General features: G+C 46.1%; 6 protein-coding genes across 9 annotated transcripts; 3 read left to right on the forward strand and 3 right to left on the reverse strand.

Moving 5' to 3' along the window:
- Positions 1-2,498: 2,498 nt before the first annotated feature.
- C1S (complement C1s) lies at positions 2,499-11,672 on the forward strand. The gene is made up of 12 exons (XM_061988778.1): positions 2,499-2,707; positions 3,165-3,232; positions 3,664-3,868; positions 5,091-5,268; positions 5,534-5,659; positions 6,326-6,525; positions 6,803-6,956; positions 7,192-7,307; positions 7,512-7,590; positions 7,849-7,986; positions 8,507-8,581; positions 10,495-11,672. Exons 2-12 carry the CDS (start codon positions 3,228-3,230, stop codon positions 11,286-11,288), a joined length of 2,070 nt encoding a protein of 689 aa, XP_061844762.1. The 5' UTR covers positions 2,499-2,707; positions 3,165-3,227; the 3' UTR covers positions 11,289-11,672.
- A 4,570-nt stretch (positions 11,673-16,242) lies between these two features.
- C1R (complement C1r) lies at positions 16,243-23,617 on the reverse strand. Its single transcript, XM_061988779.1, has 11 exons — positions 23,550-23,617; positions 22,516-22,744; positions 22,113-22,305; positions 21,788-21,931; positions 21,444-21,640; positions 20,797-20,944; positions 20,591-20,712; positions 19,918-19,996; positions 19,366-19,506; positions 17,738-17,812; positions 16,243-17,512 (listed from the first exon to the last, which is right to left on the reverse strand). Exons 1-11 carry the CDS (start codon positions 23,555-23,557, stop codon positions 16,710-16,712), a joined length of 2,139 nt encoding a protein of 712 aa, XP_061844763.1. The 5' UTR covers positions 23,558-23,617; the 3' UTR covers positions 16,243-16,709.
- A 5,613-nt stretch (positions 23,618-29,230) lies between these two features.
- Positions 29,231-30,955, reverse strand: RBP5 (retinol binding protein 5). The gene is made up of 4 exons (XM_010209200.2): positions 30,751-30,955; positions 30,332-30,510; positions 29,769-29,870; positions 29,231-29,372 (listed from the first exon to the last, which is right to left on the reverse strand). The coding sequence occupies exons 1-4, from the start codon at positions 30,821-30,823 to the stop codon at positions 29,319-29,321; spliced, it is 408 nt and encodes a 135-aa protein (XP_010207502.1). The 5' UTR covers positions 30,824-30,955; the 3' UTR covers positions 29,231-29,318.
- A 742-nt stretch (positions 30,956-31,697) lies between these two features.
- CLSTN3 (calsyntenin 3) lies at positions 31,698-46,962 on the forward strand. Its single transcript, XM_062006249.1, has 18 exons — positions 31,698-31,806; positions 34,482-34,604; positions 35,539-35,734; positions 36,200-36,408; positions 36,722-36,871; positions 37,527-37,712; positions 38,179-38,448; positions 38,728-38,840; positions 38,920-39,082; positions 40,132-40,188; positions 40,876-41,033; positions 41,217-41,365; positions 41,835-42,061; positions 43,087-43,257; positions 43,839-43,984; positions 44,368-44,500; positions 45,943-46,160; positions 46,247-46,962. Exons 1-18 carry the CDS (start codon positions 31,722-31,724, stop codon positions 46,415-46,417), a joined length of 2,925 nt encoding a protein of 974 aa, XP_061862233.1. The 5' UTR covers positions 31,698-31,721; the 3' UTR covers positions 46,418-46,962.
- Positions 46,950-57,555, reverse strand: LOC104553949 (solute carrier family 25 member 36). Of its 2 annotated transcripts, none has more exons than XM_062006258.1 (7): positions 57,453-57,555; positions 50,610-50,786; positions 50,120-50,197; positions 49,697-49,797; positions 49,027-49,093; positions 48,541-48,824; positions 46,950-48,441 (listed from the first exon to the last, which is right to left on the reverse strand). In XM_062006258.1, exons 1-7 carry the CDS (start codon positions 57,491-57,493, stop codon positions 48,242-48,244), a joined length of 948 nt encoding a protein of 315 aa, XP_061862242.1. In that variant the 5' UTR covers positions 57,494-57,555; the 3' UTR covers positions 46,950-48,241. The 2 variants fall into 2 exon arrangements, with proteins under 2 accessions (XP_061862242.1, XP_061862251.1); XM_062006267.1 differs by lacking the exon at positions 57,453-57,555 and adding an exon at positions 51,974-52,362.
- Positions 57,556-61,166: 3,611 nt separating this feature from the next.
- PEX5 (peroxisomal biogenesis factor 5) lies at positions 61,167-72,362 on the forward strand. Of its 3 annotated transcripts, XM_062006268.1 has the most exons (16): positions 61,167-61,191; positions 61,762-61,965; positions 62,432-62,467; positions 62,657-62,789; positions 63,459-63,593; positions 64,640-64,745; positions 65,912-66,002; positions 66,338-66,454; positions 66,837-66,929; positions 67,103-67,222; positions 68,021-68,164; positions 69,842-69,912; positions 70,078-70,293; positions 70,432-70,597; positions 70,765-70,922; positions 71,288-72,362. In XM_062006268.1, the coding sequence occupies exons 2-16, from the start codon at positions 61,816-61,818 to the stop codon at positions 71,487-71,489; spliced, it is 1,938 nt and encodes a 645-aa protein (XP_061862252.1). In that variant the 5' UTR covers positions 61,167-61,191; positions 61,762-61,815; the 3' UTR covers positions 71,490-72,362. The 3 variants fall into 3 exon arrangements, with proteins under 3 accessions (XP_061862252.1, XP_061862253.1, XP_010197649.2); XM_010199347.2 differs by lacking the exons at positions 61,167-61,191; positions 66,338-66,454 and having other exon boundaries at positions 61,202-61,965; XM_062006269.1 differs by lacking the exons at positions 61,167-61,191; positions 66,338-66,454; positions 66,837-66,929 and having other exon boundaries at positions 61,200-61,965.
- The last annotated feature ends 33,620 nt before the right edge of the window (positions 72,363-105,982 follow it).

Here is a 105,982-nt window from a genome sequence, read left to right on the forward strand (position 1 = left end):
CTCTGCAACTACATGACAGGGAGCTATAGTGAGGTGGGGATTGATCTCTTCTCCCCAGTAATGAATGATAGGACAGAGAGGAAATGGGTTCAAGTTGCGCCGAGGAAGATTGAGATTGGACATTATGAAGAACTTTTTCAGTGAGAAGGTTATTAAGCATTGGAACGGGCTGCCCAGGGAGGTGGTGGAATCAGCATCCTGGAGATATTTAAAAGCCATGTAGCTGAGTCGCTGGGGAACGTTGTTTAGTGATGGGCTTGGCAGTGTGAGGTTAGTGGTTGTGGTCAATGATCTTAAAGGTTTTTCCACCCAAAATGATTCTATGGTCTATGATAACCTGAAATACAAGAGTGAGGCAAGGAAGTGCGGCAGGCAAAAGACCCATGGAGTCCTCTTTTTGGTGGAAAAGGAGAGAAGCAATCCACTGCCAAGGTCTCCGTAGAGCAAGGAGATTTTATTCACTACTTACATATTCTGCTGTTTCTCTGCTGATGGACTTCACATAGGTAACGTTATGTTTTCTCTTTTGATATTTACTCCCTTTGTTATATGCACTGACTCAGTGTTTCCAGATGGGAAAGTGTGACTTGGGAAGAGGGTTTTTTTTTTTTTCATGCAACTTTCTAGGGAAATACAAGCCAGTTGAGCCTGTTTTAGACGGTAATTTTACAAAAACCAGAACACTACTCCCCTTCATAACACCTGGCAGAAAGGTTACAGCTGCATAGTTCTGAGTCATCTTAAGAAAAGGTTTGTCTTCTGCAGTTTGGGAAAAGCAGTATGTGGTCATGTAATTTAGGAATTTAAGAGAATGCATGTCCCCCTGGGCAGAATCATATTGCATTGGCAAGCTTAATGGTATCATTTATTAACCTTAATGCTGTGATTTTACCTCTTTTATTATTTTAATACCATTTCTGACATAGTTTCACTTAACTGTAAAATATGTTACCTAGCTGTTGCATGTTATGAATTGTAAAAGCAATACAGATCTAGGCAAATGCAATCAAATGCTGTCTGTGTATCCAGTGTAAACATATAGCGGATATTCAGTATCACCGGTCTTCTGCATAAATCATTAACAACACACAGATGTGTGCCCAGATTTTAATTTAAGTGACTTAAGCTTTTTTTTTTCTTAATTAGTAGGCATATGTCTTCTAAAGAATTATTAATATTCACGCATGTATTAATGTACCACTGCTACACACAAGTTGAATCAGGTTTATATGAAGATGTACAATTCCCTTGCAATGAAACTATGTGTGTAATAGATCAGCCCACGCTCATTTTACTTCTGCCATGCCCATTTGAAAATATGATTGTAACTTGAAGAGTCACTCACAGGGTCTTTACTTTGCCCAGTTTGGAGGAGAAAACATTTCCCCGTGATTTGTTGTGTATCTTTCATCACTGTTTTCCTGGTTCTAAAATTTCCAGTTAGAAAGAAATATCAAGCTGTGCTCCCAAGAGACATCAGAAGTGAGGTGACGTGCTGTTTTCTTTCTATATCCATTCTCAGTTTGACAAAGAAAACAGACTAAGCATGTTCTTCAAGTAAAGCCTTTATGCTGACTAAAGTGAAGTCAGTTATGATTCATCTGTAGGTGTTTCTCTCCCATGACAATATAAAGGATTCTTTCAGCTCAGCTTTGCTAATACACTTTGCCTGTGGCCTGTTGAAACTTGAATATTTTTTTTTCCTGAGTAAAACAAAGCTCTAGAGTGTGCTGTGCTGATTGTACAGGGTAGAGGTTGTAATGGAGTTTTACGTTTTTATTTGTAGTCTGGTCCAAATGTGGCTGGTTTGTGAGAAGGAGGGGTTTTCTAGAGTTGCTGACAGGTCTTTTAGCTTGTACAGTGGTATTTTGGTCTTGGTGTATGGGCACTGACTGGATGAAGGTTCCTGCTTGGCATAAATCTTGAAACTCCTTGCCGTAAGGGTCTTAGATCTAACTCGCCCCGGGGCTAAGTCTAATGAACAATTGCTCTTACATGAAGATCACTTGGTAAATAAAGAGGTAGTTATGAGTTCTTCATCAAGTTCTTACTTGAAGAAGTGTTCCTGTAACACTAGCGAGACAATGCAGACTTACTCCTGCCAGCAGCCTCAGAGAGGCACAACATTGGAGAGGCCCCTGAGCCTCTGAAGCATCAGTTGAGGAGCAGTCGCAGGAGCTTGATGGTCACCAGGTTGCAGTAACAGTGGACTCAGGCAAAGTGGTCTCCAGACCAGATGATCAAACAGGTTTTTTCCCATCCAAAAGCATCAGGTCAGTTCACATATGGACTCTTCCACACCCTTTGGATTTTGTTCCTATCTTTTAAAAGGGAGGGGCAAGAGGAGGAGAGGGAAAGCAGCTGAGGACTGTTACCATTCCTTTTCCCCGAAGTCATCTGATTTCCCGAAAATGCCTACCACAGACCAGCTCTGTGTGCTTTCCCCGCGCAGCCTGAGCCAACAGCATTGAGCAACTTTGCTCTGGAAATTCCCCTTGCTGCCGAGAGCCGGAGCATTCCCGTCGGGCGGGAGGGCTGGGAAACCGCATCCACAGGTAGAGGGTGCTGCGATATTGCGAATTAGAGCTCTCTGCCCCGGGCCCCAGCCTTGGCTGCGGGTAGAAGAGGGCGTGCACTGGAAGAGAAAACAGAAAAAAAAGAGAAAAGAGAAGAGAGAAGAAAACCAGGCATGAACTAGGGAGAGAAGGTAAATATTGCAACCGTTAGAAATGAGACAGGAAAACATCCTTGAGTGCTGCTGTCTGTGGGCTAGAAGATAATTGGGACAGCTGCTCCCCAAGCCCAGGGTCTTTGCATAATTTTTGAGATGCTGGGAAGAACAGATTGAGTACCCCAGGGGGTGGGAGGGGGGGCGGGGAGAGGCAGAGAGTGTGCTTTCAGTTTTAATTTGCCATGCTCCAACATAGTGTTTGGAGACAGTGATTGTTTTAAGGGGGGAACTTGACTACCAGTGAGTTCTAAGATAGAGATCATGTCATCAATTCTTGATGCTGTATGCAGGAAGGAACAGAGATACAAACACTTTTGAGGAAAAACATTGACGTATTCCCCACAAGCTGGGGTTTTAGGGTCTTTGACCTGCCTAGCAGGCATGCAGAAGTGCAGGCAACATTAATCAATCACACTGTTTTTTTTTGTCCCAGACGGTAACTCCAAAGTCCAAGTCCTGAAAGTTTTCAGAAAGGAAGATCTGCTTTTTTTTCCAGATGTGGTGAGTTATTGAATCTCCATGGGGAATTCAAGTTTATTAATAATTTCATTTTAGAAATTAGATGGGTTTTTTTTCCTGTAGTACTCTACTGATTCTCAAATCTGAATGTATCTGTAGCCCAAGCAGCTTGCAGAACAAGACAGTGAAGCAGGGAATAGCACTTAAAGTCCCTGTGTTTGACTCCTGCAGCATTACCAGCTCTTATAGAGCTGGAGAAAAGCAGAGACCACAAGTGAAGTTGTGCTGCTTCCATGTGAAAGGCTACAGGGGAAAGACAAGCACCAAACAGCCACAGCATTTGTCATTAAAACTCCAAAGCCAGGAGCTATGGTTGTATGCTGTGTACAGCCAAGGACTAGCTTTTTCACTAGAGGCTGTGTGTGTATGCAGACAGAAAAGAATACAACAATGTCATCTTCCTTTTTTCTCAGGTACCTTATCTTCCTCTGTGTCCCTGTCTGGGCTGACACAACCTCCATGTATGGGGAGATCTTGTCACCCAATTATCCTCAGGTGTATCCCAATGATGTGCAGGAATCTTGGGAAATCCAGGTCCCTTTGGGATATGGCATTCGCCTTTATTTCACACATCTGGATCTTGAACCATCACAGAACTGCGAATATGACTTTGTGAAGGTACTGTCCCCATCCTCAAGTGAGAAAAAGACAAGAAGGTGTGCTAGAGCAGTGAACAACAAACCTGTGTGCAAATTTCAAGGCTGGAAGGAGACAGGAGATAGACACATCCTTCCTGTTCAGAGCTCCAAGAAGCCCAAATGACTGAGTGTATCTGCTTTAGCAGTAGCTAAATTGATTTGAGTTTGCCTCATAATCGCATGAGCCCTCTCTGCCAACTGTGTCCCATCTATGCCTCGCTCCCAATGTTTCTCTTATGGGAAAAAACATCTTAGGCATCACACACCTTCCTGTGCAAGGCATATTCTTAGCCAGTGAACCATAGGTGTAAAAGGACCATTTTCTTAGGGCATTGCTCTTCTGCCCCTGAAACTATTCAGAATTAATCTGTGAGAAATTTATTGGAAATGATGAAGGTTAAAAACAATGAAGAGATCTGTGTATGGATAGTGGGCACTCAGATAAAGTGCATTAGGTTAAAGTCTATTGCACAATAGTTTTCTGTGATCTGTCCACCAAAGACTTTTTAAAACTTGGACACCCACTAGCTCTGCTCCAAATTGTCCCAGAAGGCACAAAAGATCAAGCATTTCTACACAAATAGAAACAAGACTATCCTATCTTGCCAAATCTATATGTGAAAAAGGACAATAAGATCAAGTGCAGCAGGAGGAGAAGAGTGAAGGTGGGACGGTAGGATGGATGTGCTCTGCTGGGAGCTGTAATAATGTGTCATTTTGCAACAAACCAACAAACCTGTTAGACTGCTCTGCAGACACACACTGATTGGTTTTGCCATTTTGAAACATGGTGTTGATTTTTTGTACAAATGGGCCTAAGGAAAGGATGTTAATGGAGAACTTTTTTAATTAATTAGTGTCTGAGAACTTAATACAGGTATTTCAATGCTGGGAAATTAGTGGGAGGGAACAATCCTCAAGCATCTTAGTAATATCTTGAACTGGCTGTCTAGGGGCTCCATTCAGCTGTACCTTGGCTGTCTGTCTTCTACCCTTGGCCAGTTTGGTAGATGACACAGCAGCCTCGGTGCCTCCTGCTACCTACATGACATTGCTACGTCCTGGGAGATCCACCTGAATGTTGTGAGAAATGCATGCAATGTAGGGGTTTTTGGTTAGCCACTTGTAAGCTGAAAGACTCAAGTGTTGGTAATTACACATATTTCAGTGATGAGAGAAGACCTCTCTGCATTCTTCTGCAGATCCTGTCAGGTGGCCATGTTGAAGGCGTGCTTTGTGGGCAGAAGAAACCTCGTACCCCTGGCTCCGCAATTGTGGAGGAATTTAATGTCCCTTATAACACCCTCATTATGAACTTCCAATCAGATTTTTCCAATGAGGATCATTTCACTGGTTTTGCAGCCTACTATGTGGCAGTGGGTAAGGTTAAAACAGCCTCCTCTGAATCTCTGTAGTGTCCAAGCTAGGGGGAGAGGACAGCTGACAGAAGGATTTTCCTTACAAGCATGCATTATTTAAAAGAGATCCCAGCAGTCAGGACTGCTTTCCAATATGGCCAGTATAAATGCTGTTTTAGAGATACCTTTTCCTTGTTGTCCCCCAGTGTTTGCTTCACTTTTGCATCTTCCTCTTGCCCTTAGGGCCCTTTCTTAATCTTGTCTGATTCATCTTTTCACACTTGCAGACTTGGATGAGTGCATGGATTTTGTGGACGAACCTTGCAGTCATTATTGTAATAATTACATTGGAGGCTACTTCTGTACCTGTCCACCAGACTATTTCCTCTATGAGGATAAGAAAACATGTGGAGGTAAGAGATCTACGTGTGCTGTGATCAACAGCAAGAGTTAATTTAAGGCCAAGTGAGATATTGTATATGGAAAATCTTCTCTGTCAATCTTCTCAACCAGTTCTGACAGGTATATTTTGGAGAAAAAAACCCATCCCAGTACAAATCTGAACTGGCAGTAGATGTGGTTTAGGGATTTTCGTTTATTCTTTTTATTTTTTGTGTCAAGAGAATTAAGAAATGACTAAATTATGTTCTTTAAAGGCTGTGGTGGAGACTCTTCTTAGCATACTGCTATCTGTGAATCTTTTAATCTCTGACAAATCAAGGAAATTCAATGAGGCCACAAAAATTGTGAAGGGGCTGCTTGGCTTGAATCAAAAAATCCTGCAAACTCACAATTGATGTGTGTGGAAAGGAGTGTAATGTGAGGACCTGAGCATGAGGAAAAGGGGGCCTAAAATGCAAGTGAAAGGTTAAAAGAAAGGCCACTAGAAGTTAAATTCCTTGGCTAATTGGGTAGGGGGTGTCTCTGGTTTCAGTTTATTGGAAAGATCCAATGTTGTAAAATGATTAATACGGGTATCTGGGGAGACTGAAGACACAGTGGAAGAGGGAGAGCTTGTCAGCTTCATACATGAACCATTTCCTTTCTGAATCCTACCTGTGTTCCTTCCTTGATCCCAGTGAACTGCAGTGGGAATGTCTTCACTGAGCCATCGGGGGAGATTTCCAGCCCCAACTATCCCAACCAGTACCCAGAGAACTCACGGTGTGACTACCGAGTGGCTCTGAGGCCAGGCTACTTTGTGACTTTGACCATACACAGCGGGGACTTTGACCTGGAACCTGCTGACTCAGAAGGGAATTGCCACGACAGCTTAACAGTAGGTGTGGGGCTTAGGGAGGGAGGCAGGCTGCGCTGGATATCCCTTCAGTCTCTTCCTATCCAGAAGACCCTCTGACTGCTTAACTTTATTTTTGGCTGTGTTGCCTTTTGAAGTTCTCAGGAACATATTTTAACATGACAGAATGGTGGGGTCAGAAGGGACCCTTAAGAGATCATCTAGTCCAACCCCAATATGTGTATATACAATATGTATTTAAATGTATCTCTGAATACATTTGGTATTTCTCATTCCTTCTTGTTTGTTATTTTTCCAGCTTATCTCTGGAAAGCAGCGTTTTGGTCCCTATTGTGGCAGCAAATTCCCAGGTCCTCCTGAAATCAAAACTAGGAACAATATTCTTGACATAATCTTCAAGACAGACCAGGCACTACAGCACAAAGGCTGGAAAATACGCTACTACGGGGAGCGTGAGTAAACACTTGGGAGAGCATTCCCTCTGCTGCTGATTTAGGGAAAGAGGTTGTTCCAGGTCAGATTGATGCTACGACAGCATGTTAACATCTTCACAGTTGCTGGTAGCGAGTAAAGCGAGAATGCCCATTTACCAGGGAAAATAGTCACTGAGGAGACACAAGCTGGGAGATGGAAGGAGAGTAAGTCTTGAAATTGTTAATCACTGATTTCCAACCTTTCTTTTCAAAGCTGTAAGCTGTCCCCTCAGTGTCATCCCCAACTCTGTTCTTGACCCAAAGAAGGGCAGATATATCTTCAAGGACAATGTCAAGGTGACCTGTGTGGAAGGCTATGAAATTGTGACGGTAAGTTACATAAAAAGGCATATATCCTCTCTGTCCCTCTCAGCAGTTTCTTGATACCATTTTGCATCAGGAGTCCTGAACAGTGTAGTAAGTGGAAACTTTTCTCAGCCACTGCAGCATTTAAAGGACCATCCACTCGAATGCCTATGTCAGATATATTTTGTAGCTAGTGACTTACATGGATCATGTGTTCTTTTTCCCTAGCAACGGGATAGCATCGTGACTTTTACCTCCAGCTGTCAGGACAACGGTGAATGGAGCAACTCCCATTTCAGCTGTGTTCGTAAGTGACCCAGCTGTTCAGTGTGGGAAGCAGATTGGAATGGAGCCACTAGGCTCTAGATCCACTTTATTTCCAGATTAGGAGAATGTTGAAGGATTGAGGTGTGAGCATGCTGAAGAGACAAAGTAATGATGACTGTACAGGGACCAGAAGAGCTGAGTCATACAGAACGTAACCATACATACCCATCATACAGAACCATATTGCTGGATGACAGTGCCCCTTTGATTATATTTGATCATTTCTGTTTCTTCTCAGCTGTGAACTGTGGTGAGCCCATTCCTGTTGACAATGCCCAAGCTGTATACGTCTCTGAACTTCGTGAACCTCTGTACAAAGCTGCTTTCCGGTATCAATGTGATGCACCTTACTATACTCTAAAAACCACAGGGGATGGTAAGCATTACCTTGGCTACACAAACAAATTTCTTTGATCAAAAGCCTAACAAGTGTGACTGGCACTGTCGTGGAGCTAGGATTGTGTCCCATCAGGTCAGAACAGGGATTTTCTCTCAGTTCTCATTGCTGTAGGGTTCCAAGCAGTAGTTTTATGTTGCCTTTGTGTTTGATACATTCTAGTAACATTTGTACTTGGACTGCTGACCTTAAATGCATTAGCAAGTCCTCTCTCCATTTGCCTGATGTTCAAACCATGGAGATTTTTGTCACATCTAGCACACATTTCTGGTGAAAAAGTAAAAGACTCAAGAAATCTATTGATGAGGTGACTCCAAAACAGGGCCAGAAGCACCCTGGTGTGGCTATGTACTTCTAGGGAAATCTCAGCAATGTTAACAAACTGTGCTTGCTTTGGAAATGAGAAGGCTAATACCTCATCTTATACAGTAATGCTACTTACTATCTCTTCATCTTGATTGTATACTTATGGCACTCTTTTTCTCTTGTGGTTTTCCAGCAGTGTATCAGTGCTCAGCCAGTGGAGAATGGGTCAATGAAGAGATGGGAACAAAGCTACCAAAATGTGTCCCAGGTACTACAAAAAACTGTATATATGCTCAGGCAGTAAATGAAGACTACTGCTTTTTTCGGCTCTCTGGTTTTAAACTGTTAAGCATGAAAGTGAAGTTGATCCTTTCTTTGTTGTTTGAATCACATTGGACAGAGTATTTCTGAAAGCTGTGGGCCCCCAAGAACAGTCAGATGAGGCAGCAGAAAGAAACTGGAAACAAAAGTGGGCAACATATAAGACATCTGGTATAACAGGACTTCAGATATCAGTGTATGTTTCTGCACAGGTTTCCCTATTGAGTGCATACATTCTCAAGTTTTTCAGTGCTTTAGGTCTCTGTCTGCGTGGCAGGTAGCAAAAAGACTGACAAAAGAGATGTCCAAAAATGCGGGACCTTTCTAGTTTTGGTCCCTTCCAGCTACACTGAGAGCTGTAGCTTCTCTTCAGACCTCTCCTGGGGGTAGTATCCAGCTGTCTGCTGGGCATTACACTATCGGGAAATATGAGGAAATATCACTGGAAGTCACAGCCTAAACCCTCAAGATTTAATATATCCTTCAGTATTCAGCTACACATACTGGGTATGAAAGCTTAAGCAAGATGCCTGTCAAGGACCTTCTCATCCTCTCTTCTTGTACTTGGGAGGCACTGAGAAGAGATGTTCATGGGTACAACTCCTGCTCCTGGCTGATGGTAGTTATGGCTAGGTCTTACTTTCCAGCTGATAGAATTTGAAATCCTATGTATTTCACATGCTTCTTGGCTTACCCTCTTAGAGGAAGCAGCAAGCCCAGGACTAGTTGTACATGATGCCTGTTCATTACTCCAAACCCCTAAGTCTTCAATGGCAAAGTACAAAGTCCAGCTGAAGACTATATAACACTCTTAAGTACCAGCCCAGCCTTGGAATATACAAGTGCACAGTGCAAAAGGCAAATTGTAAGATAAAGCTCCAGGAATTTACTACTTAAGAGAAGCTTAGAAAGAACGTGAAGCCAGACTCTTCTGAGAGAGAGCAATAAGTGACAGTGACCTATCAAAGCCCCTGAGTAACCTGGCTTTGCAGTTGGGAGGGCAGCAGAAGGACAGTTAGAGATGCACAGGTTGAACTAGAGACATTGAGAGATACCTTTCAGGCTAAATCGTTCTGTGATTACATGAAATTCTTTAACAAACTCTATTTTGTTTAAATTGGAAGCTACCTACTGGCTATGATTCCTTAATCTCTGACTATATGACTAAGGGTTCAATGTAAATAAGAAATCAGCTTCCTAGCTATGTCAGAAGGACCAGCTTTATTTATGCCTTTAGTGCCCACATTCTGTAAAAACCTTTTAAAATGTTTTAAGAACATAAAGCATCTCTGCATCCATAAGACCAACAGATAAGGTCTCAATTAACCCAGCACTTAAGATTTTGCATACTAAAAGAATGGGGAGGAAAAATGGTAAAACATCAGTGACAAACCTGAACAATTAACCTGAAACTACCTGGAGTTCCTGCCCCCCTGCCCTGCCTTCCCCCACCCTGCAATCATTTTAAAGAGCATTGGCATATTTCTAAGAAAAGAAGCAAGTATTTTTTTCAAAGACAAACCCTTCACCTACAGGACAGAATCCAGCAAAGGAAAAATGCCAACTAGAATGCAGTTAAATTGTGAGCCTCGACATACCCTCAACACTAGTGGGGTGCCAACTACTTTCCAGAACAAGAAATTGAGAATTAGTGTTTTCAGACTAAATTGAATGTTGATAGTAGTTTTGCTTGAATTTTCTTGAATTTCTTTGTAAATACTAGTTGGAAACTCTATGACATAGAATATAAACATTGGTTAGTCAGAATCAAAAATGATTTAGAAGACACAGACAAAGTACTCCCTATTTGTAACTGCTAATTCTCCCATCTGGTTCCTCTTTTTTTCTTTTCTTTTCCAGTCTGTGGGGTGCCCAGTAATCCAATTCAAGAGAAAGCAAAGATTTTTGGAGGCACTCGTGCAGAAAAGGGCAACTTTCCTTGGCAGGTGTATTTTGAATACCCAAGAGGAGGCGGTGTACTCATTTCTGAAAGATGGGTAATGACTGCAGCTCATGTACTGGAGGGATATGACAAGCCCAACATGTATGCTGGAGTAATCAATGTTGGCAGAGAAAATCTTTACTGGGAGGGCAAGCAGCTGATTGCAGAGGCTTCATTCATCCATCCTGGATGGACAAAGCAGCCCATAGAAACCAGGACAGATTTTGATAATGATATTGCACTACTGAAGCTGAGGGATCCCGTCAAGATGGGCCCAAACATCTCACCCCTCTGTCTTCCCGGTAAATCACCTGAGTATGAGTTGGAAGAAGGGACTCTAGGCTACATTGCTGGCTGGGGCCAGAGAGAGAAAGGAAGACTGCCTATTTTTCTTTGGAAGGCCCAGATTCCTGTGGTGGACATGGATAAGTGCAAATCTGTGAAACCAGAGGGCTCTGCTGATTCCAGCGCTTACCGATTCACTGACAATATGATCTGTGCCGGTGGTGACAAGGACAGCTGTAAGGGGGACAGCGGTGGAGCCTATGCTATCCCAGATCCTCTTGATGACAGGCGCTACTATGTGGCCGGCCTGATCTCCTGGGGACCGAAATGTGGTACCTTTGGTCTTTACACCAAGGTGGTGCGTTATTTGGACTGGATTACAGAGACCATGAGCAAGCATGAGGATGAAGAAGTTTATCAGGATTAGCTCTGTCTCCTTTCAGCACAATCACCCTTTCTAAACATGATGGTTACACACCCAGGCTGTCTGTGATCCTGCTCACTCTGTGTATATAACAGTCCTACTCATGTGTCTGTCCTGAGTGAAGAGTCAGGAACGTGTATCCGTTTCTACTACTGACATCACGTCTTGAAGGGGAACTCCTCTTTTGTCTCCTGCTTTCTCTCATTTTTTTCAGTCTCATTTCTTCCCACTTTGGAAAGACCTAGACATGCCTGACCTGGCAGGAAGATTTCAGTGAAGACAAGAGAGAATAATTGTTGGGTCTCAGGGTAGATTCAGAGTCTGGTTTCTGAATTATTTTGTATTGTATTATCCTGTATTGTTCAGAATATCCAACAGCATTAAAAAATGTCCAAATTACCTTTTTTTGCAATGTGCTGTTGTGTATTTCCTTTCTTCTTCTCAGTCTAGACCTAGTTCTCCTTGAAACTCCCTGAATCAAGTGTCTAGTCACATTCTGACCCACTATGCTGCCAATTTTTGTCAAGCTGTATTTTGTGCTACCTCACCTCTCTACCTAAGAATCCTTATGAAGTTTGTCTGAGATGTTGCATCTCATTGACAAACCATTACCAACAACAAGGACTTCAGACTTCTGAATCAAGCTGAGCCTTATCAACCTCTTATGTTCTACCCATTGCCCCTTGTCCTATCATTGGACATCACTGTGAAGAGTCTGTCTGTATCCTGACACCCACCCTTTACATATTTGTGAATGTTAATGAAGTCACCCCTCAGTCTCCTCCAAGTTGAAGAGCCTCAGCTCCGTCAGCCATTCATCATAAGGGAGATGCTCCACTCCCCTAATCATCTTTGTGGCCCTGTGCTGAGCTCTCTCCAGCAGCTCCCTGTTCTTGAACTGAGGGGCCCAGAACTGGGCACAATATTCCAGATGTGGTCTCACAAGGGCAGAATAGAGGGGGAGGAGAATCTCTCTTGACCTACTAACCACACATCTTCTAATACACCCCGGGATGCCATTGGCCTTCTTGGCCATGAGGGCACATTGCTGGCTCATGGAGTCATCCTGCTGTCCACCAGGACTCCCAGGTCCCTTTCCCCTACTAAGAGTTCATTCCCCAACCTGTACTGGTACATGGGGTTTTTCTTTCCCAGATGCAAGACTCTACATTTGCTCTCATTGAATTTCATTAGATTTCTCTCTGCCCAACTCTCCAGCCTGTCCAGGTCTTGCTGAACAGCAGCACAGCCTTCTGGTGTGTCAGCCACTACCCCCAGTTGCCAGCAAACTTGCTGACAGTGCCCTCTGATCCCTCTTCAAGCTCATTAATGAATATATTGAACAGTAACAGTCCCAGCACTGACCCCTGAGGGACTTCACTACATACAGGCCTCCAACTGGACCCTGCAGAGAGTTGATCACCACTCCCTGCTTTCTTATCTTCAACCAGTTAACAATCCACCTCATTACCTGATCATCCAGCCCACACTGTCTCAGTTTTGCTGTGAGGATGCTGTGGGAGATGATGTCAAATGCTTTACTGAAATCAAGACAAACCACATCCACTGCACTACCACCATCTATCCACCTGGTTACATCTTCATAAAAGGCTGTCAGGTTGGTCAAACATGACTTCCCCTTGGTAAAACCATGTTGACTGCTCCCAATGACCCTCTTGTCCTTTAAATGCCTGGAGACAGCACCCAGGATAAGTTGTTCCATCATCTTTCCAGGGATGGCGGTGAGGTTGACCAGTCTGTAGTTACCCGGCTCCTCCTTCTTACCCTTTCTGAAGACTGGAGTGACATTTCTTTCCTCCAGTGCTCAGGTACCTCTCCTGTTCTCCATGACTTCTGAAGATGATGGACAGTGGTCCAGCAATGACTTCCACCAGCTCCCTCAGCACCCGCGGGTGCATCCCATCAGGGACCATGGATTTATGTACATCCAGAGTGCTCAACTGATCCTTAACCCTGTCTTCATCAGCAAAACAAAACTCTTCCTTTAACCTGACTTCCTCAGGAGTCTGGGGCTCCTGAGGAGAGTTTTCAGCAGTACAGACAGAGGCAAAGAAGGCATTCAGTAACTCCATCTTCTCTGTATCCTCTGTCAGCAGGGCACCTGCCTCATTCAACAGTGGGCCTACATTGCCTCTAGTGTTAGTTTTATCTGCAATGTATTTGAAGAAGCCCTTCTTGCTGTCCTTGACCTCCCTTGCAAGGTACAACTCCAAGGCTTTAGCTTTCCTAGTTGCCTCCCTACATCCTCTGACAAGTTGTCATGGTTTAACATGATAGCCTTTTCTAGTAATGGGGAAGGGGCTGTAAAGATGGCTCCTGTAAGTAGTTGCTCAAAACTCCCCCCAGCTCTGAACTAGACCCACTGCTGGGGCTGAGCCAATTAGACACCTCCACGATCACTTTTTAAGAAGCCGGAAGAGGAGGCTGCTTCCTGTTTCTTCTTTCTTCTGTTCCCTTCCTCTTCTCCAGCTGGTAGTGGGGCAATGAGTAGGAAGAGTGAGAGAAACAACCATGCAGACTCCAAGGTCATGAGGGAAGAGAGGAGGAGGTGTGCTGGAGCAGAGACTCCCCTGCATTCTACAGAGTAGAATCTGGTGAATCTGAGATTTGTTTGAAAATCTTTAAAGACCCCACATCAGTGGTAGAGACTCATTTTGATAATGATCCTGTGTCAGGGGCAGAGGCTCATTTTGTTAAGAACCCTGAGCCAGGGGCAGTGACTATGGCCAGAGGAGGCTGCCTCCTGTGGGAGGGACCCAATCACTTTACTACAGACCCTGAGCCAGGGGCAGTGATATTTTTTTGCTGAGAACCCCAAGCCAGGGACAGTGACCATGGTTGTAAGAGGCCTGAGGGAGGGACCCTGTATTGGCAGAAGCCGCAGCTGCTGAAGAACGCACATCAGAGGAGTTTGTTAAGGACTGTGTCCTGGGGGAGGGACCCTGTATTGGAGCAGGGGAAGGATGCCAGGAGTCATCCAGATCTGAGAAGACAGAAGCGGCAGAGCCCATCTGTGAGAGACTGACCACATCCCCCATTCCCTGCCCCCCTGAGCCGTTGAGGGGGGAGGAGGTAGAGATATGGGGAGCAGTGAGCTGGGCCCGGGAAGAAAGGAGGGATGGGGGAGGGAGATCTTAAAGTGCTGGTTGTCATTTTCTCATCATCTTGCTCCCTTTTTGCTTTTATTCTGTTCTGTTTCTTTCAGAATAAACTTTGCTTCTTTCCTCTCTAAGTCGAGTACTGGAGTCTGTTTTGCCCGGAACCGTAATTGTCAGCGAGCCCTCCCTGCCCTTGTCTTAATCCACAACAACCTTGCTTATCTTTTTACTCCCATTTCCTTTAGGACACAATCCTAAATGAATATCTCTGGTGTGGGCTCTTCCCCACAGCTGCAGTTTCTGCAGATAGAGGGTCTCTCCCTCTGGACATGGCCTCTTCTGGGCGTAATTTTAACCAGCTCCATTGGTTTGCGTTCTTCCCCACAGTTCCAGCTTCTGTGAATATGGGGTCCCTCACATAGGACACAGCTTCCTCCAGCCATAGTCAGTGCCCCTGGCATGGAGTCTTTAAATAAGAGAATCACTGCCCCTGATGCGGGGTCTTTAGCAAAGTGAGTCACTGCCCCCGATGAGGAGTCTTTAAAGATCTGAAAACAAATCTCAGCTTCACCAGTCTTCTCCATAGAATGCAGGGGAGTCTCTGCTCCAACACACCTCTTCCTCTCCTCTCTCACTGACCTTGGAGTCCGCACGGTCACTTCTCTCTCTCTCTTCCAATTCCTTGCACCACCCATAGCCAGTAAAGAAGAGGAAAGAGAAGCAAGAAAGAACAGGAAGAAGAAACAGGAAGAAGCCTCCTCTTTCAGCTTCTTCTTAAAAAGTGATCATGGAGGAGTCTAATTTGCTCAGCCCTATAAGTGGGTCTGGCTCAGACCATGACAAAGAGTTAGCTATTTTGTTGTTCTTGTCACCTGTACTCACTGAGCACCTCAGAAATACCCTGTTCTTCACCTATAATACAGTGCATTTGCCTCCTGCTCCCTACCTGCCCCTGTACTAGCATTTTATCATTTGCTCCTGTACAACTGGACACCTTGTTGCCCCATGTCCTTGTTGCTTCTCATGTTCCCCTCTTGCTCATACAAATGGGAAAAATCAACGGAATTCGGAACCCTGGAGATCATAAATGAACTTTTATCAGATGTACAATTTCACAGATCACTCCCCAGAGCGTATCACCTCAAAAACAAGTGAGAGATACTGACACTTGAGAAGATCTGGAGATGGATCTCATAGAAAACACTGCAAAAAGGCAACTATGACTTTTTCTTCAGAGTTGCTCTGTCAAGCTCTTTCAGACTTCAGTTCCCTCATTAAATCAGAAGAAAAAGGTAGGTTGTTCTGAGTAGCAAAACCAGTCAAAAGATAACTCCAGATAGTATCCACAACACAAGTAGGGTCATCTTCTCTCTGAGTCAGCATAATTTTAGAGCTCCTGTCCTTTTATCCATTCTTAAACTCTGACCAGCAAGGGCTCCTGAGCTCTTTTCTGCATGAGATTGGTTATTATCTTTACTGTCTTCTGAACATTACTTCGCACAAACAATTTATTTTTGCCTCCCTGGAGGCGCCTGGAATTTTCGACTGGGTAATCAAAAGGTGAGCAACTGTCATATACTGTTGCAGAACTCTTGCCTGGACATGTTCCTATGAGACCTGATCTAGGTGAACCTGCTTCTGCAGGAGGGTTGGACTAGATGATCTCTAAAGGTCCCTTCCAATCCCTACCATTCTATGATTCTATGGACTGGAAACAGTTTAGTGGTAGGTAAAGCAACCCCTATAGAGAGTCCATAAGTTGCTTTCTGTGACATGGAATATTTAGCAGTCGTTAAAACAAAGACAGAAAAAAACCATAACACACCTGGTTTCTCCAGCAATGATTTTAATATTCATCGTATCTCACTCATGCCAACGGACATGCACACACTGTACTCAAACTACTACTTAAGAAAGGCTGCTGCCTTGCAACCTTCTCCCACAATAGAGTACAGAAGTAGATTGCAGTACTCTGATGATATCATCAGCACTTCAAACAGTAACGTTTGCTGTCTCGACATTCCATGATACTATTAAGCCTTCATCAAGTAATAAGATTTGGAAGAACTAGTACGTCCATGAAGACATTCCACAAGGTGCCAATGGACCAGCAGCTTGGGTGAATTTTGGTGGTACCACCAGGAATTCATCAAACGGTGGCTTTCAGAAACGCACGTGGATAGAGATTACATGTTCTGTGTGTTTGAAAAGTCTTTGGAACATCATCAAAAGCTTTAGATAGGATTTGCTATGCCTGGAAATTTATATGCTACCAGGGATTCTTCAGCTGTCAGGACAGCAGCACTTAGAACTTATCCTCCCTTATTATCCCTTTGATCCAGTCCAAATAGCTGAGGATTTTGGTGTAGAAGCCATAACCTTCGGCACAGCCAATACCCCAAGAAACAATACCAGTCGCCACCCAGTAACCGCTTTCTGTGTCTAATACCGTGAAGACACTCCCACTATCGCCCTGGCAGGTGTCCTGTTTGACAGTGAGGAAGCCAGCACAGAACATGTTCTCAGAGAAAACCATAGGTATATCTGTCTTCTTACTGTCCAGCCAACTCTGGCACTTCTCTCGAGATACTGCTGGTAGGCTGACATACTTCAAATGATTTGAAAGGAAGTTTTTTTCCACACCAAACCCACTCACGTAGCCCAAGTGCCCATCCATGTAGAACGTGGTGTTGGTAACATCCGGGAGACAGATGGGCAATACTGTAGGGCCCAGCGTTACTGGGTGCTTCAGCTCCAGCAGGGCTATGTCGCCGTTAAAGTTGTGCTCATCTTCAGGCTTGTAATCTGGATGGATAAAGATCCTACGTACAGGGTGGTTACCCATCTTGTGGAGCTCTTCTACCTTCGTGTGGCCAAGGAACACGTTAGCCTCCTCTGCTAGCTGGTCCAGGCTTACACTGTCCCTTCCTGCCCCTTTAGGGAAGATGGTGTGGGCAGCAGTCAGGATCCAGCGATCGCCCAGGAGTGCACCACCTCCTCGTCCATTGATGCCAGTCAGAGCCTGCCAAGGGAAGTTGCCTGTCCTTGCTGACTTGCCACCTAAGATCCGCTGGATTTCAGAAATGGGGTGGTCAGGCTTCCCACACACTGTGGAGAAATGCAAGGATTTCATGACACCCTCTGTTGCCCTGGCTTGTCGCTCTCTCTAGCATACCATCACTGTTTCACCTTTTTTTTTTGCCTCCCTGGGTAGATTTCCCTGTCCTCCCTCACAGATACCATTATCCTCACTCCCCTCCCAGCATGCTGTCCTTGTAGTGAGTGTAAGCATGAATTGGTAAATACCAGACAAAGTCAGAGTTTTTTACTGACCTGGCAAGCAGGCAGGAATCCTCGCCTGGCCATTTTCATCCACCCAGGTTCCCTCAGGAGAGCAGGTGAATCTGTCTGTGGGATGACAGGGAAGTGAATGGGACCCAGGCCTGCGGGCATGGGACAAGAAGAAAGGAATAGAGAGTAGAACAGACTAGACTAGACTAGACTAGATTTTCTTGGAGTTCCTTTCTCCAAAGTGTCCCACATGCTGCATTCAGCCCTTCCATCCCAAAGGCACCCTTTCCCAGGAAAAGATGCCCATGGTACAGCCAGGAATGGCATGCACATCTCAAAGCACCTCAGTTCCAGGGGACCAATAAAGCACCCCTTCTGTAGAAGAAAAGTCTGAAGAGTCATCGAAGACAAGTCTTAACTTAGTCTACATGCTTATAGAGCACTTATTTAGAGAACAAGACGTGGATTTTAGATTCAAGTTTCTGGTCTCTGTAGTTTACAGAAAGTAGGACAAAGAGGTTTGTTCCAGAAAAAGGAAAAAGACGGGTCAGCTACTGCACATGCTCAGTAACTATTTCTGAGGCTATATTGCAGGTCAGCTAACTTTCACGTCACCTCTGAACACAAACTCTACTACTCCCAACATTGTTGGTTTTTTAGAAAGTTTGTGCTGGTGACCAAAAATAACTAACACGATTTATCTTACAATGTAGTAACTGCTGCCAAAAAAAAAAAGTGTTTGCTGTTCTCTTTCAAAATTGACTAAAACACAATGACACCCCATCAGATTTTGGATGTTGCTGGTATTTACATGCTTGTGATTTCTCTTTTTTTATGGGATCGATGACCCTTTGTGAAGGGGTTGAACTCAGATGCAAGAACAATCAAATTCAACATTTAGTACCAACTTGAAGAACTCCTTAGCTGCTAGCTCCTGGCCCCAGTGTTACCTCTCTCTTGCATGCTGCACAACTGGTTGACAACCATATCCAGGAACTGATTTCCCTTAAAAATCTACTTATTTTGTGGAGGCTAAATGAGCAGCCAAGGCAAGGAAATAAAGAACTCCTTACACTGTTCTTGTAACCAAAGCTCTTGTGACATCAAATCACATCGCAAGTGCAAAATGAAGGCATGTGAATGGTTTTGAACGTTGCCTTAATTTTTCTGACCTGCTGCATAAAAATTGGATTTTTCTGTATGTATGTTATGTAGCCCTTAGATGTCTCTGCTGCTGAACACTGTTCCAAAGGGGTAACCAGCACTGCAGTGGAGTGGAGTGTGAGTTTAATTATTTTCATCTGTAGAAACGTGCACTGGTGTGGTGAGGTTTCAGAATTTGAGTAATTCACAGACACCGTGCCTCACACTTCAGTGAAATCCACTGGAGAAGAATAAATCACTACTACGGATGAGAGAGTAAGATCTCCTACAAAAATTAAGGAGAGCATGGAGGAGGGATGTGATGGATTCTGGAACTGAAACAGGGTGGGAATAGGCTGAGATAAGCCACAGGAGCTATGCTGCAGAGACAATGAGAGACTGAAGAGCCTTCACAGGAGGAAAGCAAGCATGACCCTTAAGCCTGGGGAGCAGGGACAATTCTAACTGGAAAACTGTGAGGGCTTTTCAAGCACAGATTTCAAATGTCTGTGTGGGATTAGACTCACCGCTGCTTGTTCTGGTGACAATGTGATAATAAGGCTCATTGCATCGGTATGTGATCACTGACTGGTAGTTGTTGTTTGCAGGGCTGTTAACATAGCTGAATGCCCCATTGGTCAGGTTTGTAGGGTTGCCACAATTCACAACTACAAAGAAAGGGAAAAAAAATAAGAGGTGAATCAAAGACAGCCTTACTGCTTAGAGGTTTAGGCTTGACTTGGTTTGCAGCCATGATGTGAGGGACAAATTTAGTGCAGCAGGCACAGAGAGAGTCTGGTTGTTCCAGACTGGGATATTTTGCTTTTAGATGTAACAATATTATAGCATTTTTTTTAGTGATATTTTATGTGGTTTTGTAAGGGAGGAAGCGCATTTAAGTTTTTGCAAGCGAAAAAAATGTAATAAGAGTCAACAGCGGACTTCCACTGATCCTTCCAGGTAGCATATCCATGAGGCTTTGGTCACAGACAAATCAAGTCAAAGAGGCTGGACTCCTCAAGTTCTTGGAGGGGGAAAGCCAGAACAGGGGGTATAATCCCCATTCTTAGATCACTCACTTTCGCAGTGTGGCATGGATTGATGCCACGTCCCATCAGCCTGGCAGACAGCTGTGAAGGACAGCAGTTTTTGGTTGCCCTGCATGGAAGAGAAAAACATCTCTGTTGGTTGTACAGAGCCTTACAATTCTCCTCCACAAGTTTTATTCTGTCTGCCCATCTTTTAACTGCTGTCCCATAGTTGCCCCTCTGCAGTCTGCTCCAGTTGCTGTCCATTCCCTTTGCTGCCTTCACTCTATCCTATGTTTGGCACCAGGCTACAAATTCTTCATAGCAGGCTAAGGTGTCAGCAAGCAGCAATCATAAGACCATAATAGGTGTAGGGTGCTACGTGGTCCTGGCGATAACATGGAAAGGGAGGCAAGTCACATCTCCTGCTTCAAGTCTAACTTCGTATCCTTCCAAAGATATATTGTTGCTTACCAATGTTCCCTGGGACGTTTGCCTCTCATCTTCTACTAGGGCTTTGTGAAACAGTACCTGCATAAGGCAGGGAGTTAAGAAAGGAGAAAGGACTGGAAAAAAAAAGCAGATAGAAGTAAGGAAGAAACAGAAATGGCACGAGGTTGCCACAAGTGAACTCTCCAAAGAAAGTTTTACTGGAAGGTGACAGATTTACACAGACTGAAGGGAAGCCAAAATGCGGCTGAAGGTAGTGGAGAAGAGATCTCACCTCCATCAGGTTATACCCAGTCTTGCAGCTGACAATAAAATAGTCCTGAAACCGATACACAGGCTGCATGTTTCTGATGATGGTAAACTGATCCTTTGGGATAGGCTGTGGGCACTGTATTTCTGTTAGAAAAAGGGGCAAAATAAGCTGGTATTAACACATGATGTAGACAGGCCATAGTAGCCTCTGGGGAAGAAATGTCTTACTCTCTGAGGTGTAGTGGATCTTCCAGCCACGGCTGAAACCTGATTCATCGGTGAGGAAGAGTATATCCACCTCATTGCTGTTGGTTTCAATCCTGCCAGGTGACTTCTTTCCACAGTATTCACCAATCTCTCTCCCTCGTGCTTGGATCTGATGAGGAAAACATGTACCACAAGGACAGAAACACACACGCCTCTCTGACCCAGGGTCCCTATTTCGATCCAGATCAAGTTTGCTACAGTGCCTATGGTGGTGAACTGGGTTGGTTGTCTGACCTATCTTTGCTGATGTCTGCCCTGACCGAAAAGAACAAAGGGCCGACTCACTCAAGCTCTGCCTCTGTCTTATCATGTCAATCAGAGCTGTCAGCTCCTTCAAATCCTGAAATGAAATCAACGGGAGATAAAACTGGAAAAAGGACAAATTTTTTGGCTTTGCTTATGGGGGCCTGTGACCCAGAGCCTCTGACCTAGGGACAATGGTGCAAATTAAATGCACTGAGGGAGGGACAAGGGAAGAGCTCAGTCCTTAATGCTGGGACATTCTCCTTGTACTGATCCCGTATTTTTCATCTGAATCATGGTGCCTCCACAATTCCTGTCCAGGTCTGGCAGCAGGGTTGGAAGCAGAGTTTGCTCATCTCCAGTACCTTGAGCTGGTCATAAGGACATCTGACTTGCTGGTGGTCATCAATCTCAAAGGGTTCCAAAAACTTGAGGATGATAGACAGGCCCTTTTGCAGACGGATGCTGTAGTTACACCGGAGGTCTTCTGGATAGGGCTGGGGATACTCTGGGCTGCTCAGGTACCCAGATGCTTCTGTGAACAACTCACTGCTGCACTCCACTGGTGAAGAGGAATAAAGTAGAGGTCACATTACGGAGCTGTGCCTTCTGCAGCCCTTTCAATTGCTCCCTAAGTCACTTCTCTTGCTCTTCTTGGCTGAAGGACTCCATCCCTGGAACCTTCTGGTCTTTCAAAATCTCAATTTACCTTTGCAGGAGTGGTGGTCACTCTGAAGCTGGTAGCCAGTCCGGCAAGAACAGAAGTAGCCACCCACATAGTTGTGGCAGAAGTGCTGGCACTGACGCCTTTCATCTTTCTCAGCAACATTGTCAGGTTTACATTCATCAAGATCTGCAGACACAGGAGACACAGTGACAAGGGGAGGAAGGTGTTAAACTTCTCTGCTGTACACTGAAAGTACACAGAGATCCATATCCCCGCTTACAGCTTCTCTTTATTTGCCTGAAAAGGAGGAAAATTGGTTGCAGCCACACAGGCTTCTTGCTGCATGCTGAGGGTATTGGCTACTCACCCAAGGCTTGATAATAGGCCAGGAAGCCCCTGTAGGGAATCACTGTGCCATTGTCTTCATTGGAGAAATCCGAGTGAAATGCCAGATGCATCCTGTTCCCCTTGGACACAAACTCCTTTCTTCCTGGGTGATTTCCTTTGGTTGACCCAAGCCGGCCACAGTACCGGCCCAAGGTCTTCTTGTCTGCTTTGATCTGTCAAGGTTAAGGGGAAATCACTGTAGCCTCCCAAGATTCAGCCTACTCCATATATCACTATTACCCAGGGGTGACTTGCCAATGCCTGCTCCACATGTTTCTATCTTTAACTCCTTCCCTTTCCTTTGTGGGAAGCATGACAGGAGCCATTGCATGCGATGGACACGAGATTTTCATCTCCAGCCACCTCTTGGCCCAGACACATACCTTAACATAGTCATAGAAGCAAAACTCAGACGGCTCCAGGTCAAAATATCTGAAGGTCAGCTTCACCACATAACCTTCTGGGACGTTGATATCCCAGCTGCTGATGTTATTGTTGGGATACGGCTGGGGATAACCAGGGGATCTGATCTCCCCAAAAAGCTTTCTTGGGACTGGACTGGAATCGATCACTCCAAAAAACAGGAAGGCCCACAGGAGAAAAGGAATGTGCCTGCGAAGATGGCAAGTAAACTATGATATTGCACAAAATCAGGTAGCCAAAATCAGGGGAGACTTCACAAGTGACTTGTGTAATGTCTAATGGAATCCAAACATGGAGGACCTAGCTGCAGGTCCAGCTTCTGCCTTGGATCACTCAGGGACAAGTATGAAATGAAGACACCAGCACTGGCCAACTTCCAGCAAGGCACTGCCAACCCAGCAAAAGAGATTCGTCAACCCAGGAAGCAGTTTGAAGGAGCACAGGGTGAATTCTTTGAGCAAGGTCTGATGGTTCCCAGCAGGCACGGGGCTGGGTCCCTTAGAAGCAGGGGAGATTTGGTTCACTTTGGCTCTGGGCCAGCAGGTAATTTCTAGTTACTTCTAGTTTTAGGATCTTTGCCCATTGCTTTTGGTGGGGATCTGAAGACCCCAAGCTCAGTTTGGTGCGGAACAGTCCTGCAGAGCCTCCCGGACAGCCCTCTACACGGTCATGACTCAGTCTCTCTCCTCCAAGGCTTGGCACTTAGTTTTTTATCTCATTCTTCAGATCTCCCCTCTTCCCCTCTAGAGAACAGGACTATTGGTGTTCCTTCCAAAACCAGCTCGTGGCTCCAAAACCAAATGTGCAAACGTCAGCTGAGGAAGATCGCTCTTCCTCACCCCTATGTCCCAGGAATGCTTCGACAGAGGGAGGGCGAGTATGAACCGAGCCCTTTTGCCCTTTCCTCCATCCCGGCGGGGTCCAACCCTCCCGTTCTCGCTGAAGGGGTCCCTGCGTCTGCCCCCACCCGGCTTCCCGCAGCTGCCCCACTCACGTCTCCATCCGCTCGCCGGCCGTGCGCGGAGCTCCGTTCAGCGGGAGGCCGGGCGGCCGGGGCGGCCGGCGGAGGGGAGGGGAGGGGAGGGCAGGCATGGGCAGCCCGAAGCCCGGCCCCCGCCGGCGCCTGCTGCTCCCTGCTGCCCTCTGCCGCCCGCCGCTGCCCCGCACCGGGCAAACCCCGGCGACAGCAGCCCGGGGGAGTGCTTTTGGTAGGCTGTCACGTCCTCGGCGAGGCAGAGCCGAGCTGTCGCACCTGGCCGGCAAAGGCAGGGAAACGACTGCTACTGACGCTTCCTAGGGTTTGTGCTGCAATCCAGCAGCTGCTCCGAGTTTGTTGCCCCTTAAAGATATGCTCTGAGGAATTCTTCCTTCCCCCTCCCTCCTGGAAAGAAAACCAGAAATGTTGGTCTTAACAAACATATTGAAACTTCAAAGAAATCAAACTATCAAAAAAAGCCAAGTTTACTCTGCTCTGGCTTGCTGAAGACCAGATGAGAGTGGGTTTTCTTTCTTTGGGGGGGTGGGGAATTGGTAGCATCTTCAGGGAAAGCAAGAAACCTCAGACACTTGAGTTAAACAGATATGAAGAAAAATAAACAGGCCTATAGAATTAAAAGCATTCTGAGACCAAGTCTGTTTACAAGGACCCCTCCTTGCTGTTTCTTCTGCAAGCATTTTTAAGAGAAACAAGAGAGACGGGCAAGGCCTTCAGTATTTAACAGGAAAACGAGAAAAGATGTCAACTTACACGTTGCAGGCTTTTATCAACGTGGCAATCAAGACATATATTGTATGCCACCAAATTTGTGATGTTTAAAGCTTCTCGGCTTTCAGGTGTTGATGCAAGAGGTATGACACCACTTTAGTCTTTTCCCTTAGAATTATGGGTGGCTTCAGAGAAATGAGCAAGTTTCTTGCATTGAAATAATACGAAATAATTCTCAGCTACAAAAACATGTTGAATTAAGATGAAAATAGTGTTGAAAAGAATGAAGAAAATGTCTTTGGGATATTTCTAGAAGTGTACTAGAGAACCTGCTCGTCAAACGTCTTTGAATTATTATCTGAGAAAGACCACACAAACATCATATAGCCCCACACATCAGCCTTAAGACTAAGTAGGGAACATAACCCCAGCGCTTCCTGATGTCCAAACATCTCCTCTGCAGGATGAGCATACCGAGGCAGGCTCACTGCCGTGCTGTGCTCTACCCCAGCAGGTTCTGCTAGCCTACCGGCTCACCAGAAGGGAAGCTTTATTCTCAGAAACCACATCTGGAAAGTAGCTGGCAAGCACTGGAAAGTAATCGCCAGGGGATCTGTTATGAACAGGTCAACGATGGGAAGAGTGTTCCCTGCCGAAGTGTGGCCAGACAAGGGAGACTGAGGATCATTTGTAAGGAGCCTAGCCATGTTAGTGTTCTTTACAAAGAGTCAGGGGGCAGTACTTGGTGTTCCCCATGGTGCTTTCAAGACACACCTCCCATATCTCCTTTTCCTCCCTCTGCCCTGATAACACCACCTGGGCTACTAAGAGAGCACTTCAGCTGGTAAAGCAAGGGCCGTGAGCTGAGGGTATGCTTAACTGGAGCAACTCATCTCTAATACGTGTGCCATACACTCACTTGATTTGAACAATACAGCTATGCCCTCAGTCCCGCTCTAGTGCTCGCACTGGTGGTGTTCCCCTTCAGATGCTGTGTGCAATTCTCTGTTAGGTAGGAGCCAGGAAATAGCTGGTACTTTTTTGTTTGTTTGTTTGTTTTTTCCTCAGGAGGATGGTTGTGCCTTTCTTTGCTTAGGGGTAGAATATACCTCAGACCACAGAATACATGTGGGACCATGGGATGCCAAAACTTACACCGATGTGCTGCTTCTTTGACTGAGCTGGGTTACAAGAGGGCTGGACAATAAATCCAAACAATATCAGAGCAAAGTAAAGAAGCTGTAGGTCTTCAGCATGGTCAAAGATGACAACATCCTCTCATGGACAGAGATCCTTGCTTTGAATGCAGTGTCTTGCAGGGGGTCACTGAAAAGAAACTTGGTCTATAACATCATCTGTATACATCCTCTGATGTGTAGACCCTATCATCCACTGAGGAGAAGTTGTGTTGGATACTTTATCCTCAAACCTGAAGAAAGGACAGGGAAATACCTCTGTTGGGCCTTCTACAGCTATACCACCTACCCTACAGTACACCAGGGCCACACACCCAGGTTTACCTGTAAACACTGCACTGTTTTCCCAGGGCATTCTATCTTCAGCTCCTTGGCTTGGCTCTTTGTCACAGATTTTTGGGGACATTCTGCCACTAGCTATAGATCTTGGGCTTCACACAGCCCAGCCTGAACAACCCAATGGTTTACCGTTTTTTCCAGACAACCCAAGACATTCCTGTAGCTCTGCCTGATGTGGCGAAGACGACCAACACCAAAGGACTCTAAGAGTGTGCCTTTGTCCTGCTATGAGATAGTGAGCAGCAGCATCATCTTAGTAGTCTTCTTCTGTATCTTCCAAGTTAAGGAGCAAAGCCAAGACAAATATCCAAGACGGGCTGTAGTTCAGCAGCACTAGCCGCTAGCAAGGGGCAAGAAAAAAGACAGTGTCCAAACATCACACCTTCTTCCCTGCCTTACACTAGTAGATCCCCACATCCCACAGGCTTGTGGCGCAGTACTGTTGTGCAAAGTCACCATCTGTCTTAAGCATCACACCTATAGCATAGTTACAAAAGAAAAAACAGATTTATTAGTGCTAACTAATAGCACTAGTAGTACTAACCAAAGCCCTAGAACAGTTTGAAGTATGGTTATTAGGAGTGTGGATCACATCAAGTAGATATGGTTCCTATCTATGATTCTGGCACAACGGGATGGTTCCTGAAGACGAGAGGCTGTCACGCATATGTGGTGGCTGACAACTGGTCAGAAGCAATCCACTCAGCATATCACCCCATAAACTTACCATGGTAATTGTGTAGATGGTTGGCATACCAGTGGAGAAGAGTCTGTCTAGCTACCTGAACAGACTGTAACAGCTGTCTACCATATGTGGTGGTTTAGCCAGGTGTCCACCAAGTCATAAAATCACTCCCCCTCCTAAACTGGACAGGAGAGATACAGAAATATAATGAGCAGTTTTTTAATTGATATAAGGATGGAGAGATCACTCAGTAATTAGCCTCATGGGCAAAACAGACTCAACCTGGGGAGAAAAAGGTTTGAACAATAAGAACAGGGAGATGAGAAATAAAACTGAATCTTAAAACACCTCCCTCCACTCCTCCCTCTTCCAGGGACTCTCCTCTCTTCCCCCCAGCAGTGCAGGGGATAGGTGTCACGGTCAGTTTATTACAGATGGACTTTGACGCTGCTTCTTCTCAGGGGGAGGTCTCCTCACACTTCCCACTGCTGCACTGTGGGATCCCTCCCATGGGAGACAGTCCCTCACAAACTTCTCCAATGTGGCTCCTTCCCATGGGCTGCAGCTCCTCACAAACTGCTCCAGCATGGGGCCTCTCACAGGGGCAGCTCTTCACACCCTGCCCCGATATGGGTCATCCATGGGGAGAACAGTTCTTCAGGGACAGCCTGAGTCCCTCACAGGATCACAAGTCCTGACAGCAAACCTGCTTTGAAGTGGGCTCCTCTGTCCCCATCAGCTCCCAGGTCCTGCCAGTAACTTGCTCCCACATGGGTTTCCCATGGAGCCACAGCCTCCTTCAGGCATCCACCCACTCCGGTGTGGGGTTCTCCATGGGCTGCGAGTAGATCTCTGCTCCCTTGGAGGCCTCCATGGACTGCAGGGGCACAGCTGCCTCAGCATGGTCTTCACCACAGGTCAGAGGGGAGTCCTTCTTCCAGGACCTGAGCACCCTCCTCCCCCTCCTTCTCCACTGACCTTGGTGTCTGCAGAGATGTTTTCACATCCTCACTCCCTGTTGCTGCTGCAGTTCAGCAACTGGGCAGCAACTTCTTCTCCTTCTCAAATACATTATTCACAGAGGTGTTAACTAAGTCACTAATTGGCCAGGCCTGGGTCAGGTGCGGGGTCCAGCTTAGAATTGACTGGCATTAGCCCTATCAGCTACAGAAGCTTCTGGCAGCTCTTTGTTTAAAGAAGCCATGCCTGTAGCCCCCCCCCCCCCCCCCCCCCCCCCAAAAAACCTGGCCCAGGCAAAACCACTACACCATCAAAAAAGGAAGGTAGGCTCAGAAAGTCAAAGTTTGTACCAGCTTTTGGTGTACAGTCTGAAATTAGTTGTTGATCACACAATCTGGGAGATATTGGTCTGGACATGGTGAAGTGATCCTGGTGTTAGAGATCAGAAGTAGCTCAGAAAGGCTTATTTCATGAAAGAGTACAGAGAGAGCAAGAGTTAAAGTAGCTTGAGCTCTGCCTTTTGCAGCCTCATGATACAACAAAGATAATGTAGAGGTACCTTACGACTGAAGGAATAATGTGTTGTGGATGCCTGCACAGAGCAGATGAACGACACGGTGGATGGCGTGGCAGTGACTGCTCATTGGGTTTGCTTGTGTCCCACCCAGTGGTACCCTTGCACTGGGTTACTGACTGGGTGATGCAGCATAGGATGTCCTCAGAGGTGACCTTAAAGAGTCAGAGCTTGACACTATTAGGTACAGTGTCAGCTCCCCAGCCCCTTGCTTACCACACGTTCTGAGGTATTGCTTTTCAGTCATCTCTGCAGTTCCTGGAAATGAGCTCTTTGGAAAACACTGCTTTTCAGACGAGCTGCTGGAGACAAATTCGTTTTCAAAGTCTGCTACCTCTTGGCTCTCTGTGATGTCAGTAGGTACATGTTTCTGTGTGCCCTGCCTTTCAACTTTTTGTTGGGGTGCAACCACAAGTGTCCTTCAGCAACAACTACCTGGGGGCTCATGCACATCCCATGAGGTGTCTTCATTAAAGGACACCTCTGTCTTTGGCTCTGGTCTAGCTTTTTGGAGGTCCTCACCTCATTTGGTTCTGTCCCTTGGTTTCTGATTGTAGAGAGGAGCTGTGAACCAGGGGAGCTGTGACAGGCATGTGGAAATTGCTGCCAGGAATTCCAGGTGTGCAGCAACGGAGAGGATGGTTGGGATTTCTTACACCAAGAGGAGAGCAAGATGCCATCCTCACCCTCGGGACCTTCCCGGGAGCACAGTCAACGTGGATGTAGTTCCCTTGCCCCACCCCTTGGATTTCACACCATTATATGACAATCATGACCCTGAAAGGCAAGTTCTGCTTCCTGCCCATCCTGCTTGAGCAGCCAGACATCTTAAAGAGAACTTGGTGGCCCGGGGACACCAGAGCAGACGGCTGGTGTTGGTGTCTGTGGAAGAAAGGGTGGCCTCAGGACATCCTTGCCCACCCGGGCATCAACTCCCGACTCCCGAGGGGAGCGGCGGAGCAGCACGGGGTCCGCCGCGGGGGGAGCGGGGAGCCGCGTGGGGCCGGGCCGGCCGCGGTAACGCGCGCACCGCTCCTCCCCGCACCGCTCTTATTCTGAAAGGAGCCTCTGCGCAACCGAGGGCCCCGCCGCGACCGCCTCCTCTCCCCGCCCCCCGGCTCCCCGCCGGGACCCCCCGCCTGCCCCGGCCCGGCCCGGCCCGGCCGCCGCTGGGAGAGAGGGCGAGGCAAAAGAAAACACGCTGCTACGAGGGAGGGGGTCGGCTGTTGTTTCTTTTCCAATGCGGGGCAGTTTGCACTCTGGAGCGAAGTTCCCGTCCGAGTGTCCATCTGGGGAACCTGCGCTCACTTCACTTTCTGGAAAACCTGCACACAGACCTCGTCTTCAGCAGTCATGCGCTGGGGAAAGAGGGGGCAAAAGGGAAGTTTAGGCTGGATCTGCTACTTCTCTCCCTCCCCAGCTGCCGGCACTGCAGCCCTGCCTGACCTTCCAGTACTGGCTGGAGTCTCGCAGGCCACATGCTGCTTCGTGGCCTTTCCCACCCTCCCACAGCCCCAGCGGGTCAGGCTGCAGGGCAGGGATGGGCCATTGCCCTTGTTGAGCTGTGTTAACTTTTAAACTCCGGAGGCGGATGTTTGTGTCAAGTGGTGGCTGCCCCTGAGGAGCCGGGGCTGAAGTCTGAGAGGAGGTGGAGGGAACTTGCACTCAGAGCCCACAGCACCTGCCCTGTGTGTCCTGTCATCCCTCCCTCCCCACGACTGGGATTTGGCAAGCTGCGCCGGACCCCTCCTCACCAGATGCAGCTGGTCACCCTCCAGCCAGTGCCTCCAGCCTCGGTTCCTCTTCTCTCCTAGCTGCTCACACACCAGCTGATCTCCCTCCCAGGAGACAGTTGTCTGAAAAAAAAGGAGAGGGGGAGACATGATCCCAAGACAAGCAGACCCTGATAACACAGGTTTCCAGCAATGATACTAACTGCTCATCTCAGACACGTTTTCAAATGCAGCCCCTGATCTGGTGTCTCATTGGTTGGCTCCTTGGGACTGATGTTCTTTGTGGGAGGTGAATGACCTGCTGGCTTCCAAGTACTGCCAAGTGGGCTCATGTTCTGTCTTGTCAGGACCTTGCTCCGGATAGTACCCTCTGGGTCCCAAAGCACTGAGCTTCTGGTTGTTTGGTGCTCATCACCTTTGCTGTGAGCAATTTACTCATTGAGCCACTTATTCCTGGACCTGCAGGGGCACACCAGCTCTGGGGTGAGCTCTCATTTGATTTCGGGAAGAAAAAGCTGAGCAACTCCCTGAACTTCCAGTATAACCCTAGTCTACTGTCAAACTGCACTTCTTGGTCATCTCACCTGGCACTTGCGTCCATCCACAGGTCCCAGGTCTTCCTCAAACTGGACTCCCAGGTCAAAATCCATAACATAGTCCCGCAGGGAGGTGATCGTGCGGATGACCATGTGATCTCCCGTGTGGATGATCTCTTTATCAGGTTTCAGGAGACAAACCAGTTTTCGCAGGACCACATTGATATCTGGAGGATGAGAGAGGGGAGATCTGTGGATAACCTTCCTCTAGCAGCATCCCAGCAGATCCCTCCACGCCTTTAGCTAGGGAGCCCCAGCCATGATAGCTCCTCTCTCCTCCACAGCACAAAGGTAATGGCCACAGACAGAAAGATCGGAGGGCTACCAATCTCTTCCTGACTTTTGACAATTTTTGAGACAGAAGAGAGCAGAAGGGGAGGAAGGAGCAGTATGCGGTGGGTAGTTACCTAAAGCGCGTAGGTAATTGTCCATGTTCTCCTGGGAGACAAAGCGGTAATAGCCGGTGAGGTTGGGAGGCATCCCGGGATGGAGGGACGGCGCCGACGGCGAGGAGGAGAGAAGGCGAGGAGCGGGATGGACACGGCGCTGGCACCGCGCTCGCTGGCGGGGGCGGGCCGCTCGCTGTCCCGCGGCGTGGCGAGGGCTGGGGGGCGGCCCGGCTCCCGGCCTCCAGCTGCAGTAAGAGTCCCCGCGCCAGGGGGCGCGGGAAAAGGCCGGGACGGCCCCTGCTCCCGGCATCTCCGCCCCGGCTGGGAAGGGCGCGGGAGAGGCGGCGGACCACCGCCTCACCCTCCGCCCTCCTCGAGGGCTGCTTCTGTTCGACCCTTGGCTGCCAGCCAGACGCAAGCAGCCGGTGGCTGCGAGCTTCCTCAGCGCAGCGTGGCGGCCCACGCTGCCCCCGGCCCGGCCGCCGCGTCGAGGATCCGCGGCTGCGGGCTGGCGGCTCCACCCCGCCGAGCCCGGGGCGGGTGAGCGGCGGGCTCAGGGATGCGGTCCGCAGCCCTTCGCCCCGGTCACCTCCCCCACCTCCCCGGGCCCGCTCCTCCCGCGCCCCGCCGCGGCTGCGAGGATGCTCCCCGGGGCGAAGCGACGGTTTCCCTCCCCCCTCTCCCTCGGCCGTCTCCGCGCCGTGCCCGGGCTGCGGTGAGGAGGGGGTGCAGCGGCCGCCAGCCCCCCCACGCCCCTGCACCCCGCAGCACCTGGCGCGGCGGCGCCCCGCATTGGCTGGCGACCCCCGCCGGCCCTCGCCGCGCCCGTGACGTCATGCTGCAGTGGCGGGGCGGGGCGGGCGTGGGGCGCAGCCAGCGGAGGTGCGGCGCCGGCCCCGCGCGCCGCCACGGAGCGAAGCCAGGGCAGCGCCGCGCCGCGCCGCCGCTCCACGGGCGCCCCGGCCGGGACGGCACCCGCCGCCGCCGCGATGGGCAGCCCCCGGCCCCGCGCCGCCATCCTCCTCCCGCTGCTCTGCCTCTGCGCCGCGCTGCCCGGCAGCGCCTCCAACAAAGGTGAGCGGCGGGGCGGGGCGCCGCGGGCGCGGTCCCGGGTGGCGGGGACCGGCCGTGCCCCTCGCCGTGCCAGGGCTGGAGGGGCGCGGCGGCTGCGGCTCACCCTCCCGCCTGGCTGCCCTCGCGGTGGCGGGGCGGCTCCGCGCAGCCGGGCACCTTCGCCCGACGCGTTTTTGTAGGGGCATCTGAGCGGTCCCCGGCGGACCCGGCTTCCTCTGCCCCCTCGGGCGCCCGCATCCCGTCCCCGCTCTCTTAATTTCTCCATCTGTCTCCTACCGCTGCTCTTTGATCTGTTCTTTTCTCCTAGCGTTCGCCTCGCGTTTGCCCCTTTTCCACCCACTTTGTTCCGGGGATCGCTGTGTGGATTTAGCATCCCTTCTCTTCCTTAGCATGCCGAGAGAGAGAATGTGTTGCTTCTCCACAGACCCCTGTGGTCTCCAAAGCATATCCCCTATCTCCATCTTCCAGTTCTGGTTCATTCATCTGCAATCTGTCGATAGACGTTTTGTACAGCTGTGCCTTAACTGTGCAGGTTGCTTATATAAACCGGTATTTTATATGCTAAATATGTAAAAAATCCCACTAATGCCACAGCTGTAACATTCTGAATGCAGATGCTCCGTGAACACGTAGAACCATGGAGAGGAATGTAGGTTTCTAGATCTGTGGCTGTAGAGGCAGGAGCCAGCATTTCATCCGAGGGGAGTCGGTGCATCAGTAACCCGACAGGGTGGGAGAATCTGAGAACGTGTGAGGGACTCAAGGGTCACCGGGGAATGTGACACCTTAGGGTGCTTTCCCTGCTTTGGCAGAGGTGGGGCTACAGGGCAGGTGCAACACAGAGCTCTGTCTCTGCTGACATTGGCAGGGGCATTTGTTGGTACTGTACTGGTGCCAAGGGGACCAGCAGCAAGGCAAGGCCCCTTATGCTCTGCGTTTTCTCTGTCCTTTGTGAATTTATACTCCGATACATCTAACCACCTTTGGCACATTATCCTGGATTTGCGGGAGCTTTCTTGGAGCTGGCAGGAATCTGTAATCCTTAAAAAATGAAGTCCCAAAATGTTTTTCTGATCTCCAGGAACTCGTTTCCTGAGAAATCACACTGGTGATTCCCAAGTTGCAGGTGGATGCAGCAAAGGTTTTGTCTCTCTACGACCAGCTTTGTTACCCCAGCAACAGGGCATATTTGGCATTCGTAGCTATGGATTCCCACCCCAGTGGTATGGCGCACGGACAAGAGCTGTCACGGAGTGGAATCTGGGGGGGGTTATTGGAGGGGTGGGGTGAAGCACTGGCCCTTGCACGCCGGGAGGATTCCACCCGCATACTGAGCAGGATGGATGTTTCTCTGGATTTCCTACGCAATGCTTTATAATCTTAATCAATACGGGGAGGGAGAAACGCCAGCCCACGCTCTTTGCTGCTATTCCAGGCTGGGTCTGTCCGCCCTGCCTTGCTGGTGCAACCCGACTCTGACCCGTCGCCCTGTCTGCTGCTGGAGTCTACCCAGCTCCAGCAGCATCCCCTGGCCCCAGTTTGCAGAAGTGCTTGGTTATAAGGGGTACTGCCCCTTTTGAGTCAACACATTGCACCATGCTGCTATGGTTTCAGAGGATACTGTGCTGCAGAGGATGAATTCACGTATGGGAAGTAGCACCCTTGAGGGCAAAGGTTCTGTATCCTACTCCTCATCAGCTCTGAGCCATACTGGGCTCAAATTAATGCTTGGTTGTAACAAATCTTGGTCTCCAGGGGGTGGGAGAGTGGGGGATTATCTGGGAATGGAGGTTGTAACTAGGCCGTGTAATATAATCTCGGAGGCCCATTTGGCAGGGAGTGGGCATGGGGGAGGGGTTTTTAATTTGTAACGATTTTTCTTCTCTGTCCCTTCCCCTTCCCTTCCCCCCACCCCTTTATTTCTCCCTTTCAGTGCCCTGGAGCCTATGTGATAAAGATTAATTTGCTATTTCTGGGCCTGTGACATTTTTCAGAGCCTCCTGCTGGCTGCTGCCTCCATGCCAAGCCTGGCTAGGCTCCAGCCAACAGGATTAGCAAGGAGGGGCTAAAGGAATATGGTGCTTACCATGGAGTGGGGAAGGAAGGAGGAAGGAACTCCCAGAGTAGGTTGTTATACGTGTAGGATAACTGACTGAAAGTGTACCTGGGTAGGCAGGTCTAGATCCTGGGCCTTAGTCTAGAGGATGCGAGGCATGAATGGTAATGGCAAGATTTGTCTCCTGGGGACACTCCAAGGGAAGATGTATCCTGGATCCTTTAATTACGGCTTTAGTGAGCTAAAGGATTTGGCATTTGGGATCTCTCTGCAGGATCTGGCTACTTCTGTCTCTTGATTTCATTTTGCTTTTTTAACCACTCCAGCTTTCCTGGGCGCCAAGATGCCTCTCGGTGTGTTTCTAATAAGACAGTAACGAGGAGGCCAGAAGGAACATGTTGTTTCTGACAAGGTCTCCCAAGAGCCATGTAGAGTAGAACTAAAGAAAGATAACTTCTTCCTCCCAGCCTATTTTAGACATCTTTATTTTCAGAGAAGGAGGTGGGGAGCGGTTGGTTGTTACCTGCCAGTGGGTGGTATTCTGCTCTTTTCCTACTGAATCTGTCATTGGCGGCTAATACATTCCTGTGCTCTGTCCCTTACCCCGAATCCACCTCAGCAAACAAGCACAAACCCTGGATTGAAGCAGAGTATCAGGGCATCGTCATGGAGAATGACAACACAGTCCTACTCAACCCACCACTGTTTGCACTAGACAAGGATGCTCCCCTGCGCTATGCAGGTAGGTGGGTAATGACCCTGGAGAGGGCAGGGGGCAGGGAGGGACTTGGAAAGAGGCAGAGATGGGGTGACATTCATCTCTGTGCTGAATTCTAGCTCTCTCCACAAAACGGTCACCTTCAAACCTTGCTCCGGAGGAGGTCTCCAGTGGAGTCTGGAGGCAATTTGGGCACAGCTTGATTTAGGATGCTCTGAGCCATTTCCCTTAAGGAGAGAAATTGAGGGTGGAGCCAGCTACTTTTTGACGCAGTTCTGCTATTTCCAAAGATCACATGCACAGAGCTCTGTGTCCGTGAGCACTGTAAAAAGCTGGTAGGGCACACTTCATTGGCACAAATCACTGAAACTACAGGCGAGGCTTTACGAGGGTTGTATTCCTGGTGCTTGTGTAGGCCGTGCCTGGAGCTTCCTCACGCGTTCTCCCTCAGCTTGGAGAGAGGAAAAATGGTGCCCGTGAGCTGAACTGTAGGATTTAGGTGACTCTATCTGCAGTTCCCTGTGGTAGTGTGCGCATCCTGCATGTGGGGGTGGATGAGACATCATGGATGTTCACGCTTTTTGCTGGTTATCTGCAATATATGGCCTGTTTTGCCTCCCTGAAGGATGCAGCGGAGAAATGTGGAGCTCTCTCAGTACTGAGGCTGTGAGGCACTAGTAAATCTGGCTTGAGCCTTGTAGCCTCTGACCTTTCTTGATGGTGCTCAGGACTGCTTGCCGCCGGAGTAGTCTCCAGTAGAGGGCAATCTGAACCGTCAGTGGCTGTGGGAGATGGCAGGAGGAACTGGGGAACCAAAAATCGCTCAAAATGAGAGGTGGCAATGAGAGAGAAAGGAAAGCCAAAGTTAGAAAGGAAGGAAATACGGGAGAGGGAAGCAAAGGGGCATAACGCACTCTCCTCAGGCCTTTTTTTTCTTTTCTGCCCTTGCGGGTACCAGGTGAGATCTGTGGCTTCAGGATCCATGGGGCAGGGGTACCTTTTGAAGCTGTGATCCTGGACAAAGCTACAGGTGAGGGGCTGATCCGGGCCAAGGAATCAGTGGATTGTGAAGCACATAAGGAGCACACGTTCACCATCCAGGCTTATGACTGTGGAGAGGGACCTGATGGAGCAAATACCAAGAAATCACACAAGTAAGTCCATGCAGTCATCACTGCGTGTTACAAAATGCAATCTGTCACAGAAACGCAGATGAAGATTGCTGTGGGAACGCTTCCCTTAGCCAGAAGTATTTTTCTCTAGCCTTGGTGCCCTAACTCGACGTGTTAATAAAGAGAAACCTTCACTGACAGAGTCATGTGCGTGAACACACTAGAAATGAGGGCTGCTTGACAGCCACGTCTGTGGGTGGGGGTTTATGTTGCTGCATGTAGGGAGGAGATCCAGAGTCCGTTATCACTCCTTTTGTCCTTCTCTCATTGTCCAAGCTCCTGTGGGCTAACAGCGCTGTGTTGAAACCAAGATCTCTTTCCTTCTCCTTGCTTTCGATGGCTGGGAATCAGAGCGGTGCACTTTAGGAGAGTGACTTAGACCAAAATGTATGTGGTGTATGGCTCCTAATCAGCCAATCAGTTCTTATTGGTGTCTCTCTGCATCAGGGCCACAGTGCACGTTCGAGTAAATGACGTGAACGAGTTTGCTCCTGTCTTTGTGGAAAAGTTGTATCGTGTGGCAGTGACTGAGGGAAAGCTGTATGACCGCATCTTGCGTGTGGAGGCCATTGATGGAGACTGCTCGCCACAATACAGCCAGATCTGCTACTACGAGATCCTCACCCCCAATATTCCCTTTCTGATTGACAATGATGGTGAGAATCTGCACCTGTGGGTGAGCGTGTCGCTCCCCCTTTCCTGCTTTGCTCCCTCTCTGCCAGTCCCGTTTGCTGGTGGACCCGTGTTACAGGGATTTTCTAGCACAGCTGATCAATCTCTCCTGGTGAAGAGAAGCAGCAGCCATTTTGTGATATGCTGAAGCTTGTTACAGAGTGGCACTGGAGAGGGAGGACTCAACTCCTTTTTGGTTGCTTTTGTAGTTGGTGAAAAATGAGAGAGATTTCTATAAGGAACATCTTTGAGGAGAGTGTCTTTCCTCTCCCTTGATCTCTTTGTTTTGCTAACCAGGGAACATTGAGAACACTGAGAAGCTGCAGTACAGTGGAGATCACGTCTACAAATTCACAGTGACAGCCTATGACTGTGGAAAGAAGCGGGCTTCGGATGATGCTGAAGTGGAAATCCAGGTGAAACCCACCTGCAAGCCCAGCTGGCAGGGTATGAAACCTCCAGGCACAGTTATGTCTTCCCCTTGCTTTTGTTGAAATACTACTCAGTCCTACTCATTGCAAATGCTTTTATGTACACACATAAATTTGTGTGCCCAATATATATGGTTCAGTTCTGACACCAGCACATCAGTCCCATCTAAGGGGATGCAGCAGACAGTTAGAATTGCAGCAGGCAATTCTGACACTGGAAAATCATTCCTTGGATTACCATGAACTACTATGTATTTGTCAAGGCTCATAGGTTGTATTCAATGTAGATTGGGTTTGGGGCTACTCATTTTGAGGATATTTGGTATCACTTTTCCAGAGGTGTTGTATGCCTACAGTTTTACCTTAGTCAATAGAATTAAGGGGAAACCAACAGCTAAGTATCTGCTCTGCCTGATAAGAGAGGCTGACAATCCGAGGAGTGATGCTACACTGGTACTAGCTGTAGAAGATGAGAATCTAGGCTCTGTGCTTTTAGCAAACCTTCCCTTGCACTGGTGCCAGCTGCATAAAACTCTATTTTCAACATGGAAAGTGCAAAAAATCTCTGTTTCTGGGCTAGTCCATAGACGCTGCTTATGTGTGTGTGCCAAATTTTCTGGCCTTGGGTCCTTGGCAAGAGCTGACCCCTCTCTTTCACGCTTCCTCATCAGGCTGGAATAAGAGGATTGAGTACACGCCGGGTGCAGGCAGCCTCGCGCTCTTCCCCAGCATTCACCTGGAGACCTGCGATGAGCCCCTGTGGAACATCCAAGCCACGGTGGAGCTGCAGACAAATCATGTGGCCAAGGGCTGTGACCGGGATAACTACTCTGAGAAGTCACTACGCAAACTCTGTGGTGAATTGGTGCTTTCCTTGTCTGAGGGCAGCTGTGATGCCGCATCCTGCCCCTTCCCTCAGAGGGGTTTGCAAGGGATAGCTCTGTGCCTCAGCCCGCAGAGGTGCTGGGGGACACATTCCTCACGTGTGCTGTGGTCGTTGGGGCTGGGAGGATGACTGTCTCACGTGCTGTGTTGAGGGGCAGCAGGCACCCTGCCCATATTCACAAGGCGCTTCTCATGCTTTCCCTACTGGGAAGCCAGAGGCTTCTGTGCATTGCCCCAGGACACTGAGTCTGTAGGACTTCCCTCGGCATGGATAGAAAAGTCACCATCCTTCTCCAGATAGGAGAAGGTCTGTAGGCAACTCTCCCTGAGTTCTGGGATGCTATGACAAGCCTTCTAGCACCTTCTTCATCTGTTCCCCAGTTCTCAGGCTCCTTGTTCTGCCATGCTGACATTCCTGACTTCTTCCCTTCTTGGTAGGTGCTGCTTCAGGAGAGATTGACCTGCTGCCGGTACCTAGCCCCACAGCAAACTGGACTGCACGGCTCTCAGTACACTACAGCCAGGACAGCAGCCTCATCTATTGGTTCAATGGCAGCCAGGCTGCCCAGGTGCCTGTGGTGAATGGGCCAAATGCTCATGAGGGGCTGAGTGACCACTTCACCCTGTCAGTATGGATGAAGCACGCTGTGGTGCCTGGCAAAGGCAGGCGGGAAGAGGAGACGGTGATCTGCAGCACAGTGCAGAGCGGTGAGACACTTTTCTTGGGGTGCTGACACTTCTGCCCGCTGCCTCTAAGTTGTTAATCCCTGTGAGGGGAAATCTCACGTGTTCCAGAGCAGGACCTGTTCAAGGGTCCCTCCTTAGGAGCACAGCTTCTTGAGACATCGTGTTTTCTGGGGGCAGTCGTGCCCACTGTCAGCACACAGTACTGAGTGCCAGTCGCGCAGGCTAGCGTGTGCTTCTGGGCTCTGGCTAGTGACACTGCTCTGAGGTGTGGTATGTAACTCCCTGTGCTTGCCCTGGCAGAGGATGGCTACTCGCATTACTCTCTGGCTGTGCATGGCTGCCGGATTGCTTTCCTCTACTGGCCATTGCTGGAAAGTGCGAGGCCTGTGAAATTCCTCTGGAAGCTCGAGCAGGTGAGGAAGCGTTTGTCTTTTCCCCGTGTCCCTTCTCTTTCTGCCTTTTGCTGACCCCTTCCTCTGCTGTCTGCCATAGGTCTGTGATGATGAATGGCACCATTACGCCCTCAACCTGGAGTTCCCCACTGTCACGCTCTACGTGGACGGTGTCTCCTATGACCCTGCCCTCATACACGACAACGGCCTCATCCACCCACCGCGGCAGGAGCCCTCACTCATGATCGGAGCCTGCTGGACTGGTGAGTGCCCACTCCCCAAGCTGTGCTCCTCCCAAACGGGAAACAAGGGAGTGGAGGGAGACACAGGAGAGGTGGAAGAAATACTACCCAGCCCTAAATGATGCAAACCACATGGCAGCCATCTTGGCATGAAAGCCAATGTGGCTCCTTCCTTTCTTACAGATCAAATCAGCAGGCCACAGTAATAACAGCTCAGGGAGAGGTGTCATTGGCAGCTTCGTGGACAACAGCAGTAGATTATGTGATGGATTTCAGGCAGAGGAGAGTTGGAATTATGTACCTCACTGAGGCATTGCTGTTTCTGTCAAAGCTTTTCACTAGAGGGGCAGCAGTACTATTTGTGCTGGTTGTATTGGTGGGGATTTCTGTGTCTTGAGGTGCTATATGAAGAAGTCAGAAGTCATTCTGCAGAGAAATTGGCTTGGAGGATAAAGATAAGGTTAGGTACATAGTTAAGCCACTAACAGATTAAAAGCCATTCTTTGGACCTGTAAGGCTCCATTCTTTCTGTTCTCCTGCAAGACAGAACTAAAGGAATTTGTCTGCTGCTTGCCTTCACTCCAGCATAAATTTCTAGCAAGATCAGATCTTTACTGTAGTACTGCTTCTCCCAGGCCAAGGATCTTCCCACGGCTCTGTGCTCTCGATTCGCCTTTTGTGACATATATTAACCTGCCTGGGACACCTTCCTGGAACCATCTGAGTTTCAAAGGGATGTTGCAAACATGGCTAGGACCATGTTCCACTAGTGAGAATCAGTTAATTCCCAAAATAGATATAATTGGGAAAGGTGGAAAAATACCTTATACTTTCTCCCTTGTATCAGTTACTCATCCTGCAGTCTTACCATCCACCTTGTGAGAGGGACTCTGCCCTCTTTCACCTGTGTTGTGGTGTCTGTAGGGTTGAAGGGTGCACTGCTTGGCACGGGAGTCCAGAGCTGTTCTTCTGGACTGGCCAATGCAACCACTGGTATAGATACTTGCCTGATCCTGTAAATACCTTCTTCCCATGCCTTGTTGCTTGTCTGAATGTTCTCCTTTTTGCAGAGGAGGAAAACAAAGAGAAAAACAAAGGAAATGAGAACTCCACTGATGCTGTACAAGGTAGGGGAAAGAAAAAAGATGGTTCTCTTCCCCTCTTCACCGTGCATGACTATCACTTCCTGCATGGTGCCTTCCTCATGCAGCTCTCCCAATCCTGTCCTGCCGCCTCCCACGATCCTGGGAGGAAAGCCTGTATTTGACAGATTAGCCCTTGATACCTTGATATCTGTGGAGCATGAAAAGGCTGATAGGAAGACAGCAGCCTGCTTTGAGAGATGGAGTATGCTTTAATGTGGAGAGAGAGTCCTCATGCCTCATCATTAAAGTTTGTCTCTGAAGAACACAGTAGCCATTAGAGACATCAGGAGATGTCACCTCATCCCTAACTGTCTATGGAACACATAGTTTCTTTTAAAAGCCCTCACAGGAAGCAGAATGAGAAGGGGACAAGAAATTGTTTCCATCTGGCATTCAGCAGTTTGGCAGAAACTTCTCTATGCTACCCACCGTTCACTGCCCTAGTCTCTCTGTTGGTCTGTTTTTCTCACTTTCCCCTATCTGGAACTCAAAAGACTGTCATCTCCTTAGTCCAGCATCTCTCATCTTCTTGTTGTCTTGGCTTTTCCACGCCCATGTCTCTCTCTACCTCCCTTACCATCCGTATGTCCCTCACACTGTTGCTTTTGTTGGTTTTGCTTCCCTCCTCGCCATGTCTCTCACACCCCCCACCTCCCATGTTTCCCTCAGGAGATTCTCTGTCGATACACCACTACTTCCATGGTTACTTGGCTGGCTTCACTGTGCGCCCTGGTAGCTTGGAGAGCCGGGAGGTTATTGAATGTCTGTATGCCTGCCGTGAGGGGCTTGATTACAGTGACTTCGACAGTCTGGGCAAAGGGATGAAGGTATGCCCATCTGCCCAGCTTGCATGGGTCTCCTCCACTCTCCTCCCCAGCCTTGCTTCCCAGGACTTTGCCTGCTCCCCGACCTCGGACAACTCCCCACCTTTCTCCTTTGTGTCTTCTCTTAGCCTGGACTCTTGGCATGGCCCAAGGAAAACTGAGCATTTTCTTCTCATCTGCCTGTAGGTTCATGTGAATCCCTCTCAGTCCCTGCTCACCTTGGAGGGTGATGATGTGGAGACCTTCAACCATGCAATCCAGCACGTGGCTTACATGAATTCACTGCGCTTTGCTACCCCTGGAGTCCGGCCGCTCAGGCTTACCACTACTGTCAAGTGAGTGGACAACGCAGCACCCGTGGCTGAGTTCAGCAAGAGAGTTACCTCTCTTTTGACTGCAATTGCACTCCATCATCTCGTACTTTAATTCTAATTTATGGTCTTCAAGTGTGTCTTCCTGAAAAAAAGATAAATTAAAGGATTCAATATCCAAGAGGATACTGTAATACTGTGTCCTGAGGTCTCTGCAAGTAGCAGAACTTCTGCCTTCACTTGTGGTGTTCCGGGTGTGTGGGCTGGTTTTCATTTTCTCTGTGGTGTGTGGACGTGACCAAGTCACCTGAAACCCAGCAATGTCGTTCCTGCCACACCTCTCTGTCTTGCACAGCAGGCTACAGGGGAGCTTTAGGAAGACTACCAGAAAGAGGATATTCCCTTCACTGGCAGTAATGGGCAGGAGATGTTCTTTTACAATGTCTCTGGTGGAAGCTTGGGCCAACTGATGCTTTCTGCTGCTGTCCTTCAGGTGTTTCAGTGAAGAGTCCTGTGTCTCCATTCCTGATGTGGAAGGTTACGTTGTGGTGCTGCAGCCTGATGCACCCCAGATCCTCTTGAGTGGCAATGCCCACTTTGCTCATCCTGCATCAGACTTTGAGGCTCCTGATGGCATCCCCCTGTTCCCCAACCTCCAGATCACCTGCTCTATTTCTCACCAGCTGGAGGCCAAGAAGGATGAGAATTGGCATGGTACAGGTGAGTGGAGTGTGAGGTGAGGTATGAGAGACAAACTGGAAAGATCTACAAGGTTTGCTGTCCCGCAGGGGAAGTAGAATCCTTCAGTAGTGTAGACAGTTTACAAATATAGAAGCAAGGCATTTTGTCAATATGCAGGCTAATCGGTTCTTATCCCTTTCTGCTCCTCCCTGTTCTTTTTCTATCCAGCCAATTCCTTTGCCTGACTCTCTCCTCCTTCTTTCCCAGGCTGCTCATTCCTAATCCCTTTTACATTTTACCTACATTTCCCTTTATTGAATCCAGCACTGGATGGATGTCCTGCCTGTTACACTCTCCGCTCCTCCTCCCACTTCCTTCTCTCTTGTTTTCCTTATTTCTTGCTCCCATCTCTTCCTGCATCACTTATTCCTGTGAAATTTCCTCACATCCTGTAATATCTTGTCCCTTAATTTCTCTCCATCATCCTCAGATTATTTCTCTGCATTCTGGGCTCCACATGTCCTTTCACTTCTTTTGTAGCTCTTCTGGTAATGGGATTTTTTTTTCCTCTTGGTATTCTGTTTAGCAGCTTTGCCTTTCCTCATACAATGATGAGTTTCTTGACTTAGAGCAGGATGGTCTTAGCCCTGCTGAAAGCGGTTAGTCATTGAGTGTGGTAGCCATTTCAAAGAATATCTGAACCATGGTAACCAGGAGTCCTAAGGTAGGGGAAAGCTTTCAAAAGCACTCAAGGTCTGGGAATGTGTCATAGAGTTGTTCTTAATTTGCACATTGTCATTGTCAACACTGTCCTTACAGCCAAGATGTGTTATGGTGAACCTGTCTAGTAATACCGAGTTGTTCCAAGATGACTTTATTATAAACAATATCACTAGAAGCAAGGGTTCTCCTCCAACAAGTAATTAGACAAACAGTGATTTTACTCAAGGTCAGCGATAGCCAAAAAGAAGTCATTATGTAGGATGTCAGTGTCTTTAAGTAAGTGAGTACCACCGGTGGCTGGCTGGCCTCCTGGACCTGTCTTCTTTCTGTTTGCATCTCAGTGACAGACACACGGATGTCAGATGAGATTGTGCACAACCTGGATGGCTGTGAGATCTCATTGGTAGGAGATGACTTGGACCCAGAGAGGGAGTATCTCCTCCTGGATGGGGCACTGCTGCAGCAGCGGGGCCTAGAGCTTGTTAACACCTCTGCCTACCTGACCATCATAGGTATGTACTCTTCTTGTCCACAGCTGTCTAATAATGTGTGGCCTGTCAGGGATCGCTGGGACAAGCACCTAACCTGATGTCAGAGATGTGTTGGTGTACTTGGTGAGCCTCTGAGATGTAACCACTTGTGTACTCCTGGCTTTTGGAAGTCTCGGGCCATTTCCTTGGGGAGGTGGCTTCTCTTCTGGCACACAGTCCTAGGCCATGGTGTCTGAGCTCTCACACAGCCATGTAACACTCCTTACTTCTTGGAGTCTGGTGTTCTCAGGTGCCAGCAGCATCTTGTGTGACATGACTGGGGGCCTGCACGTCACAGGTTGTGGATTGGTACTACACTATGGTACTCTCCAGAACTTCAAAGGGCCAATGCTCTTGATCTGTCCTTTCTTTCCACTTGTTTTCGCACACAGAGATTTCATTGGGTCCTTTGCACACAGCTCCATCTCTGTTCCCTTCGTAGAATTAATGAACCCACCATTGCCTTGGGTTCCTCTATAACTCCTAGTTGCTACGCAGTTATGACACCTGCTGACTTTAAAGCAGCTTTCTCACTCCACACCACTCCTCTCTCCTTATCTCAGGTGTGGAGAGCATTGCAGTTTACGAGGAAATACTACAGCAGGTCTCATACCACATCAATCATGGTGCTGCTCTTTATGAAAGGAAGTTTCACCTGTCCTGCACTGAGATGAATGGCCGCTACTCCAGCAACGAGTTTACTGTGGAGGTACAAGATGGATACATGCACACAAGAGGAAATGGCCTCAAGTCATGCCAGGGGAGGTTTAGATTGGACATTAGGAAGAACTTTTTCACTGAGAGGGTTATCAAGCAATGGAACAGGCTGCCCAGGGAGGTGGTGGAGTCACCATCCCCAGAGATATTCAAAAGATGTGCACACTTGGGGATAAGGTTTAGTGACGGGCTTGGCAGTGAGGTTAATGGTTGGACTCACTGATCTTAAAGGTCTTTTCCAACCATGACAATTACATGATTCTATAATATAGGTGCTTGTGCATGCAAGGAGAGGGCATGGTGAACGGGATATGTGCAGTGTAGAATGTGCCAGGAACACAGGGTGCAGTCTCTCACACTCTGGTCTTTCTGCAGGTGAATGTCCTCCACATGAACCGAGCTGCCCACCCTAACCATATTCTGAGTTCCCAGCAGTTAATGCACCGAGGCCATCATTTACCCGCCGAGTTATCTGGACACAGTTTGGCAAGCACCCGTAACAACCTAAGTATGTAACACTCTCTTTTAGGTTTATTCCTTTAAGTCAGCATGGTGATTTTCTGGTATCCTGATAGAACCTAGAGCAGAGGATTCCTTCCAGGCTCCCTATACCCATGCTACTGAGTTCTCATAATACTGTCCTGTACCACTTGTCATTAGCAAGTGGAATGCACTCTGTGTCGTGTTTTAGAGCTTGGTGCAACAATCCTCCTCTTTTGGTGCATTGTTTTCTTGATGTAGAAGCCATCTGAAATCTACACCTGAGGAGGTCTAAAAACAAAGGTGTATGATTTCATTCATGTACTCTGCAAAGGTGCTATGGGGGCTTGGGTAATATAATTTCAAGAAGCAGCTTCAACAGGAGAGAAATGAGAGAATCAAGACTGCCACTGCTCTAAAAAAAGTACAGAGGGGATTAGGTGGTGGTCAGCAAGGCAGAAAAACATAGGAGACAGTAGCACAGAGACAAGAGGAGGATTCTTGTCCCCAGAACAAAGAAGCCTGAAAGCTAGGCTAGAAATTAGATTTGTTGCTTTGTGCTGGCAGCTCTGTGACACAAGCATGACTACAGTCCAGTTGTGTCTTCCTAGGCTATGAAAGCTCTAGGACTGTTACAGAGGACCCTCCATTGGTTTTAGTTCCCTGTTGTAGGGAACATGGAAAGCACCTCTGGTGACAGTTTTTGCTGTATCTTCCTGCAGCAGCTGATCACGAGCTGGTCCAGTCCTGCAGCTGGCACTGAACCAGCACTGGGAGTAACCAGCTTTTGCTTTCCCAGCTCTCCCCAGCTGCAGCAGCAAAGTTGTTCCTGCTGTACAGAATCACCCAGAACAAATCCACGGAGGACCTGGATAGATTTTGCAGGGAAGGGGGTTACCTAGGGAGTCAAGGCTTAACCTACTGGCCTAGAACACAGAGGGGTGGGATCTGGGCTAAGAGTCTTAGATGAATTTCCACTTTCTTCCCATGGAGAAGGCAGGCTTTGCCTGTGGCACTAATTAGGCCATCAGAGCCACGACCTCTGTCCCACGTGCAGACTTCTTTTGGCTTCCTCCTTTCTCTTACTGCTTGCACAGAAATCACTCGCTCTGAAAATCATGCTGGTGCCCTTAGAGGCTCTCCATAGCATGTTTCTCTCATGTTTCTCAAGAGGGGGATACAAACGGATGCTGTGCAACATATTCTGTAGATAAGGATGTGCAGAGTCTACAGGCCTGGCAGACACCAGATGACCTGGGCATCCTGAAATCCATGCAGGCCTCAGGTGAAGAAACAGCAGCTGAAGGCATAAACTGCCTGTGCCCAGGAGAGCGGAAAAGTCAGGACATGTTCCTGTCTAGACCAAAAAGCCAAGCTCTGCCCAGAAGCCCCAGTTCCTGCAGGTCAGGTTGGAAATGCATGTTTCTGCAACAGCCTCCAACCACGCCTTCTCCTTTTCTTTCTCTGAAGTGGTCCCCAGTGCTGCCACTATCATCATTGTGGTGTGCGTGGGCTTCCTGGCGCTCATGGTGATCCTTGGCATCCTGCGCATCCACTCCCTGCACCGGCGGGGAACGGGGCAGGAGGGCCCTGGGGCTGCTGAAGGTGGGCAAACAAGCACTGCAGGCAAAGAGAGCGACATGTTCTGGGACGACTCTGCGCTCACCATCATTGTCAATCCCATGGAGGTGAGGAGCAGCCACGGGGGCTGGGATTGGGGGCAGGCAGAGGGGCTGCCAGATCCTTTCCCTTACTCTATGTTTCCCCTCCCCAGTCTTACCAGAGCTGCCAGGAGAGGGCAGCAGAAAGCGGTGAGGGCAGAGCTCGTGAGGGCATGGAGGATGAAGACGACAGCACAGACTCGGAAACCCCCGACTCCCTGGACAGCAATGATGAGGATGACCGGCACATTACTGGCAAATGCGACGGCTCTCACCGCTACTAGGAGCTGTAAAACACTAGTTCAATGGATCTCCCCAAAACAGGTGGCTGGAAGGAGAAGGTGTCCTACTCCTTCCTTCCCCCACCACGTACACGTGCGCTCCTCCCTCATTTGTCATTTCTGCCTCCCCTGTTCCTTCATGTTCTGCCATTCTCATTGTGGACATTCCCCACGTTATTGACCTCCCATCTGGCTCTATAGAAACATGTGTTAGGGCACTTGCACATGACAGTGGCACAGTTCAAATCATGGTGAGGAAGGAGGGGCTTGTAAAGAACAGAAATTTGGAAGGAGGAGCCAGCCATAAGGCTCAGAGTGGGGTCCCGCACAACCCCTCCCCAGATATTATATATATATATATTGTATATTTTTTCAATGTTGTCGTTTGAGGTTTATTCTCGTTTCATGCAAAAAAAAAACCAACCCAACCCAACCAAAACAACAAAACCAAACCACTTGCAGCTTGTGTCGCTTTGTAAAATTGTCAGTACTTCTAAATTAAATGAATGAAGGTAAGAAGAATGAGGAAACAAAGTGGATTTTAAAATAAATGGATTTCAAATAAAACGTTCAGGGCTTCTGCAGTTCTTCACTACAAGCAGAGAAAGAAACGGTCAGTGTAGCCTCCAAAGTGAGACTGGAGATTGTCCAGAACATGTATTTACTGAAATTACCACCTCATCTCAGGGAAGGGTTATGTTGTTTTTTTAACATATGTGGTGGAGCAAGAAAAACTTATCACCCCTGACCCCATCCCTCCACCTTTATGAGTCAAAATACTCTTTGTAAACACAATGTAGCCTTCCCCAGGACCCAACAGAGGAACAGGCGGGATTCCAGCCTGTCAGAGGCAAGTGTAATACATACAAACGTAGCACACTGAATTCTCAATTACAGGAAAAAAGATAAGGCTCCTTCCACACACTTAGTGTACCATCAACAGAAACAAGCCAACTCCTCAGCTTCATCTGGCTTTTCACCTGATCCACTTTCTTGACCTGCATAAACAAGTATGTTTCATACCAGGGTTTTCAGCTTGTAGAATAGCCACCGCACTTCTGAGGGAAAGAGATGTCCTCCTCTTTCTGTTGGGAATGGAAGGAATGGAAACACAACAGATACCGTCCAGCAGTGTCAGTTGTTAGGGCAGCACTTTGTAGCAGGTTGTGCTGCTTCCCTTGATCTACTTGGTCTGATTATTCAGACTCTGCAAGACAAAAAGAGCCTGTCAGCTGCCTGACATGTCTCGAGGCAATGGCTGCAACATGTTAAAGGACCTGAAGGAAGATTCTGCAATAGGACATCTGCTGGCAGCCAAGGTTGAGAAATCCTCTCTAGGGAGGTGAAAGTGGAAGAGCCCCTCTGAGGGCAGAGAAGGTCTCAGCACGAAATCTCTGCTTGCTGCAGTTCTTAGCTGGCTCAGTTCTAGCCTGTCTTCGTGTCCACCATGCCCACGTATGGTTGCTACTGGGTCCGAAAGAAGTGAAGATGCTGCGAGTCTCTAAGGTATTCATATAGGTCTCCTTTTTCTTCTTCCCAGTAAGTTCCCTCATTTCACAACAGCAACTTACAGCAGTTATGAAACCAGCACCCTGACACCTTGAAGCACTGGATTAAATCAATTCTCCAAAAAAGAAGAAAGGCTACATTGTGCACACTGGAGCCAAAAACTTTGCACAAAATATTCCTATGTCCCAAGAAGGCCACGCCTGGCCAGTGCTCATATGCAATGGAAAGCACTGCCTCTCACAGCACAGAAAAAAATCAAGTCTCAGGACCACGCGGTCTTATCCCTACAGCAGCCTCAGGCAGATGCTGCAGCACAGCTTACAAGGAGGAAGAGGCCAAAAGTACGATGAGTTCATAGGTAGCCATCGTGACAGCTGCGTTTGGGATCTGGCGGATCAAATGAGCCAAAAGCCCTCGGTATAAAGCCAAGGGTCCCTCTTCGTGGGCCACAAGCTGCAGAGTCTGTATAAAAGAACGGTATCGTGACCCTTCTTCTCGCAACCGTGTCCGAATGACCTCTGGAGAGACAAAAAGAGAAGGGGTATTAGCAGATTTATCCTTCAGGCATGGCAGCTCCCATCAATGGTAAAAGAAGCGGAAAGAGTGCACCCACTCACCATGTGGATATGCAATGCACGAAGCACATGTTTTGGAGACAGCAGCAGCTCCCATTAGTCCAAAGAAATCATTCCTGTTTGGTGAATGCGTAAGGGGTGAGGAAAGGGAATGATGGCTGTTTCTCAGCTGCTGTTTCAGCGCTTCATAGATGACAAAGTGTATGATGGTCTCTGACACTCCGGCGTAGGAGGCAGTGATTCCACGGTAAAACCCACGGAGGCCTTCCGTGCGGTACACGTGCATGGCACACTGGAGAGCATTGCTGGCCATCTCCCCCTTCACCCTGTGAAGAGCAGAGCAGGTCAGAATGGCCTACTGCTACAGTGACCTACGGTGCTGCTGCAAACACAACTGTAGGACTCTTCCCCAGTCTGCCCTCAAGACCCAGGTTCTGACAGCAAGTCACAGACCCCCACAGACCCGTTCTCAACCCCAAACCCATCCTAAATTGACACAGAGCGCTCTGTGTTGCTCTTCTGCCTCACCTGGCTTCCAGCTGCATCCTGGTTTTCACTAACCAGATAGGGTTGGTGAGTGTGGAACAGGTAATACCTGGAGAACAGAGAGGAGGACAGCCATGAGTACCAGGATCACGCTGACAGTTTGTGATGGAGTGCTGCTCTGTCATCTGGCTGAATTCTGCTTGGCAAGCTGCAGGCATTTCCAATTTGAGAATGACCTTGAGCTCCCGTGGGACAAGAGGTATTTCAGACAGACTATTTGATTCTTCTCCTCCATTCTAGCCTTTATCTGATGGTAATTAGCCCATCTGCTGCCAGCATAACGCTACTATGTGCTCTGGTATTACAGAAAGCAATGGGCTAAACTTAAAGGAGCGAAAGATTTTGTTAGAGAACCGGGATATATCAAGCAAGATTACTTTGTGAGTGGTCTAAATTACACACTGCCTTCTCCCTCACAGCTAAATGGAGCTGTGAAGGAGTAAAGACCAGATCCATGACTTCAAGAGATGAGCCTAAGAACAATGAAAAGCGAGAAGTAGTTTTGGTTACTCATGGAACTCACTTCCCCAGATGTGGAGGGAGAAAACTTCAGAAGAGAGAGCAGGACTGATAGGAGCAGCAATGGGGAAGGAATGAAACACTTAGAGACAGAAGGACTCCTTGGCTCTGATTTAAGACAGAAGAGGCTCACCTGCACAGGCTGCTGATAGCATGTGTACTTTCTTGGACTCCGGTACAAGGACAGCATTGAGTCTCTCCTTAACACCAGAATAGGCAGCAAAATATATAGCCCTTGTTGGAAAGAAATACAGAATAAGTTACAGCTCACCTATAAGGAGCAAAGACTGCACTGCTGTGGTGTCTCATACCAACTATTCTTACTCCCAGCACAGGTTAATCTAATATGACATCAGATACCATTTACACTAGGCCCACAGAAACCACTTTACAACTATGAACAGAACGTCCAGAAAATGTCTGTGTGAAGGGGTCCCATAGCACAATAAGCACAATGCCCAGAATGTGGAGACTCCTCAGAATGTGGAGCAATAGATGTCACGGAGGTCCTTTAAAGAGCATACAGCATGAGTTATCCTCAGGGAGCAGTACTCACCGGGAAGGAGCAACTCCAACAAGGTTTGGACCCAGACCTCGAAACAGGGACCGCATGCCTTCCTTCTCAAGGATGGCCCTACAGAGGAAAATGAACAGAGAAATCAGCAGAGTAACTACGCTAGGGGCCTTCCTGTTCCTCTTCCTTCTTTGGTACTACTTCTGGCATCCTCACCTCCCATGTTATCCTTCTCCTGCACTACTCACATTTCTGCTTCAGTTATTTCTTCCTATTCTTGTTGACACCATCACTCTAGGTCTTATCAAACCATTAGCTGAGAAATTTCTGACAGTCCCGAAAGCTGCCTTGCAGACTCAGAGTTCAAGGCACAGATCAGCTGTAAGAAGTACCTGTACTCCGATGAAACTTCCTACGGCACTTGAAGTTTCCAGAGTTTCGGCTCAAATGCTACTTCCATCTTTCTCTCCTGCCCCATCTCTCAACCTTCACCTTCCTGCTGCTAACATGCACACTGCCCTGTCCTACTCACCTCAGCAACTTGAGCACTCCAGGAGATGGTGGGCTGGCGTTCATCAACCGCATGCTCATCCCTGGCAGCTGTACCTCCGAGAGGCAGAGAGGCCGCAGTGTCAGTTGGGATGATTGTAGACGTGTCTTCACCACTTCCAGAGGACAGGTCAGGATGGCTCCAGCTGTACCACCACATCTAGGGCACAATAAGGGCATAACAGTGCATGTAAGAATGATGCCTTTGCAGGAATAGGGCAATAATTCTGACCCTGCTCATCCACAGCCTCTCCCCTCTAGGAGAGGAGGTTAGGTCCTGCAGCCTGCGTCACACATGACCTCTTGCTCTGACCTTGATTAATGTAATAATGGCTTAGCTTAGGACATCTCCTGGCAGCCCCACTCTGAAACCTCACTCAGTATGAGACCAACAGTCCCAAGTCCACATGGACTCAGCAGTCCCTCAGCTCAAAGCTGCTGATCTTTGCATTCAGAATTTCCCAGAGCAAACATTACTGCTGCCCTGCCTTGCTGCAATACCTTCTGCTGAGATCACTAGACACCATGCCTCACATCTCCCCGCAGCAGCACTGGCTCAGAGAGGGGCAGCAAAACTCTCCCACCCCTCAGCTGGCCTGTGTCTTCAACCATTTAGCCCCACATTTGCCAGAGCCTTTAAGCAAGATCTGTACTTTCTGCCAGCAGCCAGGCTCACCACCAGCCTGACTTGCTTAACGAAAGAGGACCCTGATCTTCACTAGACAGAAGCTATTTTTGGAACCTATGAAGCACCACCAATCAGTCCAGTCACACTTTGGCAATGTTGAAAGAACACATATCCACTTTTTCCCTTTCTGACGCTCAGTTCTCAGCTTCATAGAATGGTAGGAGTTGGAGGGGACCTTTAGAGATCATCTAGTCCAATTCCCCTGCAGAAGCAGGTCCACCTAGATCAGGTCACATAGAAATGTGCCCAGGCAGGTCCTGAAGACTTCCAAGGAAGGAGACTCCACACCTTCCCTGGGCAGCCTGTGCCGGGGCTCCATCACCCTCATAGTGAAATAATTTTACCTTATGTTTAAATTGAACATCTTCTGTTCCAGCTTCGTCCCATCACCCCTTGTCCTGTTGCTAGCTATAGCAGAAAAAAGGGATGTCCCAACCTCCTGACATCCACTATTTAGATATTTGTAAATATTAATAAGATCCCCCCCTCAGTTTTCTCTTTCTAAACAGCCCCAGTTCCTGCAGCCTTTCCTTGTATGAAAGATGTTCCAGTCCCCTGATCATCCTGGTGGCCCTGTGCTGGACTCTCTCCAGAAGTTCCCTGTCCCTCTTGAGCTGGGGAGCCCAGAACTGGACACAGGACTCCAGATGAGGCCTCACCAGGGCAGAGTAGAAGGGAAGCAGAACCTCTCTCCACCTGCTGGCCACACTCTTCTTGATGCATCCCAGGATGCCATTGGCCTTCTTGGCCACAGGGCACATTGCTGGCTCAGGGTTAGTTTATTATCAACCAGGACTCCCAGGTCTCTCTCTGCAGAGCTGCTCTTCAGCAAGCCAATCCCCAGCCTGTACAAAGGATGGTTCCTCCCCAGATGCACTTGTCCTTGTTGAACCTCATGAGGTTCCTCTCTGCCCAACTCTCAAGACAGTCAAGATCCCGCTGAATGGCAGCACAGCCTCCTGGGGAATCAGCCAGTCCTCCCAGTTTGGTGTCATCAGCCAACCTGCTGAGGGTACACTCTGTCCCCTCATCCAGGTCGTTGATGAAGATGTTGAACAAGACTGGCCCCAGAACTGTTCCCTGTGGAACTCCACTGGCCACAGGCCTCCAACTCGATTCTGTGCCACTGATCACCACTCTCTGGGCTCTGTCATTCAGCCAGCTCTTGATCCACCTCACCATCCACTCATCCAAGCCACACTGCCTGAGCTTTCTGATGAGGATGTTTTGGGAGACAGTGTCAAAAGCCTTCCTGAAGTCAAGGTAGATGACATACAGTGCTCTCCCCTGATCTAGCCAGCCAGTTGTGCACTCATGGAAGGCTCTCACTTTGGTCAAACAGGATTTCCCCTTGGTGAATCAATGTTGACTCCCCCTGATAACCATCTTTTCCTTCATATGTTTAGTGACAACATTCAGGATGAGTTGTTCCATTGCCTTTCCAGGGATGGAGGTGATGCTGACCAGTCTGTAGTTTCCTGAGTTGTCCTTCCTGCCCTTTTTGAAGACTGGAGTGACATTGGCCTTTCTCCAATCCTCAGACACCTCGCCTGTCCGCCATGATTGTTCAAAAATGATGGAGAGTGGTTTAGCAACCACATCAGCCAGCTCCCTCAGCACTCTTGGATGCGTCCCATCAGGACCCATTGACTTATGAGTCTTAAGTTTGGTCAACAAATCTCGAACTCTTCCTCTTCCACCCAGGGCAAGTCCTCTGCTGTCCAGGCCACCCTACTATCCTTGCTGGGCTGGGCTTCCTGAGGGCTGGCCTTGGCTGTAAAGACCAAAGCAAAGCAGGCATTTGGTAGTTTGGCTTTCTCTGCATCCTCGGTCATCAGGGCACGCTCTGTGTTTAGCAGCTTCTGGCCCTTCAGATCCTTTGACTGACAATTCTGTTCCTCTAGAGAATGCTCAGTACCTGAAAGACGTTTAGAGACAAATTTGCATGGAACAGCCATGCAAGAGGCTTTGGTGAACAGTTGTTCATACCTACTACACCCAAACTCGCTTTGTTTCACGAGAGATGGAATTTCAGAAAAAGCTCACTCTGCCATGAGGAAAGAAAAGCCAACCAAAGAACTACAAAACATCAAGTATATCAACAGATTTACACAGGACAGTACAAGACATCAAAGGGCTGGAATGATGAAAAAATATTTTGAAAAAAATCTATACAGGTCAGCGCACACACACATTGTTCTTATAGCTCCTAGGGCTTCACTTTGTATTGACTGCAGGTTAGGAAGGAAAAAAAAACCCTACAAACAAAAAGAAGCTTGTATGCCTACTGCAATAAAGTCTACAAGTCAAAGATCTGGCAGCTAGGTTATGCAGCCAGTGATGCCAGCAACCAGCAACTAGTTATGCTGCTCCATTACACTCATACTGTTCTGCCAAGCCCTTTGCAGGTCTATGCAGTGGTGATGACTTGCAGAGCAGCCAAGCATCAACAATTTCCCTCAGGAGATATGATGTGGAGTCTGGAAATAGGCAGAATATGATCAAAGAACTTAGCTTAGGCCAGAAGACCACAAAAAGCAAAGCAGAAAACATCCTGGCTCAGGTTCTCTGGATAAACAAGCTGACTGAGCACAGACACCAAGACAGCCTACATATTGATCTGGGAGTCATGCGAGTTAGGGCTTCCTTTTACAATGGTCACAGAGACCATATTTGTTCAGGGATCCAACAGTCCTGTTCTTCACCATACTTTTGACTAATTTGCCTGACACAGGTTTCAGACTTACAGACTTAGTCTTTTCTTGACCAAAAATGTAGTGTCCAATTCAGGAGAAGAATGAGTACAGTGATGACAGATGTATAAGAAGTCTTGAATATAGCAGTTTCAACTTCTTTTCTAAAAGCTGAGCAAACACTACCACAGGACACTTAGAGAAGAAGTTGCTTGGTATTCTAAAGAATTTTCTAACAGTGCCTAAGGAGACACAATGTTGTTTCATAATGCTTTCGTAATAACTCTTTTCTTCCATAAGTCTCTCCCTGAGCACGGTCAGGATATGAACTTGAACCCATGCTTCCAGTACATATAAAAGTCTCCAGAGATGAAGTTCATCAAGGTATCTATAGATAATAGAGAATTTTGAAAACATCAATAAAAGTTAGAGAAATTGTTACTCCTTAGTGTAGTGGCCATATAATTAGCAGTAAGAAAGTCTGAGATGAAGGCGTACCTCTGAGCCACTATGGCTCAATGGTGAGACTAACGATGATTTTCCAGGGAGCAAAGACCAGCGACTAAACAAAACCAAGGAAATAAGGTGTTACAGTTGTTCAAAACTAAAAGGAATCTCAGCTATGACATCTTATCATGCACTACATGATGATACTGCTGCTCATCCAGCATGAAAAGCATAGGTCTCCAAAATTCTTCAGAAGAAATGCAAAATTATGTACCCTTGGCATGAAGACTACAGACTTAAAGGACACTCTGTACTAATCAGTGTTGGTGGGTCTATATTGTTGTGCTTGTTTTTTAATGGAACTTACCTAACAAAAGCTGTATTCACGAAAGTAAAATATGTAACATACTTCAGTTTTGCAAAAAGTGAGCTTGATATCTCACAAAAACACACTTTGAGCCTTAGCACTCTGTCTGCAGCACAGATGCTAAATGGATTAAAATCAGACCACAAAAATCTCAAAAAGAAGAAAAAAAGATCAGGCCTATTCCTTCCCTGCACTGAAACTACTTATCAGTAAAGAAACAAACAGGAATGGTCCAGCAAGAGTCTAGGACTAGAGCTAACAACTTCTAGACTAGACCTAACAATTTTCAGTTTTTCCACCAACAAATAGGAGGTGACATTTTACTTTTGATAATAAACATGGGTGACACTGTCATAGCAAGGAGCAGCATGTAACAAAAACACACATGGAACTGAGCAGTCAAATGATGGGCTTAAACAGAGGGGTTTAACAAAATGAAAACTCTGAACTCATTGCTCTAGATGCAGGAACAAAAGCAGTTTCTGCAAAATATGATGAAAAGCAGCAGCTGACAACCAGTACAACACATACTCCCAGAGAAGCAATGGCAAAAAAAAGCAAAGGGAAGAAGGCAGGTTGCTTTACCTTAGAAAACACTGATTGCCTCTAGAGCTTGCTTTCACATTTTTAAAGGAAAATGGGAAAGTTTGAGATGGCAGAAAAAGATAATTAGGTGAGAGAAAAACTAAAAACCACAGTTCACAGAATCATAGAATGGAAGGGGTTGGAAGGGACCTCCAGAGATCATCCAGTCCAACCCCCTTCTTTTTTTTCAATGATTTGAAAAGTATATGGTGATGTGGACAGAGTTGACATGGTTTACTTGTAATTCACATTTTAGCCTGTACTTAGGCTAGACAAAATTTGAGATGTCTCAAAGATATTAAGAATGGCAATGCTATGTCAGACAAATCTGCAGTTAAACAAGGATTCTGCCTAGGACACAGGCAAATAAAGATCACCTCAGGAAAACTAAGAGAAATACTCATCTCTGGAACACTTCCCAGCATCCTGAAATTTCCAGCTCAGGGATTTCCTCAGCCAGAAAAGTTGCATTGCATTCAATTGCCTTCAGCACACTCTTTTTCATTAATCTTTTTAAAATGCTTCCTGGACACACAAAAAGGTTTTACTTTCCAATATCCTGTCACCAGGAACCTCAGAGTTTAACTACACACCGTGTTAAGAGCTATATTCTTGCATTAGTTTTGAAGAGACCTCTCAAGTTTCATTTAATCGTTCCCAGTTCTTGTGCTAGAAGACAAAGTGAACTGTTCCTTCATCAGTGATACCCATTTCATTAGGTAAAACAATAATATTAACTACATGCTGCAGCAATAACCTGAACTTATTAACCTCTTATTAATTTCATTTACCTCTTGGGTTTTAATTAATTTTAATTCAAAGGTTATTGCTTAATGGGTGAGAACAGGACACTGACAAAGCTCCCAGTAGCAATGCTCCTGTCACCAGCCAAACTCACATTTTTTCCAAGAGCCATAGTGGAAAATTAAGGTGAGGAAAAGCTTAAGAAGAAAGCTAAGAACTATGAAATACTAAGAAAGGCTAAGTTTCAGTGACTGTATAGTTCAAAGAATAAATTAATGAGAGAATAACAGACACAAAATAACAGTGGGAACAAAGAGGAAGGACAAACACATATAAACAAAGACTGACTTAGCACAGCAACTGCATTGGCTGCAGAAAACTGGAAAAAATACTGATTAAAAACAATTAAACATACTAAATTTCACACACTATACCAAGGACCTCACTGTCACACAGGTGGAATTTGGAAAGGGATTATGTGGCTGTCCAGGCAAGGCAGTTCTGCAGTTACTCATCAAAGTCTGGACTATCACAGTATCTTCTGCTTTAAGACATTATAAACTGCTCATTGTTCTAAGGCTTAAATGTTTTTTTAAGAGAGGAAAGGACTTGCTCAAGGGCACTCTAGGAATTCAAGAGTCGTTGCTGGGATCCACACTCCAAACACATGACACCAGAGCCAGCCATGCTATTTAAAGCTAGAAAAGACACGCAGGAATGTCAGGCATGTGAGACACTAGACGGCTGATCTCACAATCTCAGGTTGATCTCAGGATATGAGACACGGTTGGCTGCCCTCCCAAAGACAAGGATGCTCCGCTGAAGAGGCCCCGCAGCACCCCTCATCCCCCCCCAGTTCTGCATCCCGCTTCCCTCCCCCCCCCATCCCCGGTAAGCCTCAAGGCTGGCAGAACTGCCAGACGAAGGCCCCCGTGGCTCACAGGGAGGGTTCTCCACCGCCCCAGCCTCTGAACCCGACGCCAACTGGCCATGCCGTAGCAATACGCCTACATTTGAACCTGGCACAGCAAAGAAAAGGCGAGTGAGCAGGATGGTGAGCATGCAGCGTCTGGCGCAGAGGAAGGCCGGCTCTCCTCCCGCCAGCTGCTGCCGGACACGCGGCCCGACAGTCCCCGGCGCACAGCGCGGCCGCCGCTAGAGGCTCGCCCGCGAGGAGCCATGGCGCAGGCCGCCGGGCCGCTGCAGGCCTCGCTGCTCAGGGCCGGGCAGGCCGCCGGCAGCGGCTGGGACCTAGCCCAGGGCTCCCCCGGGAGACGGCAACCCGACTCAAGGGCCACTCACCCTCCGGCTAGCAGGTGGAGCAGGGTGCTGTGCTGTGGCATGGCCCGGCGCGCTGCTCTGCGCGGTGCGCTGCTCCGCTGTGCCGCGCTGCCGGCCGGGGGAGGTGCTGAAGGCCTCGCGGCAGCGGGTGGGGCGGGGAGGGTTGCGGGGCGGAGGGGGCGGCCCTGCCGAGCTGCCGCTGTGGAGTGCCGGCTGCGAGAGGTCCTGGGCGCGATGCCAGAGCTTGTGCAGTGCGGGGTCAGCGCCTTGCTCGTGCGTGTGCTCTGGGCTGAACCCCGGCCTCGCTGCTGGCAGGAGGGTGACTTGCGGAATCAAACTCCATAACTCAGAGTTACAAAGAAGGGATGTTTATTCGGCGCCGGGCGCACGGGGGATCGCTCCACCACAAATGTGCCCCCCCGACTCGGCAACTTGCTTGACTTACATTTGTTTCAAAGTTACAAAATCATATGATGACATTATCCGCCTAGACAAAGACACAACCTGTCCCCGATTTCGCATGTAAATTAGGTCTTTTCTTCCTTTCACTTGCGTGGTGTCTCACGGTGACAGCCGGTGATGGTATTTGGGGCCTTGTGAGATGAAGGCTGATAAGTCCTGAGGCTTTCTTGCCCCTGATCTTTGCACAACTTTAGATATCACTTGGCCCCTCGCAGAACCAGTTTCTGCCTTCAAGGAAGTTGGAGGACCCCGGAGGTATTGTGTGAGGAGATAAGCGTGACCTTTTTACACCTTGTGTGAATTTTGTCCTGTCTGAAAAATAAGCTTTATACTACTGTGATAAGTTAGTATAAGGTTTATTAGTACATGCTAGTGTAAAGCTTTACATCAAGGGGACTCCTCTCCTTCTGCTTTTGTGCTCTCGTTTCCCTTCTTGCAGGTTTTAGAGCGCAAATTCAGGCGGCTCCTTTTGCCTATATCTTTCATTAAAAACAAAAAAACGCACCCCAAACAAACAAAAACAGGTGATCAAAGAAACGTTATCTTTCTTCTGCAGGTGGAGGAACCGCGGTGGCAATGGTGAAATTACTTCTTCGAGGTCACTCCACGGGGAAGCGATGTGTCTAAAAGCAGGGCCTAGTCGTTCCTGACTCTCATCCTCTCAGTGGGACTGCAGATGCTTCCTCAGATGTTTAGTTTTCTATTTAAAACAGGCCAATGTGTTTCAGATTTTTTTAAAAAGCAGAACACATTAAGCCCGTGATTTTGAAGTTTGAAGGATCAGTATGTCAAAGACAGGGAATACTCAGGGACAAACGATCTCCTGTTGCTTTTGCAACTGATTTCGGGCAAATGCCAGTCAGGTCTCAATAAACAATGGGACCATTAAACAGATATTCACTATTGCAGCACTAGGTGCATGGGGGATCTCTCCACCAAACATGTACACACCAACCATTAGGTTTTTGTCTTATATACACAATAACCGTGGATATTCATCACATTTCTTAGAAAATGGTAGGCTATACCAATCACTTCCATAAACTCATTATCACTCATTGTCCCACCTTAGTCCATCTCTTATCAGTGGTTGTTGGTGATGAAGATTTAAGTCTTCCTCACAGTGTACTTTTTTCCTTAGTGTTTTTCCAAACCAACCTCGGAACTAGATAAAATCAGTCTTCCTCCAGGCTCCAAGGGTTGGAATTTATTGGTCTCACTTCTGATTGGTCCAAGGTTAGTGCTGTCAGCTTGCTAGATAACAATAAGAGTTACTAGTTCCACTGTTCCTGCTATTTCCGCAATAAGAAGCTTCTCAAGATTAGCAACTTTTCTACTGCTTCCGCAATAAAAAGTTTCTCAGGGTTAATGACTTCATAAAGCTGATATTTTAAATACCCAAGAGTTATATGTATTTACTTGAATTTCTAGCCAATATAGATAATGTTCTATTTTTAAAATATGTATATATTTATGCATAAAACAAGTGCAAAGTTTCAGAGGATGTCGGAGTTCACAGAATATCAACTTCCTGGGAAAAAAGCAGAATATACATCAACATCATGCTGTTGACAAAAAGACACATGTCATATCAGTTTGTATGGCTAGAAGGACAGCCCATAGGTCAGATGAAATAAGCTGTCAGATCATCTCTGCACTACTGAGACTTCAGTACTCGTGGCACCAAGTGATGCAGGACTGAGCATCTAGTTTGTGCATCAGGCTGCTACAAAACAGGCAAATGTGAGGGAGCAAAGGCACAGAGGGGAACAACTCACCTGGGCCATCCAAACAGAAGGCTTGAAAAAAAACAGCAGTCTAGAGAAGATGGAATTGAGGGAGACATGACAACTGACTTCAAGTAATACAAAGATACTTCAAGGAGGAAATTAACAATTAGCTTATCTGTGCTGGGGAAGAAAAGCACTGTAAGCCCATCTAATAATGCCTGGCATTACCTTAGGCAGTGAGGGGAAGAGCGGTAAAGGCATTTTTCTTCTGGTCAATAAAATAGAAACACGATCAAAGATACCAAAAAGTTGCAAGCTAGTGTGTGCCATACATAGAAGCACACCTCATGCATTTCAACTGTGAATTGGTGTGCAGTCCATGGGACCAGGGAAGACAAAGTAAAGCTCCCCAAACAAGTTTGACATGGAGGTTGTATTTCCATCCCCAACTCCATACTTCAAAGACTTGCTTCAAAGACTTGATTCTCTTGAGCCATACTTCTTGCTAGCACAGAACTAGCGGTAAATGTCACGTGTTTCAAAGATTTAAGGAGTGTGGTGAAGGTAAGTACTGTCAAAGGATAGTGTTTAAAACAGCAAAGACTTTTTTTTTTTGATAGATGAACTGCATCTGGGAAGTCTGGAGAGGATCCTGCAGGGGATCATATTCCTTTTGAAAAGGAGAAGACAGGATTTGGTTCTGGAAACAATTTCTTTCTAGCACCCTAATATCACAGGAAGTAGCGTACATCATGTAAACCCCACTTTGTGTTTTTCCTCTTCTTGGAGGCTCACAAATGTGCTCCGAATTCCCAAGTGGTTTGCTCTTCCTTTGGAATCACATGTATAGAAGAGCAAGAACTCTGAAAACAAAGTTGGCATCTCCATGGCTTATCTGAAGCTGTTGCATAGTTTTCAGCTAAATGCAGTTGCTTTTAACCCATTTTAGCTGTCCCAAGGCAAATAATAAAACAGCAGTCTGACAGACAAATGAAGGTGAGCTGCTTACAAACACTGCGAGGACCTCCTGTTCTCCAGATGCCTTTGCAAGGACCCTTGGGCCAGGCCAGAGGTCCATACATAGCCTGACACAGGGTGGGCTGCAGCTACTGCTGGTGCAAAACCCACTTCCCCATGTCTTGTCTACTTGCTTACGTTGAGATGAATGGTGAGCAGGATAGCAACACCACAACAGCACAACTACTGCTCTAAACCTACACAATGTATTTACTGATGCAGTGACACGCTTTTAATGCTCTAGTACAACAGCCCATGAGCTGCCAGAGAAGGATGGGGGTAAGGCCGATGCCTGGCAGTGGGCAGGGACAGAGAGGCACCTGAGGCCGCACCTCCAGCCGCATCGGCATGGCACCTGCTGCCGAGACCTGCACTGAGGGCTGCGGGGAGGACCCGAGCGGGTCAGGTCGGGTCGATCCGCCAAGCGCGGGCAGCCTGCCCTAGTCTGGGCCTTTAAGGCGCAGTGGTGCGGCGCTCCCGGGGTGCCTGGCCCTTTAAGAAGTGGCTCCGCCCCCCACCCCTTGAGTCTGGTGAGTCCTGGCAGCTTTCAGGTAGGGTTCAGGGGCTCTGCCGACTTGCGCCGTCTCCCCGCCCAGGGCGAGGAGTTGCCGGGCCGGGCTGTGCCGGGCGTCCTGCCGCCCGGGCAGCTGGCGGGAGGGGCGGGCAGGGACGCGGGGCTCGCTGGAGAGGCCGCGGCCTTGCCCTCTTACCGAGTGGGTGTCGCGGGCACGGGCAGGGTGGAGGGAGCTGTATGCAGTATCCCGCTCCCGGCCTGTGAGGTCCCGCTCCTCGGAGCGGTGGCTTTTCCTGGTCGGGGCAGCTGAGCCCGGGTATGTGCTCGGTCGCGCGGGGAGTTGGAGCCGTGGCGGTATGTCTCTGAGCCCGGCCCTCGCTCGTCCAGGCGCTGGCCCGAGCTCGGGGCCTCTCTGCCCGGGCAGACGCGGGGGCGGGGGGCTGGGCGGACGGGCGGCCTTTCCCCACAGGCTCCCGGGCCCACAGCGGAGGTGAAAGTTGGCGGGTGGCCGCTGAGTCGGGACAAGAGGACTCCGGCAGCCGGTGGCTCCCGGTAGCCGGACAGTCCGCCCGGCACTCATCTGTGTCTGTGCCCCTCCTGGGGCCAGGTGCAGGCCCGGTGGGGTTTGGCGCCGGCCTTCCCGCCCTCCCAGCCGGGCGCCATGGCCATGAGGGAGCTGGTGGAACCGGAGTGCGGGGGCTCCAATCCCCTCATGAAGCTGGCCGGCCACTTCACCCAAGACAAAGCTTTGCGACAGGAAGGACTTCAGGGCCCGCTGGCCTGGCCCCATGGCGCTCCCGGAGCTGCAGCTGTGAGTGTTGCCGGTTGCTTCTCTTGCTCGGCTGGGGCTGGGTGTGGGGCCTGCTCTCAGCTGAATCTGTCATCCTGGTATTTAGGGATGTGCTGGCTGAAGGGCAGCGTGGGGTGAGCAGTACGCGGGGGCTGCTGGTGCAAATAGGTGTCATATTGCTTTTTTTTTTTCCTGGGAACTGAGGCTCCAGGACCACTCGATTTGTCCATTGGGGTTGTGGGATGAGGACCTGTTTTTGAAAGCTGAGTTTATGTGCACTCTGAGGGTGCTGGTGGTAGTGGGGAGCTGTATGCCTCGCTGTCACAGGCCCTAACCCAGAAAGTGGTGACAAAGGGTTATCATTCAAGGCGTCCCTGCTAGCAGCCTATGATCAAGGAAGAGGAAGATGTGAACTAATGGGGTCACTGTGTGTGGAGAGGGGTTTGGGGTCAAAGCTGTTATAATAACTGTTCACTATTCCCTGTAGGTATCCAGACCACTGGGAGTGGCCACTGAAGATGAGGTAAGAATAGATTGATGCATCTCCTTACTGCTTTTCTCATCAACGCTGTTTGCTGTTTTTTCCCTTACCTAATATTAGACCTAATATTAGTCTTTTTTTTCTGGCAAGCTTATTTCTTTCTCACATGCTCCATGGCTCTGCTGCTTCATCTTCTGTGTTGTGTTTTTAATCCATCTCTGTCTTTGCTAGCTGGTTGGAGAGTTCCTGCAAGAGCAGAATGCCTCTTCATTATCTCGTGCACCCCAGACCTTTAAGATGGATGACCTATTGGCTGAGATGCAAGAGATTGAACAGTCAAACTTCCGACAGGCCCCTCAGCGAGGTGAGGGAAGCAGAGTAGGTGAAGAGCTGGAAACAGTTAGGGTCCTGGCAGTGTGGTTGCTGTTTATTCAGCACTTATGTGGTTGTATCTGGAGTATTGTTTCCAGGCTTAGGCTTTGCAGCATGCTGACATACTGGATCAGGCCTAGTGGAGATCAAGGAGGTATACAGGGACACCTGTGTATACACCTGTGTATGTGGTGTAAAAGGAAAGTCTGGGGGAACTGGATTTGTCCAGCCTGGGGAAAAAGAGTCAAAGAGGGAGGGGATAGAGTGTCTAGTAGCTGTCTTCAGCAGCCACGGTCAGGGTCTTTACAGCAAAATGATAAGGGATGATGGACACAACTTGCAGGAAGGAAACATTCTTTCACTTGGCAGGTGGTTGATTTGGTACTGGAACAAAGGCCTAGGGAGGCTGAGGAGTTGCCAGCCTTGGACAAGTTCAGAAGTTACTTGATGAATGCCCTGAGCAATCTAATCTCTAGCTTTAGTGTTAACCTTCTCTGAGAACACTAGCAACCTCCAGAGATTTCTTCCAAGTGGAATCTTTCTGTGGTTTTATTCTAACAAAGAGAATAGGAAAGGTCAGAGGTGATGAGGGGTAGCCTGGAACACTTAAATGATGCTTTTGAGTCCTCCAATCCTCACTCCTGTTTTTTCCTTCTTGTAGCTCCAGGTGTGGCAGCCTTGGCACTGTCTGAAAACTGGACCCAGGAATTTTTGGCTGCAGCAGATAGTGCTGGTGATGTCTCTTCAGATTACAATGAGGCTGACTGGTCACAGGAGTTCATCGCTGAAGTGACAGGTGAAGATACTGCCTGGTCACATGCCTGTGTACAGTGGATTGTTGCTGAATGTGATTTGGAGCAATGCTTTGGGCCTGGCAGTCAATGTTTACTGTAGCAGCTTTAACAGGGGAAAAAGCCAAAATGTTACTTTGCAGTGACTAGCCGAATTATGAACAATGTGGTGTGGAAGCTTTTATTCAGAGGTAAAGGTCTTGTTTTTAGCTTAGGTTACTTGGAGAACTTGGGAGAAGTAGACTATTCAAACTGCTTTTGTTCAAATTGTTATTATGATTTGGCTGATTCCAGTTCTGCAGATGGTCTGGTATTGCTTCTTGCTTATGTAGTCTCCGATTCCCTCTCTCAAGGCTAAAATTGCCTTTGGTACAAAGATGAATATTGTTTAATGTGCTTTGGCCAAATACTTTTTGGCAGTTTTGTGGAAGTAGAGGGATGTTGCACCTTGGAAATGTGAAAAGTGATGGTTTATGGCCCAAAGGTTAAGCTTTCTGTTTCGAGTAAGCCGATTGTTTATCTTAAAAGTCATCCCATGTCGTGTACGGAGCTGTTGTCGGAATATGATCCTTTTACCATCCATGACCCAAGCTGGAACTTACCAGTCAGATTTTACTAGATGCTATTCTCTTCTCTAGACATGATCGCTGTAGAGAGCCAGGTAGTCTCATGCTTTGGCCTTCATTCTTTATACTTCTGGGAATATCAATCAGCATTTACAAAGCTCTTCGAGAAAGTTCTGATTAAAACCTAGTACTTTGTAGCCTGCACTTCTGACAGACTTGTAATGCATCACTAATTTTCTTGACCTATGAACTATTCCATGTGGAGCAGGTGAACAAGTTGTGAAATGAGCAGAAAATCCTAAGGTATTGACACCACAGGGGCAATTAATACACAGTCTGAACCTGAAGCTTGATTTTTATATCAGAATAAATAAGTTAAAGAAACAAGCTTTAAAAAAATTACAATCTTTCTTTGAAGAGGTCTCCTCTGTGTGATGGTCAACCTGTCTTACTCTTCTCCCCATTCTTCCTTATGTCATGTGCAGATCCACTGTCTGTGTCTCCTGCCAAGTGGGCAGAAGAATACCTAGAGCAGTCAGGGGAGAAGCTGTGGCTTGGGGAATCGGAAGACCAGTCTTTGGCAGATAAATGGTGAGTGTCTTCTCAAGACTAGTGCTGCTAGGCACTTGAGTGGGTGAAATTTGGATAGGTGACAGGAATCTGCTATAGCCTGAATGCTTTTGGGTCATTTAACTTAGGTTGGTGTTCTCAGGCCTTTGGTTTCAGAGAAAGGAGGAAACAATGTTGGGAAACTGAAGATTTTAATACTAGCTTTTCAATTTTCTAGTTCCAGGAAGGTACCGTGTAGGCTTATGGGATCTCATGCCTAATGCAAAGCTTCTTAAAGTGAGTTCAGGAAGTTCTAATTCAGCAGAACTTTTTTTTCAACAATAGATGCTTTCTGAGATTTAGCAGTGTGAAATACTAGACTCTACTAGTTGTAAACTTTCATCGTTTTATTTTCTGTATCTGACAAGCCACATTCAGCCTTTCATCTGTATATTTCTAGATTCAGCCTTCCAGACATTTTAGTGTGTGTTTATGTGGTAGATTAAAGGAACAGTCTACTGCTACGGATCTCTCTTTGTATAGGTACCTGTTAACTGTAGTCCAGTTTTTCAAATAAAGAAGCAAAACATAAGCAGTAATTAGATATTTCCCTAAAATAAGTTTTGCCTATTTGGATTCTCTCTCCTGACTCTTACCTTTACTGATACCTTTCTGCAAATATAGACATTCCTGAATTATTGCCACCAGTTCCAAAGATTTAACTGAGACTGAATGTAGTGGTAACACCTGGAACTGGTCCTATGCTGCTGTAAGCCAGACAACATATTGTGTGCTGGCTGTGAGCCCGTAGTCCTCTGCGGAGCTGATGCTTTTCCAAGACGCTGTTCCTCTTCCATGAGTATGACCTACTTTCTCTGTTCCTAGATATATGACCTTGTTTGTGGTGCTAAAACCTGCAATGTCTGATAGCATTTGAGCTTACTAAGGAATTCATACTGTTCTGCTGTGCTGTCACTGTAATTGTTTAATTCTGCTACTGCTCATGTCAGTCCATTGCACGGTTAACCTAGTAGCAATTTAGAGTTTTTACGGACGGCACTGAATCACTTAGGAGAACCTCAGAGTCTTTGAAGAAGGGCTGCATCCCTCAGGACTGTTGTCTGGCCTGTTGTGTGGGAGATTGTAGCAAAAAAGTTCACTGTTGTCTGGTATCAGTCTCTCTCTTTTTTTACTGCCTCTGAACACAGGTATGAGGAATATCAGCCTGAGGATGACCTGAAGAAAACTGTTAGTGATTTCCTTGCTAAAGTGGATGATCCAAAGCTCAAGAATTCTGAGGTAAGAAATTCTCTGACTGGGGCTGAGAGATATTTAATATGAATAAGGGGCATGGACAGTTGAGAAGGGGGAAGACAGTAAAGGAATAAAGCTTCCTATTGTCCCCCGTTTCCCTTGCTTCCCCAATTCCTAGACATCAAACTCTACAATCCGCTTTACATGTTATCCATCCCTACCATGTGAGTCTGGTGAGGCCCTGTCCTCCTCACATTTTTGGGCCTTTTGTGCTGCCTTTGCAGAGAGAAGTCCTCTTAGTGAAGGAGCAGGGCATGGGCTGAGGGCTGGTTGCCAAAGCATCTGCCCAGCTCCACCCTTGTTTCATTTCTCTGCCACAGTTCTTAAAGTTTGTCCGCCAGATCGGAGATGGGAGGGTATCGATCGAAGCTAATCAGGTGACCCACAGAGACCAAGATCAGGCAGAGCAATGGGCAGCTGAGTTTATACAGCAGCAGGTAGGAGCCCCAGCCCTTTGTGCTCTGAAGGCGAAAAACTCTTTGCTACAGTGCACAGTCTGGGAGCAAGGGAGAATGGCAAGTGCAACTCTCAACAGTGCTCTACTACTGACTAGGCTGGGGGAGGCAAGGGAGGGGCTGCTGGGCTCTTAGCAGAGTCTGGCCAGAAGCTGGGAAGGTATTTCGACCATGTGAGTTTTCTTATCTCCTGCAGCATCTGGGAGGAAGGGGGTATCTAGGTGAACTCTTTTTCCACTTTTCAGACCATCAGTTCTTGCTGATGGGGAGGAGGGGTCATCACAGACCCTCCTGCTGTTTCGGATGTGCCCCGAGGTTGCCAAATTCTAAAAAGCAAGGTGTGTTTCTGTTTCCAAATTCCCAGGGGGCATCCGATGCCTGGGTGGATCAATTTGCACGATCTGGGAGCATGTCAACTCTTGATACGGAATTTGAGCAGGCAAAGACTGCTGTGGAGGTAAAGCTGATGGAGGAGGAGGGCTGGGGTACCCACTGAGAGCCCGTGGTTGGCTTACCTCTCTCCTTTGCATGCTATGAGGAGGACCAGAAGCATTTAAGAGTGTGTTCTCTGGGATGTCTGTAGAGCTCAGTTTATGGTTGTGCTCTAGTCACATTCTATTCTCCTTTCAGTCAGATGTGGACTTCTGGGACAAACTTCAGGCAGAATGGGAGGAAATGGCCAAGAGAGATGCAGAGGCTCACCCTTGGCTCTCTGATTATGAAGAACTCAGCTCCTCCTCATATGACAAGGTAATAGAGAACAGGGTCTCTCAGCCCTATCACTGTGGTGGACTGCCTTGAGGGGACTGGCAGTGTGTCTGCCTTGCAGGTGAGCTTCACAAACCTCAAATGCTGCTACTGTTCCTTCTTGCACTTATGCTTTGTTGACACTTGCACCTCTATCTGTGTAACTTAGGAGTTAAATACTATTTTTACTTTGTGCTTCTTTGCAAATGCTGTCTAGCTCTTGAAGCTGACAGAGGGGACATTTAGATTAGTTATTAGGAAGAAGTTCTTCCATGTGAGGGTGGTGAGACACTGGAATAAGTTGATCAGAGAGACTGCGGGTGTCCTGTCCCTGGAAGTGGGTAGGGGGCCAGGCTGGATGGGACTTTGTCCAACCTGGACTAGTGGCAGGTGTCCCTACCCAAGACAGGTATGATTGGAGCTGTGTGCTCTTTAAGATCCCTTCCAGCCCAAACTGTTCTATAACTCTTGTCCAAGATCAAATACCAGTTAGTGTGGGATTCTTTGCAATAAGCACAAGTGTTGTTACTCTACCCAAGTGGATAGGACCCACAGCAGATGTTTAGTCTCTGTTGGAACTTACTACATGTCTGCTCTGGGGGAATTTTTCAACATGGAGGAGGTAGGAAGAAGCACCACTATTTGCTGATCAGCTGCGAATTAGCAGAGATAAGGAGGTGCTGGCTGGTGTGCAGTTTGAGTGTTTGTGATGCAGCAAGACTGAGCTGTTCAGTACTGTAGAGTGCTTTCCTCCCTAAGCTTGTCTCTTGGTGTTAGCCCGTGCCTGTCATTGCCTGCCAGGGTTACCAGTTTGAGGAAGATAATCCTATGAGAGATCACCCGGGTGCCTTTGAAGAGGGGCGTAAGCGCTTGGAAGAAGGTGACCTCCCCAATGCTGTCTTGCTCTTTGAGGCTGCGGTGCAACAGAAGCCAGATCACATGGAGGTGAGTGAGACCAGAGATAACAGGCCTTGGCTGGGTGCCCTGCTGCTTGGATCCTTCCACTGCATGGTGTCAGGGTGTGTGTAGAAAGCTCACATCAGTGTTAGAAGCTGTGCAGGGTGTATGAAGACGTCTCATTTTTCTGTGACTGTGGGTAAGTAGCTGATGTGACTCCTCAGGAGGGCTGTAGCAAGGAGATTTATGCCTAAGGTCAGTTATAAAAAGCACAAAGGCTTTGACCCAGCACTATGTAAAGTCATTGGAGCTCTTGAGGCTGTGCATGGAGCCAAGACAAGGAGTTCTCATCTCTTAAATTACTTCTCTGGAAGCCTTTGACACTGCAAGTTTGATGCTTGTAGCAGATAAATGCTTTCAATAGCTATTAAAAGTTTAATTCTGAGCAGCTTATTAGACTAGAGGTCTTGCATTTACATACTGAGAGAAAACTGGCAAATCCCAAAAGGGCTGAGGTGGCTTAGGTATCTTCACAGCCTTCATTTGAAGCTGCAGACCAAAGAATGGGTATACTGAAGACAAATTTCCAGCTCCTAATTCAGCGAGTATTTATTTCCATAAAGCACTCTAGCTTCTGGATTGAGAAATGGCATAGTCTGTGTACCTTTCTCCAGAGGCAGAGGTTGCAGATATTCTCAGGAGGGAGAGAAAGGATGCAAATATACTTACGTTGTCCATTTCTGGAGTGCCTGTCTCAAGCACCCAAGGGTACTCAATTCTCAGTGCATCTGACTCAAGCCATGCCAAATGTATATGGTTGGAAACCTAATTTGTTAATTCTGATTCTTAGATGAGAATGACTTCTCAGAATAGACGTTCTTGGCTTCTGGGAATACAGGCATCTAACTTTCTAGGGTACTGACAGTAGATGAAAAGTAAGAGGTTTTGGAGATGTACTTTATTTTTCAGTCAAAAGATGTTGCTGATATTCAAGTCAGCACTCTCTTATAGGCAGTGTGGGTTGCAGGCTGAGCATAATCGAGGGGTTGTTAAAACCTTAGGAGGAGAAATTTTGGGCCACTTCTGACTAGCTGTATTGAGAACATTCTGAATTCTACTGTGACTCTGCAGGAAGTACAGGAGAAGTCAAGATTTCACAAGTGATACAGTGATTGAATAGACTTGAACAGTTGATCTGAAGGAAATGTCTTGGTTGCATTGGTCCAAGTCCCAGCTTTACCTTGAACCTCAGCTCTTCTGCCTGCAGAACACTATGCAGTTACCCCTGGTCAGCTCTTCTTGAGTTGCAGCTATCTATATGGTGAGGCAGTAGGGATTTGAGACAGTAGATTCCCTCTTGCTTGTGTAGTGTGTCTGGGTCTTTGCTAATGAAATAATTTCCTTCCTTGAGATAGCAGGTACTGCATTTTGTGACTTGTATTCAAAAAGCTGGTTGCTTGATGATAGATCTCCAGGTAGACATCCACATTTCCTTTACACCAATGCCAGTTGTATTTGCCTTGAGGACCTGTGTGCCGTAAAAGTCTATATGTCTTTTGAGAGAAACTTTTATCTGTGGCTTATGTCTATACTTGCATATATTCGGTCTCATACTCAAAATGTGTGGGATAATACGGTGGATTTAATCAGTGTCTGTGGTTTGTCAGCTGATCTTTTTCTCTAGGCGTGAAGAAGTCTGACTTTGTGTGTCTTTGTCTTGTCCAGGCCTGGCAATATCTGGGAACCACCCAAGCAGAGAATGAACAGGAGCTTTTGGCAATCAGTGCCCTCAGACGGTGAGCATTGCAGAAGAGCTTCTGAGTGTGGCTCCTTGCCTAGTGCATAGTGCCATGAGTACCATATTGGCTAGTATGGTGTGCTCTGCCTTGCTTGTGTTAAATCCCATTTCTGCATGTCTCCCAGACTGGTGTAATGCTGTATGCACTTTCTCTGGCCTGCAGGTGCTTGGAGCTGCAGCCTGGGAACCTCACGGCGCTCATGGCCTTAGCAGTCAGCTTCACCAATGAGTCCTTGCAGAAGCAGGCGTGTGAGACCCTGCGGGACTGGCTGCGCCATAAACCGGACTATGCCCACCTGCTGGAGAAGGAGTTGGAGGAGAATGTTTCAGGGACAAACCTGGGGCCTGCCAAGCGTGTCCTGGGTTCCCTGCTGTCTGAGTGAGTCTGAGTTAAATTTCAGCCTTCAGGTGAAAGGCTTCTTGTAGGGTTAGGACCGGCCCAGGCAGGAGCAGAGGGAGCAACCCAAGGCCAGCTTTCTCCACAGTACAACAGCATCCTTGTTCTGTGCTTTTCCAGCTCACTCTTCATGGAGGTAAAAGAGCTGTTCTTGGCAGCAGTGCGCAGCAACCCCTCGACCGTGGATCCTGATGTTCAGTGTGGTTTGGGCGTCCTTTTCAACCTGAGTGGCGAGTATGAGAAGGCTGTGGATTGCTTCAGTGCTGCGCTCAGTGTGCGCCCCAACGTAAGGAAGGACAGGCTGTGGATGCTGGAGGCTTATGGGTGAAGGTTGGGACGGAGGTGGTGCTTGTCTGAGAGGTGCATTCTTGGAGTGGAAGAGTAAGACAGGTGCATAGGGAAGGGTTGGCTCAGAGTTTACCTTGGCCCTTTCTCTCTGTCCCCATCCTTCAGGACCATCTTTTATGGAACAAGCTTGGTGCCACGCTGGCTAATGGGAATCGGAGTGAGGAAGCTGTGGCTGCTTATCGTCGAGCGCTGGAGCTACAGCCAGGATACATTCGCTCTCGCTACAACCTGGGCATCAGCTGCATCAACTTAGGTGCCCACCGGTGAGCACAGGGTGGGCAGATCTGCTGTGACCCTTGGGGGTGCGCGTGTCTGAGCAAGAGAGACTGCACTGCATTCCTAGGGCAGTGCTACCCTTGTCTGCAGCCTTTCCTTGGCACATGAGGGCAGAGCAGGTGCAGGTACTCTGCCCCAAGAACAAAGTGTCATGTAGATACAGTTTAGAGTAGGGGGCATCTGGACTTCAGTTTCTGTTAAGAGGGGAATGTCTGATGATTCTGAAGTGAGGCAGGATATGGTGAAGAGGAGGAAACTTATTTTGATGGGGGAGCACTTCAGAAGCAAATGTGAAGGAGGAGTATGGGATGTACCATCTCCAGTAAGCACATGTGTGTTTTCATCTTGACAGTGAGGCTGTGGAGCACTTCTTAGAGGCTTTGCATATGCAGCAGAAGAGCCGAGGTCCACGGGGGCAGCAAGGCGCTATGTCTGACAACATCTGGAGCACCCTCCGCATGGCTCTCTCCATGCTGGGACAGAGTGACCTGTATGCGGCAGCAGATGCCCATGATCTTCCTACGCTGCTTCAGGTGTTTGGCCTCCAGCAGTGACTCCGGGATGGGCTCCCTTGCGAGTGCAGGGTTGGCCCAGCTCAGCAGTGACCTTCCTTGGAGAGAAAACATTCAGTAGGTTTCACAAGTATCTTCGCTCTGGTAGGGCAGATCGCCTCAGCTTTTTTTCAAGGACCTCCCGCTGAAGTGTGCAACTTCCTCTACCTGTCTGTTGTGGCCTGAGCATCTCTGCACAGTTCACATTATCACCTCCGTGGCCGACTGACGCTCTGCTGGTTCGCAGATTATCAAAGCGGGGAAGCCCTCTTGCCAGACTGTTTGCAGTATTGCCCAGCTTGGCTGTGAGATTAGAATGGTTTAGGAGCTGTTCTGCAGGGACTGCCCACGGGACGTGTGTGGGGTGCAGGTTCCTTCGGTGGAGGGGGAGTGCCATTTGATGAAAGGGTGAAAAATTCTGGGTTATGAGCATGCTTCCCCCATGTATGTGCTTGCATGTGTGTATGTGTGGGTTGTGAGGGGAAAAATGGCTTCTGGGTACCGATAACTTCATGGTACAGCCAAATACTAAGTTTCTCAGTGTCTCTTCATGAACCTTTTAAGAGCAGATATGGGGCGAAGCCCCTTACCCTGTCACAGTAAGAGGAGATCCCAGAATTCAGACTTGAGGGAGTGTGATAGGAATAAAGTCTCAAATATAGGCTCCCCTCCCAGAATAAGATGGGGAAAGGGTCAAGTCTCAATTTTCACTTGATCGTCTGCCGTTGTTTTCCTTTGTGCAGAAGTTCCCTGTCTTGCGTGTAACTGAATCTTGTTAATTATAAATATCTGTATATGATTCTATTGGGGAAAATGTTTTTTAATTGTAAAGTATTTTGTACAATAAAGGGGGGAGAATTAAGACTGCCAAAATGACATCTTTCTCTGTGCCTCTGTTGGATCTGTGTGTGCTGGGTAGTACAGATCTCTAGGGGCATAAACCCAGATGGTTCCAAAAGAGAGAAACTCTGATCTATCAGTTCCTGTCTTCCCTTTTGACCCAGGCTCATTATGTTGATGGCTCATCTGCAGATGAGACTCAAAGGACCTAATTTTACTGTAGCCTCGGGTTTTTCCTGTGTGCCAGCAGAAAAGCTTCCTGGTGTTAACAGCTCTTCTTTGCTTAGGGGTCAGTGAAACACTTTTTTCATTTTCTTGCCATTTGCAGGGAGGGAAGTCGTGTTACATTTTGTCACCTCTTTGAGGAAGCTGACTGCTGCAGTAGGCTTAGGCAGGGAGCACTTAACCCCTCTTCCACTAGGCACCTGTTTCTTCTTACCACTACCTCACAGGCTTCTTTTGTGTCTGTAATAATCAGGGGCAGAAAGCATGTGCAGAGAATAGTTCTTGCTGTATATTTTCTGAGCTCAAGCTTCCAGTGTCTCCCATCCAGCGCTGTGGCACCAAAACCTATGTGCACTGTTCTGAAATTGCTGTGATGCACGCAAAACAATTTGCTGCTTCTGCCTGCTCACACACATGTGGATGGAGTGACATGCTTCACTTGTAAGAGAGAAGCAGCAATATGTTTCTTGATATCAAAACACTTCCATTTTATAGTAAATGCAACATTGTTTTAACAAGGCTCTGGGTCATAGTTCACTCACTGCACAGAGGACAGGGTCGGACAAAACTGTCAGGGAGACCCTCCCATTCGTTCAGAAAGGGCCCTTTGCTTTCTGTACTCCTCAGAGAGCTTACTGTGGCTGTGTTGTGCTTTAAGCCCATCAGGGAACAAAAGACCACAATTAGCCTCAAGTACTGAAGATCTGAGGACTGCCAAAGGGTTGGGAGAGCTTAAGGTCCAGGACAAAACAGACCAGGCTACTCGGCTTGGGGAAGAAAACGGAAAATAATTTAATGCAATACCAACTAAAAGCATAACCATAACACCCCAAAGCATAACCATAACACTCCAAAACATAACCAACACAAAACAACAAGGCAGAGTCTGACCAGCCCTTTAAGAACACCTTCTTGCCACACCTCTTCCCGGGCTCTGACCCCTGATCCAGGTGTTTTTACCTCTTCCCACCCCCCTGAACTGCCCAGGGGGTTTCAGTCAGTCTATTCCTGATAGCTTCTGCCATTTGTCTCTCCTCAGGACAGGTGAGCTCTGCATCCATCCTCCCTGCAAGTCTGTGGGGTACCTCATGCACCCGGCAGCCCTGCACAGGCTGCTCCGACGCGCATTTATCCCAAAGGTGGCAGCTCCTCTCTGCCTCTCGTGTGGGGCTGCTCTACAGCACACAGGCTCTCCAGCACAGCCTGGGCCATGGCTGTCTCCCCACACAGTCCCTCGCCCGTCCGGGCTCACTCACACGGAGCTGCTGGTAACTCTCAGTCCCGCCATTGCCCTCCATGGGTTGCAGGGACACAGCCTGTGTTCTCACCATGGCTTGCAGAGGGCTCTCTGGTCTGGTGCTTCTCCTTCCTGTCTCCTCTGACTGTGAGGTCCACGTGGTCGCATCCATCTTGTATCACTCTTACACCTCCTCCCAAGCACTTCAAATTCCTGTCTCTAAATAGTGGTGGCAGAGGTGCCAGACTGGCCCAGCCAGTGGTGGGTGTGAACCCAGGAGCCAGGGGAGAGTCCAAAATCTCTTTACTGGGTCTTCACTGCAACCTGCTCCCCCTGTTACCAAGCAAAAACCAACTCCTTGCTAAACCATGACAGACTGGATCCAGACGTGGTCCAAGGCCTGGTCAACAGTTTGTCTGAAGAACTGTATGTGCACAATCAGTCCTTTATATCACATAGCTGAGATTTCAGAGTCCCGATGGACTTATTCCTAGTTCACTGAGTACCTGACACAATCAGGATTCTCTCAGCCTCAAGTAGCAGCTTTGAGAGATGCCCCTGCTTAAGGGATCCTGGGGTGCAGCCTGCTGCTGTGCAGGAGGCCTCAAGGGGCCCACTCGAGGGCTGTCCACTATATATGGAGTGAGATGACTGACTTCTAGTCATATTTGCATACCAGCCATGTTTTGGTGGGCACATACTCAACTTGTACTGTTAAGAGCTGACTTTGGAAATGGAGCATTTGGAACAGCAGCGAGATGATCATATTTGCATTGTGGTTCCAGTTCACACAGTTGCCTGCCTTCTGCAACGCTGTCTCTGTCCAGCTCTGACCCAGGCTTGTGCTGGTGCTCTGTAAGCCTCTTGATCCTAGTTGACATTTCCAGTTACAACTACATCTTCTGTTTTGCCGAGCCCTGTTGTACAGCAGGGATGGGTAGCAGGTACCAAGCATTTTAGATTCATGGAAGGGTAAGGCTGTTAGGGATGCCTGGAGGTTGCTAATCCAACCTTAAGCTCACAACAGTCCTGGCTTGAATGCTAGATTAGGTAGCTGAGGGCCTTATAAATAATCACGCTCTGCAACTTTTGTACTTTCCGTACGTTCCAGCAATCCCTTCTTTTTACTTTGCCAAATCCATGGGTATCACAGGACACAAACTATATCTTTCATAGGGTACTGGGTGTGTGGTCAGGGGGGATGGTTCAGTACATATTCTCCCACCCATGCTTTTTGCCGTGTTTCTGCTGTATTTCTTCCTTCAGTGTTTTATTTATTTGCTGCTTATAGTTTTTGATAAGGTGAGGCCGTTACCATTATATACTTTGCTTTACCACTGTAGTTTCCTGAACTTGAGCTGCTAAGACTCATTATAATCCTGTGTTTTCTTCAGTTGCAACCCTCCAATCTCTTATTTTGGGTCCCAGGCTGCCACTTCTTTTGCCTGCGTGTGCTGAAGTCTTTCCAGTCTGGAAGGGATTCAGGCCAATCCTTCTCTGGAGGAACACTGTAGGGAGGGTGTCCTGAAGTGGGTGACCATGGGAAGTGTGTAAGGGTACTTTCATATTCTCCAGCCACCTGGTGCTTCAAAGACTGAAAGAGCCAGAAGTTAAATCAATATATTTGTTTAATAGCACTTGATATCTTGTTGATTTTTCAAACCAGGGGGAGTTTTTGGTTTCTACAAAGTCTTGTTGGTGCCCAAAAGAAACTGTGTTCTGTTTTAAGCCTGCTAACTCCTCCTTTGTGGTTTCCTACTTCTGGTATGGTAAGACACAGACAGAATATGGTTCTATTACAGTTCATGTTTCCCCAGGGGGAGCCCGTTCTCTACCTCTGTACCCTTTGCTTCTGTACTTTGTCTACTTTTACTGTATTATTACCAGTATTTCCTTCATGCCCTAGCCTGCCTTGGGGCCCTGACCACATACACTATGCCTCTTTCTCCTACTCTGAGTCAGTCCCTGATGAGTAGCAGGCAGGTCTGCTACTGAGGAAGGGCTGAAAGCAGCACATCAATTCTCCCACCTGCAAAGCAGTAATAGAGAGAGACCAACAAGTCAGACTGCTTTGTCAGAGCAGACTTAGGCAGTCTCTCCATGTAGTAGTCCCTTGTTCATGTAGCCATGTGTTTCCTTGCTCCCTCAAAAGATTAGAAGAGAAACCTTTCACTGGTTTCTATTTTAGATGCCTGATTTGAGATGTGTAGGACTTTAAAATTCTGTAACCACCTGTGACTTTAGGAGGACTTGTAGGTATAGATTACCCTAAAAATCTGATGCAGATTGGGTAGATTTTTTTGGAAACCCTTCCATTTCCCTGTTGCCCTGTTAAGCAGAAGTGACACCTGGTGTAAAGCTAAGGGGAGGTCACACTTGCGTGGAGCAGGCCACTGCAGGATTTAGAACCACAGCCTCCTAATAAAATACGAAAGGAACAAAATGCTTGGATGCATTTTCTGAGGTTTTGTGAGCTGGAGAGGCTTTCCCAGCCAAATGTGCTGTAAAGTGAGGACCTTTCAAGGATCTGTGACATTATGGGTTTGTTTTTGCTCAGGTTATATCATAGAATGGTAAGGGCTGGTGTTTGTGGAGTCCAGCTTAGCAACCATTCCATGGAAGCCCATTGAGACATTTATTGAACACAGGAGGAACAGAGAATACCCAGTTGGGTTTCTGACAGTTTGAACTAAAACAATTATTCACAGACAATCTGTTGCCTTTTCCTTTATCTGGGAAAGGGAGCCTTTGGGAAGGAAATTGTTAGAAAAGCTCTTCCTTTTGCTTTCTGGCTCCTGTGTCTTATGAAGTGGGACTTGGAAGGCTTTTGTCAGTATTTGCTGCATCTCTCTTTCCAGCGCATCTGTGGAGCAAAATCCCCAGTGCTGTGAATGGATACGCAGCACTCATCCAATAGGCTGCTATCACCCCATTTTAGTCTTTGCTGATAAAGTACTGTTGTTTGGTCCTTTACTGAGCACTGGCAGTTGGGAGAGTGCAACAGACACAGCGACAAAGAGAGAAAAGGGAGTTTGTGTAAGACACATGTTGGGCAAAAAAGGATGCTCCTCTGTTCCCTCAAGGGTTTGGCAGTGAAGGCACTTATTGGTGGGTGGGACGCTCACAGCTTTGGGGTTCTGTGGTCCAGATGTGTGTTCCTATATTGCATTTAGGGGAGGCAGTTTTGTTTGAGAAACAGAAGTCTTAGAGCCAAAAGTGAGGTCCTTGTGGTGAAGAATTACTTTAACAGCCCTAACAACCGCTAAGAGAGTAAACATCGAAAAAACACCCCTCCGACCACAAAAAGATCCTCCAAAACAAAGAAACCAGTGTCTTGCTGCCTCGAGTCCACAACTACCACACCAGATAGCAATCAGAAACTGGGGAAATGCAGTTCATGTGCAAATTCATTATTTTTTTAACCCCCTTGTTGTAAAGTAAGGAATAAAAAGAGATGAGTAACCACTGAGATATAAACTAAAGTATTCACTCTGGTAAAAGGTAAGAACACAAGACGATCTGAAGGAAGGAGTTTGTTGTTCATTTGGTTTTTCCTACCATTTTGCCTTTTCCAGCACTGTGAAGTGGGTGCATATGTGATATCCACAGCTTTAAGTGAAATTGTTTTATCAACCTGCAATCTAGTGGAAAACAGACTCGAGCAGTGTGATGATGATGAAGCCAATCATAGAGGAAATGATCATAGAATCCTAGAATGGTAGGGTTGGAAAGGACCTTTAGAGATCATCTAGTCCAACCACCTTGCAGAAGCAGGTTCACCTAGATCAGGTCACATAGGAACATGTCCAGGCGGGTCTTGAAGACCTCCAAGGAAGGAGACTCCACAACCCCTCTGGGCAGCCTGTGCCAGGGCTCCCTCACCTGAACAGGGAAATAGTTTTTTCTTATGTTTAAGTGGAACTTTTTGTGTTCCAGCTTCATCCCATTACCCTTTGTCTTGTTGCTAGCTACCATAGAAAAAGAGGATGTCCCAACCTTCTGACATCCACCATTTAGATATTTATAAATGTTAATAAGATCAATCTCCTCTTCTCCAGACTAAGCAGCCCCAGTTCCCGCAGCCTTTCCTCGTATGAAAGATGTTCCAGTCCCCTGATCATCTTGGTGGCCCTGTGCTGGGCTCTCTCCAGCACTTCCCTGTCCCTCTTGAGCTGGGGAGCCCAGAACTGGACACAGGACTCCAGATGAGGCCTCACCAGGGCAGAGTAGAGGGGAGAAGAACTTCCCTTGACCTGTTGGCCACACTCTTCTTGATGCATCCCAGGATGCCATTGGCCTTCTTGGCCATGAGGGCACATTGCTGGCTCATATTTAGCTTATTATCAATCAGAACTCCCAGGTCTCTCTCCCTCCAGAGCTGCTCTTCAGCAGTTCGACCCCAGACTGTACTGGTGTGTGGGGTTGTTCCTTCCAAGATGTAGGACTCTGCACCTGTACTTGTTGAACCTCTTGAGGTTTCTCTCTGCCCAGCTCTCAAGCTGATCTCTCTGAATGGCAGCACAGCCTTCTGGGGAATCAGCCAGGTCGCTATGACGGAGGTATCAGACCATGAAGGGCCATCTGGCAAAACTATGAAGAAAATTAAGAAAGACCACGTTTTTGCAACTCTTTTGCAATTTAAAAGAGTACTTACTTCATCATTAGGTGATTAAACTATTTGCAAGTGCTTAGCTAGTTTATTAAATTATTAGCAAGTGCTTAGCACCGTGTTAGGTTATTGACTAAAATAATCTTGTATCTGCAACAGTAGAGCCTCCTTTCCCTGCTTCAGCAGCTTTGCATCCCTGTTATTGCTCAAAGGGTTATGAAAAGGGGGAAAGTGAATTTAAAAAAAAAAAAAGTGCTACTTAAATGCCACCTCTGTCACTTGGATAACTCACATTGAAACCCTGTGGAACACCAATGTTGTGCATTATATGTGCTTCCCAGTAAGCAAATCTGTAAACTGCAGGAAACAAAAAAATCCTACAAAAAATTTGCATGTGGCAAAATATTTGATATGGTTTTATCGCTGAGATTGCACTGGCTTCCAGAGAATAAAGACAAACAAGAATCTAAGCTTTATCAAGATGCTCACTCTTCAATGACCTTTCGAACCAGAGCAATGAGATGACTGGTTGTAGGAAATTCAAAAGAAAAATAAAAAGGTTAATGATTTTCGATCTCTGAGGGCAATATCGGCCACTTCTCAGTTCCCTTTAATGGGATCTTTCCCAAGACTTCTGTGCAAGCTATAAATGTGGGCAAGTGAGCTGCCTCTCACAAACAGCAGCACCGGCCTGGAGGAAGTGCTATCAGCTCTCCCTATCCTAGAAGCTGATATCAAGGTGAGATACACAGTTTTTAGGTGAAAACTTTCAATGGCTTCTTGGTCAGCTACTGTGAAATGCAGTTGAAGAGAAAGAGGTTGAAGGGTGGGGATGAGAACTGCAGTGTGCATGTGAGACACTGGTGTCTGTATTTGCAGAAACTTAACACATCTTTCAAGTGTGGAGAACATAGCTGCAGGATAAATATCACTTACAAAGGGAGGGAGGAGAGAGACGTTGCTATGAAACTCCAAGGGGTGAAACTGAGAATGTTTTACCAATTCCCCACGGGCATAAGATCTTTATATTGTCAGCAAAATTAACCGGCTTATTATTCTTGTTACATTTTCTATAGGCAGAAAGTCATCTTACTAATACCCAATCAATAAAGGTTTGGGTATCCACAGTCTCCATAAATTCAATTACGGCTATGAAAAAAATGCTGAAACATTTTTAATCACATAGTGAGATTTATTATTGTTTTTTTTAATGTGAGATTTGAGTGAGGTTTTTTAAAAAATGTTCTTTATGTTGCTCAAGTCTTGCAATTTTAGTCTGACTTTTAATCTTACTTGGGCAGACCTGATCTTCTCTCATCCTTTCCCAGAACCAGCTGGAGTAAGTACCTCTTTCATATATTTTCCCTGAGACGTAAAAGTTTTCTTCCATGACTGTTACGTGATTTTGAAAGGGAGCTGTAATCTTAACTGGCTGCTTGTTCCTGCAACTGTTACTAATAAATGCTGTGGGTTCTTTACCTGGTTCTAAGTGACTTTGTGTGAAATTAGATATGAGTATTCGTAACAGGGCTACAAAAAGACATTTACAACTTGAAATTCAGTCTGACTCAAAGACCTGATGCTTTGAACTTGATTGCTTCTTGGCTTACATTAAGAACAGACATCTCTTGACTTCAATAAAATTTCATACAGAAAGAGAAATAAGGTATTTCAGTGAGACTAAAAGTTGAGTTCTGGCCTTAACAGAGTAGATTTTTTTTTCCTGTTTACAGTACACTTTCATTTAGAAATTAACTGAACGTCTCACTGCTTCTTTATTTGTAATATTATGTGGATCATGAAATCTAGTGCAAACAACCAGTTCCAATTTCTGAAATAATTCTCAAATTGATCTCAATTGTCAGCTGAAAGATTTATCACCAGTCACGTATTTTGTTTCATTATCATTTAGGCTATACCAGTAAGGTGTTAAACTAAGTGCTCACATGTCCCTCACACATATACACAAACCAACACGCACAACTAAGTAAAACTGGACTGTTTTGCTGTATGTATCTCATTTTACTTTTTTTTCTTCCAAACTAAAAATTCTCTGGCATACTCTCACACTTGTCCAGCTGCTGCTATTATTTATCCTCTGCTAAAAATGTTTTATTTTCTTCTGTTTTTTACGCCTCTCCAGCATTTTGTGTCTGGTGTGAAAAGGCTTATTATGGGCATTGCTTATTTTCTGTTTTTCTTTTCTGAAGGCTCTCGTCCAGCTCCTACAGCAAGAAATCCGAACTACAGAAGACCTACTGAGATGGGAAAGATCACAATTTATGAGCATGCCAACTTCCAGGGTTACAGCAAAGAATTCACCCATGACATTGCTGATTTAAAATCTGTAGATTGGAATGATTGTATCTCCTCAGTGAAAGTCATTGGCCAGCCTTGGGTGGCTTATGAGCACTGCAACTATACAGGCAAATTGATGGTGTTTGAGGAGGGAGAACATAGCTTTGTTGGTAAAGAGATGAATGATAAGTTCAGTTCACTGCAGGTGATCACTGAACATCTACACAATCCTCAGATCACTCTCTATGAACATGTTAATTATCAAGGGAAGAGCAGGGTGATAAGAGAGGCAACCAACCTGGGTAGAGGCTATGACAATGATACCATATCTTCTCACAAAGTCCAGAAAGGGGTCTGGCTGTTGTGCGAACATAGTGATGGAAGTGGTTTTTGTTACATTGCACGAGAACATGAACACCTTCCAAATTACAAAGCAATCAATTTCAATGACAAGCTTTCATTTCTGCGTCCCCTTCTCCCTGGCTGTCACTGTTAGACTGCAAATCCTGCAATGCCTGAGGTGAGATGCAGCCACAGCAAGAAATTTGAGACCTAGATCTCTTCCTATGCTTGTATTGTTTTTTCTACTGTCACAGAAGCACCAACTGGGAGACTCTCTCTCATGCTGCAATGTAGATCTGTGTTGACCTTACATTGAACTGTTCTGCCTCTCCATAATCCTCATGAAGGCCAAAACTATCATATTTGGTCAAACGAAAGTGACTCAAAGAGACATGCCAGGGGTGTGTAACCAACTGTGCCCCCAGTTGACGTTCCCATGTCCTGTACTATGTAACGTAAAAGCACTGCATGTAGCTTCTGTTATTAGATGCATAAACAAAATGAGTGTACAACCAGCATCGCTTACTTTGTAATTTGTTTCAGAATGCTCTTGCTTTACTGTAGTCTCTGCCACTTCTTTTTTTATTCCATTTTGTGTTGTTGCCATTAAAGAAGTTATTGAAAGTGACAATGGATCTATTTTATGTACTGTGTGTGGTTTAATACAGATAAATATTTCCCTTTTGTGATGAGGTATCACTGTGTATTTAGAGAACAGTTCATGTGGTTTCTTGTACACATTTTTTCATGGATCTCTCCTGTTACTTCCTTCCATTCTCACTTGTCAGTAACATTGGGTTCAGGCTTTGACTCAACGAGACTTAAAGTCTTTGTAAGCATGCTGAGCATAGCTGTGATCACACTCTTAGTGACCAAACTCTGACCTGGACGCTTTAATTATTGTCAGACTGATTGCATCTCAACGCACTGACTACACTAATGATGCAGTCTTCTACTGCCCTAAATTATATAACCAAATGGAAAGATTCAATAAACTGGAACTGATTGGTGGATCGTAACAGAAAAATCTGATTTTCTTAATCCTCTGTTAACTTGACATGAGGTATCATTTTGAAATCACAGTGCTTCAATCAGAATGGAAAATCTTCTTTTAAAGTTACTTCTACTGTAATTCTATATCATAATGGTGTTTTACTGTTGTAATAGTCTCAAGAGACACCACATGGTGTGTTCTACCACAGGCCAGACTTAAACGCTAGCTCAGGTAGCTCACACCAAGCAGTGCCAGTGGTCATCACCATTACAAGCATGTGTAGAATCGCAGTGGGCTCTTCTTTGTACTTACCAAAGCCATGGGCATCACAGACCACAAGCTAAATCTGTCACATTTTTGGGCTCCCCAGCTCAAGAGAGACAGGAAACTTCTGGAGAGAGTCCAGTGCAGAGCCACCAAGATGATCAGGGGACTGGAACATCTTCCTTACAAGGAAAGGCTGTGGGATCTGGGGCTATTAAGTCTAGCAAATCATAGAATCCTAGAATCATAGAATGGTAGCAGTTGGAAGGGACTTTTACAGATCTAGTCCAACTCCCCTGCAGAAGCAGGTCCACCTAGATCAAGTTGCACAGCAATGTGTCCAGGCAGGTCTTGAAGACCTCCAAGGAAGGAGGCTCCACACCCTCCCTGGGCAGCCTGTGCCACTTCTCCGTCACACTCACAGTGAAACAGTTTTTCCTCATGCATAAATGGAACTTTTTGTGTTCCAGCTTCATCCTATTACCCCTTGTCCTGTTGCTAGATACCATCAAAAAAAAGGATGCCCCACCGTCCTGACACCCATCATTTAGGCATTTGTAAATATTGGAACCCCAGGCAAAACCACTACAATCACGCACACTGTTTTGCTCAATGTATAGCAAAGCTGCAAAACACCAACGCACAGTATGGTTTTGTTTCCTGTGTTAATGCAACTCTCCAATATTAACACCTTTTGGAGCAGCAAATCAAGCAGCAAATGTCTTCTGCCCAAAGCAATTTGTGGAAGAAATTATTTTGGAAGTCCTATTGAATTGCCTTGGTCATGTCTGAGGGATCCCTTTCAGCATCTCAGTACAATACTGACATTATACAGGCATCGTTAATAGGAGAGATATTAGGATGTTTCATTATCTTTCCTATGAAATACACATTTTTTTTCTTAGTGAAAAAATGTCATTTCTTAAAGAAGTATGCATTATCTGATTTTCTTTAAAAAGAAATTTATTTGCAGACAGGATGTTTCTGAACCGGGGCAAAGAGAAGATTATGTTACCTCCCAAAGTTGCTGTTACTCTGTGATTTTAACCAGCTTATATTCCCGTCTGTCTCTGGTTCTCCTGGTCACCAGGTAGAGAATTTGGGGTGCAGTGCACTGCAGACCAGCAGGCAATTTCTACACTGCTTAGATAGTACCCTTGCAGGGTTTAAGGGGCATCTCAGAAGGCTACAACACCCTCCCTGGCATTCCCTACTGTACTTCTCATGTGATATGCATTCCTATTAAAAAGTACTGTATGACATCTTTTCTTGGGAAGGACTAGAGCATTGTCATCTCAAACTGCCTATCAATGCAGGGGTAAACAGTATCTGGAGGGCCCAAGCCACGTTAAACTATGCATGGTACTAATACAGAGTAAAGAGACTGCTTCCAAATAAACACTGAGCAAAAATCTCTTATAGATAGGATTATTACTAATCCACAGTGAAGTGCAAATGGACATTTGAACAGAGTGCTGCATAAGGAAGGCTGCTAACCTGTGCTATACCAAAAGGAGATGTCTAGAAAAGAAGGCTTGAACACTCCACAGGTATAACTAACTGAACTTTGCTCTGCTTAGTGAGAAACATAAAGCCATATCAATCACAGAATATAAAACTAGGGCTTAAGGTGAGGTCTCATCTACCCAGAAATAGTGATGATTACACATTAACCACTTACCTTATTTTGTAACAATGCCATGTTGCACTGTTGGGTAGATAACAGGTTCTTCAGAAAAGTTTCCTGGAGCTGATTCCTCACGTGGTCTTGGCTCTCAGCTAATAGCTGGGCTTGATGCATGGATAGATAATGACTCTTGGCTGACAGAACACCAGGTCACTGACCTTCGGACCATAGCATTTAAAGAAAGAACTTCATTTTGGATGACTTACAGACTCTAGGTCCAAATTTCATTCAGAAAATACCACATAAACCCCAAAATCTTTAAATCTCTGGCTAAAATCGTTAACAACAAAAATATATTCCCCCTTCCTCCAGAATTGTTTAGTAGACACATCACATCACTGACCTCACTTCCTGTGTTTTCTGACACACTAGAAGTTACTGTTGAGCATACGAGAATTTGCTCACACAGCAACCTATTCTCAGATGACCTCACCCTGAGAGCAACTATCTCTCAGACATGAACATGTACAGGGTTTAGGGCAGCACAAATTTTAACTTCTACCACAAGTTTGGAAACAACCTGAGGAGAATTCCTGCAAAGCTTCATCAGCTGCATACACAGCAATACAACTTGTGGCTAAGGTAATTCCAAGTTACAGAACAGAATCCTTTGTAACACTTACTACTTTGGCACTGGCATGTTTGTTCAGGGAGGAACCTGTGAACCAGTTTTGAAACTGTTACTGTAAAGGTAACCACCAGGGATGGTGTAAATTCTTCTGTACAATTCAACATGCATGCAGTTAATATTTCACATTTGAATGGAGAACAACACATTTGAGGGCAGATACCTTCAAAATCCTGCTTAAAAGCTTAAAAGCTTAGGAGTCTCACAAACAATAATGTCAGTTAGGAGACAGCAACTCACAGCTTGTGTCTCACATTGGAAGAAATTACAGGGCCATTAACTCCAGGCAGATGTTCAACACCAGGCCCCTTTCTTTCACTGTTTCAGGGCTGTGATGCAGCTCCTTTCGATCATCTGTGCAAATGAGCTGCCCCAAGTCTTAACCTGTACTGGCAGCTCCATCATCCAGGCAGTCCACAGTCAGAGGAGAAGAGGGAAACAAGAAAACAGGATATTCTGCTGCCCATGTCCTAATTTTATCTATCTATCTATCTATCTATCTATCTATCTATCTATCTATCTATCTATCTATCTATCTATCTATTTTGGTATGGTTTAACATTCACTTGGGGAAACTCCAGCTAGTTTTCAAGCACAGTCTTCGTGAACTTGCTGTTTGAAAACTTGTGAGCTTTCAATGTTGCTTTCTGTCCTGCTCATTTCATCCTGTGCTGGTACTTCCCAGCTTGTTACTATAGCAACTTTGTATCTGTGTGCCAACACTGAAAACCCACCGTAGGAAGCAGGTTTGCAGCAGCTCTTTCTTTTTAACATGCATCTTCAAACACATCTTCTCTTCACCCAGCAACACAGCTACCCCTTTAATAGCTCCTTTAATTTCTTCTTGGTTTCCTTTGTCAGAATATTCTTCCCCCTTGTGCCGTTGTAGTTTCTGGGCAGTACCTTGTCTGACTTTGTCTTAATCACAGCGGTGCTGTGGCAAAGCTTAAATCACAGAATCACAGAATGACAGGGGTTGTGAGGGGCCTCTAGAGATCATTTTAGTCCAAATCCTTGCTAAAGCAGGTTCACCTCAATCAGATCACATAGGAATGCATCCAGGTGGGTAGAGAAGGAGACTCTACATCCTGTCTATGCAGCCTGTGCCAGGGCTGTCTCACCATCACGGGAAAGATGTTTCTCCTCATGTTAAAGTGGAACTTCCTGTGTTCCAGCTTGGGCCCACATCTTCTGTCACTGTGTCCAGTGTCCTATCGCTGGGCACTACAGAAAAAAGACTTTCCCCATCCTCCCAACACCCACCCTTTAGGTTTTTATAGGCATTGTTAAGGTCCCCTCCCAGTCTTCTCCAGGTCTCACAGCCTTTCCTCCTGAGAGGTGTTTCAGTCCCCTGCTCACCTTGGTAGCCCTTCCCTGGACTCTCTCCAGAAGTTCTCTATTGCTCTTGAGCTGGGGAGCCCAGAACTGGCTATAATACTCCAGACTGGCCTTACCAGGGCAAAGTAGAGATGGAGGCTAATATCACTCAACTTCCTGACAACAATGTTCTTAATGCACCCCAGGATCTGTAGAGATCACCAGGAAAATAATTGTGGCATGGTGAAATGAGCACAGCTGCAGCAGTTCATTCTTTTAAGGAATTCACCTTCTTGGAGCAAACTTTTTTTTGTCTTTCATACAGTCCCAAAGGCCTATTCCTGTTCACACAGTCCTAGATATCCCTGGAGTGCCATTTACAGCACATTCAGCACAGAGTCATCCTGAATCCCTCAAACTCCTGGCACGTGTGTGGTGTCTACACACCACAGCCAGATGCACTCAAACAGCTAAACCTGCTAAGTGGTGGCTGCTGTGAGACACCCTCCCAAACCTTTGGGGAACAAAGCAGCTTATTGACCTAGAGCTGCTGTGTATCAGTTTCCACTGAAGTGAAACTCAGGCTCAAGGACAGCAGCAGCAAGTGCCCTTATCAGCAGCAGGAAATGGAACGAGCTGCTGTTTACGTGCACTAGCGGACTTCATAATTCAGATGAAGTGATAAATGAAGTTGCAAAACCAAGTAAAATACCTTTGAAAAGGCAGGAAACAAATTCTCTTTTGATATCACTGAAACCACAGCAAACCAGACAGGCCCTTCCCCATAGGGAATTGCAACAAACAGATACACCAGAGGAAAATCTCCTGCATGTTAGAGAGATGACCACTGACAGTAAGGCAGGTGTCTATTTGTCATTTTATGCTCCCTCTCCCCATGTGGTTGCTCAGAAACTGATGACAGATGCTAACAGAATTAGCGACCAAAAAGCCTGCAGAACAGAGTAAAGGCTGATGGGCTGTAGCTGGGATCCCTGTATGCAGCACATCTGCTCACAGACAAGCCCATGACATGCAAGATGGACTCAGCCTTGAAACCATATCAGCATTAACATTCAGGAGGTTTCTGTTAGTAACAGAAATACACTGGAAATTTGCTGTTGCCTGGGCACAAATGATGGGTGTTGAAAAACCAGAGTAGAAGCTGTTGTAGTAGATCAACAAGCAAGGCTTTTGACACTGTCTACCATTATATCCTCATAGGAAAGCTCAGTGTCAGTTTGATGAGTGGATGGTGAGGTGGATTGAGAGCTGGCTAAATGACAGAGCCCAGAGAGTGGTGATCAATGGCACAGAGTCGAGTTGGAGGCCTGTGGCCAGTGGAGTTCCAGAGAGATCAGTTCTGGGGCCAGTCTTGTTCTATATCTTCATTACAAACCTGGATGAGGGGACAGAGTGTACCCTCAGCAAGTTCCCTGATGACACCAAACTGGGAGAACTGGCTGACTCCCCAGAAGGCTGTGCTGCCATTCAGCGGGATCTTGACCATCTGGAGAGCTGGGAAGAGAAGAATCTCATGAGGTTCTACAAGGACAAGTGCAGAGTCCTGCACCTGGGAAGGAATACAAGCTGCGGGTCAAACTGCTGAAGAGCAGCTCTGCAGAGAGAGACCTGGGAGTCCTGATTGATAATAAACTAACCGTGAGCCAGCAATGTGCCCTTGTGGCCAAGAAGGCCAATGGCATCCTGGGATGCATCAAGAAAAGTGTGGTCAGCAAGTCAAGGGAGGTTCTCCTTCCCCCTTCTCTGCCCTGGTGAGGCCTCATCTGGAGTCCTGTGTCCAGTTCTGGGCTCCTGAGCTCAAGAGAGACAGGGAACTTCTGGAGAGAGCCCAGCGTAGGGCCACCGAGATGATCAGGGACTGGAGCATCTTCCTTTTGAGGAAAGGCTGCGGGAACTGGGGCTGTTTAGTCTGGAGAAGAGGAGATTGAGGGTGGATCTTATTAATATTTACAAATATCTAAAGGGTGAGTGTCAGGGGTTTGGGACATCCCTTTTTTCTCTATTGTATCTAGCAACAGGACAAGGAGAAATTGAAAGAAGCTGGAACACAAAAAGTTCCATTTAAACATAAGGAAAAACTGTTTCACTATTCAGGTGAGGGAGCCCTGGCACAGGCTGCCCAGGGAGGGTATGGAATCTCCTTCTCTGGAGGTTTTCAAAACCCTCCAGGATGCATTCCTGTGTGACCTGATCTAGGTGAACTTGCTTCTGCAGGGGGGGTTGGACTAGATGATCTCTAAAGGTGCCTTCCAACCCCTACCATTCTACAATTCTGTGATTCTATGATCAACGTGCCTGGAGGACAGATGCAAAGGTCTCTTGGCTAAACTAGCATGTAACATATAAAAACGGAGAAAGAGATAAGAATCAGGAAGTAGCCTGATATCTTTAATTGTTAACGTATCTGCTTGTTGAGGCACCTTAAATGAACAAGTCACTGGATAAGTTCTCTGGTAAAAGATAACAAATCTTTATCTCTTCACCCCTGAGGGAACACTTTCTTTTACATCATTGGTGCTATGCTATTGACACGATTATTGTCTTTTGCTGCCACATTTGGGGTGAATACATGACAGACCTTAACAAGATCAATGGAAAGCAGTAAAAAATGATATCCTTCGAGGATCCATATTGGGACCAATACTATTTAATATCGTCATCAATGACAGTACATAATGGGATCAAATGCACCCTCAACAAGCCTGCAAATGACATCAAGCTGAGTGGTGCAGTAGACATGCTTGAGGAAGAGGACATCCAGAGCACTCATGTGAACCTCATGAAGTTCAGCAAGGCCAAATGCAAGGCCCTGCTCCTGGAGGTAGAGGAAATCCACAGGATCAGTACAGATTGTTGATTTGAGAGCAGCTGTGTGGAAAAGGACTTGGGGATATGGTGGAAATTTGACATGAGCCATTCCCATGTTCTTGCAGCCCAGAAAACCACGTGCAAGGCTGCACAAAATCTAGTCAGCAGGTTGAGGGAGGTGATTCTGGCACGACCTGGAGTGCTGATTCTAGCTCTGGAGTGACCAGTACAAGAGAGACACAGACCTGTTAGAGCTGGTCCAGAGGAAGGCCATAAATTTGATCAGAGGGTTGGAGCACCTCTTGTATGAGACCGTTGGGGTTCAGTCTGGAGAAGAGAAGGCTCCAAGAAGACTTTAGAGTGGCCTTTCAGTGTTATTCTATTACAAGAAACACAGACTTTTTACTAGGGCCTTTTAAACTGAAAGAGAGTATATTTAGATTGGACATAAGGAAGAATTGTTTTTGTGATGAGAGTGATGAGGGACTGGAATAGGTTGTCCAGACAAATTGTGGATCATCTATCATTGGAAGTGTGCAATGTCAGGCTAGATGGGGCTTTGAGCAACCTGACCTATTGAAAGATATCCCTGCCCATGACAATGGAGTTGGACTGGATGATGTTTAAAGGCTTCTTCCAGCCTAAACCATTCTGTGATTCTAATGTGTCTAAGTTCAGCAGTTGCTCTGGTTTCAGGTTTGGCTATCTTAGTTTCATACCACTCTTTCCACATTTATAATAGTTCTATTGCAACAAGATAGTAATATAATTAGAAATTATATATATCAGCAAAAAGAGTCTCTAAAGCTCCAAGTATCAGCAAAAGGAACATTTAAAATTTTATGCTATCCATGACTGACTGAGGAGGAAATCTATCCTATACTAAGGTGTAGAGTTGCATAGACCAAAGTATGTCAGAGGCAAAGCTTTAGCATTGTTACAGATTAAGCTAGATGGCTTATGGTTGTAGTATTAAAGGATACAAGAATAATGCTTTTATAGATGCTTGTTCAGCATAGAGTGGACAGCACCTAAATGCAGTGAAGAAGGGTGGAAAAAAAAGGTGTGTAAGGAAAGAACTGAAGATTATTGAACGGTTTCATGTGTAGAACGGAAAAAAAAGTAGACGCAAGAACATCCTTCTTGCTGTCATTTCCTAATTTCTGACACTGTGACCTGAAGTGTCTTGTAACGTATCAATTTCTGATACTGTACAAGCAATCAGTTAGTCTTTTGGCCTTTAATGAGTCTAGATCCTGCACTTAAATGAGCTCTTTGGGTTTATTTCTCCTTTAAGAAGAAGATACAAACAGCCAAATAAGTTACTTAGTATTAACCTGCCAAAACTCAGTTAAAGGGATTTATTTTTCTTCAGAGATCTTAGAAACTAGATTTATTTAATTTCAGAAGGGTTTAATGTACTTGCTAAAAACTCTTAACTACCTGTACTTGCTGCATCTAAGCAAGTATTGAAAACATTCAGTGAAGGAAAGAGGGGCAGAGAGGGATTACTATCACTTGCATTTATTCTCTAGAATGATTAATTGTATTTATACCTATTGTATAAAAACAGGGCAGCTGCATATATTCAAATAAAGAAAAGTCTGCAAATATCTTTTTGATTGACTTGTTATGTGTAGCTTCAGCTATTATGAGGAATAGTTTCCTGTAATCTACATTAGCTCTTTTACAGGTTTTGTTTCCTTCCTGAGCCACTTATAAATGTAACCCTTCTGCCAAGACCAGCAAGGTCCAGGTAAACTGTGAGCACAAGACCTTACCTGGAAAATCAACAAAGCTTTGTGGCAGTTAGTTAATTTCCTGCTCTGGCAGGAATGAAACTCTTGAGTTAGTGAAATGTATTATTATCAAAGGGAGAAAAGAGAGGTCCAAAGTGGTAGATAAATAAGGTAACACGCAATACTTAATTCCCAGATACCTATGACTGCCTTACAGTCTCTTCACCTGGAGAGGCAGGAGCTTGCCCACCTGCTTGTCCTTCCTCCTGCAGTAACACTTCACGCAGATGAGGGCTATTCTGTTGGCCTGTGGCTGCTATGCTCCACTGAAGCCATGTTATCTGTGGTGAGGCTTGCTGTCTTTATCAGCTCCCTGTGGCTTCCCCTACTTGTTCATATCTTTTCTTGCTCATCAACACAGTTGTGGCTGCTTTCCTAACAGGAAACATTTTCATAATATACTTTCATAAACTCTTCAACACTGCCTTCTCTCCCCTAGCTTTATAGATTGCACTTATACAATATCCCTAGTCTCTGGTTTTAGGTACTAACTTCTGTATATCACAGCTTGATGGGCTTCTCTCATTCCCATTTAGATGTAATTATTTGTTCTAGTCATCTATCAAGGATTTTTGCTTGTAAGAAATTTACTCCCAGACCTAACTGGGCTCCCTTTTCAACACCATGACCATTGCTCCTCTTCTCTTGCTTTTGGGCTAGTGCACCTGCTCTTCCCATGGGAATTCCTGTTTTCACATTATTTTTGCTGGATGGATATGGAGTTTTTAGAGAACTTAGATGGATTTCACAAAATCTCTGTCTTACCATGAGCAAGGGCTTGAAGTAGAAGGCCTAAGAGATCCCTTCCAGCCTGAATGTTGCCATAACTCTGTAAACCTCTTTTCAGCATGTCATAGACACAGCTACCTATGCACCAGAGAGGATTATAATCCTACAAAACTTTTGAGGTAAAGAGCTAAACATGGGTATTTAAATGAGGCACATACAGGTCTGTAGGCTAATATCAACACCGTAGCAGTAAATATTGTAAACTCCTCTTAGGTGTCACAGCAAAGTTTTAAGGAGGAATACAGATGGGGATGTGTCAGAAACTTCGCATTTGCTACTGCAAAGTGTCTATTTTTTTAATCAAAGTGATAGAATATGAACAAATGCGGAAGTATAAGGTCAAAAATCTGGCAAAGAATTCTTGAAGATTTTTCTGTAATAGGAGCAGAGAGTGAAGGTGGAGATAGACTTTGACCCATAAATAGAGCCCTGTGGATTACATTTGATAAGATAGCAAGTGAGAGTCTGTGTAGGAATTGAGAAGGAAGACTAACATTGGAGAAATGGACTTTATAAAGGTCAAAACAGCAATCTTCAAGTTGTTGTACGTATGACTTGAAGTGATACTGAAACTTTTTTAATTAAAATTGAACAAAGGATGCAATTTGCCACAGAGTGACTAAGGCTTTTCAATCTTTATTGGAACTACTGATAGAAAATGGGAAGGGACCTCTCTAGTCTAATCCCTGCACACAGCAGAGCTACCTCCAAATATGATCGAATAACTCAGAGGTTTCTACAGGTGGTTTCTATGCAACAGCAAGAGTGGCTTCTCTGGCCTTTCTGCCAGGGCAACCCCTTGGGGTGAAATTTTTTTTCCTTATTCTGTTGGATTTGTGTGCAGCTGCTTTTTGCCTAGTAATAGGAGAAGAGTCTGTAGTGGTGGCCCCATAAGGAGTTCTCAAAACCCCCTGGCTCTGAGTCAGACTCACCCGTGACCCTGGCTGGGCCCATCCTGCACCTCTGCCACTACTATTTAAGAAGGAGAATCTGCATGGAAGGTGGAAGGGATGGGAGAAAGTGGAGGTGGCTGTGTGGACCTGGAGGGAGAAGATGTGCCTGAGCAGTGACTCCCTGCATCCTGTGGTGAGATGGCAGCTGTCTCCCTGTACCCATGGAGAGCACTGGTGGGACCAGAAAGCACCTGCGGCTCTGGGAGGGCCCCAGAGGGGAGAGGTGGCCGTGCTCGGAGCAGTCGAGACTGAGTGTGGGGGCAGCCATGGAGCAGGCTGGGCTGGACCAGACTGGTATATCATCATACCATGCTGTGGTGTTTTCTGTTCGTTATGGTTTAGGTTGGTGGTGGGTTAGCTTTTGTTCTTTTGTCTTTAATTTCTCTATGGTTGCATGTACCAAACACTGTTAAGCGTGGGGCAGGGTAAAACATTTATAGCAATGGTGAGTGTAACAGCTACCCTTAAAAATGAGTATAAAAAAGGAGTAAGTTGGGTGGAGAAGGGCTGAATCAAGAAAATCCTCTGCTTAGAGGCTACATAAAAGTCAGGATTCTTGTTTTCTTGGAGTACTCTCTGAAGGGTTTAGATATATGATACAGCTCTGCAAATGTGAGAGAAGCACATGAAATAATACAAATTAAATACTAAAACTCTCCTGCAATTCTATCTCCTAATAGAATCAGTTTGCAGTCTTCTTACGCTTTTCCTGGGCCAGCAGAAACCTGTTCTAACTGGTGACCCTAAAGTGAAATTTTGCTTAGAAGTTGCAGTCGTTGATGAAAAGGAAAGGGACAAAGAAAGGCAAGAAACAGCACACACCTGCTAGCTCTCAAATGCTTTAAAAAACTAATTGTTATATGCAGTTGAGTATAAATGAAACTACTGGAGTTTCCTACCTTGGAGACTCTTCAAGACCCGCCTGGACACGTTCCTGTGCGACCTGATGTAGGTTGACCTGGTTCTGCAGTGGAGGTTGGACTAGATGATCTCTAAAGGTCCCTTCCAACCCCTACCATTCTATGATTTTATGATACTGTACACAAATAGAAATGTAGTAACTTTTCAAGGGAGACAGGGAAGTTTGTTATGAGCTGATGCAAATGATATTTTGTCTTTTACAACACGGTATATTTTCTTTCCCTGAGAGACAGTTTTTTAGGAATTTTGAAAGAAGGGCTTGACCAGCAATAAAATTGTGGATAGCACCTGTGATGTGTTCTAGATGTATTTCTTAACCTAAATGCGTCAGAAATTTGGGCATTTGAGGAGGTGGCACTTGGATGTTTTTCCTGAGAAGCTATGAAGGAAGAGAGAAAGAGTTATTCCTGTGACAGACTACCCAATAAATCTGCTGTAAGCATGCACGCTTGTAATACGAGATAGTCAATAAAATGTTTATTGGGGTCATAAATTACTATGTCTTAAGGAGAATGAATATGAAGTCCAATATTTTGCAGTTTTTACAGAATGGTAGGGGTTGGAAGAGACGTCTAAAGATCACCCCACCCAACCCCCACTCAAGCAACTCCACCTAGATCAGGTCACACAGGAACACATTCAGGTGAGTTTTGAAGATCTCCAGAGAAGGAGACTCCACAACCTCCCAGGGCAGCCTGTGCCAGTGCTCCATCACCTTCACAAGAAAAAGATTTTTCCTAAAATTTAACTGGAACTTTTTATGTTCCAGCTTATGTCCATTACCCCTGGTCCTGTCACTGGACACTAAAAAAGTGTCACCCCATCCTTTTGACATACACCTTTCAAATACTTGTAAGTATTAACAAGGTCCCCCACTCAGTCTCCTCTGGGCTGAACAGTCCCAGTTCCCGCAGCCTTTCCTCATAAGGAAGGTGCTCCAGTCCCGTGATCATCTTGGTGGCCCTGCACTGGACTCTCTCCAGAAGTTCCCTGTCTCTCTTGAGCTGGAAATTTTGGAGTACCTCAGCCAATGGGGAAAAGAGGAGGGAAGTTAGAATAAAGGGAGGCTGCACCCTCCAGGCAGACAGTTGAGAGACCCCACGGGGGAATTTCCCAGTGGAATCTCTCTTTATTCCAATAAAGTTTAAAAGACTCCTCTGTCTCCGCTGTGAACACCAGCCTCCAGTCACAGGGTTTTTCCAAACAGTACTACACAAAGTGATAGGCATATTTCTATATTAAGAAATTAGGACACACAAAGGATTTATCATGCATGGAGGATTTACAAAATGGTAGTTCTTTATCTGGCAGGTGGTGGCCACAAAATTCCATATAGTCTAATTTGAACAGAGTTTCTGCTGCTGTATGGTCAGACTGCTCTTGAGAAAAAAGCAAACTTATATGAAGTTTGTTTTGATGTCACTACAATGGTGCTGCACAAAACTCTGAATTGAGGAGGAAGATTTAAAAAGATAATAAAGAAGAAGAGGTTTTATTTTGAACCTATTCATTACATCCTCCTAGGGACTATTTGTAGATTCGAGACATCATTGGCATAAGTTCATTTGTTATTTCTACAGGTTTGCAGGTGATGATGTAGAGAAATCACTGCTCTGAAGCATCTGAGCTCTGCTAAGGTATGATAAAGGGTTTTGCTACGATTTACTGTAACCATTATAATTATCACCTCACTTCTGAGTGTGTGGCTCAGGATGAAAGAAGATTTATCCATCTGTTTCATCCAGAAATTATCTTTATTGTACAGAAAAAAGGATCCATAAAGATCAAGTGTCATCAAGAAGTGGATGGAACTTCTTTATCGTCTTAATATATGAGCAATTTAGTTTGGGGGAAAATTTATGTTACTAGGCAGCCAATATAATAGGACAACCATTTTCATTGTCTTCAAAGTTTATCTATGTGATATATAATTCCATCTAAATATTGCTATGGTAAATGATAAAACTACAAATGAAAGTAAAGTTGTGCAAATTGCCCCACCTGCCTATCACGTATTTGCAGGTTGCATTTGTAGAACAAGAACTGGCTTCTTGTGGTCTGTAAGGGGAAGTAATCTTGAAACAGCAGAGATAAGATGAGGCTGTAAAAACGGTTGCAAAGTAAACATATGCCAAGAGGTCATTCTTCATTTTGACGATGTTGTTTAGTAATGAACAAAAACTTACTGTATTATGAGCCACTCATTTCCAGCTGGTCAAATGTACCTTTACAATCCATGGCATAAGCTTTTTGTTTCTCTAAATTTTGTATTTCTACATGTCAGCCTACAGAGACAGTAAAGGATTTTATGAAAGCATTCTAGTCTGTTCGTCAAAAAACAAGAATTGTAACTCACAATGTAATCTGCTGTAATTAAATCTTGAAATATCTGACTGCCCAAAGATCTACACAAACTTAGACAAAATGAATCCAGTCACCTCTGCCTTGCTCATGCCACTGAGATGTCACCACAGGACTTGGGAATTGCAGCTGAGTTGAGTCTGAGAGCAAAACAAAAGCTGTAAGGAAAAGCTAACTGTTGTTTTGAGAAGGAGATGACAGATGTGTATAAGAAGTTAGTCTACATTTCCCATTTAGTATTCTAGTTGCTTAAAAAAGGGTGAGAATACAGCATAACCTTTTACCTAAAGAGGAGCACAGCTTCACTTTGTGATTGAAAGAGTTTCTTCAGCATGCCTGGGGAGACTTGCAGTGCCAAGTGGAAGCAGTTGTTGGTCAACAACAACTCCCAGTTGCTTCAGAGTAGCTCTTTTTTCCTAACTACAGGCTGCCTTCTTGCTCAAATGTATTATAATATAACCTGAAATGCCTTTGGTATTTATAGTACATAAGGAGAGACAGGTTTTGGCTACCAGCTGGCTCCATCTTAGCTGGAGAGCCAGCTCCGCAGGGAACAGGCACGTGAGACCACTACAGTTCCCATGGACATGCCAGAAGGATTGAATGTTTTTCAAGCTCTGGCCACCCCCTTTCATGTTTTCAACAAAAGGACATAATTTGCTTCAGAAGGCAGCTAATTTCCTGAGAATTTAATCTCATATGGATGGTCTTCACATTTTCTTCATATTTTTCCCCATTTTTGTTATTACTTAGCCTTGACAGAAACACCTATGTGCAAATCATGAGAATAGCTGCTGTGCTGATTCCTGTTGTGTTAACACCTTGGGGAACAAAATCAAAGGTGTCCTGAAAAAAACCACAACTGGGGCGGAGAAGGATTTTCTAGGAGAAATCAGTGCACATGTGTGTGTTTCATCCTTTGTAGGAGGATCCAGTTACTAGGATATTGTTTGGTCAATTTGCTGAACACAGACAGAGACAAAATGTTTTCTTGGCCTTCTGTACCCTTACATCTGTGCTCCTCTATACTGTGTTTGCAGGTACTTACACATTTATTTCTATCTATATACATTTACACTGCAACTTTTAGTTTCAGTGTTGTGTCCCAGGCTATGGTGTCTTTTGTACTCACACTGTGAGCTTTTTCAGACATCCGCTACTGTCATGTTCACACTGCGAACAAAGGAGGTCTTACCTCCTTACAACAGATCTTAGGAGGAGTGGGCTGAGGGAGCTGGGGATGTTTAGCCTGGAAGAGTCTGAGGGGAGAAATGATCACTCTACAGCTACCTGAAAGGGAGTTGTAGTGAGGTGGAGGCTGGTCCAGTAACGAATGATACGACAAGAGGAAATGGGTCAAAGTTGTGCCAGGGGAGGTTTAGATTGAAGATTTGGAAGAACTTTTTCACCAAGAGGGTTGTTAAACACTGGTACAGGCTGCCCAGGGAGGTGGTAGAGTCACCATCCCTAGGGATATTCAAAAGATGCATAGATGAGGTGCTGAGGGATATGGTTCAGTGATGAGTTTGTCAGCATTGGGTCGGTGATTTGGCTCAATGATCTTGAAGGTCTTTTCCAACTGTAATGATTCTTATGAACCTATTAAAATGGTACAGATACTTAACAAATGCATTAAGAAAATAATCTAAATACTGAAATTAAATTTTAAGGTGCTAGGGAACAGTAACAGGTGGCCAGCCATTTCAGTGCTGTGTCCTGTCCATCTTTTAGTCATTCAATAGTGAATGTGTGAAGAGCTCTTTATACCTGCAGGTAGAACCTTGGCATCAAAACCAACTCAGTGGCAAGGGAGCACTGCTTTTCATAAATCCTATCTTTTAGCAGCCAATTGTTAGCATCCTGCACATATATTACAAAATCACATATATTATAAAACAAGGTAAGCAGGTATGCCTACTTGTCATCAGGTTTCCTGGCAGACGAGATCTGACCTTGAGCCTAATTTTTTACATTTGATGGTGAGCTAAACCTGCCTGGTCTTGTTCTGTGGTTGGTTTTACCTGTGAAAGATTCATTCTTTTTAGCACCTTTCTAAGGACAGGTTATCTGCAGGGTACTTTACAGGCTTTATACGCCAGACGTGTTCAAGAGTTCTCAGCTGAGACAAAATTTCAGATTGTGTTAGTCAGAGAAGTTGGGTAGTCTCCATATTCAGGGGGTTTTCAAGAGCTGACTAGACAAAGCCCTGATAACTGTATCTGGCCTCATAGGTGTCTCCATTTTGAGCAGCAGAGTGGACCTAATGGCATCCAGAAGTCACTTCCAACCGGAATTACCTATGATCCCATTATTTTCCTGGCTATCAGGACCATTCAAGCTCATGACATAAGATTCAAGATTGGCAAATCATAATATTTCCTGTCCCATATTATTCCTCGGCAATCTTGCTATAAATAAAGATGATCAATGTCCCTTGTCCTGTTCAGCCACATCAGTCTGCTGCTGTCCTGAACTGAATTTCTGTATACTGACATTGACTCAAACGGATCTAATGAGCTGCCTTGCTTTGTCCTAGAAATCAGTAATTAATATGTTCCCTCAATGTCTCTCTCCTCATTTTGGTGTTTTACACTTTCTGTTGCTACTTTTTTATTGAAACTAAGATTTCAAGATATTGTTTTATTACTTTTGGCACAGCATAAGTAGAACTATCCCATACAACAACTGAAAGAAAAAGGGAACTCAGATAGTATCTACTGATCTGTAGGATTTCAACATGTAAGACGCTCTTCCAAGAAAGCTCATCATAGTTCCTTGCAAGCACTTGATGAGTAAGAATGAAACATAAAGGTGAAAATGTATTGCAGAATAGGACCATAAAGTAAAAGCAAAACCCAATAAAATTGCAGAAGCCAGTTTTTCTGTAGCAAAGCCACCACTTTCAGAGTTTCTTTTTGGCCAAGTCACTTTTCAAGTTTAGAGTGTAAGCATAATTAAAGGATGTTCAGTAGTTTTCACCTGCAGTAACTCCTCCTGCTAGGCTGCTAGACCCCAGCCAGGATGTCTCTGTAAAAGGCTGGTGGAAAAGGGGTGCTGTTTCCCAGATTATGGGTTCAGCTAGTAGAGAGGTTGGGCATGTAACCCAGAGACATACACATACATGTCTATGCAAAGGACACAGACAGAGCTGCAACACAGGCTGCTGCAGACAAGGCACTGCCTTCAACAACCCCACATAAAACACTACCAAGACTCACATAAAATCCAGTTGCAGAGAGTCAAGTTCTCTTTCTCCTATCCAGATGATTAAGATTGAATTGCACTAGTGAAAACATACACGTTCCACTCTTTAGATTCCCAAGTATATTCACAAGTCCTTCAAATATCACTATAATCCCCCAGTCTGTCCAAAACCATGCCTGGATCTTGGCTCATTGACTGAGAGATATGTGTCTCCTGCTCCCTGGCTGGTCCACCTTTACGCTCTCTAGACAACCGATGACCATGCACACTTGTCTTATATGATGCCTTGAGTATCAGCACAAGTCCTCTGCCCTTCTAACATCCCTGCCCGGATCCTGGGTTTCCTATTTGCCAGCTATTCCATCTTGAAGTTTGCTGGCAAATGGCACCACTATGACTCATTTTGAACCGAAAAGGTCTTGATCTGATAAACTTAATGGAGCAGATGGTCTCATATTCTACATATGCGTCCTGATCTAGGTGAACCTGCTTCTGCAGGGGGGTTGGACTAGATGATCTCTAAAGGTCCCTTCCAACCCCTACCATTCTATGATTCTATGATTCTATATCCTTACAAGTATGACTTCCCATACTTTATAATTCAGAAGTGCTACAAGCCTACAGACACAAAGATCAAGACGGGTCTTAGTAAGACAGGAGACAATTGTACAGCTGGTGACTGAAGGAGAAGAGACAACAAGGCTCAACAGAATAATTTAATCAGATTTAGACCTCTGTAGGTTCCATGCCTCTTAAATATGGTATAGCAGATCTCATGCCCTGTAGCAGCTGTAAATCAGCACATGTCACTGCCTGTGTTTTATCTGAGGTTTTCATGCAAGTCTAGACATGGTTTCACTGTCAAAGCACCAAGCAATGCTTTGTCACACACAGTATTCAAAGCTTGATGAGGATTGTCTTAGACCTATCATGACCACTTAGTGATACAGGTCTCATAGGTCTAACTTTTCCTTGCCTTAGATTTCTGACAGTGGTTGGGCTAGTGTGGACAATTTCCCGTGAGTGGAGACCAGTAGTATCTCACATTCTTTCAGCAAAAAAGGCAAGCAGAAATGTATCACCATAATTTCTCGTTACTTATGTGGTGAAATTTCATTTTATACTAATGCAGATCTTCAAGAAAGTTTTATGTGATAACATAAAACATTTTATGAAAAACGTTCTAGCAAGGATTTTGTAATACTGTCTAGAATGCATATTAGTTAATCTCAAAACCAACAGAGAGGAAGAACAACTTCTAGTTTCATGATCCTGTAGAGCAAATGCTCAGCAATAAATGATAAAAGGTAGATAATATTTATTATGTGTTTGCATAGCTAATTCTGCAATTCAGTGTATGATGAATTCAATTCAATAATTCATTAGATGATCTTTCTGGTGCTTGGTACTTGGTCAGGTACACTACAGCAGAACAAGTGAAGCCAAGTCCCCTTTCAAGACAAATAACCAGGTAGAAGATGGGCTGAGTCCTGAGCACCAATACAACAGAAGAAACTCCATCAGAGTCTATGAGGTCCTGTTTTCTGTAAAGAGTATTTCCAAAGAGGATTATGACTCAAACCATGTGATCAATTAATGACACTCATTACATCTCAATAAACTTTCCTCAGTGTTCATTGTAGGTTGTTTGCCACGTCCAGCAGTTTTCTGGAGAAGCACCATTGAAGATAGCATTCACAGAGGAGTGTGCTTGTTTTACAGTCAGATTACAATGATCACATACAGTTTTCAAAAACACACCTACCGTGACTTGTGAGACCACAGAAGTACTTTGCTTCAAGACCTCTGTGTCAGTATCATTTGGAATCCTATAATTATCAGATCTTTCAAATAGACTTTTCAGTGCACCGAGACCAGCTCTTTTTGTTGAGAATGAAGTCTGGCATTTGGAAGAACCAATAACTTGATGGAGAATATTATTTTCTTCTTTACAGGGGTAGAAATTAAGGAGGATGGGGAAATGAGGAGAAACGAGATTTGTGGTTCAGGAATTTAAAAAGACAGAAAAATAGCCTGGGGAAGGATAATCTCTGCTTTCATGTTCTGTAGACAGAAATGGAAACACTTGATACAGGAAGAATGTTAAAAATAAATGTTATACAAAATATTTACTTCAGAGTGAATGGGAAAATGTTTGGGGTCATGTTTAGCACAATGATATTATTTCTGGTGAACTGTATTAAACACTATCTGTAACTAAATTGTATTATTAAAGTTCAAAACAGACAATATAAACACCATTTTCAATATTTGGTAGTCACTGCAAATTAAAATGTCTGCAAAGATGTATTTTTGTTTTCCCATACTTATGCTTTAAAATTTTTACTTTTAATCTGTTTTTATACCATACTGACAGATCTCTATTCACATCTTATTTATGGCAATCTGTGACCTTCACTTCTGTGTTTAAGATAACATTGTTGGTGCTTTTGATTATTACCTATAATAGTACCACCTACACCTATTACTATACATAGATGCATAAATGATTATGTATGTCAATGTAGACATATATGTTTATACACACAGTGTTTTCATTGAATCATAGAATGGTAGGGGTTGGAAGGGACCTTTAGAGATCATCTAGTCCAACCCCCCTGCAGAAGCAGGTCCACCTAGATCAGGTCACAGATTCACTTCACTCTGAAGTATCTCACCATGAAAAGAAGAGCTTTAAGGGAAACAGTCTGCAGCTACTACAAGGTATGTTCACCATTATTCAGCACTGAAATTTACTTAACTCACAGTCCCTGTTTGTGTGCTAGCCAAATGGTACATAACACACTTTCCCTTGTTTGCCGAAATGAATACATTTTGTTGCCATAAAACAATCCAGTGCTGTGGTAGATCAGTCTTCTCAATCCTTGGAATCCCAGGTTTTCCTGAGAAAAGTGAGAAATCAGTGTTCCTTGCCCGACTCAGAAGGTGCAGCACTCTCTCCTGCTGTGGCCTTGGAAAACTCTCTGAGCTCATGCCTGGAAATACCAGGGAAGTTCAGCAGGGTCTGAACCACGGAGGGAAAGGTCCTTCGGGCTTGCTTGACCTCTGCTGCCATCGTCTGGAGAGAGACAAGATGAAGTTGCAGCGAGCTGGCCTAAAAGGGACTCCCTTTGTATGGTTTGGGGGAGTCACTGCCAATAAGAAGAGTTTGCGTTCATTTGAGTGGGAGGAGGGGAGTTTGCTATGATGGCCCTGATTATAAAGAGGTGGGCAATGAAGCTGGGACCAGCGTGCCCTGAGGAGCTGATTGCTGTCATGTGCAACAGCCAACCTTTTTTTTATTTTTTAAAAAAAATAAATCTGTTTTCATTGGTTTATGGTTCAGCATCTTTAACAGAGTGAGTTCCCAACCTGTGTTTATCAAATAAAATAGAAACTCGACAAAAGCAGAAGATGCTTTTTCTCCCCAATCAAATTGAAGCAAGTCATCCTACTGTTACCACCTCAGACAGTTTCAATTCCCGATTCCCCAACATTAAGGAATAAAGAAACACTGCTTCTCCTGAAGGCTATGTATAATTCTTTCAGTGTATTGACTCTGAGGGAGTCAGCATTTCTTGACTCCCGTTGACAACAGAATGGGGATCCAGTACCTGTTGGAAAGCGTCTGTCAAGGTGTTTCAATTTCCAGCCCCTGGCTCAGCTACATCTTGATGATAATCAGCCTTACTGGAATCACAAATCTGCTTTCTCAAATTATATTAACATTTATTTTCACACTGCCACTGGTACATTTTCATTAGTGAGTCTTACATTTCATCAACCACCAAAGCCAATTCAAAGAATCTACATTAAAACTGCCTTGATTTCTCTAATCAGATAGGTCTCCATAAAGTTCATGAATAACAAAGGAACTTCTGCTTGTGAACATACCTTCAGCAGAGCATCAGTGAAGCTGCTAAAGCCAAAATCTTTGCTTTTACAACAGTATGATGCCCCCAGAGAATCAATATCGCTGTGCATTTGCATGCAAAAACGATCTGCAATCTTTCTGATCCTCTTTATTCTTTTTTACCACTGGCTAGTTGCTTCATGTTGCTTGAACATTAATTTCAGCCTGCTGAAAAGTTTTATGTCCCTCTGTCATCTCAAGGCCTCAGGGCTGTTGGTGCTGAGAGTGCCATTTCCTTAGCTGTCCTAGGAACTGGCAGCCCCTCTCCTCTAGGCTTCCTGTATGTGTTTCAGCTGTTTCTGATTTTTGCCCTGATTGCTCCAGATGATGCTGAGCTTTCCAATAATGCTTCCTGGGTAACTTTGTAATTTCTCTTGCTTTCTTTGCAGCAGGCTGATGATTCACAAGTGTGGATAGGCAAGATCAGTGCTTATCCTTTTTATGAAGAGCAATGGGAACATCCCCTGAAGTATGTTGCAATTGCTGATAGAAATTCATATGATGTAATTCATGAACTGTAGCTGGATTCCAAGAAACTCTTTATTCAAATTTCAGCTAAGGCAGGCCAGTCCTTGCAGGCATGTAAGAAAAAAATAGAGTGTGGGGGAGGAGAGTAGGGCTGAACTCTCCAGGAAGGAAGAAGGCACATTTCTCTAACATGCTGCAGACTCAAGACATGCAAACACTAATGCTAACATGCAGATTTTATTAATCTGTTATGAATTTGTCTGTAAGCTGATGCAATGAAAACGCTGGGAACCTGAAAAGTGTGGGCTAGAAGAGGAAGTATGGAGTCGCTTTGACATGCATATTCTCATCATCTTCTGTTAGTTGTTTGTCTTGTTACTGTGTGTTCTGGCATTGGGATGCATGCTTCAGCTAACACTCCTCTGTTTGGTGAGCCATGTTTTGGAGGCAATGTGTAGGCGTGTGTTGAAATGTTGTGGGGAGGGGTAAGTTGCATGTTAATAAATGACAGCTTATCTACACACACACAAATTGAAATCATAATTTGCCTTACTTATTTCAGTGTAAGGCTGGATATTATAGTATAAAAAGTATTAGTGCATATTACTGCTGACAGTGTTGTATTGGTTACTGGGTACCTGCTGACTCAACTAGGTTCACCTTCAGTCCAGCAACGGAAAAGAACCACCTGAAGATGAGAAAGTTGGAACAAACTTGGCAAAATAGTTGCTTGTAATTATTTTGGCATTGTTACTGAGGTAGCAGATATTCTCCTGTGGTTTGGGTTAGAGAAGAGGATAAATATAAATTAAAGTAAGAAATGACACCCAAGCCTCTGAATTTTCTCTTATAACACAAAGAGAAACTATACTTAAAGTTAGTTGGCTGGTGTTCTGAAATTCTCACAGAATTTACTAGAAGGAGCAACCTTACTCTGCAAAGCATTTGACTAGAATAGGCTCTTCACTGTAAAGATTTAATTCCATTTGCCCAATTTGTTATGTAGAACTATAAAATCACCAGCTCCTTGATTTTACTCCTGTTACAGCTGCAAAGACAACATGCCACAGAGAGAAGCTTCAGGGTTGTTATTTTGTTCATTATTATACATCAGTATCTAGAAATTCCAGACAGATTCAGAATTCAGTTTTGTAAGTGCTTTGAGGACATTCTTTGCCCTGAATTGTTTGCAGCACCTTGAACAAAAAAAGTGTGGGTAAAAAAGTTGAAATTTAAAAAAAAAAGGTTTAAAAGTTGAAAGTTAAGGAAGGGATTTGAGAGACTGAAGAGGATAGACACCACTGTCTTTAATTCCAAGAAGTTACATGACCAGTTTAAAAAAGAGTAAAACCACCTGAATACAGCTTTGGCATTGAAGTTCTGCCTAATTTCAAAACTGTGACATTGTAGAATTGCAGTTAGCAGCTTTGGAGGAGCCAAAACTCCACAAGTATTTCAGTTTATGACAGTGAGGCTCCTCAGATAGACACAGTTTTTCTCTTGTCCATACTGGACATCTGACTGAAGATGAACAGAATCATCAATTCAAACTTATGGAGGTCTCTATTCCCTGCTCCCAGTACAACTGGCTCTACGTTGAGATCAGGATGCCTATGGCCTTGTCCAGGCAACATGTGAACCTTTCCACAGAGGAAGACCTCCCAGCCTCTCAGACACTTGTTCCAGTCCTGAAACATCCTTCTGAGAAGTGTCTTTTTTCTTTATGGCTGACAAGAATTTTCTTTGATGCAAATGTTGTGACTGTTTTACTGTGCCCCTGTAAGAGGACTCTCACTCTGTTGGCTCTATAGCCCCCCAGTAGCTAGCTGAAGTAATCAGTTAGATCTCCCTTCAACCTTCTCTTCACCAGTCTGAACAAACCTAACTCCTTCAAGCTGTCTTTGAACATCATGTGCTCCTCTTGCGCTTGTCATCTCTCACATGGAGGACTGCACCAGGGGACACAGTGTTCCAGGTGTTGCTTCATGTATGGCAGATAAAGGGAAATAATCACTTCCCTTCACCTGCTGGCCAAATTCCTGCTATTGCAGACCAGTATGTGGTTGGTTTTTGTTGCCTTTTCCTGGCTCATGTTCATCTAGCTGTCCACTGGAAACACAAGTTCTTTTCTGCAGAGCTGCTCCCAACACAGTTAGTCCTGAGACTGTACTGATGCGTGGGGTAGTGTTGTCCCAAAATGATTATGCCATATAGATAAAATAATATAGATTGCTTATTTTCAAACCCAGAGATGGCATGTTGTTGCTGAAGTGACCATCTCCAAATGAAACAAAGGGAAACCTCTGTTTCTTTGCCACTGTTTAGCCCTGGTGTGTTTAGTAGAATCCTCTTAAACTTTCAGTACTTGGAGTGAGGGAAGCCCCAGCTGGTTCCCAGTGATTGAGTCTGCAGTCTTTAGATCAGGTATCAACCCATTACTCCTGCTTTATAGCCATCAACTCCTTCACTCCTGTGAAAACCTACTACCTGCATACAGTGTTAATAAAGCTTTACAGACAGACTGTTGAGAATAACTGTCAGACAGGTCTTGCAGCAGCAGAAGGTGCACGTAGGAGTTAGGCATGGATTTATAACCACTAGGAAGTATGTCTAGTAGTAGTCCTTATTGAGTTACCTGCTTTTGCAGGATCACAGCTCCTCTACATTCTTACAAGGGCTCCTTCTTGGTCTTAACTGACTGTCCATTTTTTTGTCTTGGAGCTTATGTTGAAGTTTCTTTCTAACTTAGTCATTTTGCTGACCTGTGCTCTGAAGCGCAGAGAGTTAATTCCTACTTTTGCACCTGAGGTAATCGAAT

Source organism: Colius striatus, chromosome 1, assembly GCF_028858725.1.
Source record: "Colius striatus isolate bColStr4 chromosome 1, bColStr4.1.hap1, whole genome shotgun sequence".
NCBI classification, from domain to species: domain Eukaryota; kingdom Metazoa; phylum Chordata; class Aves; order Coliiformes; family Coliidae; genus Colius; species Colius striatus.

Bases quoted from the DNA above. Each gene is read 5' to 3' on its own strand.
- PEX5 (XM_062006268.1), top strand. From the start codon at position 61,816: ATGGCCATGAGGGAGCTGGTGGAACCGGAGTGCGGGGGCTCCAATCCC. The intron at 67,223-68,020 runs GTAATAGAGAAC...ATTGCCTGCCAG, and splicing joins GCTCCTCCTCATATGACAAG to GGTTACCAGTTTGAGGAAGA. The intron at 70,294-70,431 runs GTGAGTCTGAGT...GTGCTTTTCCAG, and splicing joins CTGGGTTCCCTGCTGTCTGA to CTCACTCTTCATGGAGGTAA.
- LOC104553949 (XM_062006258.1), bottom strand. From the start codon at position 57,493: ATGCCACAGCACAGCACCCTGCTCCACCTGCTAGCCGGAGG. The intron at 49,094-49,696 runs GTGAGCCTCTTC...TCTGTTCTCCAG, and splicing joins GCTATCAGCAGCCTGTGCAG to GTATTACCTGTTCCACACTC. The intron at 48,825-49,026 runs GTGAGGCAGAAG...TGCTCTTCACAG, and splicing joins AGGATGCAGCTGGAAGCCAG to GGTGAAGGGGGAGATGGCCA.
- C1R (XM_061988779.1), bottom strand. The intron at 22,306-22,515 runs GTATGTGTCTGG...TAACCTTGACAG, and splicing joins GCTTCTATGACTATGTTAAG to ATCAAAGCAGACAAGAAGAC. The intron at 19,997-20,590 runs GTGAGATCTCTT...TCTTCCATGCAG, and splicing joins CTGGGTATAACCTGATGGAG to GGCAACCAAAAACTGCTGTC.
- RBP5 (XM_010209200.2), bottom strand. From the start codon at position 30,823: ATGCCTCCCAACCTCACCGGCTATTACCGCTTTGTCTCCCAGGAGAAC. The intron at 30,511-30,750 runs GTAACTACCCAC...CTCATCCTCCAG, and splicing joins CAATTACCTACGCGCTTTAG to ATATCAATGTGGTCCTGCGA. The intron at 29,871-30,331 runs GTGAGATGACCA...CTTTTTTTTCAG, and splicing joins TGGATGGACGCAAGTGCCAG to ACAACTGTCTCCTGGGAGGG.
- CLSTN3 (XM_062006249.1), top strand. From the start codon at position 31,722: ATGGGCAGCCCCCGGCCCCGCGCCGCCATCCTCCTCCCGCTGCTCTGC. The intron at 38,841-38,919 runs GTGAGGAAGCGT...TGTCTGCCATAG, and splicing joins TCCTCTGGAAGCTCGAGCAG to GTCTGTGATGATGAATGGCA. The intron at 46,161-46,246 runs GTGAGGAGCAGC...TCCCCTCCCCAG, and splicing joins TCATTGTCAATCCCATGGAG to TCTTACCAGAGCTGCCAGGA.
- C1S (XM_061988778.1), top strand. The intron at 7,308-7,511 runs GTAAGTTACATA...CTTTTTCCCTAG, and splicing joins AAGGCTATGAAATTGTGACG to CAACGGGATAGCATCGTGAC. The intron at 7,987-8,506 runs GTAAGCATTACC...GTGGTTTTCCAG, and splicing joins TCTAAAAACCACAGGGGATG to CAGTGTATCAGTGCTCAGCC.